General features: G+C 43.8%; 1 protein-coding gene across 4 annotated transcripts; it reads left to right on the plus strand.

The window, feature by feature from the left end:
- Positions 1-57,144: 57,144 nt before the first annotated feature.
- On the plus strand, positions 57,145-120,341 carry SERPINE2 (serpin family E member 2). 4 transcript variants are annotated; one of them, XM_035007002.1, is made up of 9 exons: positions 57,145-57,215; positions 93,818-94,098; positions 96,845-97,072; positions 102,792-102,989; positions 111,882-112,080; positions 113,698-113,798; positions 116,093-116,179; positions 118,560-118,643; positions 119,584-119,854. In XM_035007002.1, exons 2-9 carry the CDS (start codon positions 93,840-93,842, stop codon positions 119,619-119,621), a joined length of 1,194 nt encoding a protein of 397 aa, XP_034862893.1. In that variant the 5' UTR covers positions 57,145-57,215; positions 93,818-93,839; the 3' UTR covers positions 119,622-119,854. The 4 variants fall into 4 exon arrangements, with proteins under 4 accessions (XP_034862893.1, XP_034862895.1, XP_034862896.1 ...); XM_035007004.1 differs by lacking the exon at positions 57,145-57,215 and adding an exon at positions 57,382-57,628; XM_035007005.1 differs by lacking the exon at positions 57,145-57,215 and adding an exon at positions 57,382-57,620.
- The last annotated feature ends 1,555 nt before the right edge of the window (positions 120,342-121,896 follow it).

Below are 121,896 nucleotides of genomic sequence, written 5' to 3' on the forward strand. Positions count from 1 at the left end.
TCTACATTCACCCAGTTGAGCACCTGTCATGTTCCAGGCACTGTTCCACACTCGAAATGTATCAGGAAACAAAACAAAAATCTCTGCCCTTGGGAAGCTTAAATTTTTTGCAGAGAGAAACAGGCAATAACCAATGAATATAGCAAAGAAGTAAACAAATACATTATGGTCAAAGGTGCTAAATGTGATGAAAGAAATATAGGGCAGGGGTGATGAAAGTCAGAAGGAGAGAGACAGGCTATGTTTAAAATAGAGTAATTGGAGAAGACTCAAAAACAGTTCTGTACTTTTTGATATCTGAAAAACCTGAAAGGAGGCTGGTTCTGGAAAAGCCAAGAAATCACAACTCTTTTTCTGTTACTGAATTTCTTTCTTTTTTTTTTTTTTAAGATTTTATTTATTTATTTGACAGAGAGAGAGATAGCGAGAGCAGGAACACAAGCAGGGGGAGTGGGAGAGTGAGAAGCAGGCTTCCTGCCGAACAGGGAGCCCGATGTGGGACTCGATCCCAGGACCCTGGAATCATGACCTGAGCCGAAGGCAGACGCTTAACGACTGAGCCACCCAGGCGCCCCTGTTACTGAATTTCTAAATTGAAGTCTAAGTTTCTATCTCACTGCCCAGGTAGGCTTAAATTCTTTAACAATGAGCTCCAGTGTGTTCCCACAGTGCCTAGGGAATCAACAGATATTTACACACTCAAGCTATTTTGATGCGTGAATGAATGAGTGATCAATAAGTGGGACACTCTCCTCTGAGAAATCATGGTTTATTTTGCTCCAACAAATTGAGTATCTATTATCTTCCAAGTGGTTCAGCCACCTTGTCCCCCAGACCAAGCATACTTCCTCCTCCCTTCCTCTCTCCCTGGTCAATTTCTCATTCACTGTCCCCAAGAGAATAGATCTCTTGGGGACAGTGTGGCACCTTCACCATGGAAATCTACTCTAGGTAGCATCCAGCAAGCTACTTCATGGCTGGATTTCCTTATAGTTCTTTTCTGTTATGGCAAAGACCAGAGGTCCAGTCTATTGTGAGCAGGGGGCAGTAGGCCGTAGGCAAGGTGAAAATAGAGATTGAACCTCCTTCAGAAGGGGGCAGTAGGCAAGGTGAAAATAGAGATTGAACTGCCTTCAGAAGGAGGCTGCAAGAAGAGCAGGCACACATAGTTTCAACAACAAATTAGAAGACAGGGAACACGAGACCAAGGTTATTAGAGAAGCCCCTGACTTGTGTGAATCTCTATGGTTTTAATATTGATTCATTTCACTGCAAGCTATAATAATAACTTGAGCAGTTTCAAGCAGCTGCACAAAAGCTGGCTCTTAGCCAGGAAACAACTAAAACAGTAAATTCTCAAATGTAGAATATGTTTTATTGTATACATTTACATAGAGCGGTGCTTCTCATATTTAGACTTAGCACTTCCTATGCCATACCACCCATCTGCAAAATCCCAAAACTTAAGAGTCAGTATCATAAATAAGTACTGGGAGAAAGGCCATACTTAAGGAAATGTGACCAAACCAAAACCAAAACCCGAGGAACTGAATTTTATGGAAGTGTTCGCTGACCCACGAGTTTGGGCCTGAATCAGTTCCCAAACATCTGAACTCTATCTACCTTTTGTTGCCTTCGCAGGAAAGTCCTTCTGGGCCAAGCAGGCATCTGTTTTCTCTTTGCAGCCAACTCAGTGCCCCAGACAAGACCTTGGGCAGAACAGCAGTGGGACAGAAACGTGCTGAGCTTGCTCTAGTTACCAAGGGATGTGGTTAGGATGGTGGCCTGGTGCAAATCTACCTGGTTTCCAGAGGAGATGAACACCAACTGCAGCCCTTTGGGTTTCATTTTTAAGGTGTGATGGCCTATAGGACTATGTGTCTGATAATGATCCTGCTTCTTTGTTAGAAAGAACAAGAAGGAGACATTTGCAGTGGGCTTAGATTTGACACTCACCAACCGCAACACTCTTCCCTGACAGTGAGACTTGCTTGGTGCTCCCCCGAGGTAATCTTTGCTCAAATGTCGGAGACTGTGTCAGACCATGCTCCTCAGCAGTGAGAAAAAATTTTGCCCAGGGGTAGGACACAAGTCACATGTAGTTTTGATGGGTCTGCCCAGCCTTTGGAAAAAAAATTGAAGATTGTTTCCAATATTTGAAAACTGGGAGGTTTCATATAAAAATCCTGATATCCAACTTCTCTTGACAAATCAGAAGATTTGGCAGTTGGCAGGAAAGGGGTAGATCTGGGACTGGTCACACACTCTCCGATTCTCTTACCTGATTTCACACATGGGCCTTATCTGTCTTGCCCTTGGAAGCATTTAAATAGGTGACAAACTTTTCTTCAACCATTTTGACAACTTGTCCAAAGCAGAGAATAATGGCCATCATTTATTGAGTGTTTATGATGGCCCAGACACTCTTCTGAAGTCTTTTCACATATGAACTCATTGAACCCTCAAACAACTCCATGAAGCATATCCCACAGATTACAAGAGGGGAAACCTAGGCAAGAGAAGTTTAGTATTTGCCTGAAGTCACACAGCTAGTAAGTGGCAGAAATCCAAGGAAAACCAGAGGGTTAACTCTGGAATCCCAATGCCTGACTTTTGAGCTATGCTGACTTTCAGACTGGCCAAATGCACTCTCTTCTTAGAATGTTTCCAATTTCATGATCTCTCTCCGGTTTGGTTCTAGCTTCACAATTTTTCTTGCCATAGGCACGTGCACATTGTGCCTATAGGTCAACATTATAAGCAATAAATTTTATAGTTATAATATACGTGCCTTAGCCAGTATATGCACTTGTATATATATCCCAATGATCAGATTCAATGTTTTTCCATCTGTTCAAACTCTGAGGGTCCTAAAGGGGCAGAAGAACTGAGTAATAGTCACTGGAGCCATGACCTGCTCCCGGAGGAGGTGGATGCAAAGGGCGTGGAGACGGGACGGATGTGGCTGTGAGGGGGCCTGGGAGCTTCTAAACCTCCTAGCTCTTTGGACGCCGCATGTGCTGGGGCCCAAACCACACACTGAGCCAAGCTTCTCAGATTGATCCCAGAGCCTCCTTTGCTCAGGTTCCTGGCGACCACTTCAGGCCGGTCCCTCCCAGACCACCCTCCACAGCCAAACTTGGCTCTCCCCCAAACGGCGGCTCCCTGGGGTTCCTCGTATCCTGCCTGCTTCCTCTGCAGTATCTTCGCTCTGTTCTGAAGGCTCCTTTATTAACAAGGCCTGAAGGCCGAAATAAATTTTTTGCTCTTTTGTAACAAAATAAACTACTTCCATGTTATTTGTTTTATTTCTGAAGACTCCCACTTTTGGGGTGATTTTTGTTGTTATTGTGTTCTAAGGGTTGTTTTGTTATTGTTTGTTTAATGAAGCCCAGGCTGAAGACACAGTGACGTCCCCAAGGCCCTGCCTCTAGGCTCTGGAATTTTCCTTCAGCCCGAGCCAGCCACGCCCTCTGCTTCCTGTGGGCCCTGGCTGAGGGCTGCCTCCCAGGGCCCCCTCCAGCTCCGCTGCCTCAGGTTCCTGCCTGACCTCTCTGGGAACCTGGAATACCCCAATTCCCATGCTCCTCCCTGGACACTCTCAGATCCCCAGTCTCCTTGGAGAGCATTTCCCATCTTTATTGTCCAGCACTTCATAATTTAAATAGATCATGTTTCAGGGGAGGTGCAATTGATATCTTCCGAAATCAAAACCTTCTTGGGAAGTCTATAAAACGAACACTCCTACAATGTGGTACCTGTCCTACTTCCCATAATTATTAAATTTTTCCTTTAAGCATAAGGTACTGCTATCAATGCTGATAATCCCTGAAGACTGGGGAATCCTTTGGATTTCAGTATGCTACAAAAGCAGGGTCCTTTGTTTTGTATACTGATACATCCCAAATGTATTTAATAGGCAATCAGGGAAAAGTTTACGGAGGGAAGAAGAAGTCTCATTATCTAAGAACCATTATTAGAGACTAGAAAACCTATGAGACACCGATATGGCTCGTTAAGTTTGAACATTGAAATGGTCTCATCTACACCAAGGTCCCTGTTGAGAATGAGTGTTGCCTTCAACCTGCAATCACCCTGTGAATTTAGGTTAAGATTTATCCCACTCCTTATGTTACTGGATGTCAAATAACCAAGATGCCCCCCAAAAAGAAAAAAACCCAACAACACAAGAGTTCAGAATTTGAGGGTGTTAATTTTGAATCCGAACATTAAATTATATTTTTTAATACTCCTGCAGCCTAAAAATTACCTGAATTTTCAAGGTAAGGGATTTTGTTGATGTTTAGAGCAAATACATATGTAGTAAAATGTATTATTTGCTTAATACCACTAATTCCCAGACATTCCTAGTAAGTTTTCTGGCAATAAAGTCCTCCTCTTTCTTCTAGTAAACCCAATGTTTAAGCAAAAAGGCTGTATTTAATATCTTTATATTTACAGAACCTAGTACATACTAGATACTCAATAAATATTTGCCAAGGGAATGAATTCACTGATATTTTTCAGTAAGGTTATTAGTGCCATATTTTGAAAGCTGAGTTTGACCAAATGGCCAGTAACCTTGGCATGCAAGCACCATGGAGCTACAGTCTACCCCCAGAAGATGTTATTGTCCTATATTTTGAAAGAAGAACTAAATAGTTCAACCTAGTTTATTTTGCAGAAAAAAATAGGGTTGGGAGAAGTCTTCACTTACTTCAACAATCTCAGAGAGGGAGGAGGTTGTGAGTGAAATACAGTAGACTAGAAAGTTCCATAGATCTTTCCAAGAGCACCAGATGGAGGTGGAATTGAATAGAATTCACAACCTTTTGTAGTCTTAAGATGGACATTGGTATCTGGGGCAGGGCCCAGGAATCTGTATTTTTAAACAATCCCTAGAGTATATATTTTTTTTCTTTAAGATCCTCAAAACCCTCCATCCTTCCCTGTAGCCATGCGATTTGTAATGTGGCACAGCAGTTCCTCCCGAGAAGATGTGAAGCCTAAATGCGCGCACTGAGTCTGGGCTGGTCTTTGGACTTGCTCTGACCAATAGAGTGGGGCAGAAGTAACGCTGAGTCAGTTCTGAGCCTAAGCCTCAAATGGCTTTGCTTATTTCCACTTGTTCTCTTTCTCCTTGGTAAGCAAGCCCTGTCTAGTCTGCTGCATTATTAGAGACATGTGGCCTCTGTCACCCCATCACTCAAATGACAGCCAGTCAGTCATCACACGTCTGAGACCATGCAAATCTACCTGAGAGCTGACTGCAGACACACAGTGAGCCTGGCCAAGATCAGCCAAGCCAAGCAGATGGGCAGACACACAGTCAGCCCACAGATTTGAAGGCAATAATGGATGGCCATTATAAGCCACTGAGTTCTGGGGTAGCTCACCAATGCACTCTTTAAGTGATCCTTATCATCATGCAAGCTCAGGTATTGTTAGTCTAGAAGATACTTGCAACTTTCTTGGAATAAAGAAATGTCTGCATTCCAACTTCTATAAATCCCTTAGTATTTGGTTCTTCTGCCCCATTAATTGAACACAAATTAAAATGTAATTAGAAAAAACTTATACTGACTTTTAAAAGCTTAAAAAAGTCCGCTGAAAGCTGTAAAAAAAAAATAAATAACCAAGAATTATGACTTCTGGGGGGTGGGGTTAGGGTTAAGTTATGGAAATAACCACTAGTACTCAGGTATATGATCATCACAAACTGACACGTATTTCAGTTTCCCCACCCCAGAAATGAAGGGCAGACTTGACATATAAAGCAAATAATGGTTCTTAATTGTGTTAATACTGCAGTAACAGGCTATGTATCGTAATGATTTTCAGGTGCATAATTTGGGGACCTGGAAATGGATACTGAATTCTTTGTTTTTCAGCAATGGACACATTCTACACTCCTGATCCCTTGCCTAATGACAACGCTGTATTTTAGTATTAATGATTAATGCCTATTGCTGATACATGCAGATTAATGGCTTGATGACTGGACAGGAAATGCTGTGCAGGTCCACAGGCAAGTTGCCTTAGCTAGTTAATAATCACCAAAAAGTGAACTGCACAGAATCACACCAGCAAGTGACAGAGAATAAAAGCTTGGTTGTATTGATCATTTTGAATTTGCCTTTAGGTCAGCTAGAATGCATAAGGCAAGACATTATAGGAAAGTTATGTCTAGTAAAAATATCAGGAGCCAAGGTGCTTGAGCGATTTCACATTTCCTCCTTCTTCAGAGGCTGATGAATTACAACATGATCCTAATGATCTGACAACAACAAGGAAAATGAACTACTTTTTCAATTAGCACATTGATTAAAGATTTCACAAGTACTTTTATTCTCCTTTTACCAGCTAATTGGTTTTCTTACTGAAATTTAAAAAAAGAAAGGCAGCCTAGCATGGTCTTGCCTTTTATGATATTTTGCTAAGACCTGTGACATTTTGAAACAAGAAGAAGAAAATAGCACCATACAGGTGATCCAAAAAGTAACCCGTTTTTGAAAAAATACACTTGATGACTTAAAAATTCTATGATTTTTTTGTTCAGCATAAAATAGGTTTAGAAGAGAAAGAGTCTATATTTTTTGAGAAATCTCCTTCATGAGCCAGGTTATAAGAGGAAATAACCATCTCACACATGGGAGAAGACTGACGGAGTAAAATAAACCCCAGCTGTGTGTAGTTTTGGGGCTTCATAAAGCCGTTTTGCATGCATGTGATAATTTCCTTTGATCCCATCTAAGTACAAGCCCTGTTTTATTAAACCCATTGTACAGATGAAGAAATTGAAGTCCAGTGATACCAACTTGCTGAATCCACAGGTTGCACATCCTAGAATCAATAATCAAGTACACTTAAAACAAATAGTTAACTTCTGGTTCAAAGTGATGTATTAGACATACATCTATCTCCTCTCCTGCCTGAGCCTCCGCTAATTTATTGCAAGGGGAATAATAATAAATAATAATAATAATAACTTTTAAAGTTATAAACTTACAACAAAGAAGAGAAAGGGAGGACTCTCAGTAGATTTAAGGTGTCAATACATTTCTAAAAAATGGAAAGCAGATGTAGGCATTGTGGACGATCCAAGTGGTCAAGAATAGGCAGAGATGGGTGAGCATCTGAGAAGGAAGACTGACTGCCCTGATTTCAAGAACCACAGGATGTAATGTATGGTGATTAACATAACATAATAAAATAATAATTTAAAAAAAAAACCCACAGGAAAGCTTGAACGTGGGAATTCTAGGTACAACAGAGGGTCAAAGTGGACAACTGAAGTCTATAGCCTAATAGGTCAAGACAACCTTCAGCCCAGGAGTCGATGCCCCAGTAGACAGGCATTTACCCTTCCAGGAAGGAGAGTTCTTTTCTTAAAAATTGAGTGGAAAATTCTAGAGAACCAAGGCCCTTGTGGGAGATGTTACCTTAAAGAGATGATCTGTACATTTTAAGATTAGGTTTTAAAAGCAACACCACTGGAATACTGCTCTTTCACCTAAATTAGACAATGAACAAGCTTCACCCCTCTCCACAGAGCTGCTTTCCTTAGAAACCTTTCTGGCATATTTGACTTTTTAATTACGCCTATTTTTTTTTTTCATTTTTAAAAGCTGTTTTCATATATTTGGAAATAAAAAACTAAAGTAAATGTCTTAGTAAATTCTCTATCATCTTAGAGCTCATTTCCCATTCATGTTTATAATTTCACATTAATTATGAATTATAACATTTATCGTATCTTCAGGCTTAAAAAAACCCCACATACTTTAAAGTAACTTTTTAAGGATGTGAGCTGATTACCAGATTATTCTTCACAGCATTAAGTATTATTACAAAGAAAAAGTGGGGAAAGGAGATAATATGGGAATGATTAAGTAAATTGCTAACATAAAAGGAAATGCTACGAAGTTAGTCACATTCTTAAAATGTCACATTATTTTCATGAAGTTATGTTTATGTTTATCATGTTATTGAATGAAAATGTAAGTTACAAAATATGGTATAAGGTGTTATTATAGTTTTTATTTAAAAGTTATACTTAAATGTGTATGTACACATTGAGAAAAATCTAAAAAGATAGTCAACAAAATAGTAACAGTGCTTAGTCCTGGATGATGAGATTAAACAGAGCTTGTATTTTCTTTCTTTTTAAAATATGTTTTCTAAATTTTCTACATAAACATGTTATATTTAAGTAATTTTATAGGTTTTTCTTTTTTTCCACTTAACGTAAGTTGAAGGTTTTTTATTACAGTCTGCTGTTAGTAAAAATGTTTGGTCTGATACACCCAGACTCTTGTTTTTTAGAGACTGTGTACATAATATTAAATTACTACAGCATAATTTATGTAAACATTTCCCTATTGGATATTTTTGGGAATCATAAATGATGCTAAAAGAAAAATCTTTCTTCAAAAATCTTCATCTCATTTCTGAGTTTTCTAAGAATATTTGCCCAGAAGTAGGAATGTGAATTTTATTAAGGCTCATGGGATATGTCACCATATTTTATACTTATAAATCTTTCTCCACCTCTACTTTTTTCATAATCTTATGTCTTGGATTTAACTCTCATATTTTTGTCATAGCTGCAAGATAAGATTTTAAATTTAATTTTACCTCTAGATGTTTTGTCAGTATTCCCAACGCTGTTGAAAATCATTCTTTATATTAGACAAAATATCGATACATGCACATAGTTGATTACAGAACTACTTGCTTTTTTCTGGTGATTTTTTTTTTTTACATCACTTTTTGGTGCAAAGGTTGACACTGCTTTGATTATCAAAGTTTTAAAGTGAGCTTTAATATCTTACATAATAAGCCTTTTTAAATTCTTCTTTTCCAAAACATTCTAAGTAATTCTTACTATATGAATTTCCTCTTGCTTTGCAATAGATTAAATCACCACAAACTTAGTGGTTGAAAACAACACCAATTTATCATCTCACCGTTTTTGTAGGTCAGAATTTCACAAGGCTGAAGGGGTTTTAAGGTGTCAGTAGGGCTGTGATTCTCATCTGAGGTCTGGCATTCTCTTCTAAGTTCAGTAGCTCCTACAAGATTCAGTTCTGTGTGGTCATGTGAAGACAGCCAGTGATCTGACAAGAAAGATACTCATAACATCACCATTTGATACTCCTCATCAATGACTTATAGGAAGCAAGGATCTGGGTGACTTTACATGGATGACATTATGCTGATTGGACCTAGCAAACTAAGAGTAGCAACTACTCTATATTTACTGTTAAGACATTTGCGTGTCAAAGGGTGGGACACACAAATCCAACTAAAATTTGGGAAACTTCTACTACAGTGAAATTTCCAGGGGTCCAGTGATGAAGAACATGCCCAAATATCCCTTCTGAAGTAAAGAATAAGTTGTCGCTTCTGGCCCCCTCCTACAACCAAAAAAAAAGCACAATACTTAGTGGGCCTCTCTGGACTTCAGAGGCAACGTATTACTCGCTTGAGTGTGTTACTCAGGCCCATTTACTGAGTGCCCTGAAAAGCTGCTAGTTTTGGGTGGAGCCCAGAACAAGGGAAGCCTCTTCAACAGGTATAGGATGCTCTACAGGCTGCACTGTTTGTTACTTAAGCCATAGCATCCAGTAGATCCAAAGGCTCTTACCCATCAATGGCAGAGAGGGATGCCGCTGTAGTCTTAGGCAGGCCCCTATATGTGAATCACAGGTAAGGCCCTTTGACTTTCGGAACAAAGCCCTGCCATCCTCTGCAGATAACTACCCCCTTTTGAGAAACAGCTTGTGCCCTGCTGCAGGGCCATCACAGAGACTGAACACTTAACCATGGGCCACCGAGTTACTATGTGACCTGACCTACCCATCATGAACTGGGTGTTGTGGGACCTACTAAGCCATAAAATCGGGCGTGCCTAGCAACACTCCATCATCAAATGGAAGTGGTCTATTCACGACAGGGTCTGAGTAGACCCTGCAGGCACAAATAAGTTGCACAGAGAAGTGGCTAAAATTCTGATGGTCCTCTCCTGCTACACTGACATTTTGTCCCATCCTGCACTTCAGGGGAAGTTCCTTATGATAAGCTGACAGGAGAGAAGATTTAGATGTTTGACAGATTGTTCTGCACAATATGTGGGTACCACCTACAAGTTAGACAGCTGCAGCAGTCTGGAACATCCGTGAAGGGCAGCAGTGAAGGGAAATCCTTCCAGAACTTTGAGCAACACACCTGGCTGTTCACTTCACTTGGAAGGAGGAATGACCAGATGTGTGATTTTATTTCAATTCATGGGCTGCAGGCATTGGTTTGGCTGGATGGTCAGGGACTTGGAAGGAACATGATTGGAAAATTGGTGACAAGGAAATTTGGGGAAGAAGTTTGTGGCAAAAAAACAAGAAGATACCCGTGTCCTGTGGGAATGCTCACCAAAGGGTGACCTCAGCAGAGGAGGATTATAATCATCAAGTGACCCCTTCTGTGGATATGAATCAGCCTCTTTCTCCAGCTACTTCTGTGATCACCTAATGAGCTTGCGAGCAAAGTGGGGATGATGGTAAAGATGGAGGTTATGCACGGGCTTAGGAACGTGGCCTTCCACTCACTGAGGTCAAGCTGGCTATGGCCACCACTGACTGCTCAACAGCTAGCAGTACAGAACAGCACCGTGTCCCCAGTATGGCACCATTCCCCAGGACGATCAGCTAGCTGACTTGTAACAGATTGATTACATTCGACCACCTCCATCATGGAGAGAACAGTTTTCTTTTTAATGGAGTAGATTTTTACTCTGGATACACATTTGTCTTCCCTACGTGCAATGCTTCTGTCAGAACTACCATCTGTGGACTTACAGAATGGCTTTTCCACTGTTACGGTATTCCACACTGCATTGCTTCTGGCCAAAGAACCCACTTGACAGCAAATGAAGTGAGGTAGTGGGCCCATGCTCATGGAATTCAATGGTCTAACCGTGTTCCCCCCACCATCCTGAAACAGCTGACTTGGTGGAACAGTAATATGGCCCTTTGAGTATGCAGCACTAGCTAAGGCACAGTTCTTTTGAGGGCTGTATATTCTCTGAAACAGTGTCCAATATATAGTGTTGCATCTTCCATTGCCAGGATTCCAGAGTCTCATAATCAGGGGTGGAAATGAGAATGGTACCACCCCCTATTACCCCTAGCGACCCATTAGCAAAATCTTTGCTTCCTGTTCCAGAGACCATAGGCTCTGCTGGCCTAAAGGTCTCAGTTCCAGAGGGAGGAATGCTTCAACCAGAAGATACAACAATGATTCCACTGAACTGGAAGTTAAGACTGCCACCCGGCCACTTTGGCCTCCCCGTGTTTCTGAATCATCAGGCAAAGAAGGGAGTTCCTGTTGTCTGGGGAGATTGACTGCCTGCCTGAAACTGGACCACAACTCCACAATGGAGGAAAGAGTATTACGTCTGGAATACAAGAGATCCTTTATGGTGTCCCTTAGTATTGCCATGCTCTGTAATTAAGGTCAATGGAAAACTACAACCCAATCTAGGCAGGACTATTAATGGCCCAGACCCTACAGAAATGACGGTTTGGCCCATCCCACCAAAGAACCACACAACTAGCCGAGGCATATGCTGAAGGCAAAGGAAATACAAACTAGAGAGTGGAAGAAGGTAGCTATAAATATCAACCTTGATGACATGACCAGTTACAGAGATGAAGACTGTAATTGTAATGGATATTTTTTCCTTATTTTGTTATGAATATGTGTGTATCTTAATATATATACATATACACACATATACATGTATACACACATATATGTGCAAATATAGTAGATATCTCTACATGCATATATGTATATCTATACATACACATATATGCTTGTATATCAGATATCTCTATTTTCTTTCCTCTCTTATTCCCTTATCATGTAACATAATATTTCTATTTATTATTTATATCATAATATTCAAATACTGTTAATTTTTCATAATAGTATTTAAATTATAGGATATCAAGAAGAGCAAGGACTATACCTCTCCTACTAGTTAGTGTGTTTTTAGTTGTATATAGGATAGTTGGATCATGTTAGGTGGAATTATGAATTTGTTATTGTTTTTATTTGGAGATTAAGTATGGTTCAAGGAGATGCATATGGGTGCCATATGCATTGGACTGTGATGGTTGATTTTTTTGTGTCAACTTGACTGAGTCACAGAGTACCCAAGTATTTGGTCAAATGTTACTCTGAGCGTGTCTGTGAGGTGTCTGTGAATTACTAGGCTGAGTAAACCAGATGGCACTCCTCATGTGGGTCGGCCTCATCCAACCAGGTGAAGGCCTAAATAGAACAAAAAGGCTAAGAGGGAACTGCTCTTATCTGACTGCTTTTGAGCTAGACATTTTGTTCATGCCTTGGGACTCAAACAGAAACACCAGCTCTTTCTGGATCTCCAAGCTGCCAGCTTTCATATTGCAACTCTACCATTGACTTTCCTGAATCTCCAGCTTGCTAACTACAGATCTTGGGACTTCTCAGCCTCCACAATGACATGAGTCAATTTCTTATAATGCATCATATATACATTTTCTTTTTGTTTCTCTGAGGAACCCTGATTAATACATGCACTTACCATTATAATTTTCCAAATAAACTCTTTAAGAGTTTGGTCAAGTTCTAAAACAAAATCCTGTAGGACCAATTCTTTACTTGTAGATGATGTACACATCTCATGAGTACATAACATATCTACAGAAAAGTACACAAGTCACAAGCGTACACCTGAATTTTTACAAAACTAGTACTTTCCTAATTAGTTTCCAAATCAAGAGCCCCTCGTGCCCCTTCCAGTCTTTACTCCTCCACAGTAGTTACCATCCTGTCTTCTAACAGTATAAATAGCTTTGCCTGATTTTGAACGTTATGTAAATGGAGCCATACAGTATGTATTATGTTGCGTCTGACTTCTTTTATAAACCCTATGTTTGCAAAATTTATTCATGTTGTAAAATGTATCTGCTCTTTCTCACTGCTGTATAGTATTCCATTTTAGGATTACACAACAATTTATTTATATATTCTGCTGGATTACTTCCAGTTTTCAGCTACACTTGAATTGTGCTGCTACAGTAATTCTTGGACATGTGCTTTGGGGAACATATACTTATGGGGATTTTAACTGGAATTTTTGTTAACTCTATACATAACTGTGGCAGTAGTTGAATACCTACCCTCTTTGATCCAGGAACATGACAGATCTTCCATTTATGAAAAATTCATGTCTTTTTCAGTAATACCTGTTCCATATTCACCCAGTTCAATGTCCATTGTTCCTGGTCAAAGAGACAGAAAGAAGACAGAAACAAGGAAATTCTGACTTTTCTTTTACCTGCTAATGTTGCACCATCTTGCAAAACATTGTTTTGAGCCATTTTTCTCATATTCTGTTCTGAGAATAGACACTATGCCTTTTGTTTCCTTCACTTTTCACAGTGTTAATTGAGCCTAGTCATTAGCTTTTACAACACACTCCTTTGCTTTTCATTCTTGGTTATCTCTTACTCATTCAATTTTTGTGTACATGACCTTTTCAAATGTATGCTCACTGGTGAGCTCCCTGGGAGGCTATTTGGTTGCTTTAGAGACTTCCTTTCCTGCCTTATGCAGTCTCACCAATGCCCTTCCCTCTTGAGTCATACTCTTGTTTAATATCTTTTGTTCACATTTAAGAAATATCTGCCTCAGTAAAATCTTGGATACATGTCTTCCTATGTCTGAAACTCCTCCCAAACAATGAAATGGTCATTAAGGCATGCCAGTAAGTGACCAGACGTCCTACTTTAGGCAAACAAAGCTCCCAGCTGATGGTGTAGTGCTGACACCTCCTGTCACTTTTCTATCTTACTTCTGAGCTGAGCCAGTTTGATAAATCTTCATTAGAACAGTGTCTGTAAAATGGAATAGTCTACAAATGATTAGGTTCTGGCATAGACCATGGCTTGTGTGTTGGGACGCCGAGCCCCCTCCAACATTCCCCAGGGGACATCACCTCCCTGTTACCTGATCAGGACTACAACTCTGTGCCTTCCTCCTACCCCTGTGCTCTTTGACCAAGAGCATCAGGAACCCCGGAGGTCCTCTTCCAAGTTTTCTAGGGGCCGTGGGAAATACCAGTTTTGTCAGGTACCCCAGACCATAGTCCATATTCACTCTTTTGGCTCCATTTGCTCTATTAGGCATCCCACCTTCAGGTAATTCCAGGTGAGAAGGAGTTAACTGCCTCTGTGTTTATCAATGACCCCAGACTCCCCCCAGAACACATTAAACTCTTATAGTTACTCCCTCACCACACTGCCCATTCTGCTGCTGGTCAATCATCTACCATCTATCCAGAAAGCAGATATCAGCCTTCTTTCAATTAAATCCCCCAGCTCTAGGAACAAATCTCTTGGAGACTCTGGGGTCACTTGGTTGGGCTGGATGGTGGTGGGAGTGAAGGAAGTAACTTCCCACCATTGCACAAGGCCAGTAGTTCCGACTCCCCATCTCTCTCCCCATCCCTGTCCATTTCCAGAACCCCCTCCCCAATCTGTTGAGGGTAACAGGGCCATATCTGCAGTTATTTAGTTAGACCCAAGGGAGGGACCTGGGCCTGATCTTTTATGGCAATTTTTAGAATTCAGGGGTATAGAACAACTTACTTGTCCTCAGCTTTGAACCTAAGTCAGCTATTTAAAAATAATATAAAAGGTCTCAGTCAACAACAGGTTACAGAAGGAAACATGCAACATAATGATTTCAGATAGTTATAAATGCTATGCAGAAAATGAAATAGGGCTACCTGATCAACAGCAACAGTGAACCACTTCAGCTATGAAGGTCAAGGACAGGTGGTACCCAAGCACCCACTGGAGTGATGGAAATTGCCAAGACCTTTGGAGATCAAAGGAAGCAACATGTGAAAAGACCCTGAAATGGGAGTAAGCTTGAGAAACAGAGAGAAAGCCGATGCTTCTTACATGCATTTTGCCTGAGCACAGGCAAGACTACAGCCCCACCCTCAATCTCCCAGCCAAATGACACCATTCATTTACCAAAGAGACTATACTGCAGAGCTTCTCTTCACAATCGAGAGAGAGGAGAGCTGATCCTCAGTGAAGCCATTCTTAAAAAGAACAACCCAGAAGCAAGTTTGACATAATTAAACCCTGGGTTCTTAGATCTCACTAATGTAAAAATCATTCTTGTCTACTTTTTTTTTTATTCTTATGTTAATCCCCATACATTCCATCATTAGTTTTAGATGTAGTGTTCCATGATTCATTGTTTGTGCATAACACCCAGTGCTCCATGCAGAACATGCCCTCCTCAAAACCCACCACCAGGCTAACCCATCCTCCCACCCCCCTCCCCTCTAGAACCCTCTGATATGAGGAATTCTTAATTGCAGGAAACAAACTGAGGGTTGCTGGAGTGGGGGGTGGGGTGGGAGGGATGGGGGGACTGGGTGATAGACACTGGGGAGGGTATGTGCTCTGGTAAGCGCTGTGAATTGTGCAAGACTGTTGAATCTCAGATCTGTACCTCTGAAACAAATAATGCAATATATGTTAAGAAAAAAAAAAAAAGAAGAAGAAGAAGAAGGTAGCGGGAGGGGAAGAATGAAGCGGGGGAAATCGGAGGGGTAGACGAACCATGAGAGACGATGGACTCATTCTTGTCTACTTTTATGTGATCTATACACTCCTGCAAACACAATATGGGGTAATTATCCCTGTTGATTTCTGGACATTCTTTAAAATGAAGGAACTAGTTGAAGTCTTCATAAAGGTCCCTGGTACCTGGGAGGCAGCAGTCCACAACTTTAAGTGATATAATCAGGAAGGCTTTAAACAACTGGATGAACCAAAGAAAAATGTTTCACAGTATGCATGTTATCAGCAACAAAGCCAAATAAGCCTGTGAACATTTCATTGCAATTTCTAGAAAGAGAAATGATAAAACTATTTCTAGGAATAAGGGATGGTAAAATAGAAATAAATTTCATGATTCCCAGTCTGAGCTAGGACTATAAAATGCAACTGATATTTCCTTAAAAATGAAATTTTTATTAAAATTTTTTTTTAATTTTAAGAAAACCACTCAAACTTATCTCCCCAGTGCAGAACAATCACCGGGATTGATTGCCCTAGACACCACCATTCCCCTGGTGTTCTGAGGGCCTGGAGCTCTGACCACACTGCTGTTCTTCCGTGTACTTTTACACTGGAGGCTAAAGCTAACAAAGGTGTGGAGGGCTGTGGGGTATGCTGAAAGTTTTAGGTCCTCCAAACTCTTACTAAAATTCTGAAGTAGTATCCACAGAATCAGTGTGTTCCTAATTCCCTGAACTCAGTCATTTTCTGCTTCTCACGCATGCTCTTTCTTCGTTCTCTGGAGGGGCTCAGAGTCAGTTAGTCCATGGTGGTGATGGGGAATGTATAGGCTAAGTTGTTTTCTTACTCTTTTCCCCTACTTGTAGACACCCACTGACAAAGACAAGGCAAAACAGAAGTTCTCCTCTTTCTTTCTGCAGTCAAAAAACAAGTCTTGGGGCGCCTGGGTGGCTTAGTCATTAAGCGTCTGCCTTCAGCTCAGGTCATGAGGTCTGGGATCAAGGCCCGCATTGGGCTCCCTGCTCTGCGGGAAGCCCGCTTCTCCCTCTCCCTCTCCCCCTGCTTGTGTTCCCTCTCTCACTGTGTCTCTCTCTGTCAAATAAATAAAAATTTAAAAAACCTTTAAAAAAAAAAAAAACAAGTCTCTACGCATATCAGCTCACGTACTCAAATAAAACTCAAGCATAGTCCATGTAGACTTTTGCTTCATTGTCTGGCCCTCCTGCTCCACAAAAAGGGAAGTCTTTTAAAACACTAATAATTGTTAAGTTTTGGTACTGCCTACCACAATTATTAGGTGGTCCCCTCCTCCAAGCCCAATATGTACTCTCTGCATAGTTCACATGACTGTGAATACGGTGGATTTTACTCCCATGATTAAGTGATGTTATATAGCATAGTTGACCTTAAGATAAGGAGATTATCCTGGTAGCGCTGACTTAATCAAATGAGCCCTTTAAAAGCAGAGAGTGTCTCCAGTGCATCATAGAAGAGAAAGTCAGAGATTGGGAGCTGGAGAAGGATGCCATGTATGCTCGCTAACTGGAAGATGGAGGAGACCATGTGGCAAAGAATGTGGGTTGCCTGGAAGAACTGAGAACAGCTCCTGGATAAAAGCCAATGGGGAAATGGAGACCTCAATCCCACAACTTCAAGAAACTAAATTCTGCCAATAATCTGAATGAACTTGAGTGGATTCTTCTCTAGAGCCTACAAACAAGAATTCAGCTTGATTGATGTATTGATTTCAGCCCTTTGAGACTCAGCAGAAAACCCAGCGTGTGCCTTCTGACTTATGACATTGAGAGTTAATAAATGGGTGTCATCTTAAGCTATTCTTTGTGGAAATTTGTTACGCATCAGTAGAAAACTAATTACTCTTCGGGTAACTAAAGTCAAGATTCTAAAATAGCAATGATATCCTCAGTTTAGAGTCCTATTCCCTGCTCCAGGAAGGATGATACACTCCAGTGCTGTTCTAAGCCCTGGAAGGGTTGCAAGAATAGGTTCTGGGACAGCCAGCTTGATCTCAGACAGAGAACTATCAGAAATACATTATTTCAATTTTTATATTTTTCCCAAATCTTTCTTCTTCTGTTCTCTGATATATAGGTAGGTCTGTTTCTCTCTTTCTCACTCTTTTTTCTTTTTTTAAAGATTTTACTTATTTGACACAGAGAGACACAGCGAGATAGGGAACACAAGCAGGGGGAGTGGGAGGGGGAGAAGCAGGCTTCCCGCTGAGCAGGGAGCCCGATGCGGAGCTCAATCCCAGGACCCTGGGATCATGACCTGAGCCGAAGGCAGACGCTTAACGACTGAGCCACCCAGGCGCCCCTCTTTCTCAATCTTATTAGCTATTTCCCTCCTTTATTAAATATTTTCTTAGACATAGAATTTAGCCTTTATTTTTTCTACATGGGCTCAGCATAGGTGTACTGAATGAACAGATGATGGTATGTGAGACAGAAGAGGAAAGAAAGGTAAGAGAAAAATAAATAGCAACTTTCATTGTCCCCGTGTGTTAGACTGACTTGTTTCCCTCCAGTATTCTTATGTTGAAGCCCTAACTCCCAATAGAACTATCCTTGGAGTAAGGGAACAATTCATGTTGAATAAAGTCATAAGGATGGGGACTCAATCTGATTAGTGTCTTTATAAGTGCCCGCTTTCCACCATGTGAAGAAGTATCTGTCTATAAGCCAGGAAGAGAGTTCTCACCAGGAACAGAATCAGCGAGTACCCTCATCTTGGACTTCCCAGCCTCCAGAACTATGGGAAAATGAATTTCTGTTGTTTAAGCCACTCAGTCTATGGTATTTGTCATGGCAGCCTGAGCTAATTAAGACCCCTACCAACATCCTCTCCCCACTCACCTTGCCTGTTTTTTCTTCATAGCCCTTTATCACCACCTGAACGACTGTACATTTATTCATTTGTGCATTGTCAGTCTCTCCCCACCAGACTGCCAGCTCCATGAGAAAAAATTTGGTCTGTTAAAATCCCTGCCCTCTCTCTAATACCTAAAAGAGGACAGCACAAAGAGGCTATTGATAAATATTTGCTGAAAAACTAGAATAAGTAAATTGGATTTTTTTTTTTTAGCATTAGCAAGGATGAATCCGTAGAGACAACACCGTAGTTAAACCTTATGAGAATAGAGTGGAAGAGGAAATAAAGGTCTGAAGATGTGACTTTGGACAGTCCACAATCCAGAATCTCTGATATGGTGGCCATACTTCATTTTCATACCTGTTCATATCTGTATGTTGTACTTGAGTGCCTTGCACCCACAGGAGCCTGTCAGGGTAGCATAGGTTAGGTAGATCTATCCACTGAAAAAAAGTGCTTTAGCTCATTGCAGACCCATGGTGTGTGTTTTAAATCTATGGCAACACAATCTATGGTATGTCTCAGAGCATCTTCTAAGAGCCCTGGGGGTTTGTTTCCACAGCAGGCTTGCTGCCAGTGCCCACTGAGACTTTGCATCATGAGTCTGAATATTGTGATGCCAGAACATTAACCCTTTGTGGGATGTCATCATGAACTCTTTAACACCAAAGGATAAATCTGCAACAACCTCTGGGATAGAAAAACTGGAAAGCAGCTGTGACACTTGCCCCTCAGGCTTAGTATATCTCAAGCCTGTGACATTTCCTAAATGCAGACTACTCAATCTTTCTGGCCAATGGCTGAATAAAGCAGCTGATGGTGCAGTCCAGTTTACCAACCAGGAAACTGATATTGATTGCATCGCTTAAGGATAAGCCATAGAAGGAATTAAAGAATAATCAAGATGAGGAGTTGGAGAATTCAAACTAATGGTCTGGGTTTTGGTGCCAGTTTAGACAATTCCACAGTGAGAACATAAAAGCTACCACCTAAGTGGTCACTTTAAGGAATGCATCTTCTCTAGCTTCTGAACCAGAATATCCAGCTCAGTTTCCCTGTTATCAAATCATTTCTTTAAAGAAGCTCCATGAACCCCTGAGAGGAACCTGAGACACACATTTGGCAGGCACTCCATATTGGTTTCGTAGGGTTGCCATAACAGATTACCATGAAGTTGGTGGCTAAAAACAAAAATTTATCCTCTCATAGTTCTGGAGGCCAGAAGTCTGAAATTAAGGCATGAAAAAGACTGGCACCTTCTGGAGGCTGAGGGAGAATCTGTTCTCTACCTCTTTCCTAGCTTCTAGTGGCTCTGGCAATCCTTGGTATTCCTTGGCTTATGGACAAATTACTTCAATATCTACCTCTGTCTTCACATGGCTTTCCCTCTGCGTCTGTGTCTTATTTTCCATCTTTTATAGGACACTCATCTTTAGGTTTAAGGGCCCACCCTAATGCTGCATGATCTCGTCTAGATTTTCTTACCTTAATTACATCTGCAAAAACCTTCATTCCAGGGGCACCTGGGTGGCTCAGTCATTAAGCATCTGCCTTCGACTCAGGTCATGAGCCCAGGGTCCTGGGATGGAGCCCTATATCGGGCTCCCTGCTCCGCGGGAAGCCTGCTTCTCCCCCTCCCACTCCCCCTGCTTGTGTTCCTTCTCTCGCTTTATCTCTCTGTGTCAAATAAATAAATAAAATCTAAAAAAAAACCCCAAAAAAACCCCTTATTCCAATTAAGATCATATTCTAAGTTTCCAGGGTTTAGAACTTGGACATATCTTTTTTTAGGAGGGGCATGTTACTATTCGACCCACTGCACACTCTTAACCCAAGCTCTCAGCAGGTTCCCAGCCTCATAGCTACAAATAGTTGCATTAACTGGTTTTAAAGCACAGATAGGATGGGTAACATTGAACTCTTTGTAATCTTAATCAGTAACACCCTCTCGCCCCTCTAAAGCTCTTCCATTCTTTCCTCAAGTCTCGTCTCAATTTGTACCTTCCCGAATGCAGTCCAATAATTTCTTAGATTGTAGCCTCTCTCCCACCCCAAAACCCACTTGTTCCTCAAACGTCTCCATGTCTGTAAATTTATATCTAGTTACACAGTATGTTGAAAAGCATATGGGCATTAGATCGGGACTCTGCCACTTTAGCTTTGTTATGGCACCTTGGATGAGGTACCCACTCTTTCTGAAGTTCAGTCCCCTTATCTATAAAACAGGAATTGCCAGAAGAATGAATGACATTGTATATAAAGCACCCAGTTCAATTCCCTGCTCATACACAGAAAGGGCTTATAAGGTCCATGCTAGTCAGTATTACTGTTCTGCTAGGGAACACGTTTCGACTATATGTTGAGTGTCTACTCGGAGTACGACATAGTAACAGGCATTGTGGGAGGTTTTCTGAGGCCAAAGAAGAAACATCAGCACCTTCTGAAAACTCACAAATGGGTTTTCCCGTGCTCCTGAAGTTCTTAGAAGACTTTTAATAATGTTCTTGAATCAGAATGCAACCTGTATGGATCATGGCTCTTTCTGTGTCTAGAAAGGCATGCACTTTCACAATTACTGATGATGGGCATTTATCCTAATTTAAGACCTCTTCCAAAAAGAAATTATCTTTCAATAACAACCCTCTCTCTCCTGAAAACCTTCTTTCTGTAGCAGCTTTCTGGCAATTCCTACAAACGAAATAAGCCTATCTCCTTCTAATTTTCTAGGTGATTACTGATTTTCACCCATTCAGCCACTTTTTAGCAATCTTTTCTTGTTTTAAGGTATGGTGTTTTGATTTGTCCAGAAAATTCCACAGGTTTAATCTCACCACAGCAAACTTCCTATTAGCACTTGTACTATCAAATGAAAAATCCCTACAATAGGACCCCCTTTAAGTTTCCCTGGTACAATGTGACTCTTGGCCAAAATGATGCCCCAAAGCATTGCCAGCCTCTTCCAGTATCTTCTGAATCATTGGAAGACTTGATAATGACCCGTCTTAGTTTGGATGCTAAATATATTTCTCTCTGCCAATTTCATGGGAATGGATCTGCCTATTGTTTTTAAGATAAAGCTGGATTGTAACCATGAATTATAAATCATGATGTTGATAACCCAATTACTTGTTCTCTAATCTTACTAGCTAGCAAAATGCCACTATTTTCTAGAATCATTCTAGCTGTTATTACTGAAATCTTGCCTCCCCTTTTAAGGTCAAGTCAGGGGTTACACACTGTCATGGCTTGGAATTAATTCAGCCCCCAAATAAATTTTGTTTGGAAGACATAGTATAAAAACTTTTTCTTTTGCTTTTAGGGGTCAAGTTCTTCCCAATTCAATACAGTCTCTACCACTCTATATCACATTTTTACCCATTTATGCTCTTGCCTCAAGACATTTGAATTGGTGAGCCCTAGAAAGATTTAGCAATTTCACTGGAAAATGTTCAGTAAGATGTTGGCTAACAGGTCCACTCAGGGTTACTAATAACTCCTGGTCTGTAGGCACACCCATGCAGAGTTGGCTTGGTCATGCTGACTCATGGATTCATATTTCAAGCTTACTCAGACAGTTAATTGTCAGATTGTTCGATTCCAAGAACCACATGCTGAATTTCATTGAGTTATGGCACTTTGGTATTTCCCAAGTCATGCTGTAAAAGGACCAGAAACAATATGCTTGAAAAGTTTTCCTCCATAGAAAATTTAATTTTTCAATTTAGCATTTTAAATAAAATCTAAACTAGACCAATAAAGCCCAGAACAAAGTTAACAATGTACCCAGGAGCCTGTGTTCATGTGGCAGAGAAAACACCGAACAGACATATCAGTCTTTCCTGCATGGAAAACTTGATCTACTCAAGTTGGTGGGTGTTACACAGAACAAGGGTTTCTTGGTCAAATATACTGGGCAAACTCCCTGATAAATATAGCAAACTTAATTTTTTTCTTTTTTACTGTAAAACATCTGGGTCATTAGTATGTTCCAAGAAGAGCTACAGTACGTTATTTCCCAAGTTCATTTGTTTAGCAAGTTCTTTTTGCACGGAACAACTGTTCACCAGTATTCCAATGCACATATTTTAAGAAAGGCTGATGTAGTCATCTGGTGATGGAGCAAAAACTATCAGACCTTTATGAGACCTTGGGCAAATGTCACAACTTCCATGAGTCGCTCTTTTTTTCATCTAGAAAGTGAATAGTTTAAGTTCTCTTCCAGCTTGAATACTTTCTGATTTACCCCATAGTTTTATAATATTATATTTGGTTGTTTTCACTAAATGACTAAAGAGGAAGGAGAAAAAAAAACAAGAAGTACTACTCTATAAAACAGAGTTCCACAACTTCCCAGGCCTACTTGACTTTGCAGAAATACAATTAGGTTTCCAAAGCCAAATGGTTATTATTTTCCCAAAGACTCAATGCATTTTCCTTAAGTGGAATTTCAAGACTTTGAGTATTAAAATCACTAAAAATATCTACTCTTGGCTGCTTCATTAATCCAAGATATTTTATGGTTCACCAGAACCCTGAGACAGTCTTACTTGAGCAAGGAAACTTAGAGATGATAATGCATTTTCATTTCCTAACCTTGGTAGAAGTAGTTCTGAAGTTAGGCTCCCCCACCCCCACCTAGGGTTTCCAGTTTATCCATGTGTTGGGTTTTCTTTCTTTACTGTGGTGGATGAGGATGGAAATGGAGGTCATGGACCCATCTCCTCTCCTTCTGAGTCTTCTCTTCCTGGGGTTTAAATCTAATGATTCATCTTCAGGATTGGCTTAAGTGGCCTGGCAACAACCCCACTATTTTCAACAGTGATTTGTCTTTTGATGGTTCAGGAAGATGTGGAAGCAGTTTGTACAAGTCACAAATACAGACCACCAACCTCTCCAATTTATGACTCTTCTTTAGAAATCCAGGAAATAGAAAAAAAAATATTTCTGCTTGTTTCTCAACCTAAGAAAGAGATAGTTTTCTGGTTACAGATGAGAAGAGAGGTTTGTTTGAAAATAATACCTCCAATTATGTAATAGGGTTGTAATAAAGTACATTCAAAAGGAAAATTAATTCCCTAAGCAACTCATTCTTAGCACTGTTTGCTCTTAACACAGATGCAAACATACTCTTTGACTTTTCTTCTGGATGATAATCTGTACTTAAAGAATTGAAAGTCTTCTCTTACAAATTTTGAGTGAGTCCAAGAAAACTACTTAGCTGTCCTACACGAGAAATTGCCAATGTTTGTGGTGAGTGGAAAGTTTACATGAATTTACATCTACTTTATATAGCAAGATTTAGTGGAAATGAAATACACACACACACATATATATATACACACACATATATATATACACACACACATATATATATACACACACGCATATATATATACACACACTCTTTTGAAGTATATATATATTACTTTGGAAGTATGTATCTACTGGTTGTAAGAGATGTAAATCTAACTCAAACTAGCACTTAAGCCTAAAAGGTAAAGCGTTGTCAGGAAAGTCTAAGAAATGCATCTTGCTTTAGGTATGGGGAGATGGGGGGCGGGGGGCAGGTTGTGACGCCTGAACTTTCTCGCTCCCTCTCTCCATCTCCATCTTTCCACTCACCTCTGAAGAGTGTTAATGTCAGTCTCTTTCTCTACTTGGAAGCAAGGTGTCTGCTCATCATCCTAAACCCATTTTGTCCTTAAATCCTAGAAGGAGAGCATCTCCTCCAGCTTTCACATACCAAAACTGGCAAAAGAGTTTTATCGGCTTTTGCTTGAGTCGTGTGCTCATGGCTAAACCAATCACCATGGCCAGGGTAATGGTCTACTCTGATTGGCCAATCTTAGGTCATGAGCCCACCCTAGAGTCAAGGCAAACAGGGCCAACAACTTAGCAATATGATGGGAGGGACAGTTTCTGGAAGGAAGAGAGGTTAATAGGCATACACAGAGATGGCTAGTACAAAAGACACTAACTTCCTGACCAGCACAGGTGCTGAAGAGCTGAAGATAAGCTTAGAGCTCAGCTAGCCTCCTCTTTCCTACACAAGATATTGCTGACGACTCCTGATGGTTGTGGTAGACCATACCACATTTGCAAACCCTCTTCTCCCCAAGTAGTATTACTCCTCTCTGAGATGTTTACTGAAAGGAGACTTGAAACCTGGCACTTAGAAATGTAGTAAGAACACAAAGATGAATGAGAAACAATGCCTAGAATTCAAAGAAAACATTTTTTAATTTACTTAATGAAAAATTGTGTTTTTGGGGGGAGGGTTGGAGGGGAAAGGTAGGGACAGAGGGAAAGAGAGAATCTTAAGCAGGCTCCACACATGGATCTTGATGGGGGGCTTGATGGGGCCTCAACTCAGGACCCTGAGATCATGACCTGAGCAGAAATCAAGAGTCCCACACTTAACTGACTGAGCCACCTAGGCACCCCTAGAGAATTATATTTCATGTAGACCTCAGGAACTTCCTTTTTCCCCCCTCCAGTTTGTAATTTCTTAAAGTTAATAAAAATATTTTTTATTTTTATTTTTTTATTTAAATTAAATTAACATATAATGTATTATTTATTTCAGGGGTATAGTTTGTGATTCATCCATCTTATATAATACCCAGTGTTCATTACAACACATAGCCTCCCCAATGTCTATCACCCAGTTACCCCATCCCTCCACTCCCCTCCCCTCCAGCAACCCTCAGTTTGTTTCCTATGATTAAGAGTCTCTTATGGTTTGTCTCCCTCTCTGGTTTCATCTTCTTTCATTTTTTTTCCTCTTTTCCCCTATGATCCTCTGCCTTGTTTCTTAAATTTCACATATCAGTGAGATCATATGATAATTGTCTTTCTCTGATTAACTTATTTCGCTTAGCATAATACCCTCTAGTTCCATCCACATCATTGCAAATGGCAAGATTTCATTTTTTGAAGGCTGTGTAATATTCCATTGTATTTATATACCACATCTTGTTTATCCATTCATCTGTCAATGGACATCTGGGCTCTTCCCATAGTTTGGAAAAATATTTTTTAAATACTATCTTACTATCCTACTCAAGTATTCCTCAGCCCAAGAACTAGTCAACTAGTATGAAAACTATAAATCACCTAATGATGAATACTCAAGGCCTGAAGACGTTTGCTCAAGACCCAAGTAGAATAAATGATTCACAGTTTAATATTCTTTTTAAAATTTTGACTTGCCCTCTGAGTCATGGTTTTCACACTTGCTATTCCCCTGCCTAGAGCACCCATCTTCTTATCCGTGTGGTTGGGTCTTTCTCTCCTACATTTTCATCTCCACAGAGAAGCTCTCTTGTCCCATGTATAATAATATGTCACTCAGTTATTCACTATTAGATGAGAGCCCTATTAGATTCCTTCATACAGTTAACCACACTTGATTATAGGTTTATTTATTTGCCTGTTTCCTGTTGATTCTAGTTTATAAGCCCTGGGAAGGCAAGGATGTGTTTTGTGTGCCAAGGCTCATCCAGCAATTAGCATAATGCCTGGCATGTTGTAGAGAACAAAACATGACTGAATAAAGTATACCAGAAGAAAGAAGTAACCTAGGGTTTCTTGGTCATTGGCCAGGCTGAGGAAAGCAAAGGGAGGCTAACCTACTGAGCACGGATCATTTCTTTCTGGCAGAAACTGAGAAGGTGATAAGATGGAATAAGGGGAGGGGGTCAGAGGCTCTCCCTTACCCATTATCTGCAATTCCTCCCATCTTCCAGTTCCCATTTTAGTATGTCTCCTCCACAGTCTGCCCTAGCCAAACTTGCTTTTAGGAAGGAGCAAATAAACTCCTTCACTGGGTTGTATGTGACTAAAAACAGCTTCACATGATAACCTTTTAATACAAATCAAAGCCTCAAACTCCTGGATAGATTTCAGGCATGGGGACTGGAGAGGACAGGAGAAGTACCGGCGTCCTTAGAGTCTGAAAAAAAAAAAAAAAGGCAAATATGCAAACTGCACAATATCTTCAATTTATAAAGAAATAACATATTATGTATTTTTCTATACTTAATAGACACCCTATATTTTGTGTATATATATTATTATATATACATATCTTATATATTATGTATATGAAGGGAAGGGAATCTTTAAAACTCACATTTTTTAAAAGTTCTGAGGCTGAGAGAAATTGGAGTCTTCTTGACTAGAAATAAAGAATGGGCAAGGCAAATAGTTTCACTCTCTGGAGTAATTTTCAAAAAAAGACTGTAAGGGAGGGCAAGGAGGAAATAAAGACAAGAGAGGACTCAAGGCAAAGGAGAAGGAGGAAGAGGAGGACAAAAGGCCTCTTAATCTTAATGAGTTCTAAGAGAGCAGTTGGAAAGAAATATTTTTTGCCTGGGCCAGATTAACCAGGGTTGAAAGTGTGTTTACTTACATGTAGGAACATTGTTGTTGTTGTTGTTGTTCTTATTAAGACTTGAAGCTGAGGCCTGAATAAATCCATCCATAGCCACTGGCTCAAAGATCTGTCTAGCCAATGTCAATGGAATTCAGATTTGAAAGAAGACGGCTCCCTCTGGGACCGCCCCATTGGTTTACAGGTTTCTAATCTCTCTTAAAACACAGAAATGCATTTAATCTCTCTCTGGGTTTAAGTCCAAACCATAGGCCCAGTCACAGTGCACTATTAATAAAAGCACTAGGTCATCCATGGTCACACGGATAAAGTCTGGCCTCTTTGTGTAGGGGCTCTCACTTCTAGGCCAGTCATTCTCAGCTGAGGTGGTCTTTTGAGCCCTTGCACCTGAGCTTGCTTTCAACCTGTTACCTACTTCTTTGACTCAGTACTTCAGTCCTATGAGTAGTATTTATGCCTCCAAGTCAACTAAATACTTGATCCCAACTTACTTAGGAAAATATAAATAATGCTACTAATGATTATAGATGCTGGGACTTGCTTTCCATTTTTTCCTTCTGGAAGCCACCACTAGAGTTTTAAGAGCGACAAAATGAATAACTGGGTACCAGCAAACATCTCAATGCCAGAAAAGACTTGCTCACACCACAGACACTAAAAAAATTAGACATGACTTCCTTCTACTTGTGACACTGATGAAACTGACATCAACCTGTATGAAGGGACCTGAGCCCAATGCCATTTGCTCAAGTGACAACTCATGTCTGGGTCATGTGTTTCCATGAACCCTGATGATCACTTCTCTGTGGTCAAAGAATAAATATGATGGTGATTTAATGCCTTTGTCCTCACCAGTGAGGCTGTAAGGGTATTTCTCAACTTTTCAATACCTCTGTTCTTAGCATGAAAGAACAAATTGATACTCCAGTAAATACTGTTATTTCTTCAAACATTTGAAATATTTTGAAAAGATCACAAATCTTTGAGTTTCCTGTATCATTTGTAATCATTTTGAATGAACCCTACTGCTTAATTTAATTTGTATTGGGGATTTCTACACTGACTGACCATATTCTCTCTGTAAAGTGGTTTTGGAAACCATGAATACTGGAATTTAATTACATGGACATATTTTTCCAATAAGGGCTTGTTCAATTTTGGCTTAGATATGCCTTGGGTCAAAACAAGCCGATTCATAAAAAATAAGGTATATAAACCAATTAGAAAGAGAAACTCTTGAGTAAGACTACTGCGTGAAAACACAAAACTCCAGGATAATCACGATCAGTTTCAGTTCTAGTCACATAACTCTGGAGTTAGGATGAACCTCTCCTAGCCTTGCATCTTATAGATGACTCCCAGAGAGGTTGAAAGTCTTGTCCAAAGTCACAGAATTGGTTAATGGCAGAGCTAAGACCAAGCCCAATACCTTGACTTTAAAATGAAGTATTGCCATTACCTTATGATCCTTTTCAGGACAAACTCTTCAGTACAATTTATTCAATCAATGTGAATTTATTGATTAATCACAAGGTACCAGGCATTGGGATTTGACTGTGAAATAATATAGTTGGTCCCTGCCCTTATTGGAGCTTACATTCAAGTGGCTGAAATAGGTGAACATGTAAAAAAAAAAAATTGCAAACTGTGCTACAGACAGCACATACAGAAAACAGTTAAGGGGCTGAGAGAGAGTAACAGGGAAGTATCCACTTTAGATACAGCTGTTATCTGCCAAATGATAGTTCCCAACTTTAGGCAGAAGAGGCATTGAAGCTCAGAGATCTGAAGGATGCAAAAGAGATAGCCATGAGAAGAGTTTGGAGGGGCGTAAGAAAAAGATTCCAGACACACAGAGGTATTTTCAATGTTGTTGAGCATGAGGCCAGTCTAGACTGTTCTCTGATGAAGGACATATTTCGATGTCCAAGGATGAACCCTGCCTGACCCTGGTACATACGTGGTTCAACTCTTCAATCAGCTGAAGACAATGCTTCTTATATTCATAAGAAGGGGGCTCTTCCTGTTATTTAGAATGAGATCCACACTCTTACCCATCCTCTCCCCATCCATCTGCCATGAACAAGATAAGAAACTGAGGTTGTTCAGTTTCTCCTAGCCTCCTAGACCTGCTCAAGAAAGCTTGACTCCTTCCTGATTAAACTGAGGACACATCTTCCTAGCAGGTGAAAAAATTATAAAACTCAGGACTTAGGAACTGATTCAAATAGTTCATGAGTGGATGAAAATTCCACCTCCTTCATCAGTTATATTTATAACATAATGAGCTTGGTTCTCCATATTTACACACAAAACAGAAAAATGCTCAGAAAATACAATTGCATTGGATTTGCTGATTTGATGACATGGAAAGTCCTGCTCACATCTGAATCCATTGACCTTTTTCAAATCTGTCCCATCAAGATATCCCAGAGCCACTAATGGTCATCTTCATTTTTTAAAAAATTTTATTTTCCGTTTTGGACATAAATAGGAATATTTTCTCAAAGTTTCAGCCAACCGCCTGTAGACTCCCTAGTGTCAGACCTCATACGCTATGATGTAACTGTTTTGTAGATAACATGAACATAAACCCACCCCATCTGTCTGACTTAGTAAATAACTTGACCTCTTGGATAATTCTAGATTTGACTGCTACAGTCTGCCCGAAGCCTGGTTGTTCTCCAGCCAGTTGATTCAGCTGGAATGATACTAATGAAGCTGGAGCTACAGATTCAGTTCCCCTGGGGACTAATTAGATTCACCCAGAGGAAAAAAACTTCCAATTTTCCCTTATCACCCCAGCCATTATTTTGGAAGTACACTCACTGGGGAAGGAAGGGTATTTTAATTCATTCTCCCCAAATCTACAGAATCCGTCTTCTCAGCAAAGTTTCTTGCAAGAGAGGTTTACACTCATTAGCTCAGTCTCCTAATTTCAGAGTTACTTCTTAATTATCTCCCAACACTCCATCAAAATAATTCCTGCCGAAACCACCAACAAAATGCTAACTGCCCTGAGTAAGGACCATTCAGGGCCAATCCATTCCTCCAGGGAGGAAAAACAATGGCAAACATAGTCCCACTCATGGAAGATAAATGAGCCCCAGTGGATACTGTGCTGCCAGATCCTTCGCCATCTGCTGGGGTAGTTTGGGGCTGAAGGCTCTCAGCTGAATTGCTCTTTGGAAATCCATATCAGCTAAAGGAAGCTGCTTCCCCCCAAATCTTGTGCCTTCCAGGAGACAGCTAGCATCCAATGACTGGTTGGCAGGGGAGTGAATATGAAGGTGCAGCCCTCTTGCCTTAAATAAAGACAAACCTGAGGGCCCATTCTTATTCCCGGGCTCCCTGTGGGATTGACTGAAGCCTCTGTTGCAACTGCTGTGATATGACACCATCCCTTGGTGAGGACTATGCTGGATTCTTTCCACCATGGAAAGGACAGTGATTGATTCTGATAGACATATAAACACATTGTAGAGGGTCTAGGTCTGCCTTTCAGCTAGCAACACTTCAGCTAGCAACACTTTCAAGGGCTTACAGAGCATTTGATCCACTGATATGAGTCCTATATAACATCATATTGAACCAAAGAATTCACTTTACAGAAAAGAGGTATGGAAGTTATCACACGACCTTGGGATCTACTGGTTCTATTACTTACTGGACCACTCATAAACTGCCAGCCTGATAGAGCAACGGGATGGAATTTTGAAGGTGCAGTTAAGGTGCCAGCTTGGAGATGACACCCTGCAAGGGTGCCCCCTGCCCCCAGGATTCAGCATATATTCTAACTCACTAACTGTTATATGGTGTTGGGTCCACAGAAGGTAGAATACATGTATCCAGAACCAAGGGGTGGAAGTAGGAGTGGTCTCATTTACCATCATGCCCAGTGATGTGCTTTTAGTCCCAATAATTCCAGTTTCTGTGGATTTAAAGATCCTAGTTCCCAGAGTGGAAACACTTGCACCAAGGGGCAAAGCAAGAGTCCCATTCAACTTTAAGCTACATCCAGTCACTTCAGTCTTCTCATGCTAGGAAATAAGAAGGCAAAGCATCACTCCAACCTCTGACCCTGTGGTCACATTGCCTTTCCCTCTTCTGTCCCAACATGCTCTGTCTCTCTCTTAAAAGGACACTTGCCATTGGATTTAGGGCCCACATGGCTCATCTCAGCTCAAGATCCATAGCTTAATTACACATGGAGCCACCAGAAGATAGAAAAGGCAAGGAAGGATTCTCTCTGAAAGACTAGACAGGGCACAGCCTCTGGAACTGTGCAAGAATCCATTTCTGCTGGTTTAAGCCACCCAGTCTGTGGTAATTTGTTATAACAGGCCTGGTAAATGAAATTAGGGAGTTTCCATGAATTTGTTTCTGGCCCATCTTCAGAGAATACCACCAGCCATTATAGTAATTGAGTTTTTATTAGAGAAGATAGAGTCTACACTGACTGTATTCCCAGGCTGGTAGAGGTGCAGGAGGACTTAAGACCTAGGCTCTGGTCCCCTCGGTCCTCTGGCTCCAGACTACAAGCATGGCCCTTCTCTGAGGTTCTCAGGCCATTTCAAAGAAGCCACAGAACATGTGATCTCTTCTGTGTTCACTCAGGCAGTCTGAAAAAAAATGAGTTAAATTAAAGCTATTTGATTAAGCTGATTACTCCATTAGAAAGACTTCAAAATGCTTTCTGAGAATTGATGCAAAAGTTGGCTATTTATTCCACAAACATTTATAAGCTTCTCTGGTGTCCCAGGAATTTTTCTGGGTGCTAACTTCCCAGAGGCAAGAATCCCTAAGGAAAAGTAATGGTTGTTGTATTAAATGTACATTCATTGAAGTCCACATTCCTACTCTAGACAAGGGCTGTACATATGGTATGTCAAGGTAGAGAAGATCCACATTGACTCGGATCAGTGTTCTGGCCCTCTGACCCTTTACTTGGGGACTGATGCTCATCCTGCTGCCCATTCGGTTCTGAAAGTGCTGTCTGGGCTTGGTGTACTAGAGGAGCACCATTCCCAGGACATGATGGAAACAAAGGCCAAAATACCCACCAGAATTCCATCCATATCTTAAAGAACAACACCTGCAGGCTTGAAATAGAAGGAAAATAGGAACCTTCCCCCCATCCTTCCTGGACCAGTTAGTCCAGCCTCCTCCAAAATGCTTCCCAACTTTTCTAGCCCAAGTAATCCATCCACCAATGGTACTCTGGGCAAAACCGCCCATGCTGATCCAAGCATTTATACTGTTACTTACCTGTTTGGTTAAGTGTTATCTCTCCTGGAGAGTGGATGAGGCCCTGGAAAGCAAAAATAGGACCCCAACACTGTCCTACCTCAGTAAAGCTAATAGATATTCAATAATTTGTTTGAATGATTATTGAATGAAATCGATTAAACACTTGGGGGAAAAAAATGAATGAATTTCGACACTTTTCTGCTCAAAACCTCCCACTGTTACACTCAAAGGAAAAGCCAAAGTTGTTACAGTGGCCCCCAGGCTCTCCGGGACCCAGCCACCTGCCACCTCTAGGACTTCAACTCCCATCAGGCTCCTCTTGCTCCCATCTCTGGCCTTCTCAGCATTCCTTGAATACGTCCACCATACTCTTTCCTCAAGATTTGGCAAAGGCTGCCAGATTTAGCAAATAAAAATACAGCATGCCCAGCTCAAGTTGAGTGTTAGGTAAATGATTTTTTTTTTTTTTAGTATAAATATGTCTTATGCAATATTTAGGACATACTTATACTAAAAAAATTTAGTTTTTTATCTAAAATTCAATTAAAACCGGGAATCCCATATTTTACCTGGCACCCCTATATACTACTCCCTCTGCATGGGCCGCTCTTTCCCTAGGTGTTTAGGTGGCTTAGTCCCTCACTTCCTCGGATACCACCTCATTGGAGAGGCCTGCCTTTAGCACTCTGTCTAAAAGAGTGTATCTCCTTACCAAGTCTGTTCCTATCCCCATTTCCAGACTAATTCTTCTTAGCACTTATGACAACTTGACAGAGTACATTTTTATAGGCTATTGTATATCTTCCCCCACTGGCTTGTCAACCACATATGAGCTGGGGCTTGTTTCCTTTCCTGATATATTATTCCTCATTCCTGGAACAGAGTCTGGCACAGGGTGGGCCCTTAGTAACTACTTGCTGAATAAATAAATTCGAATGCCTTCTAATTTGCTTTAAATTGTTGATTCCTATGGGTGCTATTTGCAGGTGAAATCTAAGTTTTAAATTTTAATATCACTCCCCTTCAAGAATAATACAGCCTTCCTACCTCCCTTTCATCCATCATGACAGACCCTCTCAATCAGAAAATGTCTCAGAAGAGAAGGGAATTTACCTTGACTCTTGGGATTCTTCAGTTCAGTCTTTTCCCTACTTTGTTCAGTGCTGAATGCCAGCTTGGTCACAGATGTCATTTATTTAGAAGTCACAGAAAAACATTCAAGTTCTCATCCTTTAGTTGGCGGAAAAGTATTGCCCTAGAAGTCCCACTGACACTTAAATCAGAGACCTTGTTTGATCTTGAGTTTTTGCTGAAGTGTTGTGTGAGCCAGTTTATCTGTAACTGACAATCTAGGGAAGGCAAAAATAAACATTAGTAATTGAGGGGATGACCCATGTTATTCCATCCCACGTTCCACTTTTCTATTTGTCCCTTGCCCAGGGATAGGGAGAGAAATTTCCCTCTCTCTTATTATAGAGTTTGGGTAGAAAGAAAATTGTAGCTGTTGTATGAGCTGCCAGGTGAGACATTCTGTTCTCATTCCCATTTCTCAGGTACTTGAAGGACTAGGCATTGCTTGTGAGCAGCAAATAGGCATTACCCTGGTTTCTGCAAAGTTGACAATAAGGGGATCTCAGATTACCCATCCGCTATCCAACAGGACAGCTGTTGCCTTCTGAATCTTTGCCCAAGGCCGAAGTTTGAGCCAGGATAGCACTGGTCAGTCCAGACTAGCTGGGGCTCAGAAGAACCTACAGCTCTCTCAAACTCCCATAGTGAAGAGTCCCTGACTTTCTCCTGCCCCTACCACCACCACCACATTGGGCCATGTTCCATCACCATGTGCCTGACTCCCTGCCAGCCAACACTTGATTCCAAGCTCTGCTCAGGTATCTGCAAGTCCCCACCAGGGAGTGATCTTCATGATCTCTTTCACTTAATTAGACATTGTTAGCGATCTGCCTGTCAAGGGCTTCCTGCTTGGCTTTCAAAACCCTCCATCATCTACTTTCTTCCTACCTGATCAGCCTCCCCACCCCCCATCCCCTCGTCTCTCTAATTTCTACCTTCTTTTCTAATCTACATTGCCCCCCCCCCCCAGGCATTTGTTCAGAGCAGCTCTTGGCCATCTCTCTACCCTGAGACTGCCTCACCTTCAGTATCCACTCAGCCTTTATCAATCTCCCCTTGAAGGCCCTAAAACTCCAAATTTAGCATTTGATGAATACTTGCTGCATTTCAAAGTTTTCTGTTGCCTTTTGTTCCCAGCTGAATTGTAAGCGCCTCGAGATCTGGAATAACTACATGGAAAATAAAATCTATATCTGATGATTTCTTTTTAATGTTACGTAGCACAGCACCTAACACCGAGCACCAACATCCAAACTGGTAGCTATCCCTTTGTTTCTCTCCTACAAGCAATAATGAGAAGAGAGATCTTTGTTGGTTCAATGGCTTCCTGACCCTGGACTTCAGACAAACTTATTTTACCAAATTTGGGGAAGCTCTGGTATTTTGACACTGGCTCAGTAAAGGCTGGCCTATAGCCTCTTTTTGAGGAATCAAAGATAAACACTTATGTACTCAACACCGATTATACATTATCCCTAATTCTTATAATAAACTCGTGCAAAAGGATTGCTATCCTCATGTTAAGATTTTTAAAAAAGCTCAGTCAGATAAGACACATGCCCAAGTTCACATAGTAGAGTTCAAGTCAGGATTTGGATACAAGATAGGCTAACTTTCAAGCCCTCAAGTTTTGGCTTCTGGGGCATCTCCCTTTCATTCTATAGGGATCATTATAGAATTCAAGCACCAGCACCATTAGGACAGAAATGGGTGAACAAAAGAGTATGTGCTCAGAGGAGCTATCAAACGTTCAAATACACTGGCAGCATCGTATTCTAAGGAATTAGTCAATACATCATTTCTTTACATTTCCATGGGTATTTGGAAAAACTAAAATCACAAAGTCTTCAGAGAGCACTACATTTGCTCAAAATTTTGACATGCTAAACCTGATAGTGCTAAAAAAATATTAAATATCTAACTATGATTGATTGACCTCCTTGGCAGGGAGGAAATCAATGTCTTGCTTTTCCTCTAGTTCAGAAGAACCTTTTTTCTTTTCTTAAGATCTTCCTTTAGAAATCTAAATGTTTAATCCAAGTAAGTCCTGGGACCCCACATAGCTCCTTCTTTCACAGCTGCATGGAAAAATGCATGGCTCAATAGCCAAAAAGTATCTTAATGGAAATTTCATTCTTTATTTGCATCTCTTACAGAGTATTAGAAGGGATCAAATTCCTAAACCATGAAAACACATATCCAAACCCTATTTCCTCTCACACCCATTTCTTTTTCTTTTTTTTTTTCTTTTTTTTTTTAAGATTTTATTTATTTATTTGAGACAGAGAGAATGAGAGAGAGAGAGCACATGAGAGGGGGGAGGGTCAGAGGGAGAAGCAGGCTCCCCGCCGAGCAGGGAGCCCGATGCGGGACTCGATCCCGGGACTCCAGGATCATGACCTGAGCCAAAGGCAGTCGCTTAACCAACTGAGCCACCCAGGCGCCCCCCATTTCTTTTTCTATACGGAAGTTGTTTGAAGCCTCTCGTTTGCCAAATCCCCAAAATTCTTTCTGACATTCAAACCACCTGAACTCTCACTCTCCTCCACCCCCTCCTTTCTGTTTATTACCCCTCTCTGCCCATTCTTCCCGTTTGATGTTGCAAAAAATACCAGACTAGCAGAGTTGCAACATTCCTAAGTGTGGGAAATTAATATTGTCCCCAATGTTTTATGCCTCTCTATATCCGTACCTTTTGTAATGTGATTTCATAGCTCCTCCTATTGAGGTAGAAGTGACTGTGTACCAGTTCCAAGCTCAGACTTCCAAAAAAATATTTTGCCTGTCGTCTCTCTCAGAACGCTGACATGGCTATCCGAATAAACAGAGGCCAGCCTGCTAGATGATGAGCAGAGAAGAACCTCGTTGTTCCCGCTGAGGACATCCTAGACCAGCACACAGCCAACCAACCACCAAACATGTGAGTACAACCAAGATCACAAAGCCAGTCAGGAGCTAGCCCCCCAACTCATCCCTGATTCATGAGCAAGCCCAGCTAAGACCAGAAGAACTAGCCAGCCAACCCAGAAACTCATGAGCTAATTAATGTTTGCTGCTTGGAACCCCAGAGCTGAAACTAGAGCAGAATAGAAAATACTCTTTCTTAAATACATTTTGTTTCCTTTTGATATGTATCAGTGAGAGTTTCTAACAGTCAATGGTACTGGGTTCAGTGTTATTTTCTTCTTCTTTTGGTCTGATCCATCAAAGTAACTCTGGTCAATTTTTTTTAAATGTCCATGGACCTCCTATTATAATAGTAGAAATCTTTTCTAACCCCTGAGTGATCATAACAATTTAATATGCAATCTCCCTTATTATCCAAAGGAAAGGTCTTTTGCCACCACGCATATGGCTTCTGGTCAGAGTCCACTGCTTGATGGTTTTGCTGAAAGGAGAGCCTATGTATCAAAGAAACATTTATCATAATCTGAAAAAGGTTTATGTGTAAGTGACAGCAATGGGTAAGTCATTGGTTCCTGGGACAGAGCTGTAATAAAATCTACATATTGGCTGCATCCACTTAGGAAATATTCCTCTACTGAGGATATTTGTTTGCCTTCATTTTGGACATAAATTATTTTGACATAAATTGGACATTTTGGACATAAATTATTTTGAAGTTAGGGTGCCTGCTTCTGAGATATTGCCAAAGAACCGTTTTCATCACATCCAAATTCTGTCCCCACAAGACACTCTATAGCTAGGTTTTTAGACAGCAGAACTATAATATAATCATGATGATAAAGCATTTCCTCAAGATTTAACAAACACACACATTTCGATATAAATTGGATTAGGAAATAATATGTAATGTCACCATCTGGTGACTCCCCCAAAATGTTACAACTATCTCCATGCCAATAATCAACATTTTATTAATGCCTTAAAGCAAGAAAAGATAATATTTAAAAGGACATATGGGAATTGTTTTGTTGTTTTTTATAATCTCATAAAGAACAGTGTATCGGAGTGTCTTTGGGGGTTCTCTGTTTACAACACAGAAATCAACCGTAACTAAATTAAACAAAAAGGAACACACTGGGAAGGATATGGGATGCCTCTCATGATCAACAGAGAAGCTAAAAACAAAACAAAACATAGCAGACTCCAGAAAGATAAGGAACAGCAGAGCTCCAGGGATAGGGTGCTAGAAACTATTTAATGTGTCACCTCTTCAAGTTGCTATTGTCATGATGAACAACCTTCAGCTGTTTTCAGCCTTTCTGTACCATTTTGCTTATGATTCCAATTCCAGGAAGAGAGTGTCTACTTGGTCTAACTTGTGTCACCTACTCAATCTTGCCCAAGGGAGGGCTGGGCCACCACAATGGCAGGCCCATGAGGACTGCTCCCAGTAGGGCAGAGAATGTGTGAAGGGAAGGGAGATAGCTACATCAGGGTTCCATAACTTGACTCATGAAAAAAGTGCTGGGAAATCAAACAATAGAAGTCTACACAGAAGTCCAAGCTCAGGAGACTGTGGGAAGTTGAATAAAACCTAAAGCAAAAACCTCTTCCCCTCGTCCTCTATCATCTTCAGCTCTATGCAGAGACTTGTAAATATTGTCAAAAACACTCCACAGACAAGGCCTGGAGTGAAGGTGGAAGACAAAGTACTTTAAGGACAATTTGAAAGGAGAGAGGGTATTAGCTTTCAGCTTAATTGGTATTAAGAAGATCCTGTTATAATAACTAAGGCAATGTGGAAAAGGGAGTAGAGCATATATGGAAAAGGGAAAATGAACACAGACAATGAAAAGCAAAGCAGGAAATAAATCTATTATCACTAACAAATGCCATAATAATTATTATTTCCCTATGAAACCACAGAGACTAAACAGACGCAAAATGGAAGCTTGCCTGTGTTAACATCACAGCATTTCCCATGTGAAATGTGATTTCAAGGATACCTAGAACAATTCCAATTTTTGTACTTTCCAAGCTGGTTCTTACTAGAACTCTCTCTGTCTTCTTTTCTTTGTACCTCAACTGAATCTTTCTTCTTATAATGAATTTAACTTAATCTTATATTATTATTGGTGATGGTGGAGAATAAGATGTCATTACCCTTCCTATAAATATCTTCTCATATACTTACCATTCTTAAACCTATCCCTGATCCCACTATGAATCAAGCTGAATGATCAGACAATCTTTTGCCATCAGTTCTATGTACTCAGCCTTTAACAAGCTATTTGGAAAGAAGAGGTGTCACTTTCACTGTGTTCCCGGAAGAAGCAGAAGTCTATTTGTTCTTCATTCAGAATGGAAATGATTTTTTAAAAAGGAACAATCCTATAGAGCTAACTTGGGTTTGATTCCCATCTTTCCCCATCTTTCCTCTCAAATATATACACATGAACATCCCCTCACACAAGACAAGGACAGTTTACCTAGAGTGTATTAAGGAATCTCAACCTGAAGGTATATTAGCATCTCAGCATCTCAGATTGCTGGAGAAGGGGCAGAAGCCATAAGAAGGAGGATCCAGGGCAAGCTTGGCAAGCAGCCCCAGCTGTAAGATCAGCCCCCAACCAGCTCAGCCAATTGTGAGATATAATAATAAGCAAGTAGTGTTTATATGTGCTGGACCTTGCATCAAATGCTTTACATGCATGATCTCATTCAATTCTCTTATTCACCCTTGCTTTAGGGTTATTTTTCTTACCTACAGATGAAGAAACTGGGGCTCAAAGGGTGAGGAAATATACTCAAGATCACACATGTAGGAAGTATCAGAGCCTGGAATTCAGACAATGTAATCTGGTTCCATGGCCTGGGCTGGAAATCACTGTCTTCCCAGGGGCAAAATCCAATGCTGGAGGTGGAGATGGAGAACTCAGGCTGGTGGGAAGCTGCCTGAGGGTTCTGGGGGAGGGTGGAAGGTGGAAGGCAAGTATAGGAAATCCAGTTAAGCCTCCTGGGCTTTGCATGGGGGGTTGGGCTTGGTCTTGAGCCTCAGTGGGAACCCATATGCCAAATAGTGTCAGTGCCTGACTGCCTCAGACGTGCTCAGGATGAGGACCGGTGACCTGTTACCTGATGGGTCATTCAGGCAGAGCTCCTGAGCCAATGAGAGATATGCCCAGTGACATATTAGCAGTTCCCAAACCACTAGGGCCAGGCTCAGCGTTTGGCCCTGAACCTAGATAGATGATCACACAAGAGTTCCAGAACCAGAACTAGAACATATGTACTTACTCCCTACCCCACAATAGTCCCACTCACATTCAGTACTTCATGTGCCCAGTCACTATGTCCATCCAGGCTCCTGATCCATCCCCTGCTGGACCAGAACCCTGAGAACCTGCCCAGTTTGTTCCTGTCCCCTTCTTTCCCCATTGAGTGGAACCCTGTTCCTCAGCCTACCAGCCATTTGTCAGTAACACTGTTCGGTTCCAAATACATTCTCCCTGGATTGAAAATGCTACTATCCACCGATGCTGACTGCCACTACTCCTCAGAGAGCTTACTACTGTACCCTCAGTCCCCAAACTGGACCACTAGGGTCCTGATGCCAGTCACATTAAACCTAATCTTTTTAAGATGGCTGGCTCCCTTCCTCAGACAGGATCTCCCAAATGGTCACTCCCCCCTTGTATCAGTCACTGTGACCCCAGCCCAGCTGAGTCAGCTTACCCCCATTCCCTACGAGTTTGTGGGTGGGGACCCCACATGCTTGGGGACCAAGTTTAAACATGTCATCACAACACAGGCTGCAAAGCAGAAGTCCAATTTTATTGACTGGCCCCACGTGGTGAGGGGCAGGCTGTGGTGAGTGCAGATTGATGGCACTTACATGCAATTGCAGTCACGAAGATGGGCTGCTGTGAGCTGTCTGACTCCACACAAGCAGAGCTGGGGGTCACGGGGCCCACCAGCCCTACCCCGTCTCACACACCCTCCCATTTCTTGGCATCCATACGAGACGTTCTGTTACTGGGGACCTGCCTCTTAACTGTGGTCCAGGTTTCCCCTGGATATCCACTGGCTTTTCCCATTTGGAATCTGCATCTTTTCTCTGTTCGTGGAAAAGAATAGTTATGAAAGCCCTTTCTGTGGCTACCCCTTGGCCCATCTCCAGGCAGGTAGGGCTCTGCTTCATTCAAACACTGGGCTGTTGAAGCTGACGGCTTCACTCATGTGGAGCAACATGGAACCCCTCCAGACAACGCTCACAAAGAAGAACCTTAGCCTGGCTGGTGTCCAGGAGCTATCAGAAGGTGGAATGAAGAGGCAGTTGTTCTGGTGGGCTGAAACTACTCCCTAGAACCAGAATTTAAGCTCAGGAATAAGCATGGGTTTCAGGAGTCTGTAACAGGAGTCATTATGCTTATATAAAAATTTTCTGAGGGGCGCCAGGGTGGGGCAGTCAGTTAAGTGTCTGACTCTTGGATTCAGCTCAGGTCGTGATCTCACGGTCCTGAGATTGAGCCCTGAGTCGGATTCCCTGCGGAGTGTGGGGTCTGCTTGAGATTCTCTCTCCCTCTCTCTTTCTCTGCCCTTCCTGCTCATGCTCACTTTCTCTCTCTACATAAATAAATAAATCTTTAAAAAAAATTTTTTTGAATGTGAATTTCACTGAAAATAGGGTCCACAGCTTTGGTCAGATTCTCTCCCTTACCCCCTTCTTATATCTTATCAGTACTGTCCCTGGACTATATCTGCACCTGCGTTCCTCTACCATCACCCTGGTCCGAGCTCTCCGGACTGTTACAATAGCCTCCCAATGGCCTCCTGACCTACACATGCTCTTGTCTGCTCCCCATTATCAGACTCAACTGTGGCCAGAATGATCTCCTGAGATGCAGATTTCATGGGAACCTATTAACTCATGCACTAAAATATTCTGGCTTTTGCTTCTTAATTTCTTCCCCTTTGCTCTGCCCTATATGGTTGTTCTGCCTTTGCCAGCCCAATTCCCAGGATTGTTGGGATCTTAAATCAAGATGAATGTATGGAGAGATGGTACACATAAAGGTGGGAGAAAAGGTGAGTGCATGATAGAACAATGGCCCTGCAAGCTGGAAACTGGGGAAGAGTAATGGTCGAAGAAGGGAGGGAGAAGGAAGAGGTGACAGGTTCCAGAGCTGCCCTGGAATTGGGGATGATAGAAGTGGTGGCTTTAAGAAATACTGCTGTGTATTATAAATTATATCCTGGGTTAGTTTATTGTAGTGAGTTGAATAGTGTCCTTCCAAAATGTGTGTCCATTAGGAACCTCAGAATGTGACCTTATTTGGAAATGGGGTCTGTGTGGATCTGATTGGTTCCATTAAAATGAGGTCATAGGGATGCCTGGGTGGCTCAGTTGGTTAAGTGTCTGCCTTCAGCTCAGGTCATGATCCCAGGGTCCTGGGATCTAGCCCCACATCGGGCTCCCTGCTGAGTGGGGAGCCTGCTTCTCCCTCTCCCACCACCTCGTGCTCTTTCTCATTCTTTCTCTCTCAAATAAATAAATTCTTTAAAGTAAAATAAAATAAGGTCATACTGGATTGAGTTGGGCCCTAAATCCAACACTGGTGTCTTTATAAGGCCATCTGAAGACACAGACAGAGACAGACACACATGGAGAAGAAACCCATATGAAGATGGAAGCAGAGATTGGGCGATGCAGCTACAAGACAAAGAACGCCAAGGATTGCCAGAAGGACCAGAAACTATGAAGAGGGAAGGAAAGATTCTTCCCTGGACCTTTTGGAGAAAGCACAACCCGGCTGACACCCTGATTTCAGACTTCTAGCCTCCAGAAATTTCGGTTGCCGCTCAGTTTGTAGTAATTTGTTATAGCAGCTCTACGGAGCTAATACAGTTAAATTACACCACAGTAACAAAGAAACCCTGAAAACTCTGGGCCTTAAAAGGGGAGGGTCTTATTTCTCACTCACCCAAAGTCTGATCTCTGCAGGTCACCACAGCATTTTTACATCCTGCTGTCCAGAAAGATGACCTCCAAGTTCACAGTAGCAGGTGAAGCAAGGACGGACGGGAAGATCACAAACATGTTTTTAAGAATCAGACCTGGAAAGGATTTACATCATTACTGCCAAACCCAGTCTCATGGGCCCAACCAAATTGCAGGGAAGCCTGGAAAATGGAGAGGAGCAAATAGATACTGGGAGAGCTCTCATACTTTCTGTCAAGGATCCCCTTTAAGAGGCCCAAGTAATGATTAGAACACTCACTGATAGTGTTATGCATTTGAATGCAAGACTATGGCAAGACTGAGCCCAAAGATGCCCAAAAAGAACTGGTTAAGTCATGATTCTCAGAGACCTTCATTATCCCTTTTTCTCTTAGGAGCGAGAGGAGTCCTTATTATGGTCTCCAAGATCAATCCTCTGTTGTCTGGAGCTTGCCAACCTCTTTAGTCTTAGATGTTCTACTCTTTCCCCCATCTTTCCCCTTGTTCCACAGATCTCCTGCAGGTTCATCCAGGGCGTCATGCTGCATCCCACCTGGAGGCTTGGCACATGCAGTACCCCATCCTTAATACCTTCCATCCCCTATAATGGCTCTCAGACCTCAGTTCACACATCACTTGCTAAGTGAAGTCTTACCTTAATGCTTCCCTCTTCCCAGTCTAAATTGTATCCTTCAGTTATCCTCACATAGTTCCTTATACTTTCCCTTCTTATTATTTATCATAGTTTGTCATTATATGTGCCTGTGATTATTTGCTCAATGTCTCTCTCTCTTTCTCTCTCTCTCTCTTGCTGCCATTTATTAGTATATATTTAGGAGAAGGAAGGGAAAAATGAAGGGGGGAAATCGGAGGGGGAGATAAACCATGAGAGACTATGGACTCCGAGAAACAAACTGAGGGTTTTAGAGGGGAGAGGGGTGGGGGGATGGGTTAACCCAGTGATGGGTATTAAAGAGGGCACATATTGCATGGAGCACTGGGTGTTATACACAAGCAATGAATCATGGAACACTACATCAAAAACGAATGATGTAATGTATGGTGACTAACATAACATAATAAGATAAAATTTAAAAAATAAAAATAAATGGATGGATGGGTGGCTTGGTGAGTTCTGAAAAGGGCCTTGGATCTAAATAAAAGTTAATAATTGTTTTAAAATATTCTAAAGAAGGACATGATTATTATGAGGCTTTTGGCTGTAAGTAAAAGAAATAATTCAAATTGCCAAGACAATAAGGAGTACCTACTATCTTATATAACAAGAGAATCCAGGGTAGGGGTCCCCTTGGGCTGGTTAGGAGCAGATCAATGACATCATCAGAGACCCAGGTTCTTTCCATCTTTTGTCTCTTTGTCCTCAGCATGTTGCCTTAGTTCTTCTCATAGTCACAAGATGGCTGGTGTAGTTCTGGGCAGCAAGTAGAAGGGATCTCTTTCAGTATGAATCTCTTTTCATTATCAAGACAATCTTTCTCAGAAACTGTCCCACCAATTGACTTCCCTGTAAATTATTTCTACCTCTGAAACCAAACATTGGCAAATAGAATGGAATTATCATGATTGCCTAAGATTAACCAGGATTTACTTCTGAAACAGCTCTCAGAGAGATAGATGAATAGATGGCTGAACAAAATCCAATTTCTGTGAGCAAGAAAGGGGGATGGCATTTGTGGTTGTCATTATATGTGCATATGACTACTCAATCAATGTCTCTCTCTTTTGCTGCCATTTCTTAGTAAGTATTTGTTTAAAATGAATGAATGAGAATTTTGTAGGTAACTTATGTATTATAAACAACCATATTTGTTACATATTGGTTGGCAACCAGTGTGCCACAGGTATATTCCAGATTTTGACCTGAGTATTGGATTTATTATATGAGTACCCGTCTTGATGTGCTAATAGGTGTCAGAGAGAAATGCTATATTGAGCTGTTTGTACTGCTGCGGTATGGTACAGGAAATTCTTTCCCATGAGTAAGATGCAAGGGGATATCAAAGATTACCAAGCTGTGTGTCCAGGAACACACGAAAATCTTTTCTCATGAGTGAATCAGAGTAAGTAAGCTCTGAGACATAGGGCTAAAGAAGGACCATGTGGATTATTTAATACCTACAGGTATAATACCAAGACTTTAGCTTCCAGAAGCATGCCATGTCTTAGTAGTAATAAACACCCAGAGTGCCCAGATCTTGGTTTCTCAATCCTGTTCTCCAACAGCAGGAACCTGGGCTCTTTGAACAAATGACTGATTCTAGGGTTGGGTAGGTAAGTAAGATGAGCCTGGAGCATCCTGGAGTTCCAGAAAGCAAAAATGTTATCAAAGGACACTCTGGAAAACAGTATGGAGGTTCCTCAAAATGTTGAAAATAGAGCTACCCTATGATCCAGCAATTGTACTACTGGGTATTTACCCTAAAGATACAAATGTAGTGATCCAAAGAGGCACGTGCACCCCAATGTTTATAGCAGAAATATCCACAATAGCCAAACTATGGAAAGAGCCTAGATGTCCATCAACAGATGAGTGGATAAAGAAGATGTGGTATATATATACAATGGAATATTATGTAGCCATCAAAAGGAATGAACTCTTGCCATTTGCAACGACGTGGATGGAACTGGAGGGTATTATGCTGAGCGAAATAAGTCAATCAGAGAAAGACATGTATCATATGAGGAATTTGAGAAACAAGACAGAGGATCATAGGGGAAGGGAGGGAAAAATGAAACAAAACAAAACCAGAGAGGGAGACAAACTGTTAATCTCAGGAAACAAACTGAGGGTTGCTGGAGTGGAGGTGGTGGGAGGGATGAGGTGGCTGGGTGATGGACAATGGGGAGGGTATTAGCTGTGGTGAGCTCTGTGAATTGTGTAAGACTGGTGAATCACAGACCTGTACCTCTGAAACAAGATAGTAGGAAGGGAAAAATGAAGGGGGGGAAATCGGAGGGGGAGATGAACCATGAGAGACTATGGACGCTGAGAAACAAACTGAGGGTTTTAGAGGTGAGGAGGGTGGGGGGATGGGTTAGCCCAGTGATGGGTATTAAGGAGGGCACGTATTGAATGGAGCACTGGGTGTTATATGCAAACAATGAATTATGGAACATCACATCAAAAACCAATGATGTCATGTATGGTGACTAACATTAACATAATAAAATAAAATTTAAAAAAAAAAGGATGGGGGCATGTCACAGGGATGAAAGAGAACTTGTCAGTGGCAAAATCTGGACAAATCTGAGCAATGAAATGAATAGGGTGATATGATATTACAGACCCAACTCTAAAATAAATAAAAATAAGTCCATATTCATAAATAAATAATTGAATTAAATTCTCCATGGGGAGAAGGGACAAATCTTCACCCATGGAAGATCTCCCATTTAATTGAGTAGATATTGCTACCTCCAGGAGGTGGAGATCCATCTCCTTGTGGGTGTGCCCTGAACTGAGTGACAGGTAGCCAAAGAGCAGGATATGAGAAAATAGGAACTTAACAGTGGAGAAACACAGCAAACACTAGCTTATCCAAGGTTAACTACACCAGTGATGCTATTGATAGAATGCAGTCCTGATACGTTTTGCTGGGAAGGGACCTCACCTTTGTGGTCTTCTCCCCAAAACCCACAACTCCAGTCTAATCGTGAGGGAGACTGCAAACAAACCCAAGTTGGGGGTTTATTCTACAAAGCACCTGCCCAGTATTCCTCAAACAGTCAAGATCATGAAAAACTAGGGAAGATTGGGAATCTGTCACAGACTGTGGATGCTACAGAGACATGACAGCTAAGTAATTTTCTCAGGGGGAAAAAAATGGTGAAATCCAACAAAGTCTGGAGTTCCGTTAATGACAGCGTGGCAGCTACATTTCTAAGTTTTGACCAATGTTCGATGGACTGTCTATATTATCTCTGCAGCTTTTCTGTAAATCTAAAATTATTGTAAAATAAGAATTTATTTTTTTGAAAAATGTGGTTTTTAGAATGAGGAGAGAGGGAGAAAGGAAAAGGAGGGAGGGAGGGACAGAGAGAGGGAGGATCTCTCTGTCCCATGATGCTAGTTGTTGCACAAGTTGGCAGGATTTGTGGAATGTAAAAGGGTCCCATTGTCACTCCACTCAAAAATGTCTGCGTCGCTGAGGGATACAGTGCTTGCTATTTAGGGTTGAAAGACAAGAAAAGATCTCATTAAAATGCAAATATAGGTGAGTGTTGAACTTGATTTATCACCTTAGTTGGCCAGTCCTCTGGGATGAAGCACAGGGCGGGTGACTTTGGATGTGTGGAGAGAAGGGCCCGAATTTATTAGGCTTCCCAGGAGTCAGAGGGAGGAAATCTGTAAGGAGCCCACATGAGAATGCCGGGCGCCCGAGGATGCCTACAGCAATGAGACAAAGGAGGAGAAGCACCCGAAAGCTGAGGACGAGCGTGGGCAAAAGCCTCAGCCTCCTGCACGTTTCTCCAGGGGCTGGTTGGTTCCACAGGACATCACGGAGAAGCCAAGTTAGGGTGCTGGGAGAGCAGGAGTCTGAGAAATCTCCCAGCTGTACCACATTCTGTTTATTTTCTCTGGAAAAATGAGGAAACTCTTGTCCTCATTCTTTCAAACCCTAGAATCTAAATTAGACATAATAATCTCAAAAAGACCGAAGTTACTAAAGCACTATATCTCATTTCTTGCATCCTAGATGGGATGTCTATAAGGCTGCACAGAATCAGGACATCTCAGAATAGTGATCATAAAAGTTGTTTCTGGGTGCTTTTTATGTGCTTTTTATTGTATCTTCTCATCAAGCCTATGAAGTAGTATTACTACTTTAACAACAACTAATTGAAGGCTTATAGCTATATGCAGGGAATTACCTAAGACTTTGGGTTAACAAAGGGGAGAGCCGGGACTTGAACACTGGTCCATCTGACTCCCAGTAAGGGCTTTTACCCAGTTATCTACATGGCCTCCTGGTTTACCTATGTGGCCTGGGGCAAGTCATTTGGGTTCTTGGACCCCAGCTGCCTTGTATATTAGGTAAGTGGATTAGACCAGTATCCTTAAACTTCAATGTTCATATGACTCAAGTGGGGATCTTATTAAAATGCAGATTCTGATTCAGTAGGTTGGGGGCGGGACTGAAATTCTGCATCTCTAACAAGCTCCTGGGTGATGTTGATACTACTGGTCTAAAAATTACATCTTCAGAAGTAAGGGCTCAGACTACGTCGGTGCTTAGATGTGTGTGTATAAGTGACATGTGGCAGGCTTGTTTAAAATACTCAGATTCAGGGGCGCCTGGGTGGCTCAGTCGTTAAGTGTCTGCCTTCGGCTCAGGTCATGATCCCAGGGTCCTGGGATCGAACCCTGCGTCGGGCTCCCTGCTCGGCTGAGAGTCTGCTTCTCCCTCTCCCCCTCCCCCTGCTTGTGTTCCCTCTCTCGCTGTGTCTCTCTCTGTCAAATAAATAAATAAAATCTTTAAAAAAATAAAATAAAATAAAATAAAATACTCAGATTCAGATGAACGCTGAAGGAGTTGATCTTGGGATGGATTCCCAGGTGCATTTTTAACAAGAATCTCTCAGATGATCTTACAGACCTTCCTTGGACTACACTTCTAAAAAAAATGCTGGACGGAGGATCTATAAGGTCCCGTCTTCATTTTAGAATTGCTGAAAAGATGTTCAATGTTAAGATGAGACAGGCATTGACAGACTGTGTTATGAGATGCAGTGAGTCAAAACTCACACAGACCGCCTCACAGCAAAGTTGCTTCTTTCTAGATTCTTTAGAAGTCTGCAGAGGGTAGACTGGAGAGGCTGAAGAGTGTCTCCAAGCAGTCCTTTAGGAGTTATTGCTTAAAAAGTGACTATGGATCTCCGTGTGTGGTGTCACTTAATAATTGTCTTTTATTCTTTAATCAGAATCAGTCTTGGGGCGCTTGGGTGGCTCTCTCAGTTAAGCATCTAACTTGATCTCAGGGTTTTCTTTTTCTTTCTTTCTTTTTTTTTTTTTTTTTTTTTTTTGAGGGCGGTGGGCAGAGGGAGAGAGAGAGAAAATCTCAAGCAGGCTCCATGTTCAGTGCAGAGCCTGATATGGGGCTTGATCCCGGGACCCTGAGATCATGACCTGAGCTGAAATCAAGAATCAAGCGCTTAAAGGACTGAACCACCCAGGTGTGCCTTGATCTCAGGGTTTTGCATTCGAACCCCATGTTGGGCTTCACACTGGGCCTGGAGCCTACTTAAAAACAAAACAAAACAAAACAAACCAGTCTGTCCTCAGGGTCTCACAGAGATGAGGGCATCATTGTCCTCATTAAATCTAAAATGGTGCATGAGGAGAGGTGATAAGTGGAAGCAGATGGGGGGAGGGGGGACACAGGGTCCTTGCCCGCAGTGGGAGGCTGGCGGCCAGGACCGGTGAGAAGTGCATTGCTGTGGAAGGAGATGCAGCGCATGTCAGCTCCTGCCCAGTAACTAGCCGCGGAGCTGGTTCGGCAGCCTGCAATTTTTAAAAAAAATTTTTTTTTCTCTCCTACTCAGAAGCTATTCTCTCCTACTCAGAAGCTCCTCTTGAGAAGGCTGGTTATTCGCCCCTCTTCAGTCTGAGTGTAATTTGATGATTCAGGGGTCTTCCTGAGCATTTGGAGACAAACCAACACAGTTCTCAGAAAGCGCTGGAACCGGGGGTAAAGGTCAGGACCTAAGGGCACAGACCCTTTCCTCTATTTAATCGCAGAACACTTAGCTTCACTTTCCCCTCCCCCAACATCTGTCCTTAAGGACTGGGAAAACAATAACAAATGCTATCATTTACCGATTTCGGCAAGGTGCCAACCACTACAGCATGCATGTGGAAGGTGCTGGTATGGAGCAGAATCAGCAAGGAACCTAACCGGACTAATGAAGATCAGTCCTGTGCTTCAGAATTAACAACAGCAACGTTATGGGCTGTCTGTTTCTCTCCCTGCCCCCAAATTCATCTGTTGTAGCCCCAACCCCAGTGTGACCGAATTTGGAAATAGGGCCTTTGTGGAAGAAATTAAGGTTAAATATGGTCATAAGGGTGGGGCCCTCATCTAATAGGATTAGTGTCTTTATGAGAAGAGATGCAGAGCTCTCTTTCTCTAGCTTTCTGCATAAGCACAAAGAGGTCATGTGAGCACACTGAGAAGGAGGCCATCTGCAACCCCCCAAGGGGAGAGTCTGTTTGTTTGTTTTTTAAGAGGAAGAGGAGAAACAGAATCTCAATCAAGCTCCATGCCCAGCTCGGAGTCCAATGTGGGGCTCCATCTCACCACCCTGAGATCATGACCTGAGCTGAAACCAAGAGTCGGATGCTTAACCAACTGAGCCACCCAGGCGCCCCTCAAGGGGAGAGTCTTACCAGAAACCAACCATGCTTGCACCCTTATCTTGGATTTCCAGCCTCCAGAACCGTGAGAAAATAAATTTCTGTTCATTACTCCACCCAGTCTATGCTTCACAAAATACTTTCGCTTAAATTATCATACTCCTTTCTCACAAACCCAAAAAAGGTATTGTTATTCTTCTAGTAGACATGAAAAAACTGAGGCCTGGGATAAATCAAAGGACTTGCCCAGGATAACAATGTAGAGGTGGCAACCATGGGACCGGAACCCAGGCTCTTTGGCTCCCAGCGTGCCGTCTTCTGAGTTCCTCCCATGTGCAAGAGTTTGAAGAGCTGGAAGAAATGGAAGACTGAGAACATGCAAACTGCTCAAGTGCCAAACCTCGCTTGGTCTGTGAGTGGCCATCAGTTTTTGGAACACTAAAATTAATTGCGTTGTTGATTCATTCCGCAAACATCTATTATGGCTTTTCCTGTGCCAGGCACTGTATGAGAACTTAAAGATATAAAAAGAACTATGGCCATTGCCTTGAGGCTAGAGCCTACACCAAATGCTGACATCCAGGGCAGGACGTGGTCATGTGAACTAAGCAACCCACACTTAGAGCTGCAGGAGTGCTGAGTGAGAACCCATCAAGGCCGGCCAGGCTGAGGGGGGAAATTGTGAAGGATGGAAATTATTTCAGTGGCGGAGAAGGGTGGTGGATGATGTCCAAAAGTGGGCACAGCCATCCCTCCCATCCTGCATGCGCCTTTGCCATGCAATTTTTCTACTCCTCTTGTTGTCGACTAAGTTGTGTCCCTCCAAAATTCCTACATTGAAGCCCCAACCCCCAATGATTATGTTTGGAGATAGGGCTTTTAAGGAGGTAATAGAGGTTAAATGAGGACATAAGTGTGGGGCTCTAATCCAAGAGAACTGGTGTCTTTATAAGAGGAAGAGACACAAAATCTCTCTCTCCCTCCCTCTCTCTCTCTCTCTCAAAGAACATGCAAGCACACAGCAAGAAGGCAGCCATCTACAAGACAAGCAGAGAAGTCTCACCAGAAACCAACCTTGACAGTACCTTCGTCAAGGATTTCTAGCCCACAGAACTTTAAGAGAATAAATAGCTGTTATCTAAGCCCCCAAGTCTGTGGTATCTTGTTTAGCAGCCCGAGGTGCCTATGACCTCTCTCATCAGGAGGTAGTCTACTTCTCGTTCAGCCTGAGATCGTTCTGTGATCTGCTGTGAATGTAGCCAAAGTGACATCGTGCCAAATCCAAGGCTAGTCCTTACGAGGTATTGCAACTCCTGTTTTCACCCTCTTGGAGTCTTGAGCTATCATGTAAAGAAGTCTGAGTACTGCTGGAAAATCTGTAGAGGGAATGCCCTCCGTCTGAAATATGACAAGGGGAAGAGGCCCATGAAAATGAAAACACTGGAGGAGATTGGTGGCAGAGGGTTCCCGCTGTCCTAGCTGAGCATCCATACATGTGAGTGAGGCCACCTTTAATCCTGCAGCTGCACGAGTGAAGTTGAACATCGGTGAATCAGAGATGAACCATTCAGCTGAACCTTGCCCTGCCAACCCACAGAATCGTGAAATAACAAAATGGTTAAGCGATTAAGATCAGGAGAATTTGTAGTGCAAGAGTCGATAACTGATACAGGTGGAACGAGAGAAGGGAATATGTGGCTGAAAGGACGGTTTGAATGATGGTATAGTAGTGGAAAACTACAGTATGAATTTAGGTGAGTAATTCTGATTAGTAAAGCCTTTAGGACCATCTTAGAAAAAACGAGAAAATATGGCTAGCAAGGTAGGTTGGAGTTAAATCGTGGAGAGCTTTCATTGTAATAATTTTTTATTGAGCACTTACTTAGTTTACTCAGCTAAACCCCTTTCATGGATTAACTACTTAATTCTCACATAAATCTATGTTAAGCTTATACTATATAATCCTCCACCTTACAGATAAGGAAACTGAGGCTCAGAGGTTAAGTTACTTGAAAAAAAAAAATTACAGAGTGGCGAGAAGAGAATTTGAACACAAGTAGTCTAATTCCAGAAGCTGTGACCATGACCTCTACAGAAGATTGCCTAAGCCAAGGTATTTGGACCTTAGTGATAAACATGGAATTATTTTAAGTCAGAGCGGCATGATTAAAGCTGGCAACAAAATCTGAAAGCTGAGGGAATGGCTAGGTGTTACTGGAGTGGTCCAGGTATCAAGTGATAAGGGTCTCCATTAGTAAAAAAGAAGAAGAAGAAGGAGGAGGAGGAGGAGGAGGAGGAGGAGGAGGAGGGAGGAGATGGGAGAATAAGAGGGATTTGGGGGAAAAACTCTTTTTTTTTTTTTTAAAGATTTTATTTATTTATCTGAGAATGAGGGAGAGAACAGGAGAGGAGAGAGGGTCAGAAGCAGAAGCGGACTCCCCACTGAGCAGGGAGCCTGACGCGGGACTCAATCCTGGGAGTCCAGGATCATGACCTGAGCCAAAGGCAGTCGCTTAACCAACTGAGCCACCCAGGCGCCCTGGGGGAAAAACTCTTAATAGAAAGCAGAGAATGACTGGATATGGATGAATAAAGGAAAGGGGAGGAGTCAGAACACATTCTCATCTTTCTGGCTTCAGTGACCAAGAAGACAGTCATTCCTCCAAAACACTTAGGGAGTGCAGAGAATAAGTTGGCTTTACACTCATTAGGTGGAGGTGACAACGGGACACTAGGTGGAGGTGTCCACCAGGCATTTGGAGATACTCGAGTAGGAACTGGGGACACAGGTCAAGGTCATCTGTAGATACAGGCGTGGGACGCACTCAGAACTAAGCAAAGCTACACACATCTAAGGATACATCTGTTAGGGGTCCCTGGTTGCAAGCAAAAGAAACCAAATCTAGCAAAAAGTGGACAAGAGCTGGGGGCTCAGGTGTAGAACTCATGAACCATCTCGTCAGGCTGAGATGAGTCAGCTGCAATTACTTTCCCTACTCCTCAGGATTCAAAGTCCTGGGAGGGGATCCTCTTGCCTTGGTCATATACCCACGGCTTTGCTAAAGGAAGTAAGGACACCTTGTCTTCCATTCCCAACAATGTGGCACAGAAAGAAAGCAGAAGTGATTTTCCAAAGGAAACCAGATTCAGCTGTCAAAAGACAGGGAGAATAGACGCTGCACAGGCCACGACCAGTCAACATTCACTCCCCTGAAAGAGTGTGCTGAGGAGAGGGAGCTGACCGCGGCGTTCACAGCAACACGCAAGGTGGAGGAGGATTTGATGAGGGTAACATAAAGGCTGGTTAAGCAACTGGAAGAGAGAGAATAGGCTAAGGAGTTTCAAAAATGGGCAAAACACCAGAGTTAAATGCTGCCAAGAGATCAAGGGTGATAAAGAATGGCGAAAGCCTGCTGGGGCTGTGAGAGACAAGAGGGGGAAGGATGAAGGGCGTGAGACAGGCAGAAGACCCAGTGACACAGGAAAGAAGGTAGATCGGAGAGAGGGGCAGGGGTCAGGAGGCAGCATCCATTGTGTGGCAGTGAAAGGAAGAAGACCTAGGTTGGGGATTGAATGGGGCAGTATCACAGTGATCCTCAGCACCGAGGGCTTTCCATCCCATTTGGCCAAATATAAGGACAAAAGAATACTCGGTGCCGCACTTACTGGTATCTTTTCTCAGAAGCTCTTGTGAAAAGTAGTGACAATGGGAAAGTGTGAATTGATGCTCTGCCTTCATCTGTTTCAGAAATTATAGAAAAAGAAAATTGGATTTATTTAAAAGCCAACCAGTAAGGGAAATAAAAAAGACAAATGCCTTTTGTAAGCTTAAAAAAAAAAAAAAAATTACACCGATGCAAAAGTCCCAGAAACTAATTGTCCAAGTGAACTGTTATAAGCAGCCTCCTTTCCCCCGGTTGAAACAATCTTACATAACAACATTTGCATCCATAATGTTGTGTAACAAGTAGTCTTGTGGTGTAATGTGTTTTAAATAGAGTTTAGATAGCAGAGGAGTGACTATTATCTTACTATCCTGACATTGGTCACTCTTCCAGACAAAACACCATCACCCATTGGGAAGTAGGGATAGTTTTTCCTTAAATACAAGGTCATACTGTTTGGGTGTATGGGGGAGCAGGGGGGGTGGGGCAGGGAGATTTTCATCTTCTTCCAAAGCACTCAACACTGGATCTCTTCCAAGAGAGGAAACGAGACTAAATAGATCATTTGTTTTATTCTGTTTGGGCATTTCGTGCGTTTCTCTCAACTGCAGCTTATGGACACAAAGCCAAACTCAGAGACTGGCTGGAGCTGGCTAAATTCCAGGTCACTTTTGAAATATTTTTAAGGAATAAACAATTTGAAACTCTATCTGAGAATTAAGGCAAGCCACACAATTGAAGGACAAAATGAAATTCTGCTGTGAATGTGAATTGCAAAGGAAGAGGCAGGTAGGATAATAATTTGGATTTCTCAAATAAGACCAAGGTAGAGACAGTAGGAAAATGCACGTTGAAAGTATACATCCATGAGAAATACACTTCAAAGAGGGTCAAATACGAGAAGAGAGGCTGTTCCTGGGCACCAACTGAAGCAGGAACACAGCTGCTTTGGGGCAAACCTCTAATGATGGATGTCAAAGTGCCTTGTCACTTGAATGTCATGGAAAGCTTAGGAGATTGCTTCTGTATCCTCTTGCTGGAATCAGGAGGGCCAGCCAACACCAGCCATGCACATTCTGTAGCAAGCGTAGTTGGTATTCCCCACATATCCTAGTGGCAGAATGGGTCTTTGTCTTGAATCACTTCCCTTTGGGAGACACTCATTGGCAGTCCCATCCAATGTCCAAGGAGAGAGAAAGGCACATTCGTGGTTGGGCTTAGCTTAGCAGATTAGTTAATACTGCATCCTGTCTGATTTCAGAATTGACAAGTCATGGACAGTATTGCTCAAAATGTTCCTTTGACAGTACTGGGTAGAACAGGGAAGTGAATGGCAGTCATTAAAATGTAAACGAAAGAGGTAAGTCCCAAAGACTTCTGACTGTCTTTTATAGCTGAAGAGACCGGACCCTAATTACGCTCTAATTGGGAAAATAAAACGTTTTCTCCCTAAAAAAATGTTGGCTCCATTAAAACAAGAGACCAAAACCCTTTAAAATAGTACCTGTGCATTCCTTCAAAAACTTAAACTGACTCTAAATTTTAATTTGCAAAAAATTAACCAAAGTGTTTGAGATATAAATCAATATATCAAATGTTAATCTTCTGAGATATCATCTAATAGTTTTGCAAACTGTTACTATTGGGGAAAACTGGACAAAGTATACCAGGGACCTCTCTGTGTTAGTTCTTGCAACTGCATGAGAAACTACAATTATCTCAATAAAGATTTTCAATTAAAAAAAGTGATTTGGCCAGAAATGGATGCAGGGCATCAGGCAGGCTTTCCTAAACGGGCTCTACCCACATTTCTTTGTTCTAATTTATTTCTCCAACCACTAGTTCCCTGAATGACTCCCTTCCATCTGGAAGAGGCTACTCCCAGCTGCTCAAACACAGCTCTGGGCTTTTCTGCTCTTAGCTTCTCCCTCCACTTCATTCCTCCCAGGTCCAGCTGGGCCTCCCAGTCTAGAGTAAGCCCTAACCCGTTGCCTGGAGCAATACTTAACCTTGTCAATAGTCAGTTGGCCCTCGTTCACCTACAACAAATATTTATTGAGCAACTTCTGTACATGTCATATTGGCTCTAGGCACTAGGGATGGGGTGAGGTGAAAACCATGGTGAACTGGTTTCTCTTCCCTGCTTTCTGGGAGTATATTTTCTATTTCTTTATTTATTTTTTATTATGTTATGTTAATCACCATATGCAAGCTGGTGCAGCCACTCTGGAAAACACTATGGAGGTTCTTCAAAAAGTTGAAAATAGAGCTACCATACGATCCAGCAATTGCACTACTGGGTATTTACCCCAAAGATACAAATGTAGGGAGTATATTTTCTAATGAGGAAGGGTGGAAAAGAACTAGCCAAGAAAAATGTAAAAGAAAAAAAATTCGAAGGATGATGAGTGCTATGAAGAAAGTAGTAAGTTGGAAAAAGTTGGAAGTGACTTTAGGTCAAGTGATCAGGGAAGGTTTCCTAGAGAAGGTGACATTTGAGTTGTGACCTGAGGTATAAAGAGGCAGTCATAAGCCGATCACGGAGGCCGGGGGGAGAGCATGTTAGGCAGACAGAACAAGGAAAAAGCTTTTATATCCTGCCGTGTAATTAAATATCATTATTAGGCACGACTGTAAAATAATGAAACAGGTTTCCTTTTTGTGGACTGGGAGCCAACCCTCCCATAGCATGTTTCCCTGTAAGAGAGTCTGTGAATACCCTCAGGCTGGGCCAGATTTTACACTTTTAAAAGTGACTCCTTCACCCCAACACACACATACACACACACCGTCTAGCATGGCCGCCTATACACCAGTTGTAGATCATCCAAGTTGCTCTCATCAGGAGATGCAACCTTATTTCACGGCTGTGTCTTAGGAGATTTACCACATTTCCTTCATACAGTTGGGGCCGTGGGCCTGCCGGTGAGGATTCTGCACTGAGGGCAACATAAATTATGTCATTAAAGTTGTGTCCCCACAAACCCAAGTTGACGCGAAGAAGGACTGCATGTAGGAGATCTGGGTACTACAGCTGGGAGCCAGAGGGTGATATGTCGCCTGCCACCGGGGGCCGCGCCTCTGTTGCGCACAAGGTCCCATCCGTTGTAGTTACCGACTGGGAAGGGCTGGATTCCCAGGACTCTGCGGGTACCTCACGCTGTCACCGCAGCCACGAATCCAGATTTCTAGACTCCCTTGTCTGCCATCCGCCTACGGCGACCAGCCGACCAGGAGAAGACGGCTCCGGGTCACCCTGCGAGGCGTCTCGAGGGGCGCTCTGCCCCTCCCTGGCCGCGACCCGGCACCGTTATCCCCATCACCCAGGCCGGTGGGCACGGTCCCGGGGCACCCCCGTGTCTCCCCCAGGGGGCAGCCAAGACGACTTGCCAGCGTCCCCGGGACGCGCCGCGAGCCCTTGGGTCCCTCCCTGTCGCCACACACGCCCGGACCCCGTCGACCCACGTGCAGCTCGGCGGGGGCTGGCGCCGCACCCCGAGCTCGGCGCGTCTCCCGGCGCGATCCGGGCGCAACCCCACGACGTGGAGGGTTTGGGGGCGGCCGCCGCGAGCCCGCGGCCGGAGCGGGGGCGTCCCGGCGTGCGGGCGCTGGGACGCTGCGGCCCGCTGGCACACAAAGGAGGCGGCGGGAAGGCGGGGCGGGGCGGGCCGGGGGCGGGGGCGGCAGGAAGGGGCGGGGGCGGGGCGGGCGGCGATAAAGCCCCCGCCGCCGCGGCCGCCCAGCCTGCGCCGTGGGACTGCCGGGCTGCTCGGGCTGCGCGGCGAGTGCAGGCGCCGCCGCCTCTCCGCCTCCCCGACCTGCCTCGCCGCCGCCGCCGCCGCCCTCCGTCCTCCGACTCTCCGCCCCGCCGCCACCCGGCTCCGGCTCCGGCTCCGGCTCCGGCTCGGGCCGCTCTCCGCCGCCGCCACCTGGGGATCCCGAGCGAGGGGTGGTGAGTACGGGCTGCGCGCCCCGCGGCCGATCGCGGGCGCCCGGGGCCGGGAGGGGCGCGGCCGGCGTGCCCCCTGCGCCGGCCACGGTCCCGGGGCTCTGCGCGCCGCCCGCTCCGCGACCTTGCGCCCGGCCCGGAGGCTGCGGGGCGTGCGGGGCGAGCGGGGCCCCGGGGCGGCGACGTCGAGGCGGAGGAACTTTCTCAGCCTCCCTCGGGCTGCCTCGGCCGAGACTGCGTGCGCGCCCGGCTCTGTGCCCGGCCCGCGGGGAGCCGGAGGAGGACCGGGCCGGGCGAGGAGGCGCCGCGACGGCTGGGGCGTCCAGGTGTGCCCGCAGCTGGCAGTCCCGGGGCCGGCGTGGTTTGTGCGGGCGCATCCTCGCTGGCGCCGGTGACCCTGAACCTGAGGTACCCAGGTACTAGGCAGGCGTCCTCTACCCTGTACTTTGCGTGTGCGCTGCCTGTTGGGGAAAGACAAACCGACTCTGTGGTTACCGCTGCCCGATCAGGGTTGGGGTGACCAGTGGTTTGGGGGAGAGCCTTCAAATTGGCCTCTGGCAATCAGTTCAACCCTATGGAGCAGATTTTTGCTGTTTTCATCATCTGTAGAAATGGGAATCAAGACACTGGTTAGTGGCTACAGGTAAGGTGAAAGTGTACTCAGAAATTCTGGGCGGAATCAGGTATTTAATTTGCCTACGAACTGAGCGGGGATGGAAGGCTTCTATTACATAAGACAGCACTCCACCTTCAGGTGTTATGGGAGATGCTGCTGAAGGTTTTAATGTTTTAATGAACGAAAAATAATCATGTGTGTCTCTCTTGAGAAATCTCAAATGCTGCTGTGTCTTGCTTTGACCACTTTGCAGAGAACGTTCTTATATTTAGCATCGACATAAAAAGGTGTTTGAAGGTTTGACTGGCTCTTTCAAGCCAGGAAGCAGTTTACTTCTCTGAACTGTTCAGGAACAATTTACGTGATAATTTTGTACTTTGGAGATTTTATATCCCAAGTTGAACAGAGATAACTGGAAGAAATGTAAGCATTGCTAATTTGTATATCTAAAAGCAAACTTCAAAAATTGAAGATACTTTCAATGCTGTCTGCATATCTAAATCAGTAATTGTTGCTGTTTGCAGTATTTCAGCAAAAATTATCTTCAGCTCTGCAAATGAAGGTGTTAGCCTAAATAATCTAAGCATCCTTTCAACCCCCAAATTTTGATTCTAGATTAAAATGATGTTTGAAAATATTGTACAGTGTAGGGCAGTTACTGAAGGTCATAAAGATGTCATCCATCCTTTATTCTAAACAAAAATGAATCTATGCGGAAAATCTCTGCTTCCTATGAACTTCCCATATTAGTGTAATTTTAAAAGAACAAAAATGACTCAGTCTCCAAAGGACATTAGTTTTTAAGTTCCACCCATGGGTGGATAAATACCAGTGGGAGATTGAGGTATTAGAGTTGGAAATGAGCCATGTCCCACCCACCCCTCTGTGTGACCATCCTCTGCCAGCTAGTCATCTCCTTCAGGGACTTTGGCTCCTGGCCTTTTGCTCCCCCTCCTGTCCCAAAGTCCATGTAGGGGATGCTCTCTATTCCCACTTCCTTGACCATCTCAAATCCAGTGACCTCCACCCGCTCTAGCAACTGAGTCCTCTAACTATATTGAAGTCTTGCCCTCGCTCAGAGATGCTCATCTTCTGAAATGAGAAACAGTGTCTCAGTGTCTCAATCACAAGTTCCTGCCTTCCGGGTTGCAAACTGGTGCTCCCATTGCAACTCTTCCTCAACACAAGAGACCTCTTTCCCTCCCTCCTTCCGGTTTAACAGGTGACTTCATGGCCCACTCTACCTGGAAAGTAGGGGCCACTGAATTGAAGTCTCTCCATGTCCTACCCCATTTCCCTCCTACAAACTTCTCCAAATTTACCCCCTCATCCAAGACATCTTCTTAAGTGCCTGCTGTGTCCAGGCGCTGTACTTGGCTCTGAAGTGTGATAAATACAGCAGATCCTTGCTGTCTTGGAACGGTCATTCTTGTGGGAAGAAACAGATGAAAAGCAAACATAATTATGCTATGATAAAATGAATAGGGTAGAATAATAGAAAAAAATCAAGTTGGGGCAGGGAACTCAGGGAAGATTAGAGAGAAGGCCTCCCTTTGGCACTGCTTAGGGTCTCTCCATGAACTCTTTCCTAATTTAACAGTATTTTTAGAATGCCATCATCTTCCTTGTCCCTGCACCCCCACCTCCTCTCTAGTGACCACTGTGTCTCCCGGGCTTCTCAAATGAGTTAACATTTCCCCTGTTGTCTGCTTTCTTCTCAGCTCCTTGTGAGCTGGCCAGAGGCTCCACCAAATAGGAGAAGACCCCACAATTCCTGAACAGTGATCCTGCACATTCTCTCTAGACTTCCCTGTAGCATTGGATATGGACCTTTCCTTCCTTTTGGATACTTTTCCTTTCTTCCCTAGTTGCCGTGTCCCCCTGGTTTTCCCTCTGCCTCCATTGCCTCTCCACTACCTCCTGGGGTTACCCAGGGCTCTGTCCTGATCTCTGTTCTGCTTTATACAGAGTCATTGGGTGAAGCACATTCCCCAAGCCTCAGCTATCTCCAATACAAAGTAAGTCCCAGATTGGTGTCTCCAGCTAGTTACCTACAGTCCAGTGGGCTTATCCATCCAGCCTTGTAGGCAAACAACCCACAGTGAGTCCAAGACTGACTGATTTTAGTTCTCACCATCCACCCCAGACCCATTCCATCATTGGCCAAAATTTGCCTTGCTTTTTTTTTGGTGGCGGCTCTGCCAGTCACCAGGATATTAAAGCAGAAACCTTCCGGAAAGGCTAGACTCCTTCAGCACTCCCCGCATGCAGTCACCAAGTCCTGTTGCTTCTCCATGCTGTGAAATCACCTAACCCTCTGCTCTAGTCACGGCGGCCCGGCCCTGCTTCAGAGGCCAGAACCGGCAAAATGGTGGCCAGCGTGCCATTTCCAGTTGGCAGATGTGTTGTTGGCCTGAACAAAGTATACAAAAATTGAGTTAATATTAGAAATATTAAAATGCCACTTGCATCTATAGCTTCTCTTAAAAATCAGAAGGCCTGGAACACGAGACCTCCAGTCCCGTGTGGCAACACTTGGCTCGCGTGGAATTTCCAGCGCCCAACTATGCTGGCGGTCGCTTGCTTCTTGGTTCTCCCTGGACCCGTGGTCTTCATTTACAGTCCCCTGGCTCCCACGGGCTCCTGAGTTAGCACCCGTAGGCCGGGGAGGCCAGCGGCAGCCTGTGAATCCCTGGTGCCAGGAGGTTACAGCCTCCTGCCAGATTTCTCACATCCTAGCGTTGCACCCCTTTGAACTGTCTCCCACATCAGTGCTGGATGACTCTCCTCAGTTCCTCCAAATCCAAATCTGCTGGTGTCCCTCCTGATAACCACCCTGCTTCCCTCTTGCCTTTGGGGCAAACCCTGACCCTGTTGTATCACGGGTTAGGCAGCTCCAGTGGAGAGGTAAGCTATTGTCTTTATGAGGTGCTGCCCCTCAGTTTCTCAACACACCTTTGAACTTCTGTAAGGAGAGTGGGGTATACATAATTCCAGTGTTACCTCACCTGTTGAGATGCAGTCTCTGCTGTTTAGAAACCCTTTCCACCGACCTCACCACCCTCCTGCTTCCTCACAACTGCACCCAATGCAGATGGGACAGGGTGGATTCCACAGTAGGGGAGACTGTAAATACAGAGGCAGAGGCTGCCCCAGGAGCCCTCAGCCCTTGGAACATGGCAGGCTCCGTTTAACCCCTGGTGCCCAGAGTCCTAGGGCGTGCTCCCGAGATCATTCTCTGGACCCTCGTGTTGCAGAACTCCTCTGCATTCAGCCAGGGAACTTGCTGCGGTGCTCCACCATCTTCCCAGCAACCTCTCGGGCTGCTGGCCCTTTGCAGTGACCTGACGAAGTCTACATTTTCTTCCAGTCCTTCCACCTCCCCGCCTCGTGCCCTTCCCCAAACTTTATTTTCTTGCAAAACTGAACTTCCTGCAGACTCCTCACACTGTGCTCCTACTGGACCTCGGCCTAGAATTCTCTTTCTCCATCCTCTGCGTTCATTGTCTGGCTCACTTCCCCCTTTTCGAGACTCGGGTCCTGTATCATCTGTTCCACAAAGTCTTTCCTGAAAACCACTACCCCCAGCCCTCCCTGGCACGTGTGTGCACACGTATACGCTCCGCCCCGTGGAGGCCTCCCCGATGGGAGGTACTGCGTTGTAGCTAAGTGCTTTCCCCACTAGGCTCTAAGTGCAGTGAAGATGGACCTGTGTTTTAGCTTCATTTGCACTCACCATGGTGCATGATCAAGGGCATTTAATGGATATCTGAACTGAACCATATTTCTATTTTTCATAAGTTTACTCCAAACTTTATGAAGGAGTGCTTATCTTTTGGGCTTGGAGGGGAGCTTCTCCACCCCCCCCCCACCCCCCGCCACCAGGACCTCCACTCCTGTTTTGGTACTTCTGCGTTAAGTATATATATTTTCACAGCAAAAAAAATTTTTAAAAATTAAAAAATTAAAATCTTTTTGATCAATCATGTCTTTTGAGATAGAACATTACTTAGAAAAAAGCAGAAGTCTAACCCAGAAGTACTTCTGTCCCTATATTCACTTCAGTTATCCTCATCTGAACCTCTTTTGGCTTGGTTCTGTCTTCCTTGAGATCCACTGGCTGGGCTGTGCCCTATTTTGTGGTTTGTACAAGGTAGGAGAATTCTCTCTGGCTTCCGTTAACCTTTTCAGTGATGGTGATGCGTGCCTTCTTGCTGACTTTTTTTTTTTTTTTTTGCGTCGGTAGTTTTTTGGCTAATATCTTCAGTCAAGTTTGATGGAAAGAGTCCTATGTTGAGAGAGAGTCTGGGCTGTGCTGCCAATGATTTGTATAGTTAATCATCTAGAACTCAATGTTTTATCTATACAATGGGTGTGATGAAATCAAAGATGTCATTTAAAAAAAAACAACAACAAAACCTGGGGCACCTGGGTGACTCAGTCGGTTAAGCATCCGACTCTTGATTTCAGCTCAGGTCATGATCTCAGGGTCATGAGATCAAGCCCTGCATTGGGCTCCACGCTCAGTGAGGAGTCTGCTTGTCCCTCTCCCTTTGCTCCTCCCTCTACCCCTCTCTTTCTCTCTCTCTCTCAAAAAAATAAATAAAATTAAAAAAAACAAACAAAACCTAAAACTTCTTGACTTACTTTCCCTTTTGGTCCAGCTTTCTCATCAAGATCAGATCTAGATGAAATTTTTTCTTAAATGCATTATTTAATGTTTATCTACATGAAATTCTTACCCCTCTCTTTCTCTCTCTTTTTAAATCTATGAAATCACTCAGCTTGGCTCTTTAGTACTCAGAAATAGCATTGAGGGCCAACATGAAGATTTAGTTTGTATCCCCACTTAAAGGCATTTATAAAAAATGTTAAATAAATTGGGTCCCCTATACTTGATCTTCTTTGTAAACCACTGTCTCTACCCATGAATGTGCCTGTCTTATCTTTCCCAAACCATCGGTCCTCATGAGCAGATTGTATGTCTGATCTGAAAGTCAAAGTTGGGTTAAAAAAAAAATTACCCTTAGGTATGGAGTAGATTCAAATGCAGTAAACTACATCTTCAGGTTATTTCTTAACTTTTAAGTTCACAGTTCATCTAAGAGCACTGAAAGAGTAGTAGGATTTTATTTCTCTTTTGAGAAATGCTGCCTTTCACCCAACAGGGTGAGTCTATTTACACAGTCAATGATTCTCCCCTTATTCTGCTGTTAGGTTTCTAGGTCTGGATGTAAGCCCAGTCCAGAGAAGTTGGCATTCCTTCTGGGGCTCTTTTTTGTGCGTGGGGATGTACGCTGAGCCTAAGCAATCCTCTGTTTGCAATTCCATTCCTGCATTTGGACAAACATGTCCCCTGTTTCATCCTTGAATTCCTTCAAAGGTTGGGGTAGACACCCCAGTTCAAGGTCAGCCCAGGAACACCTCATGCTCTTGCTTCAGGTTGACTGTAGATGTTGCTCTTTGCTTCAGAAGGGATAATTCCAGAATTGGAACCCACTGTGCCTTTCTGTTTTTGTTAGTTAATTCTTGGGAGAAAGATAATGTGGAGGAGATTTTAATATAAAAGGGAAAAAATCCTATGAAAAGGCAGAAAGGATTTCTTGTAGCGACTGCAAATCTTGGTAAATGTACTTTGTTTTGTTGTTGTAATGCCCTCCCCCACTTGCTGCAGCGAGAACTCTGGTAACCTGGGGAATTTCTCTTAAGAGCATACCAAAAATAGCATCAGCGCTTTCTCCCCCCACTTTCATTTCTATTTAGTGCCAACTAATATAGCTACAGAGAAAATAACCACTTGTTTTTGCCTAAGTTTTTATGGACCAAATCTTGAAAGTGGGTGTAGGTATGTGAGAGAGTTTAACACCAAATATGAAGCCCACTTGAAAATGACTAAGGTGACTGCAAATGAAAATAAATTTTTCTTCCTTTTTTTGAGAAAATGCTCTATAAATAATGGCAGTGCTTGCCTCTTCTACTAAATTTATTTTTCATTCTTGAAATAAGGAATCTGCTTAGGAAGAAACGATCTTGAGGGTTTGGTCACTGTTCAGATTATATGAGCTATGAACTACTGCATTATGTTTTGGTTACAAGTGCAGAAACCCAAGTCAGGGTAAGTGATGCAAAAAGATGGGGTGCAAGGGCCGACCTAGTGGCTTACATTGCAGGCCCTGAGATGGGGGGGGGGTGCCTCTGGTGCAGGAGGTGACTGATGCCAGAGACTCAGGGCTTTAGGGCTCTCTTCTCTCCCTCTGTGTCTCTTTGCAGGTGGTCTTTATCCTCTCAGGGACCAGCCTAATGACCCAAGAGGGAAGAGGGGCTTCCTGCCAGTTCCAGTTGGAAAAATCCTAGGGAGGCACTCTGATTGGCTCAGTTTGGGTCATGTGCCTTTCCCTGGACCAAGGGCTGTGGTGAGGGGAATGGGGTACTGTGATTGGCCAAAGTCTGAGTCACATGTTCAAACCTGTGGTTGGGAGGGGAAAGAGTATGGAGAGGGGTGTGCTGGACAGGCAAGTTACCCCAACTGTATTTGTTTTCAGTTGACAGAGGCTCTCTGTTGTCTCCTGGAGCCTCATCCCTGTCCGTAGGACAGATAGTAGCATCCTCCACTCGCTCAGTTGGGCAAGAGGAGCGTGCGGCAACTGAAGTACCCATGGTCCTACATACAGCCTGTATGTGTCAATGCCAGAGCCTGAACCCAGGTGTGTAAATGTGCGAACTGTGGGCTGATGCCGTGAATTTTCAAAGATTTATAGCTCATCAATATTTATAACTTTTCAAAAATAAGTTCTTGTCAAATAACACGCCTCCTTTCAGAAGACCATCTTCTCAGTTGGATGCTTCATATCCTTCAGTACCACAACCAAAAGTCACGGAAAGAGTCTAATATTTTTGCCTTCTTTTGGAAGTAAGCTTTTTAGACCTGTTGCTGCCCCACACCCCCGTCCAGTTTATTCCTTAGACACTTGTTTTTTGGTTTTTTTTTTCTTTCCTAGGAGTCGAACTCTAAAATTAGTACTGACCTTTGGACTGAAAAGGTAGAGTGCATTTATCCAGAGTTGAGGGAATAGGTTAGGCTGAGCTGGATAAAAGTCAACATAATCAAACAAGGACTGTGACATGACTTTTAAAAGATGCCTAATTGAGGGGCACCTGGGTGGCTCAGTTGGTTGAGTGGCCAACTCTTGATTTTGGCTCAGGTCATGATCTCAGTCCTGGGATCGAGCCCCGCATGAGGCTCCTTGCTCAGAGTGGAATCTGCTTGAGGATCCTCTATCCCTCTCCCTCTGCCCCCCACCCCACTTGTGCTCATGCATGCTCTCTCAAATAAATAAATAAATCTTAAAAAAAAAAATACCTGATTGAACTTCACAAATGCGTGGAGACTTAGTTTAGAACATTGTTTGAGATATAACTTTTGTTTTTATAGATTTTTATTTGAGAGAGAGAGAGAGAAAGAGTGCGTGCACACACGTGCACGAGAGGGGGATGAGAGGCAGAGGGAGAGAGAGAGAGAGAGAGAATCTTAAGCAGGCTCCATGCCCAGTGCATTAGGCTCAGTCTCATGACCCTGAGATCATGACCTGGGCCGAAATCAAGAGTTGGGCGCCTAACCATCTGAGCTACCCAGGCACCCCTTACCGTTTTTTTTTAAATAGTTACCTATTTTTTCAAAATTTGTCCTGTCTAAATGGTGTGCTTTCCCCTCCCCTCCCCTGTCCCCCTCCTCTCCTTCCTTAATACAGTGTAGTACTTAAGAGTATGGAAGGTTTGGAGGCCAATAGACTGGTCTGAATCTAGATTCTGTCAGTTACTAGCTCGAGATCAGGAGGCCATAGATGATTTACTAAACTTCTCCAAGCCTCAGTTTCTTCATTGTGAGTTGGACATGAAGGTAACTGTGGTTTAAGTTTGGGAGTATATACTTTAGGTGCTGAGCACAGGGGCTAGAATGGAGCTGCCTTCCAGGACATGACATGGCGGTAGGATTCTGTTTGTCACCGTAGTCCAGGTAAGCATTTCTCTCCTCCAGGACTCATGTTTTCTTTGTGTCTTTGATCTGGTGAATGAGGGACTTGCTCTGTGTGTTCCCATGCTTGGTTTCCAGACCTGTAACACCCTCGGTAGGCAGTACTCCCAGTGATCAGCTCCCTGGTCATCTGTCCTTTCCCCAGGCTTCCAGCTCTTCTAATATTGGCTGTGGAGCAAAGGATGGTCAGTGCGGGGAAAGAAACTCCCTCTCACACCTGTGTGAGGAAATGTAAACAGCTGTGGTACCAGGAGGTCTTTCTCGGGGCACATTGCAGGCTAGCCCTGTCAGGTTGGGTGCTTTATATATATATATATATATATATATATATATATGTTAATTATGAAGAATTAATAAATGTCTCTGCAGCAGAAAAATAATCTGTTTGGTTTAATATTTGGGTCTTTGCAAATGTGGTACCCAGAGTCTTCTCTTTTTGTTCTTGTTTTTCAGACTGTGAAAAAGTCCTGTATCCAGTGATATCCACTGATATCCAAATACCCATAAATAATCATTTTGAACACATACTGAATAGATTTTAAACACACAGTCCTTTAATTATGACTTGATTCCCTCAATATGCAGAAGATTTTCTATGAATGTTGGACTAGCCTCAGCAAACCTTCCCGGATAGGAAATGTATCTTCTGCTGCCATTAGTAGGAGATTTTAGGATTTTACTGGCAAATAGCCACTTGGGATTTTATACAGGACTCAGTGTATGTCCACACCTGAATTGTTGCTCGGACAATGGGATACAAGGTGCCAGGGAGATTGATACTGTGTGACGACTTAATTATAAGGAGAGCTTCCTTTCCCTAAAGGTGTGGATATTCTCTTTGAAATTAATTCACAGATAGACTCATCATCTTATGCCAAACCTGTGTTCATTTCTTAATGACACTTAATTAAAATAGCAATTTAGAGGATTGGCCAGAGATGCCAAAGTATGCATAGTCAACCTGTCCTTGTGCAGCATGGTGGTAAATCATGAGTATCAAAGTGCTAATCATACTCAACGGTGAATTAATTCAGCAAGTACTGAACACATAGTTGTTTCCATGCATGTATGTTACTCATTAGCCTACAATTTCTTTTAGGTAGGGTAAGTATGTAGTTTTTACATGTACAATGGCAAAATCATGCTTTTTGTCTTACTCTCTACCTTGTGTTGTGGTTCTTTGTGTTTTATCTCCCCTGTTAGGAACCCTCGAGGATTTTTTTGGTTAATCTTATCCTCCTGGGTTACCTGATGCCGAGGAGCCCAAAAGGGAAGTAGGAAATGAAAGAGCGTGGATCTTCAGTGTGTCAAGTACTGTTAGGCACATTTTATACATGATCTTATTGAATCTCAACCACCCTTGGAAGGTTGAAATTAGTCCTAGCTGGCAGGCGAGAAAATGGAGATTGGGGTGTGTGGAGCACCCTGCTGAGAATCTCACCCATGGGATGGATATTCACTCCAACTCTGCGTGTCTCCACAGTGGAGATCTTTCATCCTGAAACATTGTTTTCAGGGAGTGACTGAAACTAGACAGTGGTGTCTGGGCAACAGCGCAGGGCCCCACACATGAGAGGTCAGAGCATGATGGACAGGGTGAACTTGGGAATCAGATGAACCTGGGTTTAAGCCCCAGCTCTGCAGTTAGTCGTTTGATGTCCACAAAATACTTTCCTCTCTGGGCTTCATTTCCAGAGCTGGAGAATGGAGCTTATGAGGATATTCCCTTCTTTGTAGAGAAAGCTAACATTGTTGCTGATTCACAGACAGGGAGATAGCAAATAGTGACGTAAATCACTTGGCAAGGTCAGGGCTGAGGCAGGTTGAGCACTCGGGTCTCTGCTCCTGTCCCTTGTCACCTCTCCAATCACCAAGTCTGGGTACAGCAGCCAGAACTGCCATCACCTATCATCTGCCCTTGATTAGCCCCCAGAGCACCCCGCTGACTTGGGGACACTCCCCATCCATCCCTTAGAGCCACTTGGCGGATTCATGTCACTTCTTCTCTGTGTTGTTCACCCCCATCTTCTTGAAGAGGATTATTCCCAGAGAGTAAAGAGATTCCCCAAGACTTATTCCTGATGCATCTGCCCCACACAAGACTTCAAAAGTCGCAGCCCTATTGTGTTTGGGTGCATTTGGTTTAAGAATTAGTTTTTCAGCCAGACACTCTGAGAGACCTAGAATTCTCCACAACACAGGTTGACCTTTGAGGATCTTATATGTTTCGATTAGAAAGGGCATATCTGTGATACTTTAACAATCCAAGATGAACAATTTCACAGATCGGTGACCCTTTAACAGTTCAAGAACCATGATACACTGTCGTGGGCGGACGCAACAAGGGGGTACATTTTCTGTAGAGGATTTCAGTGCAGTGGTGAAAATACCTCAAAATTGGTTAGCTTTTTATTATCATCAAGTACCATGGTGATCAACTCTTCTTCCCCTGGAGCAGACCCATCAGCCTGACTGACCCCCAGTACTGCGCTAGGTCAGTAATAATTCACTGCCAAAATGAGTGCTTTGCATGAGATGTCTGGGAGGCCAGACCGGAGGGGTTAGTGTGGGCTCAGTCACTGGGAAGGCTGCACAGAAGCCCTCTCCCTTCCCTCTTTGTAGGGAGGGACTTCAGGAGAGCAAGCAGTGTGTGATCCCGATGACTAGTCTAGTCGTGGTGCCAACGTAAGTCATGGGCTGTGGAAGCTCTTTACGTGCATGGCCCCCCTGCATTCTCTTGACAGCCTTGAAAGGCTGGTGGCCCAAGGTGGTTCTGTAGAGGAGGAACCCGGAGGCTCCATGAGATTCGGGAATGAAGGCAAGTGATGGATAGTCTCCGGGTCTCTGTTTCCTTCTGCATGAAATAAAGGTAGGAATGCCCAGCTTTCCAGGAAGCTAGGAGGCTCAGCAGTGCTAATGCTAAAGCCCTTTACTCATAGAAGGTTCTTAAATATCAGTTACTACCAATGGTCGTGCACGGGAGAGGTAAGTCTATGCACAATGTGAAATATTGTCAAGTAGCTGATAAACGCAAATGTCTAGATAGCCCTCATGGGTAATGCAGTCCTTATTTTTTTTCTTTTGCATTATTCTCCACAAAACCTTTTCTGCTCTAAATTTTGTCGATTGCTACTTACTGATTTGTAATAATAATAAGAGTTGGCCATTTAGTCTTTCAAGTGCTCTCCATGAGTAAATACAAGGAGGTAACTCCTTCCTGGAGGAGAGATCAGTTCTCTTAAAAAAAAAAAAAAAGTAAAGAATGTTAGTGGGCAACTTCGAAAAGGTGTGAAGCCTTACAGCTTTTCCTTTCATTGAATTCTCACTGGAGAATATAAAACTGCATCAAGGCTTGGTCTCTTCCTGGTCAGGCATGCAAGGCAAAAGTAGTGCACAGTGATGCCTTAATAAGTTATTAAGAGGCACCAAAATGTATAATTTTTCTCTGTGAGAAAAGTGTTTTCTAATTTGAAAACTGTGTGCGTGAATACGAAAGGAAAAATTTCCCCAGGATCATTCCTCAGGGAAATTGGGGGTTGCTATATATTAGGGTCCTTTCAAAATCTCCCATTTGCAAAGATCATGATAAGTTCATTAGTCAGAGTTCACCAAAAGCCCTGGATGGATGAGACTTATGAATGAGTCTTGCAAACAAAGGGAGAAGGGCACATAAGCCTGCCATCCCCTTAATCAGTATTTATTCTGAATGTTCATAGAGGTTACACTGTACAAGAGGGTTTTAAAAAAAAAAAAAAGGCACAGAATTAGAATACAGATTTAGTAATTATTCCTGAGGTCATGACTTCACAATTGCCAAATTTTAAATGCTGTGTTCATTAAGATAATGCTGTTTGCTATAATAAATAAACCCAACTATATACCATCTCACAAACTTCCATTTGCATAATGCCCAAAATGGGCACGTCTGTTCTAAACCTGGTGATTCAGGGAGCCAGCCTCTTTCCATCTTCCGGCTCCACTTGATTTAGCAGGCAGTTTCCAAGGTCATGATGCTTGTCAGCATCAAGCTGGTGGAAGCAGAAAGATCACAGAGGTTTGCATATGGCAGCTCTTGATGGGCCAGGTCTAAGAGTGGCATACATCACTCCTGTTCCCATTTTATTGAACACGTTTTAGTCTCATGGACACTCCCACGTACAACAGAGGCTAGGAAGTGTAGCCCTAGCTCTGTGTTTGGGGAGGAGAAGGAATGGGTTTGCTGAGGAGATAGCTACTCTCTGTTAAATGAAGTTTCATGAAGACTATAAGGCACTTTAAAAAGTCACACAGTAACATGCCGGGGCGATCATGTATATATTTTCTTCTATGAAGGCAACTGTCTCGATGGCCTATGAAGGACTTCGTATGGCATTGGAGAGATTTTTCAGTGAAAGTGTGGCACATAGATTTGAAAAGTGCTGTATCATAGGCAACTTGGACAAAAAGGAGATGATGTGCTTGGGAAAGTTGTTAGACAACTTGGAGTGATGACAGGCTTGGAGAAGATGTCTGGGAAACCTCTGAGTTAAATTGCTTCATGGAAGGGGAGAGTGGAAAGAAAAGTACCATTTCTAAATCATAATATATGTGATTTCACATGTTCATCATGAAGTTTATTTAGTCAGGTTGACCAAAACTTGGGTGGGCAGGAGCGGGAGGTGTTGGGGATCTTCTCGTTGGGAAAAAGAGGAAGTCCATCTTAAATGGGAGAGAACCATCTACTCCAGCACATATGGTAATTAGAACTTAATCAAAGAAATAAAGACTTTCACCCTACAAGACGGAGTGTCTTTCCAGTGTGGGAGAGGGTCGTCAGATACACTGGGAACACCATGTGGGAGCAAAAGGAAAGACGAAAGCTGGGGAATGGGATCAATGCCAATGCTGAGTTCTGACTGAGGAAACGAAAGGACCAGGGATTGGACAAGGAAGAGGCAGGTGACAGGAGCAGCTCTGCCCTCTCTGGGAGAAGCCTCTGGCAGCATCTGACTTGTGGGCATATCCGTGTGGTTTCTTGCTGTGTGATGTGGGCAGATTAGTCAGTCTCCCTGCATCTCTGTTACCTCAGCTGTATCCGGAGGGGCTCATGTGAGATTCAATGAGATGACATGTTCACAGGGCTGTGAACGCAGTAGGAGCTCTATAAATGCCCTTCCCTCAACCCATCTCCTGTGCAGCTACTCCCCAGCTCCATTGTTAGTGAACATCGTCTCTGTAGCTGGCTATGAGAAATTGGAGAGATGGTTCTCCCCTATAAAATGTGACTTGATGCTGAAAAGAAGCTCAGCTCCTCCATCCCTAGAGATTCCTCCATGCAATCAATATCTTACAGCAGAGGTTAGACAGAAATAAAGAGAACTTTCATTAAGTCATCGATTTTTAATTCCAGAATTCCTTATTCTTCTGCCTTTGCACCAGATGTGGGGAAGTAAAAAGCTGGTCTTGTGAGGAAAAGCTGTGTGGTGCCTAAGAGTAGTCACATCGTTGTCCAGGATGGTGTCTTATGTGATCCTCTTAGCAACCTTCTGACGTATGGGATGGGAGAGGAGGGTTATCATTGATTTTATAGATGAAGAAACTGAATCACAGTTTGTGCAATTTGTCTGAAGCAATTTGTCTGATGCAGGCAGGCCCGGGACTAGTCTATAGGCCTATCCCACAATTGTGTTAACGTGGAGACAGGTTTCTTCTGTGAAATAGCTGAACACGCCCCCTCCCCGCCCCCCAGAATCCCTTCAGAAGCCATTAGCAAGATGCTCAGCAAGAGAAATAAAGTCAGGCTAAAGGAAGAACCTCGGTACTTGGGTAGCTAAAGCCAAGTTTGGAATCATGCTTCCCATTACTTCAGATGGTTTCTGAGCTTTGCAGAACTTTGCTGGTTTGATGGTTGCTGGCTGGAAATAAACACGAAAATATAGAGGGGTCATCTTTTAAAATATTACTTTGGGATTTTGTTTGTTTACAAACTCTTTGTACTGAAAGAAGTGAGCAGAGGATCAGAGATCACAGCAGAGGAGCCTTTCTTAAAGTTATTGACTATTTTGTCTTCCCCATCCTTCATTCCCTCTTCCTACTTCAGAAGTATTTCTAGATCTTTTGCCTATAGATAGATACATGTGTATTTATTTCAGAAGATGTCTGCCTCATATAATTTCCCTCCAGAAGTTAAAATGAGGGGACCAGGGAACCATTCCCTGTTATACCCATTCCCAACCTCCTCTGCATGACTATTTCACTTGTAATAAATACCGAAAACTCCCACTGAGAGATTCAGATGGGGTTAGCCTGTTTGGGTCTCCCAAGCCAAGACTGGGTAAAGAGGGGGCTTAGTCACCAGAACTGGACGGGAAACTGAGGAAGAAGAGAGGAAAGTGTGCCCAGGTGTCATAGGATCACTTTCTGGAGGCTGCCAAACTTAACGTCAAAGCAGCCCTATGGCCATCTAATGAAAAATGGAATGTAATGGCTCTGTATCCACAACTGAATCCAGTTTTAATACAATATCATTAATCTATTTAGAGGGAGGATAGGAAAGATGCTGCCTGTCCATTTGCCCTGAGCCTTTCGTTCCTGATCTGTGTCCGTGAACCTACCAGGAGATGGAGGCATATCAGGAGGCTGATGGAGCCATACTGCTCTCTTCCTTCCCCGGCTCCTCAACACAAGTTCAGCCCTATCCTGCCTTCCTCTTGTTTGCCTGGAAAATAAAAGATCATAAATAAGTACCCAGTGGTGCCAAAGGGAGAAGCAAAACACAGGATGGATCACTGAATGTTGTTGTATTTTATTTCCATGATGTCGGAGAAGCTGACTTCTCAGGTGGGCTCCCCTTAGATGGCATCCCTTAAGGGGTTGCACAGCACGCAGCACCAAAGAAAATCTCAGATTCCATCAGGAGCCCCAGGAATGTTGCAGAGCAGAGAGGCTCACAATTACCACACTTGTAAGAGATGGAAGAATGAGAAGATGGTCCGTTAGCTAATTAACCTACTCCCCACTCTAACAAAACCTTCATAGGAAATCCACTTGCCATAGGAAGGTTCTTTGATAAGTATCTCACAAAAGCGCACTGGACAGTCAGTGGTCCAAGTTCTAGAACTCAATCTGGGTCAGTTCCAGATGGCCTGTGAAGAAGTTCCTAGTCCATGAGCACTGGAGGCTAAGTAATGTCAGCACAGTTCCACACGGTAGACGCCTTCATTCTCAAGTGGTGGGGGCTGTCTGTGTCTTAATTACAGATAATATAAGACATTAGCCCTTGGTGACAGGTTATTAAAAGAGATCATTTTTTAGTCCTTTCATTCTATCTAAATTCTATTTCTTAATTTGTAGAACAAAAGCTAGGGGTTAAAGATTTGCATACCTGAGGAACACCACTAATTTGTGAGTGGTACCATCATTTATTGAATAAATATATATTGAGTGTCCATTGTTGCTTTAAATTCCGATGCTTTTAATTCTTTGCTAGTTTGGTTATCACTTGTCAGTTGCCGCCATTGCTGGTCACTCTTGTCTTGAGAGGGGACATTATGGCTGCTTTTCTGGTTTGCATCTCTTCTGACTAATTTTCTGTATAGCGAGATACTAATGGTCATACGCAATACAGTTGCATGTAAAGTAAAGGCTAACTGACGCTTTTCTCATTTGCTTGGAACTCTTAACACTACGTATCAGGTCCACTTGGCTTCTGAGTCCCTTAAGTACTTCTGTCTCCAGTTCACCCAGAGCTCTCGAGGTCAGGCTGTGTTTTCCCTTCATTTTGTCATTTCTACCCTTGTGCATTACTCAGGGCACAGGACCAAGGGAACTGTTTTGTTGACTGAGAAAGCACAAGAGTATTTTTGCAGCCTCTAAAGCTCTGTTAGAAATGGAAAATGATTGTGAATTTTGCAGCTTCCTTTCCCCAGGCCCCAAGAGTCTGGGCACTCCTTCTTTGGTACCTGTTACTTTGACAGCCCCTTTCTTTGTGGCCACATACTCTGCCAGCCACCATTTGATCAACCATCGAGAATACTGAAGCATCTTTTCGCACTCCAGGACAGTGCTGTAGGCACTGAAGAGATCACAGTTTGAGTTCCTGAGTGAAGGATGTTACACACAGTCCCTCGCTCCTGGCAAGCATCTTGCTGCTGTTTTGGGAATTTTGTCTGGGCTGCAGAGATTTGAACCTGTCAAGTCTGAGACTGTTTGTTTTCTCAGGAAACGCGGCCCTATTAAAGCCATTGTTTTAAAAGTCGCTGGGAACATTAAAATCCTGTCATCAATTAGTAGTGTGAAAATTTAGAAGTGGCTGGGGCTTCAGGCAAGCAATATTGACTTAAATGTGTAGGGCACCTTAAGACAGCTCTTGATTGTACATTTTAAAATAGGGAATGCAAATTGAAATTCCTCCTGGGTGCTCTAAATCATGCATTATATGTGCAGTATTTTCAATTAGCTGCAGAAAAAATATGTTCCGTGTGACTCTATTTTTACAGCTGGGAATTGCTCTGAGAACACAATTGACTATTGCATACATGTGAGATTTATTTCAATGACTCATGGGGCATTTGCAGTTTAACCAATGATTGAAAATATTGTTGCAGCGTGGCAGGTAAAACTAGGATGTCGTTTTGCATTCCTGGAGAGGTTCTCCAAGCTAGTAGCATTACATTAGTCAAAAGGGTGGGCGATGGATGGGAGTCCGTGCAGTATTGAGATTCAGCCCTTCACATTTCATTCCTGGGCTGTGCCACACCACAAAAAGACCAAGGATGCTTGACTGTCAGAGGGTTCTGTGGGTTGTGCACTCATGAAAGACCCCCAGCATGAAGGCGTTGTCTTGTTTCTCTTGTTTCTCTCTCCTGTTTTCACGTACCAGATACAGACAAAAGATCATGTCAGACGTGGGGAACCCCATCCTTCCCCCAACTCTTCTCTTACCTCCCATTCCTTTCCCACCATGCTTTGCCAGCCATTTCATATCAGACATCACCTAGAGTACTGATGCAGAAATCTAAGTTGACTCTCAGGGTGGACCGACCAGCCTCTCCGTGGTCATTCATAAATGTTACTGGGGATTTGGAATGCATGTTCTCACTGAAATGATGTTGTAAATGGTGGTTAGATAATTATTAAAATGCATTGTTGCTCAATGTGATTTAAAATATGGGTTAATTCGGTATTTTATGGTCAGCATTAAAGTCCTAACCACCAATTTTTAATTTTTCTCTGGGATCAGTGGTTCTCAACCTGGGTGATCGATCCTCCCTTTCACCCCAGGGACATCTGTCGGTGTCTCCAGATGTTTGTCAATGTCTTGGAACATTTGGTTGTTGCAGTTGGGTGGGGGGTGCTACTAACATATAACGGGTAGAGGCCAGGGATGCTGCTTACCATCCTGCAGTACACAGGACAGTCCCTCCCAACAAGGAATTATCCAGCTTAAAATGTAAATAGTACCCAAGTTGTGAAGCCTTGCTCTAGAACTTCTTAAAAAAAAAAAAAAAAAAAAAAAAGACTTCCCCAAATACTTCAGAATACAACCTGCTTTTAAGATGGTGGTTTCTGTAATTGACATTAGTACATGAGGGGAGTTAAGGTCATAGTTGAAAACTTGGCTTTTTCATCAATGCCTTGACATATTGAGCACCTCAGTGTCCCCATGTACTATGTTGGATGCTGGGGAAGAGTGGTGAACAGGACAGACAGGGGCCTCCCCTCACTCACAGGCACAAAGAGAAGGGGAGATGGCAAGTTTTCCAGTCACGGGGAGCATGAGCATGGAGGCCTGAGGCTGGAAAGAGCCTGGCAGCTCCCGTGAACTGCCAAGAGGAAAGTGTCTCTCTAGAAGGAAGCCAAATCCAGACAAGGCAGGTCAACTCATAGGCTGTGGGAGGGAATTTCATTTCATCATAAGAATTAGGGATGCCATGAGAGGGTTTAACGCTGGTCTTGGTGCCGAGGGTCGTGGTCAGCCTTCCTGGTCAGCAAGGTCACTGGGGTAGTACAGACAGTGAGTTGGATATAAGAGACTACTGTTCTATTCCAGGAATGCTGGTGGCTTGACTGGGGGCAAAGGAGGTAGAGAGAGTAGACCATTCAGGAACTGTGTCAGAGGTAGAGTGGTAGAGTTTGTTGTTGGGTCAAATGGGGAAGGGAAGGATGAAGGGTGACTCCCACACTTCCAGCTTAGATTCTTGGATGGATAGAGTACCACGCCAATTGGGTTGTAGAACCCGGAAGAACAGCAAGTTTAGGGATGACTATGTACTTTTCCCCTCCATCTTAGAATTTCTATGAAAATGGGTGAGGGGACTTCTATATGTCTTTCTACTTAATTTTTTTTTTAAAGGAAACTGCTTAAGTCGGCTCTGCTTGCTAAAATGTAAGGTATTTCTCCTGTAGTACCTCTGTTCTCTGCTTACCATCATAATAGCCTTTCCACTGTAGCTCAGAATTGTTTCTAAATGGCTTCTTTGGGAAATCATCAAGCATTTTCTATATTAGATATTTTTCTGTCTAAGCAAGTAGAACAGAGATGAGAGTCGGCTTACCGTCAGACTTGTACCATTGAGGCTTTTGACCACTAAGGCAAGTCTCATCTGGCTTCACTGCACTAAAACTTTTTTTAATTGTTTTAATCTAATCCCACCCTGTTTCAGTTTTAGCTGAACATTTTATCTTGTTCTTGAGCCTGGCAGTCTTGGAAAGAATACAAGCAAGGTCCCCAGAGCCTGAGTCCATTTCCAAAGTCACCCAGTGACCCATCAATCATTTCCTGACCCCATCACCAGGGCCATTTTTGGAGGCTGCATGGACCCTGGCTGCTGCCCCCCTGGAACACAAGGCCACCTTCCCTGAGGACTTGTGACCAGCTGCCAACCTCTGATAAAGTCACATACTAGACCTTTGAATTCCTCCTACACCAAAGAAATGAAGGAAATGGCCCACAACTGAAAAAAGACCACAAGCAAATAGAAAAGACAGCTTTTAAAATTTTGATTTTTAGAAATTAGAATTTGGGGCTATTTTGCAATTGAGAGAACTATGAAGATAGGTTGGTGTGCAGCAGGCCTTAAGAGGCTGAGGAGAGACCCAAGGACTCTTGAGGCACCACAATGATGGTAGGAAGTGGCAGTAATGGTGAAGCCGGCTTTGGTTGAGTTCTTAATATCTTCAAGAACTGTCTAAAGAATCTGAGATGTGTTACCCTGTTATACTCTCCATGACAGCTCGTTGGGCAAGACTGCTATTATACATACCCATTTTACAGATGAAGAAACTGAGGCACGGTTATGTGAAGTACTTGTCAAAAGTCATATAGTTCATTGATAATGGAGCTGGGATTTGAACTTGTGTGGTTTGTCTCAGGAGCCTGCAGAGGCCAAGAAGACTAATCAAAGAATTATGAAAAGGCATAATTATGCAAAAACATATTGTTGGCGTCTTTTTTTTTTAGAATATTGCGTTTTTTCCGCATGCCTATTGGGAAAAGAATTAAAGTAAATTTGGGGCACCTGGGTGGCTCAGTTGGTTAAGCAACTGCCTTCGGCTCAGGTCATGATCCTGGAGTCCCGGGATCGAGTCCCGCATCGGGCTCCCTGCTCAGCAGGGAGTCTGCTTCCCCCTCTCCCGCTCCCCCCTCTTGTGCTCTCTTTCTCAAATAAATAAATAAAATCTAAAAAAAAAAAAAAAAAAGAATTAAAGTAAATTTTAAAAAGATCTGTCTTCAGGCGCATTTGTTTGCTGACAAAAATTTTTAGATAAGGTTGTTTTGTTTTTTACTTTTTTTGTTTTACTTTTTTATTTTGAGATAGTTGTAGATTCAGATGCAGTCATAAAAAATGATGCAGCGAGATCCTTGTACCCTTTCCCTAGTTCCCCTAGTGATAACACGTTGCATAACTATACACGACAGTAAATACCACAGCTAGGAAATTGATGCTGGTACAAGCCGTCCATCTTACTCAGGTTTCGGCAGGCACTCATTTGTGTGTGTGTGCACTTACTTGTCCGCAGTCTTATCACGTGTAGATTTGTGTGCCCACCACCACAGGGAAGATAGCAAAGAGCTCCACCATAAGGACCCTGCGTGTCAGCCCCCCACTCCCAGGCTCCCTGGCTCATGGTAACCACTAATATGTTCTCCATCTTTTGTCATTTTAAGAGTATTTTATAAATGGGATCATATGGTATGTAACCCTTTGGGAATCGACTTTTTTTACTCAGCATAATTCCGTTGAGATCCATCCAAATTGCTGAGTCCTTCTACCAGTATGAACTACCAGTAGTTCATTCCTTTTAAGCTGAGTGGTATCCCCTGGTGTGGATGTGCTGCAGTTTCTTTAAGCATCCACCCATTAAAGAACATGTGGCTGTTTCCAATTTGCAGCTATTACAAATAAAGCTGCTGTGTACCTTGGTATACAGGATTTTGTGTGAGCATGAGTTTTCACAAATGCGTAAGATTGCTGGATTATATGATTAAATGGTCTTTAGTTTTGTAAGAAACTGCCAAACCATTTTCCAGAGTTGGCTCTACCATTTTACATACCCACCAACAGCGTGTGAGTTATCCAGTTTCTCTGCCTCTTCTCCAGCATTTGGCATTATCACTAACTTTTATTTTGCTACTCTGTGTAGTGATGGCCCATGGTGGTTTTAATTGGCATTTCCCTGATGGCAAATGATGTTTGACACCTTTTCATGAGCTTATTGGCCATCTGTATATTCTCTTCAGTGAAATGTTTGTCCATGTCTCTGTCCATTTTCTGCCTGGAGTGTTTGATTTTTCTTTTAATGTTGCATTAATATAGTTCTTTATATATTGTAGATACTAGTCCTTGGTCAGACATGCAGTTTGCAGATATTTTCTCCCAGTATGTATCTTGTCTTTTCATCATCTTTGTAGAGTCTTAGAGCAAGTATTTTTAATTTTGATGATGTCTGGTTTATCAGTTTTTCCTTTTTTGAGTCATGCTTTTAGTATCAAGTCTAAGAACAAATAAGGTTTTGATTCCTGCCTCTGCTAATGCAGCGGTCTCATTGTTGAGAAAGAACGCAGTGGGACAGGATGGACATTGGAGTGTGTGTGGTTCTTACAGCTCCTGTCTAGTTTGGCCTCTGGTGTGTGTCATGATGAGCTGGTTGTCACGGTTATGGCCCCAGATTTGACGTCATCTTAGAAACACTGTAAGATAGGGGCACCTGGGTGGCTCAGTCGTTAAGCGTCTGCCTTCGGCTCAGGTCATGATCTCAGGGTCCTGGGATCGAGCCCCGCATCGGGCTCCCTGCTCGGCGGGAAGCCTGCTTCTCCCACTCCCACTCCCCCTGCTTGTGTTCCCTCTTGCTGTCTTTCTCTCTGTCAAATAAATAAAAATCTTTAAAAAAAAAAAGAAACACTGGGCGCCTGGGTGGCTCAGTTGGTTAAGCGACTGCCTTCGGCTCAGGTCATGATCCTGGAGTCCCTGGATCGAGTCCCGCATCGGGCTCCCTGCTCGGCGGGGAGTCTGCTTCTCCCTCTGACCCTCCCCCGTCTCATGTGCTCTCTCTCATTCTCTCTCTCTCAAATAAATAAATAAAATCTTTAAAAAAAAAAGAAACACTGTAAGATGATGATGGTGTGAGAAGAAGGATACTTCCAGAATCTCAGTTTCCCCAACCATTTATGATACCTCCTAACACAGACCTTTTTGCACTTGAGATCTGTCTGGAATACTCCTCCTTGCCCTCCACTGTGTCCCCCTTTGTCCCATCATATCCAGCTCACCCTCCGATGTCCCCCCTATGTGGCCCTTCCTCAGAGCTCCCCCTCAGCTCTGTTGACATTCGGAGCAGACCACTCCTTGTTGTGCAGGGCTCTCCTGAGCCTCGTAGGATGTTGAGCAGCATCTCTGGCCTCTGCCTTCTAGAGGCCAGTGGCACCCTCCCCGACACCCAGTTGTGACAACCAAAAATGTCTGCAGATGTTCCCTGAGGGATGCAGCTGCCCACGTTGAGAGCCTTGGCTGCAGGCCCTCAGCTCTGGGAGAGTAGGTGCTGAGTCTGTCTTGTCCATGTTCTCACCTCGGCACCGTGCCTGTCAGCCTGTTGTCCATTAATGTTTGTGAACAGTAAGTGGACAAACTGTAGCCACCGTCAAACCCCTCGTTATGTGGCAGCCTTGGGAATCCCACCCTGACTGCAAAAGAACCAAGATGTGAATTTGAGCCCTAGAAATCTAGAGTCCTCTCTACACAGATGAATATGGGCTTCCTTGTCCTTCTTCCCATGGGCTGAAATGAGGATGCCTGAGTCTTCCAGTTCCTGCCTGATTAAAGCCCACATCCTCTCAACACTGCCAGGGCCCTCACAGCCACTAACTCTGGACCTCCTTCTGAGAAAAAGAGGGCATCCCTGCAGGCAGAAGGGGAGCTCCTGCGGGTGGCATTTTTGGGTAATGCGGCGTAGGGCGCTCTCGGAGACCCAATTCAGCATTCACCTGCTGGGTCTCCTTTTCCACTAAGCTGGGCTCTGCTCCCTTTTCATGGGGGAAGGGAGGAAAAGAGGGGTTTGGGCTCCGTTTGGCTTAGCAAAGCACATAACCAGATGTAATTAGTGCAGAGAAGTTCCCAGGGAGTAAGTACAGTGGCCATAAGAATAATTTAGGGTATGTGTGAGTAATTTAGGCTTTTCTCTCTGTACCTGGTAGTTCTGTTCCCTGAGCCGGAATGATAGAGCTGGCTTTGGCTTAGCAAAAAAAGACTGCCATGGGGGTGGGTGGGGGGAAACCAGGCAGCAGAGGGGAGGACAAAGCCTGGTGATCGGCCCCGGCTCCCCGCTGCTGCTTTGTGGGGAGGCTGTCGGACTCCCAGAGGCTGCACAGCATTGCGAAGCTGGGGACTCCTCCTCTTCCTGTGGAGGAGTCAGTGCCTGGTGACTCGGTGACTCGGCCTGCTGGAAACGCTTTCCCCGGTGCTCCTGGCTGGAAGCTCAGTGTCACCCGGGCGTCCCCACACCTCCAGCTGCACAACTCCTTGACGACAGGCTGGAGGCGAACCTGATTGGATGAGGTGGGCCGACCGCCCAGAGCTTTAGTTACTGGTAACACAAACCTTCGCCCCTGGGATTGGCAGAAGGGAAGCCACTGGATGCCCTCCTCTTCCACATGGAAACGGCTTGGATGGAGACTCTTAGGGAGAACTACCATGACAGTTGGTGTCCGTGCGGTGTGGCTGTGACCCGAAACCGTCTTTGACTTCAGGCTGAAGCCTTGGTTCCAAATTAAGGAAAGCCGGTGGTGTCATGCGTGGCAGCATATGGGGGGAGAGTGGGAAGGGGTGCTTTCTTGTGCGCTAGCAAGGTTCTCTCTCACCCTTGGCACTAAACGCACGCAGCCAGATAATTCCCTGTGTGGGGTGTTGTCTCCCACATGGTGGGATGTCTAGCGACATCCCTGACCTCAACCACACGATGCCAGTAGCACCCCTCCCAGTTGTGACCACCCAAAATGCCTCCAGACATTGCCTAATGCCCCCGGGGGGGGCGGGGGGGCAGTGTCACCGCCCTCCCAGTGGAGAACCACTGCGTTAGAGAAACAAACATTCCGTTCGTAAAACTGTGGTCACTTGTTTACTCCTAGCATTTGATGACTTAAGCACAGGACAGAGAGGTAGAAAGAAGGCAGTGTTTCTTGACTTTTTCCTTGGTTGACCCTTTAAACTCCATCACAGGATGCAGCATGAACCATTTTCAGACGTGTCTTCACCCCGTACGATCTGGGCAGGCTATTTAATTTTTCCGGGCTTCCGTTTCTTGTCATCTCTAAAGTATAAATACTAATGCCGACTTAAGTTGAGGACTCAGCTGGATGTTGAATATGTACAATTCTAGGTAGGGTGTCTGGTGTGTAGTTGACATTCAATGAATGATGGCCATTATTCTTGAGTACTTAAGAATGTGCTCCACAAGTTTTTTGTTTTGTTTTGTCTTGTTTTATAAGAGAGGAAGGGAGGGAGTGGGGAGGCGGGGTGCAGAGGGAGAGGGAGAGAGAGAACCTCAAGCAGGCTCCGCGCCCAGTTCAGAGCCCAGTGCGGGGCTCGAGCTCACCACCCTGAGATCATGACCAGAGCTGAAATCAAGAGTTGAACGCTTGACTGACTGAGCCACCCAGGCGCCGCTGTACTCTACAAGTTTTAAGCCAATTGGGGTTTTTTTTTTTAATTCGCACTAACAGTTGCTGCTGCTTAAAATAGTGATTGGAACAGGTGATTACCACCGAACTACAATGTGTTTCATAAATTCTGAGTTCCTGCTATATGCCAGGTACTATGGTAAATGCAGGGAATAAAAAAATTAATAAACTGTAATCCCTGCCTTTAAATATCTAATAGGTAGATGTAGCTATATAAATGTGTCAACTCATGTTCATCAAAATAGAGCCATCACTTACTGAAAAAAACTCACCATGAAGTGGTCTGTGGGTTGGAATGGGGTGTGACATGCATCTGAATGTATATAAAGGGATCTCACTATATTTCTTAACTCTTTCTCCTTTTCCAGTAACTACCATTTTTAATCCAGGTCTGTATGATCCTGTGATGTAACCACTGTTCTTGTGCCCTGTAGTCTTTTCTGCTCCCCCTTTCTATACATTTCAGCTGATCTAAGTTCCCACTGCTGTGGCTTTCTAAACAGAAAAAGGGATGCTTGTTTTAACATGATCTGTTCAGTGTAGAAATTTTGAAAAATACAGAACAGTATAAAGAATAATAAACTCCTCTTCCCACCATCAGAATAATGATATAGATAATATCTGGATATCCATCTTTCTAGTCTTTTTTTTTCTGTGCCATGTATTATTTTTACATAGTTAATTATACCATCGTTTTCCTTTTTCCATTGGGATATATCCAGAATCTATTACCATATCTTTAGATTTTCTTCCAGTATAGTTTCTCAGCAGCTGGTTGATACTGTGTTGAGTGGATGTCATGAACTGACCCTTATGCTCTCCCAGAAGCGGTCCGAGCCAAGGAGAGAGTGTGAGTGATTCACTGAGGAAGTGCTCTGGGGTAAAACAGTAAGGGGGCGGTGGAAGTGGGAATTGTAAAGGAAACAGCCAGTTAGGGAGTGATAGCGGTGAGGTCCCACAGCCCAATCCCATGGGGCCCTCCAGAGAGTCACCTCCTCCTTCAGGTGGTCTCTGCCACCTGGAGGCAAAGGAGCTAAGCTTTCCTACGCCTCGACCAGTAGTTGGTGGCTGTTGGCCTGGGAGGGCGGAGGGGGGGAGGAGGCAAAGGAATGCTGTAGTGGTGAACTCCAAGCCACTTAAGGCCCACTAAGAAAATGGGCTCCAACTCCCAGAAGCAATCCGCTGAAGGTAACAGTTGCAAATATTAGCAACAAAGCACACAAAGCTGATAAAAGGTCACCCTCAGTGTCCCCTTCATTGAAAATTTAGGTTGCAATGATCATTGTTACTGCAATTATTTATTGCAAAGAATATTGCAGTGATTCTGCTCTTAGAAATAACTCCGCAGTGAACATTTTTAGGCCCAAATCTATTTGATTATTACCTTCAGATTGATTAACAGAAAGGGTATTACTGTTCTGATAGGTATATACATTTGTAAGGTTAGGCATGCCCCAAATTGCCTTTCAGAAAGCTGTTTTGTTTTGTTTTTGTTTTATCGATACACACTTCCAGCACCTCCTGGTTATTTTTTTACTAGCAATAACTTAGAGAGCATTGATTTCTTTTCTTTTTTTTTTTTATTCTTATGTTAATCCCCATACATTACATCATTAGTTTTAGATGAAGTGTTCCATGATTCATTGTTTGTGCATAACACCCAGTGCTCCATGCAGAACGTGCCCTCCTCAATACCCACCACCAGGCTAACCCATCCTCCCACCCCCCTCCCCTCTAGAACCCTCAGTTTGTTTTTCAGAGTCTATCATCTCTCATGGTTCGTCTACCCCTCCGATTTCCCCCGCTTCATTCTTCCCCTCCCGCTACCTTCTTCTTCTTCTTTTTTTTTCTTAACATATATTGCATTATTTGTTTCAGAGGTACAGATCTGAGATTCAACAGTCTTGCACAATTCACAGCGCTTACCAGAGCACATACCCTCCCCAGTGTCTATCACCCAGTCACCCCACCCCCCACTCCAGCAACCCTCAGTTTGTTTCCTGCAATTAAGAATTCCTCATATCAGTGAGATCATATGATACATGTCTTTCTCTGTTTGACTTATTTCACTCAACATAATACCCTCCAGTTCCATCCACATCATTGCAAATGGCAAGATCTCATTCCTTTTGATGGCTGCATAATATTCCATTGTATATATATACCACATCTTCTTTATCCATTCATCTGTCGATGGACATCTTGGCTCTTTCCACAGTTTGGCTATTGTGGACATTGCTGCTATAAACATCGGGGTGTACGTACCCCTTCGGATCCCTACTTTTGTATCTTTGGGGTAAATACCCAGTAGTGCAATTGCTGGATCATATGGTAGCTCTATTTTCAACTTTTTGAGGAACCTCCATACAGTTTTCCAGAGTGGCTGCACCAGCTTGCATTCCCACCAACAATGTAGGAGGGTTCCCCTTTCTCCGCATCCCCGCCAACATCTGTCATTTCCTGACTTGTTAATTTTAGCCATTCTGACAGGTATGAGGTGGTATCTCATTGAGGTTTTGATTTGGATTTCCCTGATGCCAAGCGATGTTGAGCACTTTTTCATGTGTCTGTTGGCCATTTGGATGTCTTCTTTGGAAAAATGTCTGTTCATGTCTTCTGCCCATTTCTTCATTGGATTCTTTGTTCTTTGGGTGTTGAGTTTGATGAGTTCTTTATAGATTTTGGATACTAGCCCTTTATTTGATATGTCATTTGCAAATATCTTCTCCCATTCTGTCGGTTGTCTTTTGGTTTTGTTGACTGTTTCCTTTGCTTTGCAAAAGCTTTTTATCTTGATGAAGTCCCAATAGTTCATTTTTGCCTTTGCTTCCCTTGCCTTTGGTGATGTTTCTAGGAAGAAGTTGCTGCGGCTGAGGTCAAAGAGGTTGCTGCCTGTGTTCTCCTTTAGGATTTTGATGGACTCCTGTCTCACATTGAGGTCTTTCAACCATTTGGAGTCTATTTTTGTGTGTGGTGTTTCACAAGTACTTTTTTAAAGCATAATTACTTGGGAAGTATCTGTAATACTTGTTTATGTCTAAAGAAGGTGCTACCTTGTTTTAAAGATTGAGAACCACTGGTCAACATCACTATAACATCTTAGGTCATCTCTTGGCTGTCAATTAGGGAATCACTCATTTGAACTGTTGCATCTTAGAAATTTATTAATAAGAAAGTGTACAGGACTTGATACCATAAATAAATCAGATTTAGTGACCTAAGACAACACACAGAAAAACATCTCAGAACAAGTAAACATTTTTTGGAACATACCCACCTCTACTCCCATCGTAATAGAACCCCTCTGTTCTCTTACAGAGACACAGAAATATGCTAGTATTATCTTACTCTGTCTTAAAATATGTTTTAAAGATACAGGGCTATCTCAAGGTGGAAGTATTGTGTTCAACCCATTTTCTTAGCTTGATCGTTGAGACTTTAGATAGCTGTTGAAATAAAAATCAGATTACTTCAGGTCTTGAGCTTTGAGGAAGACAAGGGGAAGGGAATGAACATTCGTTGGGTACCACTCTGAGGTGAGTACTATGCTAGTTACCATCCATGTTTCTGTTCGTGCTTACGGAATTCCCATGACCAGCACTGGAATTTGATTTCTAATATAGCATAGAGGAGAAAGCTGAGGCTGGTAAAGATTGTGACTTGCCTTGGATGTCTTGGTTAGTGGATGGTAAAGTTGAAATTTGAAACTTAGATGAATTTCCCTTGACACACTGGAGGAAAATAGAATAAATGTCCCATAATCTTGTATTCTAAAAGATAGACAACTAACAAAGCCCGAGTTGCCTTCTTCCTCCTAGCCTTCCTCTTTACCCCAGAAGAGATTTCAAAACAAATGATCTGTAGATAAAGGCACTTGGATGTCAGGAGAGTACTTAACAAAATGGGTCTCTTCGAAGGAACAGTTTAAACATTGTTGCCATCCATTTCAGTGGCTGCACATTTCGTTCCTGACTACTTTTAAGTTCCTTTTGGTTAAATTCATTAGTGTCATAGATCAATCATGCACTTCGAAGTCTGATAAGAATTTAAGAAAAAAATCCTCAGAGGACTCTGAGCATCTCTCAGTAACGTGAAAGAACATTTGAGAACCACCGGTCTGCTGTCACTGTGGTCAGTTGGCATTTCCGGTTTCTTAAGTTGTAAAAATGCTGACTCATTCTACTAACACTCTGCACACTTCCCAGGGGTATCAAGATGCACTGCAGTGTTGCTTGTTCATCCATCATAAGAGAATGTGGTAGATATTAGGAAAATTAAGACGGGTTTTGATGCAATCCATTTCACTAACGTCAGCAGAAGTCTGAGAGACCAGAGTCGTCCTCTTGCATGTATAGGGCCGTATTTGAGGCTTAACGTCAATTATTCGCACATAACAACCACTATCACTTTGCAGATCCAGTCTTAATCACCGTGGATCAACTCCTGAAGTCTCTAGAATGCCTCTTGCCAAACACCCTCAAAGAGTTAGACCTGTGCCTGTTGGCAGAGTATTGGAGAGCAGGCGGTTTTTGGGCCTGACGGCTGGGCGGCACAATCCGAATTATGGCCACTTGGACGGCTCTCTTTGACAGCCCAGCACTTTTCCTTCATGTTTGTTTCTCTGGGGAAAACTGGCAGGAGATGTCACGATTCCATATAACCTGATGTGCAGTGTTCCTCTGCCTCCTGTAGCCCCCGTAGAAGAAATGGTTGGTCCAAAGGCAGAACAATACGGGGTCTTGGTTCTAAGAATCAGGAGCCTACAAACACAGAGACCAGCGGGATATCTGTACGCTTTCCCAGTCCAAGAGAAAGGGTCAGCTTTCATTGAGGAGAAGGGCCGGTTGTCGCCCCTTCCCACCTGAGATAAACTGGGGGACTCTTCTTGTCATGCTGGGTGCCAGTTGTTCACTCCAGGCACTCTCATTGTTTGGTTCCCACAAGCCATCAGGATGGGTTTGATCCAGGAGACTAACTGTCTTCACATGAGGATGATCCATTTTGATTATCCCAGCCCAGCTTTGAATGCCCAGCTCCCTCCCCCATCTTTTCCTCATCTGTGGCCAGGTAAGCAGTCTCTCTTTCATAATTTGAACTTTAACATTTGGCTATAGTCCAGAGAGTGCGGTCAGTGGATTTTGGATTTTCCACATTGCCCGGGATTCCCACAGTTAATTTGGAGTGTGTTTGGTGAGGATACTCAGATTGTCTCTAAATACCGTCTCCCACTGAGAGGAACCAGAACTCCTTCGGGAAGTGGCTGATTCTACCTAGGGCAAGAAGGGTGCACAAGGAACCTGAAATATCTTGTCAACGCAGAAAACAAGGAAGCTGTTGAGACTATGAGGTTATATGAGAGCTCCACGTGAAGAGGCTCATTTTGAGTATCAGAAAAAAATAATAAAATTTCAGTGGATCAGGACCCTTAAAATATGTAGAAAAGTGGTAAGTTCATAATTATACTAAGCAAACAAACAAAACAAACCCTCTGATCAACTCTGAGATGCAGGGTAACCAACTCATCATTTTAAGAACAATCTAAGAAAGGAATCACGCATTCAACCTGCGCTTGCTATGCAAGCTGAACCTCAGGATAACGGAATTGGTTGGTTATGGAAAATGACTTTTTACAGAAGTGTTCCAACTAATAAAGTTAGAATCACAATAGCGTCATTTGGCAATCCTAATAAATGCACTTAGGCAGTGATCGTGAGCAGCCTCTATCTAACATCACAAAAAAGAGACATATGACCACTTTCTCCTGCTTCCAGCACCGCTACAACACCTCTGTGAAACATGTTTGCAAAAAAGAAATTTGAACCTGATCAGCCTCTAGAGCAGAGGAGGCAAACCTTCTCTAAAGGGCCAGGTAGTAGATGTTTCTGCCTTTGCTAGCGGTATAGTCTCTGTTGCAACTGGGCAACTCTTTTCAACTTGCTGTGGGGGCTCAGTGCAATCATAGCCAAAACAAAAAGTGTGGTCAGGTCTGGCCCAGGAGTTTGCAGACCCCTGCCCTAGGTCTAACTACGAACTAACAGGAAGTACAGAAGACAGAGAAACTTCTTAAGCAGCATCATGTGAATGCAGTTAGCAAAATCTAGACTGTGGGAAACTCTACAAGACAAATAACCTGGTTTCTTCAACAGAAGAGTTCAGAGGAAAAAGTTAAAAATAAAGCAACTGGGGTAAGACTTTTTAAAAGGCCAGAGACCTATCAACCAGTTGCAATGTGTGGAGCTTATTTAGGTCCTGATTCAAATAAACTATTAAAAAATTTTTGAACACTGGCTAGATATTAACATAGTAAAGAGTTACGGGCGCCTGGGTGGCTCAGTTGGTTAAGCGACTGCCTTCGGCTCAGGTCATGATCCCGGAGTCCTGGGATCAAGTCCACATCGGGCTCCCAGCTCAGCGGGGAGCCTGCTTCTCCCTCTGACCCTACCCCCTCTCATGCTGTTTCTCTCTCTCTCTCTCTCTCTCAAATAAATAAATAAATAAAATCTTTAAAAAAAAAAAAAAACATAGTAAAGAGTTACTAATTTTTGAGTGGGATAATGATACTGTGTACATGTATATATTCCTTAGGTATAGAATGTATGTTGAAAATATTTCGAATTATATGATGTCTAGAATTTGCTTCAGTACAATTGTTGATTTTAGAAGAAATAAAATAAGCCATGAGTTGATCATTATTTTATAAAGGATGTTGGGTACTAGGGATTTACATTATTTTTCATATATTTAAAATCTTTCATAATATAAAGATTTTGATACATAGGTTTTATAAAATATATCACTTGAAACATTTTAAAGAATGAGAAAGGATGGAATACTTGCCATTTATTCAACACTCCTGGGTCCTCCTAAAACAGATGTGAATCATCTGGCTAAAAGTTGGAGCCAGAAGAGTATTCCAGTGTTTCCCCCAAAACTGTTTACATACATCTTATTTGCTATACTAAATAGAGCTGACAGATATCCTACCATTTATCATTTGAGCTGACAGATATCATTTTATTTATCTTTTGCTCATGTATTATATGTAAAATATATTTTATTTTGTAAAAAAAGACTATTAGGTTGAAAACAAGCGTCATCTTTTGTGACCGGCTGGGTTAATCTGCCCTTGTTGAATCAGTTAGCACTCATTCAGTGCAGGGGTCTGGCCACAAGCTTTCACAGCCTGGAGAGGTGATGTGAGTGGTGGCAAGCGGTGGACAAGGTGGCTGGGAGCAGAGGGAGGGAGCTCACGCCCAGCCCCTAGCGGTGGTTACTGTGCAAGATGTCTGCCCTAGGAAGGAGGGCCCGGTGTTACCAGGGTCCCATTCATTTTCATTCTGCCTGAGAATAACCCTAAATCTAGATCATATATGACATCTTCTAACTTGTAGTTGCTTAAGATATTTTTAGAGTGCCTTTTATTCCAAACCAAACATCTGAGCAGCTGGGTTAGTCCCATGAGTCAACCTCTGATTCAGTGACTAGCAATGACAAGGCCCTTAAAGAAGACCCCGTGGCCACTAGGGTTCTAAAGTCCCGTGGCCCTGCTTTCTGTGAGCCTCCAGTCTAGTTGAGAGGGAGAAGCACACTTGAAAAACAAGATGAAAGGTACGGATAGGAAATACTGTGGAAATTCAGAGGAGGGGGTAAATGGACCCTTCTGGGACAATCTGGGGAAGCCTCCCACAGGCTGTGATCGGAGATGGGAGAGCACTGGTGTCACCAGGTGGAGAGTAAGGGAGAGAAGCAAAGATGTGAGCACACAGGCAAGACCCAGGCCGAGACCCTTTAAGAGGAGAGTTGGCAGGTTTCACAGACCAGTGGCCCTCCATAATCCACCTTCAAAGGATTTTCCAGGCCAAGATAATGTTCTGAACAGGTGAACACAGGCAGCAAATAGATGAAAGTATGAGCCTGAAACTCAGCAGAGGGTTTGAGGATCTGAGCCTCAGATCTGAGCACCGCCTGTGTGGACGTGATGGTTGAAGGGATGGCGTCTGGGGAGGCTGTGTTTCTCTAATGTCTGCCACTGGGAAGGGAGACGGTGCTAAATGTAAGGATGTGCTCCAGATCTGGCGTTTGTAAAACCACCAACTCTGTTATTTACTACACTAAATCTCACTTGAAGCTCAGAGCAGTCCCCAGTTACTGCCCAGACATCCCCCACACTGGAAAGGAAAGGCTTGGAGTAAGAGACACTAGAAGTACGTGGGGAAAGAGAATCCCACATTTGAAAGGTTATGCCTGTGGTGATAGCTTTATTTATAGGTTTATGATCCCCCTCCAGTGATGGCCTCAGCCAGACTCTTGGTGTGTGTGTGTGTGTGTGTGTGTGTATGTTTTACTGTTATGAAAAGATTATTCAAGAAATGGAAACATTTAAACAGATTTATAATCTTCCATACTGATGATCTGCAATACATTTGGGCAACAGCTTTATTCCTTCTCTCTTATTTGAAAGTTTTAAGTATAATTTCTCCTAAAAATAAACAGGAGGTTACTATGTTCTTCCCATAATGAGAATCTGCTTATTGTAGAGAGTAAGCATTTTAGAGCCTGATTAACTCCAGCAGTTACTTCACTTAAAAGATTGTCTATTTGCATATGAATACGTATCAGTTAAGAATTTTATAAGCCGGGCGCCTGGGTGGCTCAGTTGGTTAAGTGACTGCCTTCAGCTCAGGTCAGGATCCTGGAGTCCCTGGATCGAGTCCCGCATCGGGCTCCCGGCTCGGCAGGGAGCCTGCTTCTCCCTCTGACCCTCCCCCCTCTCATGTGCTCTCTGTCTCTCTCATTCCCTCTGTCTCAAATAAATAAATAAAATCTTTAAAAAAAAAAAAGAATTTTATAAGCCAAAGTAATTTATGAATCAGCACCGCTCTCCTGCCTACTGAACTTTGGAGAGGAGTGAAAGCTTAGTCTCAAACATGTACGTAAGCCAGGTGATCTTAAACTAGGGAGCATTTAGCCTAGGAAACTGAGGCCAAGAAGAAGTCATGCCCAGAACATCAATCAAAAATAGCTCCGATTCCAAGTCCTGCATAGCCCTGACACTGTCCCGGTGCGCTGTTATGAGACTGCACATAGACATCCCTCAAAAGCCTCCCAAATCCAAGAAACCAAGAAAAACACCCATGGCAGCCTTCCGCCACTTCATAATGAAACTGTTCTTTTAGCAAAAAGTCATAACCAAGCAAAATTCTGCTAAATAAGTTGGCTATTTATTTGGGAGACGATCTTTGCTGACTCTGAGACATTGGAGCTGTTAAATTTTTCTCTTGCTGATCCTTTCTACCTGTTTTATAGTCGTCTACATAAATCTGTAGCATGTGGGTGAATCAACTTTAAGCTGTAAGAGGCAAAACCAAGTTGATGTCCTTTCTGAGTGTGCAGATTCAAATATTGTATTCAAGTAGTTGCTAATCCAGGAGGATCTCTTTGGGAGGCTTGGGGAGTAGAGAGTAGGCAAACAGGAGGTAATGTTGGGGTGCACTGTGATGCAAGAATCAACAATCCAGACTGATGAAGTTAGCACTAGTGACCGGACTTGACCATTTGTAACAAAGATTGTGTGGATTGTCTTATGCTCGTGATGGCTTTGTGGCATATTAAGTTTTAAAGAGGAGATTTATTTCCAGAAAGAGGGGAGGGAGGGAGGCTAGGAGGACACAGAGTCTAATTTTTAGATGAATGAGTAAAGCCTCCCTAGTCAGCATTTGGAAGTCTCCAGCGTCCAGCAGGCTGAAAGAAACTCAGGCGATTGTCATGGTGTTAGAACCAGTCCTAGGTGCCAAAGTCAAAATAGGCCATGCTGGCCATAGGAAAGCCCCAAGTAGGAGCGTATGTAGGTCACTTGCATGTTTTGAATTTAGACAGGCTGTCTTAACACAATTATTTACCAATTAAGCCCTGGAGAAGCCTGTATGTTCTAAATTTTTTAAAATGTGATTGTTTCACAACATATGAGAACATTGTAACATCACCTTGAATGATGGTCTTAGTGGTTCTCCTGTGGCCCTGGGTTGGGGGGTGCAGGTGGGGAACTCTGCACCCAGCGAATTTCACTCTCCTCGGAAAATGTTTGAAGCTCAACTCTGAGGCTCGGGACGGAACACGATCATTTTCTCAGTCATGCTCAATAAATATTATTTTGATGCAGTAAAAAAATAATTAACAAAAACTGAAAGTATATAAGCCATCACATTTAATCTCACATGTATTTATTGAACATTTACTATGACCTGGAGTAGGAAGCAAGACAGATGCATAGAAAGGAAGACAAGGAAAACCCCGAATGCCAATTTTGCCTAACACTCCCGGTATGCTTTTCTGTGGAGCACAGAGACCTTCTTTCCCTGCACTTCAGGTCTCCCGTTTCCTAAAAGGCTCCCCTCTTATTCTTTGCAGACATTCCCATGTACATGCCAGGAGGGCACATTGGCTCCTCTGGAAACTTGTGTTTCGCAGAAGTTCAGGTCCCCAAGGGAGGAACCAAATTAGCCACATCACGAATTCTGCTTTTGTTTTGCCGACTGCCTCTTTTAAGTTCTTATTTAATGACAGTATTTGCTTTTCCGTAAATACATGTAAATCTTTTACCTCTTGTCACAGCTGAAGGAAGTTCAGTAAGTGGTAATCAAGGAAGAAAGCAGACAAATCTTTCAGATCTATTTCAGACAAATCACTGTAATTGAGAATACCTGTGTAAACAGTGCCATTCTTACAATTGACAAATTTACCAATTGTTCTGCCCTATTGTAGATCTAAGAGTATCATTTAAGTTTATTTTAATTAACAATCCCTTAATTAAGAAAGTAACATGCTGGGCACCTGGGTGGCTCAGTTGGTTAAAGCGACTGCCTTCGGCTCAGGTCATGATCCTGGAGTCCCTGGATCGAGTCCCGCATCGGGCTCCCTGCTCTACTTCGTCCTCTGACCCTATCCCCTCTCATGTGTTCTCTCTCTCTCTCAAATAAATAAATAAAATCTTAAAAAAAAAAAAAAGAAAAGAAAAGAAAGTAACATGCTTATGGTAAAAAAAAAAAAAAAAAGTCTGAGGACATAGGGTTATAAGGTAGTCCATAGCGACTCGAGGGATTCACTCCCTTTTTTAAAAATCCTCCTGTGGTTTCTTGTGACCCTTAGAAGGAAATCCAAGAGCCATACATACTGGGGTCTCTGGGCCTTAGGGTTATGGGCCTTTCCTCCTCTTCACGTCCTCCCCCAACTCCCTCCTCAGTGGCCATGTGCTGGGGGCAGGTGCGGGGTTGGGGGGGATGCTGCTTTCTCGTTCGGGACTCATCACAACTGTTCCCATGCTGTCCCTCATGTCGTCCCCACCTCGTCCTTCGTTTGCAGGCACAGTGTTTTATTCCGGGGTCCTGATCCCTCTCTGAAGTTACTTTATTGCTTACTGGCTGATTTCTGTCTCCCCTCTACAATGTAAACTCCAGGAAGGCAGGGGTCTTGCCCATCTGTTTATAGCTGTATGCCCAGCACTTCGAAAAGGGCCTGGCACATGCTAGTTCTCAGTAAATACTGCTTCAGTTGGATGAAGGATGGTTGTAAGATTGAATGGCACATGACTGGGAGCCTGCCAGGTGGAGGCTTCCTTCCACTCCCTCCCCCAGCCCGCTGACAAAATATGGCAAAAACTGCTTGATCTATGCTATTCTATTTTAAATAAATTAACAAAGCACTCAATTATACTGAGTACAGTGAATCCTACCTAGTTGAATATAAAGTAGTCCCCCCCAAAGGTGTTCATTTAAGAATTCACATATTTTTTTAATCTAATTTTTCAGGTCGTCATTGCCGAAAGGAACCATGAATTGGCATTTTCTCTTCTTCCTTGTGGCCACAGTGACGTTGCCCTCCGTGTGCTCCCAGTTCAACCCCCTGTCTCTGGAGGAACTAGGCTCCAACACAGGAATCCAGGTTTTCAATCAAATCGTCAGATCCCGGCCTCATGACAACGTGGTCGTGTCCCCCCACGGGATCGCGTCTGTCCTGGGAATGCTTCAGCTGGGAGCCGACGGCAGGACCAAGAAGCAGCTCACCACGGTGATGAGATACAGCGTGAATGGTGCGTGCCCCGTGGGCTCTGGCCATTGGGGCCTCCGGCGAGTCCTGCATCCGGAGGGGCTTCTCCGGTGCCATTCTGGCATCCAGGACGGATGTGCCGATGCTGGAAGTGTTTTGACTGTGCTGGTGACCACATGAGTCTGTGTGGGTGAGAGAAGTGCAGAGAGCCACACACACACAAATCCCTGTAAAAGGCATGCAGCGTGCATGAGCTCTGTGAGCTCCACCGCGCAGTCTCCAGGTTGTGATACTATGCTGTAGCCCTACAAGGTGTTACCACGAGGGGAAACCGAGCAAAAGGCACAGGGGATAGCCCTGTATATTGTTTTGCAACTTCCCATGAATCTATCATTATTTCAAAATAAAAAGCAAAAAAAAAATTTTTTTTTGAAGTCGGGCCCAATGGAAAAGGTTTCAGTTGTTGTTTTGAATTATCTGTGTTCACTTCAGAGTCTCTGTCTCCTAGCGGCGGTGCCTCAGGGCTCCTGCTCTGGTTTCATCCCCCAGAGTCTACCTTGCACCCGCCTCTTGAGTGAGGGCCGCGTGTGAGGGAGCAGAACGGGCCCCGCAGCCGTCCTCTGGGGCCACTGGGCACCATGGCCCTGAGCGAGTCCCTCTGCACGTCAGAGTTTGCGCTGCTTTATTGGAAAACAAGGGAGTTGCCCTTTCCATGTTCTTCCACTCCTGTTAGCCTCATAAAGTTCTAGGAATCTTGACTGCATTGATGCTTTTGGCTGGGAGAGGAAAACCAGAGGGACAGGCGGGGGTTCGAGAACGCCGTGCCTCGCTCCATGCCCCTCGGTGGCTGTGTTCAGTGGCACCTCCTGACCTGCCAGCCCCAAGTGCCTAAACTTGCCCTGCTCTGCTTACGTGGCCTTCAGTTTCTCATGAGTCTGCAGCTGGATCACTTATCAGAAGCAGGGAAGGACTTAGTACTTGGGACACACACACCATTCTGCCCCTTGCTTGGACACTCAGAAAACTCTTGGTGATTTGTCGCCTCCCGGTGAATCACTGCTAGAATTTATGGCCCTCACCAGTGCCATCGAGACCCTGTCAGCTAGTACAGTTCCAACGCAGGGACTGGACTTCCGTTGTTCCACGCTGAGCCACATTCATTCGAAGCAGTATTTCTGAAGTTTTGACAATGTTGCCTGTGGGTGGCTTCCTTCCCCCACGCTTGTTTTCTCCCGAACCACTAGCCGTTGTGTTGTGGAATGGGGCTCTGTCAAGAGACAGACTCTTTTAGGGGAGCCCGAGTGGTTTTTCAGGCCCTCTGAGAACTCAGGATAGCGATGCTCTTACCGAGGACAGAGGCAGAACGGTCTGGGGCAGGGGAGGAAGATCTACAGCAGTCTTTTCCCGGCAGGAGACCGAGGCGTGTGGAGGAGGCCATGTGGCCAAAAGGGACAGGTGCTGGGTCTTGGCCTCTGCTGTTCCCTTACTGATAAAGCAGGCCTGCCCCACAGAACAGCACCAAAGGTGGGGTCATGAGAAGCCAGACAAAGGGCCAAAAGGTCACCTCCCTGGGCCGCGGGGCCGACTCACCCTGCCCTTATTTAGTGGGTCTGCAGAAGAGACACTCGGTGTGTGGCAGGTCAGCTCTCCAGGACACCATCACTGTGACCCCTGCAGGCTGTTTTAGGACAGCGTCATTTTGAAAGGACCCCAAGCGAGTAACCCAAGAATCTGGAATTCGAGCTCACTCCAGAAACACATTTCATCCTTATAATTTATTTTCCTCTTCTCCGTGTTCTAAAAGCAAATGGAGTATGTATGAATGGCTCGTGTTAAAATAAAGCTTACATTGCCATAAAATTAGTCCCCGTGCTTTTTGAGCGTGAGATCGGGTAAAAACTACACCATTCTTGGATGGTGGCACCTGGCAATTTTTAATGGCCTTTCTAATGCTTATTTTATTCATCTTTTTTTCCAAAATAGAAAAAAAAGAAATTGCAGTGTTAAATCTTTGGCAGTAAAGAGCACTAGAGATTAAGAAAGAAAAAGAATGAATTAGGAAGATTCCTTGGATTTATTTCCCCATGGCTATGTAAGGAAGAGCTTGCCAGTCTTCCTAGTGACTGGCTACCAAGAAAGTCTCCCAGGAGGACGAGGTCTACGTGGGAAAGGTGTTGAGATGCCTTGAATATGTTGTTTTGGTGCTAAAAAAGCACTACTGACTTTTAAGAACTACTAATAAATTTTACCATCCCCGGGCACCTGGGTGGCTCAGTTGGTTAAACGACTGCCTTCGGCTCAGGTCATGATCCTGGAGTCCTGGGATCGAGTCCTGCATCGGGCTCCCTGCTCGGCGGGGAGTCTGCTTCTCCCTCTGACCCTCCCCCTTCTCATGTGCTCTCTGTCTCTCTCATTCTCTCTGTCTCAAATAAACAAATAAAATCTTAAAAAAAAAAAAAAATTTACCATCCCCTCCCCCCCTTTTCTTTTCTTTTTTTTTTTTTTAAGATTTTATTTATTTATTTGACAGAGAGAAAATGAGAGAGAGAGCACATGAGAGTGGGGAGGGTCAGAGGGAGAAGCAGGCTCCCTGCCGAGCAGGGAGCCCAATGCCCCCCCTTTTCTTAACACAAGGCTGCTGAGGAAGCACGAGACTCAGTCTCTTGCTACTCAAGCTTATCTTGTCTATACTGTTCTTTATTTGCCATACTAAGAAAGATATTTTTTTAAAAAACAGCTTTTCTGAATTCTCGCGGAAATATTGCTGCATTTTTCCATTTCTCCTCTAGGAGTCGGTAAAGTGTTAAAGAAGATCAACAAGGCCATCAGCTCCAAGAAGAATAAGGACATCGTGACCGTGGCCAACGCAGTGTTTGTGAAGAACAGCTTCAAGATGGAGGTGCCCTTTGTCACCCGGAACAAAGACGTGTTTCAGTGTGAAGTCCAGAATGTGAGCTTTGAGGATCCAGCCTCCGCCTGTGATTCCATCAACATGTGGGTCAAGAACGAAACCAGGGGTGAGTGGCCTCAGTTCCCTGGGGAACAGTTTTGTACGATCTTATACTTGGTGAATGAAAGCGTGAGGGGGACTCTGAGCTTCTAACAGGTCCCATGGCCCTCCCGTTGTGGAACGCCTGGACCCAGCTGGCTGGTGCATCTGTGCTCTCTTGCGGGTTCCGTGACTCCGTCTACCTTCCTTCCCTTTTCTTGCTGTCACCACCCCCCTGTGCTGTTCGGGACGTTTCTCGCTGGGGCCCAGGCAGCAGAGTAGAATTCAGCCCCGCTGACTCTCCCCTTTCCTTGCTACATCTCCTCCCTGGAGGCCTTGCCCGCAGGCCCTGGCCTAGTCTGAAGGTTAAGTGGCTCAGTCCTTTCTATGTTTCTGTGACTGCCCCTCTCCAACGTGCGGGATTCGGGATTGATCTGTCTCCTTGCTTTCCTTCCCTCTCGCTGCCGTCCCCTCCACGAAGTAGGTGCCTCCGCTTGGCTTACAATCAGCATGTGATTATGCGTTGTTTATGCCCCGTTATTGTAGCACTTTCCACGCCGCGTCATGATTACGTGTTTACATGCATTTCTCCTCTCATTAGACTGAGGAAGTATCTGACATGGGTGTTTTAAACCCGTTAATTTGCAAACTAGAGGTCTAGTTGGAAATGCTCTGGACTAGAGATGGGTCCAGAACAACCAAGGAAAATGAACACTGCAGATATAGGCTGGGGAAGCTTTTTTCACAGGAGGTAGAGTTAAGGTCACAAGAAGGGACCCAAAGACTCAGTTGGGACCCAAGGACAGAATGTGAGGAAATTGGCTTTTCGGGTCCTCTTTCTCCAAGCATGGTTCTGAGGGCGCCTGCATCAGAATTATCCAGAGCATTTGTTTTGAATGCAGGTCACCGAATCCCAACCTCCTGTATCCGAATCTCTGAGGGAGGGGTCTGGCATTCTGCACTGAAATGAGTGCTCCCCCAGTCTGCCTCCACCCCCCACCCCCCAGCAGGCTTGTATACGCAAATGTCTGAGAGCATATGACAGACTAGTGCAGAGATGGACCAGGAGGGCACGGGAGGGTGGAGGAGAGCCAGAGTGGTTTTGGTCAATCCACGGCATTCCTTCTCCACAGGGTCCTGGACAGCAAGATCCAGGCTTCCTTCCTAAAACCACAGAACAATCAGGAGACCTGCTAGTGTGGAGGGTTTAGTGGTTCTTTCTGGGCCTAGAGGACTAAGAACATTGGGTTGCTGGCACTCAGAGCTGGATGGCTGGATGACGATGGCATGTCAGTTCCCCGTGCCAGCCTTCTTTACCAATGTGCTGGTAATAGTCAGTCACACTTGTGTGCCACGTGACAAGAGTTCAAACTACCTGGACACACACTGACTCAGTTGCTTACTTCATCTGTGGAGGGGAGTGTGGTAAGATTCAGCGTGTTTTTCAACCCTACAGACCCACTCCCTCTTTATAAACAAAGATTTTTACTATTCACTCTACCATCCTGAAATGAAATTCACAGCTCACGTAACCTGTGCACAAGTACACAAAATTTTTATTCTTCTTTTTAAATTGTTTTCAATTTTTAAAGATTATATTTATTTATTAGAGCATGCGCACACACGAGTGGGGGGAGGGGCAGAGGGACAAGCAGAGTCTCCACTGAGCAGTGAGCCTGACGTGGGGCTTGACATGGGACTCGATCCCAGGACCCTCGGATCATGACCTGAGCCGAAGGCAGGTGTTTAACCGACTGGGCCACCCAGGCGCCCCACAAGTACACAAAATTTTTAAAAATTAGTATAATGCCAAACTGTAATACAAGGAAAAACAGAACTAATTTATGTATGTAGTTCAGTAGGTAAACCCTTGGGTACCAACTACACCTGGGAACATAACAAAGCAGTCGTATTCTTAGAATAATTGCAAACTGACGACTACAAAAACAGACCGAGACGGGTATGTCATACCAGTGACATGAAAACCACAAGCTGCCTTCTGATATTTCTGAAGCACTTTTTTCTAAAATTGTGCAAAATTCTTGGTAAATTTCAGAACACAATAAGAAGAGTCTCCGCTTGATGTGCACGGCAGTGACATACCTAGGAAATTCAGTGTACAGTAAGAACAAGCCCCCAAACAGATACCTTTGTGTTTATGTGGAAAAAAGAGTGACGTCCTGGGCTCAGGGGATGATAAGCCGGTCTGTTGCTAGCGTGAATATCCACTGGGGGCATTCGGAAGCTACATGGCAAGCAGGACACTTCTTTACCATGTGGGACCGTTTAGAACATCGCAGGACAAGTAGCATCTCTGGCCACCTGCCATTCAGCTGAAAACTCTCCCACAAGTTCCCATGTTGCCCCCTTGGGGGGATCTGCCTCACTGAGGGGCACTTACCTGCCACAAGGACCCTGGAGATGGAACAGTCCACATTTGAAAGACTGCCCGGTGCGGCCCACAGAGATGACCATTCCTGCCCACTGCAGAAGGGGAGAGCCAGACACGAAGGTTCTTTCCGGTGTGAGGGGGCGATGGCCCAGCCAGGGCTGCGTGCCTGGGGCTCCAGCCTCAGCTGCTCCTTCACCTACTCTGTGCTCGCATCCTGCGCGCTTCGTCCCTGTCCCTCCAACTCACCAGGCTCTCTCCTGTCGCAGCCGGCTGCCCAGGGTGCTTTTCTTCCCCCTTCCCCTTGCTAATGCATATTCATTTTCACACCATCCCAGGAATGGCTTCATAGTTGAAAGTGCAGGCTCTAAGTTTGAATCTCGGTTCTGCCACTTCCTAGCTGTGTAACCTGGGGCAAGTTACTTAATCTCCCTGTACCTCAGAGTCCTCATCTGTATAATGGAGATACGATAATGACAGCTACTAAAGTAGTTATAACAACATTAAGGTTACATTAGGAATTACATTAAGGAATGTAAATAATACGCATTTAGGAAAGTGCCTAGCACTTAACAACTGTTCAGCAAGTGTGGGCTGTTTTTTATAGCTATTAGGTCAAGTAATACTTCAGGGTACCCATCCCTGACCCCACTGACCAGATCAGATCCCCCTCTTATTTGCCCTCACATCCTTGAGTCCTTCTGCTTCGAGGTATTTATTACTATTGCATACACTTTCCTGAGTCATTTATGCCAACCTCCCCCTCTCTCTTCTCCATAGCTTTCTGAGGGCGGGCTTCATTTTTTGTTTATTTATTTTCTTACCTAGAAGAGTACTTAGCATATGGTAGGTAGGTATCCAAGAATGGATGGTGGGGTGGTAGATGGATGGGTGGATGGGTGGATGGATGTATGGGTGGATGGATGTATGGATGGATGAATGGGTGGGTAGGTGGATGGATGGAAGGGTAGGTGGATGGATGGGTGGGTAGGTGGGAGGCTATGTGGATGGATGGATGGATGACTGGGTGGGTGGATGAATGGGTGGGTATGTGGATGGATGGATTGGTAGATAGGTGGGTGGTGAGATGGATGCGTGTTTACTATACATAGTTCTTGATGGCAGGTCCTCTACATGCTTCCTTGCTTCTAAACCATACATTTCTTACCTTTTTATCATTTCTTGTTATTTCTTCATTCCCCCTTCTTGTATCTTAGTCTTGACAGTGTCAATCAGAGGCTTTGGGTCTGGGAAGATTTCTTTATAGACACTTAATGAGCACTGACTGTGTGCTGAACACAGAGATAGACTTGATTGTTTTAAAAGTGAATGACAGGGTCCTTGCTCTTGTGCAGTTTATGGTCCAGTTGGGATAGAGAGACACATTAAATTTGGCTGGAACAAAATACCAGAGGTATAATGGTGGCGCTGAGTGTTGAGCTTTATGGAAACTCCTGGGAGCTTGGGAGGAGGGTCTGAGGAGGTTTATTATAGGTACAGAGCCGAGCTATGTCTTAAAGGCACCTAGGGGTTGGACTGGGTGATGTTTCCAGCAAAGGCAAGATACCGTCTTCACTGCCAGGAGCCAACTGTAAGGAGTTTGCTATGGGCTGGAGCACAGAGTTGTAACTTCCTCCCACAGGACAGAAGCTGCCCTTGCATAGAATGATGACCATTTATAGCTTGGGGATTCTCCTTCAGGTCCTGATTTATGGTGGCGTTGGTGCCCTCTTGTATGAGTAAGGAGTAGTGATGAAGCTCTTACTGAGGACCCTGGGGTCTGGGCAACCTCTGGATGTGCCTCTTGACCATGATTTAATGCAAACATTTGTTTGTTGGACATCTGAATCTTCTTGAACATCATCTAAAAGGACTTAAAGCTCTCTCACCTGAATTAGACATTCTTGCTTCTTCAGAAACTATTGATGTTACTCTAGCCATTTAAAGAATTGTAACTTGGATTTATATTACGGCACTACATTTTTTTTTTTTTTTAATGCTGGGGCCAAAAGCTACAGAAAACTAATTTTTAGTTGTAAACTAATTAGTAAACTAATTTTTAATCGCTTTGGGTATCAGTAATCCCTCATAAACACATACACAGCTGAATCTTCAAAGACTGAGCAAAAGGAGCCTTAATGAAAACCCAAGCCTTCAAGCACAGATAGCATTTGAGAAAAGAGTCTTTGTGGTCTCAAAGAACATTCTGAAACTATCACAGTTGTTTGCTCCTTCACTCCTGACACAAACAAGATGGATGGTCCTTGACATTTTGTGGAGCGAATTTCCCTTCAAAGTCGGGAGGCCTTCCAGGACAGACCCCATTTCTTTTTATCTCTGTAATATTACCACCTCACTCGATCCCTAACTCATAGACACTAATTTTTCATTCTAGCCCTTCCCTAAGTAGCTTTGAGGCCTTGTGGTACCAGGGATTCCAAATGAATGCCCAACATTTCTAAAACCTTCAGAGAAATTAAACATTTATCCTTGATAAAATTGCACAGGCCAAAGAGCTTCATTTTTGACTGGGATTAAGTCCACCCCATGGTTGAAAGAGCAAATGCGTGTCTTGTGCTGATGGCAAACCCTCCTTGGCAGTTGCACGTGTCAATTATTCGCAAAGATAGGGAAATTCATCATTAATTAAGTACAGCTTATTTAGATGAGTAAAATTTTCTAAAACATGGGGTTCATAGGGAATTAATTATAAAATTTCTTTTTTAAAAAAATTTTATTTGAGAGAGAGAGAGCACAAGCGGGGGGGGAGGGGCAGAGGGAGAAGCAGACTTCCTGCTGAGCAGGGAGCCTGATGTGTGGCTTGATCCCCGACTCCAAGATCATGACCTGAGCCAAAGGCAGATGGTTAATCAACTGCGCCACCTAGGTGCCCCAGTTATAAAAGAATTTCTTGATCCTCAAATAGAGGATCTCTAAAGACTTTTCGGATTCAGTGATTTTAGCTTTAATTTTTCAGTTTTCATTTTTAGTGAGGGGAAAAAATGAGAAAGTACCAAAAGGGTGTTGTAAACAGTTCCTTTTTAAAGTCTTTTAAGGGCGCTGGGTGGCTCAGTTGGTTAAGCAACTAACTTTGGCTCAGGTCATGATCCCGGGGTCTTGGGATTGAGTCCCGCATCGGGCTCCTTGCTCAGCGGGGAGCCTGCTTCTCCCTCTCCCGCTCCCCCTGCTTGTGCTCTCTCTCTCTCTGACAAATAAATAAATAAAATCTTTAAAAAAAAAAAAAGTCTTTTAAAAATTCCTTTGATTTTTTTCACTGTCCATGCTCCAGCACTGCCTTTTGCCCTCAAATGGACTGCCAATCCTGAGTTTTTCCCTTGCCTGTTCTGTGACCTTCCAGGTATGATCGACAACCTGCTCTCCCCAAATCTCATCAATGGTGCGCTCACCAGACTGGTCCTGGTCAATGCCGTGTACTTTAAGGGTTTGTGGAAATCACGGTTCCAACCCGAGAACACAAAGAAACGTACGTTTGTGGCAGCCGATGGGAAGTCCTATCAAGTACCCATGCTTGCCCAGCTCTCCGTGTTCCGATGCGGTAAGTGTCCGCGTGGCCACGCCCCACCAGCGCTTTCACTTCATCCAAGAGCAGATCTGACTTTGATTTTTTTAAAAAGGGCAGGGGAACGGAGGGCAGGATTGTTTTAAAGTCCATGGTAAAGTTTTGTATTCTTTACAGAGGTTATGTATTAATATATAGCATATAAGCTTTTAGGCGGAAAATTTAAAGAGTGAGGACAGCTCACAAAATATGAAATATAAATAGGCCTTAAGCCTATGAAAGCATTATCAGGTCATCATAAAAGTAAAAATGTGATTCTTTTCCACTTACCAGAGTCACAAACCTTACGAAGATTGACAAAGCCCAGTCATGGCTCTGGTTGGGGGGGCGGGGAGGTGGGCCCCGATCACGGTGGGTGGAAGGAGCTGTGGGATGGGGGACTTCCTAGGAGCCAGTGTAGTGATCCCACAGCAAGGATTGGAAACTCTGAAGATCATCTCACCCTAGCAAATAAATCAAAGCCAGATACGTATGTATAGTGGAACATATGGGATAAATAGATTTAGATTTACATAGGGCGCTGGGTGGCTCAGTCGGTTGGGCAACTGCCTTCGGCTCAGGTCATGATCCTGGAGTCCCGGGATCGAGTCCCGCATCGGGCTCCCTGCTCGGCGGGGAGTCTGCTTCTCCCTCTGACCCTCCTCCCTCTCGTGCTCTCTGTCTCTCATTCTCTCTGTCTCAAATAAATAAATAAAATCTTTAAAAAAAAATAAATAATAAATAAATAAATGGTGGATTGGGGGCGCCTGGGTGGCTCAGTCGGTTAAGCGACTGCCTTCGGCTCAGGTCATGATCCTGGAGTCCCGGGATCGAGTCCCGCGTCGGGCTCCCTGCTCGGCGGGGAGTCTGCTTCTCCCTCTGACCCTCCCCCCTCTCCTGCTCTCTCTCTCTCTCATTCTCTCTCTCTCAAATAAATAAATAAAATCTTAAAAAAAAAAAAAAGATTTAGATTTACATAAGTAGAAAGGTGACACAGTATAAGGTTGACTTCAGAAAACAAGTTCTAGAACAGCAGATGCTGGTTCATCTCATTTACGTAAAATACTTTCTATATATTCCTCCATCTGTGGAGACACGTCTTGGAGGATGTTCAATAAAACGTGAATGGTGGTAGTATTTCAAGGGGCTGTTTTTCTTTATTTGAATCTGCAAATTTTTGAAACAAGCATGTGTCAATTTTACAATCCAGAAAACAATGACTAACCCCTGCCTTCGTTGCCACAGTATTGATAAACGAAGCCTGGTGATTCTTTTTTTAAGCCTGGTTTCACCGAAGCAGCTGTCATGCAATTTAAACTGATGCTTTTCCTCTGTGAGTTAGCCTTTGTGTCTCCAATCTGTCCCTGGACACATGGGCCCCGAGTACTACCTTGGCATATTCAGTCTCTGTGAGCTCAGTGCTGCTCTGCTCAGTGTTTCACCAGCTGCGTGATTCTCTAAGCGAAGGAATGGCTCAGGCCAGGGCTGCAATAAACCAAGTCACTTTCCTTCTTGCTTCTCGTTCATCAAGCTTCTAGGTAAAATTTTGTCATTCCCTCAAATGTTTCTTTACAAGATAATATGTATTTAAAAGCCCTGCAGAAAGATAACGTGCTCAGCAACTGAGAATAATAAAAGGCTCCTTTTGCCCAAAAGTCATCCCTCTTTCCCATGGTAGCCCAGCCCTCCCTACTCCCCACTTGTGTTGCCAGGAAGACCTCACTGGAACGCCAGCAAAGCCACCAGCTCGTATCTGAAGCAAAGCCCTTTTATTTGAGGTCAATCTTTATACACATTCTCTGTTCTAATAAAACAACTAAAGCGAAGGGCCTTCAATGATCGTATGTTTCTGTTGCTGGAAAATAAATGTCAGTAGTGAAAGATTAAAACGCAAGGATCCTGTAGACATTCCTATGAAACACGAATATGTTTGTTTTTACAGGAATGGAACATCTTCTCTGGATTATAGAGTATGTTCCTAGAGAGGGAGTTCCATATCCGGGTAGCTTTTCCATTAAGAACCGGTTTGTCTAAGAGTGTATGTGTGTGTGTTACACAAAGTAATGCACAAACGCATTCTTGTTGTCAAGGATTCTAACTGCATAGAACTACAGTAAGCTGGATGCCTTCCCTCCATCTTCCCTGAGTCACGCCCTCCCTTCTCCATCCTCTTCCCCCTTGTTCTGAGGCCCCCCGGAGGCTGCGTCGGGGCTCCCCTGCGTCCCATTGAGTTGGCTGTGGGGTGAACTAGCAGGTGATAGGACTGCGGGAGGAGAGGGTTTGGGGCATTGACTTCCACGCCCTCCCTGCGGTCCCCAGGGCTGCCACACCCCTGCGAGAAAGGTCTCCACTCCTGAGCAGGTGTGGCCAAGAGCACTTTCTCTCTGGGTCACCATGCCGCCCTCCCCCCTCCCAGCCTACATTTGGTAATGTTTGTAGCCCAAGGTACTCTCCCGAATGGCTTCTCTGTTCTCTACCCATGCTTTATAAGAACTCTCGTCATTAAACTCCTTTTCAGTGACCCAGTGATCCTGTCTCTTCCTTTCGGACCCTTCCTGGTCTGCACTGAATTCAGAACAGAAGGAAACCCCAGCTCTCCACTGTTCTCGTTCCCTCACAGTAAACACAGTGGACAGCCACCGTCCTCCTTGCCCTCCTCCCTGCGCCTTTCACGGGGGTTTACTGACTAACTGGGAATTGGAACCCGTTCTCTTCCTGGGCCGTGCCACAGAGCTCACGGGGGTCCCACGTTCCCTGGTTTCCCTCTTGGGCCAGCATAGCAGCGTCTCAGTGAGACGGGGCGGATCTGTCTTGCTGCGTCTGTGAGGACAGCATAGCAGCTGTTTGTTTTCGTGACCACAGACTGCTTAGCTGGTCACCCCCTTGCTGCCTGTCGCTAGTCTGGCCAACATGACCAGCCAGCGCTCAGAGATGGGCCATTGCCACTGAGCTCAGAGGCCGCCCGGCCCACTCACACGACCTCTGCAGCACCCAACCCACTCCCCCACCCCCCATCGCAGGTGTTCTGGGCCTCACCACGACCCCTCAGCCCCTTTGTAGAAGCATTGCTATTCCATGTATCTGTCTTCCGGACCATCCCCCCAAGATGCCATCAAGACCTCGGAGAAGATTCACTTGGTAACGTTAAGAAGAGAGGGTGGAAAATGAAAGAGGAGGGGAAAACCCTTCTGACTATGTCCCATAAACTAGAAGCACTTTGAGGATAGAAATTCTTCTAATTAACTAAAAAAAAAAAAGGACTTGAAACCTTTTTTTTTTTTAGAAGCAGTGTATTTCTTTTTTTTTTTTTTTTAAGATTTTTTTATTCATGAGAGACCGAGAAAGAGAGAGAGGCAGAGGCAGAGGGAGAAGCAGGCTCCCCAAGGAGCAGGGAGCCCGATGCGGGGCTCGATCCCAGGACCCTGGGATCACAACCTGAGCCAAAGGCAGACGCCCAACGAACTGAGCCACCCAGGTGCCCAGAAATGTATTTCATGCCCATTGCAAAATCTACAAATAAAACATGGTAATGAGGCAGAAAGTAAATGTTCTCCTATAACTCCATTTCCCAGCATAAGAACCCCTATTTAGCAGTAGGTATATAATTTGAGACCTTTTCTATGGATATAGAAAATATGCCTGTGAAACTTTTTTGCATACATAGGATTGCCCTGTAATTTCTATTCTGTAATCTGCTTTATACATGAGATAGTATATCGTGGAAAACTTTGTTAATTCATGTGGATTTATTTCATCCTTTTATCAGCTGTATAACGTTCCATGGCATAAATGTATTATAATATTCTATGGATATTATTATATATAATAATATATATTATTACATTTTTCCTGTAATAAACACTTCAGCGAGCATTCTTGTACATAAATCTTTAGAAACTCAGAATTTATAAAGGTACTTTCATTGGATAGGAATTGCTGAGTCCAAAGTTGTTATAATTTTTTTGATTTTACAGTTATGAGTTTAGGCATAAAAGACTTTATTTTGAAAGAAGACCACAAAAAATTCCAAATATATGTATATATGTGTGTATATATAAATATATGTATGAATATACAGTATATTTCAAGCTTCCACTCTCCTCTGAGCTTCCAACTCATACCTGCCTATCCAAATTACCTCTCTACTTGGTTGTCTATTAAGTTTTAGTTCCATAGATGAAATGTATTATTGTCCTCACCCATCTGGTTCTCCTGCCATGTTCCTTAGCTCAACAAATGGCACCTATCCTCACCCAGTTGCTTAAACTACACCTTCCCCATCAGCTCTCCCCAGCCCCACTTTGCATTTCAGCTAGAATATGGACCACCACTACATGCACTGGATCTGGTTTTTGTTTTCAAATCTGTATTTCAGTTTCTTCTGGAGTATAGCTGAAACAATTCCCCAAGAGCCCAGGAAATCCATAAAGCTACTTGTAGTAGAAGGTAGAGGGATTTTCATCTATAAAGTTTTCCTGATGTTCAATATTTAAAATATTCTCTTTGATTTTAGGGGCCAAGAAGAGTTCTTAACATTTCAATGAGCCTAGTTACTTCCTCCCTTGTAGAATTTAAAGAAGGGATCAGAGTCTTTAGGGGGCTTTCCAGAAAATCTGGATCAGGGCGCCTGGGTGGCTCAGTCATTAAGCGTCTGCCTTCGGCTCAGGTCACGATCCCAGGGTCCTGGGATCGAGCCCCGCAGTGGGCTCCCTGCTCGGTAGGAAGCCTGCTTCTCCCTCTCCAACTCCCCCTGTTTATGTTCCCTCTCTCACTGTCTCTCTCTGTCAAATAAAATCTTAAAAAAAAAAAATAGGGGGCGCCTGGGTGGCTCAGTCGTTAAGCGTCTGCCTTCGGCTCAGGTCATGATCCCAGGGTCCTGAGATCAAGTCCCTCACTCCCCCTGTTTGTGTTCCCTCTCCCCCTGTTTGTGTTCCCTCTCTCGCTGTGTCTCTCTCTGTCAAATAAATAAATAGAATCTTTAAAAAAAAAAAAGAAGAAGAAAGAAAATCTGGATTATCCTCAAAGTACCACTTATAGAAAGTTCCAAATCTTCTCCATGTTTCTGATCCTTGGTTCTTTGCCTGTTACTTCTCATTAAAGGTTTTGTTGATCCCCGTTCATCCAAGAGAAAAGATTTCTCTTCCCTTCTAATCTATTTCCTCGTTTCCAGCATGAATGAATCCTGCTTCGTTCACATTCTTCTATACTCCAGCATCAATCCTCATCCGTCTACTTCCCAGATGTTAAAGCGTGGAGAGCCTGGGCGGGACCTTTTAATGGAAAGGTATCTGGGACAAAGACAGGCTCGCTGCTCTGACACAAGGCTCCAGATGCCCATCCTTGCTTGAGTCTTTCTGCCCTGGAGCTGTGCCCACTGCAGCGGCTGTGGTTTCTCTTGGTGGATTGAGGCTGCGTTTCCACTGTTTGAGCAGTGACCGAGCAACTCAAGAAGAAACGCATTTTGCAAGGCTTCTTCCATCAGTAGACGAAAAGTTTTTACTATGTGCAAGCCTCTGTGCTGAGCACTATACTATGGGTATAGTCTCGTTGAATTTTCACAGCAGCCCTGTAAGCTGGGTACTGTGATCCCATTTTATAGACGAAGAAACTAAGACTTGGAGTTAAGCCACTTGCCCAAGACCCAGAGCTAGTGTGTCAGAAGAGGCAGGATTTGAACCCAGATTCTAGAACTCCAGATCTGGTGTGTTTAACCTCAGCCCTGGTCCTCTGTGAGAAGACACTGAGAGAGCAGCCCTTTAGTGATCAGGTTAGGAGAGGAGGGGGTGTGTACAGAGGCATCCTAGCCAACATTTGCCATCAGCTCCTGTGATCAGAAGCAGAAGTGGGGCCAGGGAGAAACCAATCACTGGGTGGATGTGAGTAGGTACAAAATACTTAACGGTTATTCATATTACTGATCAGTTAGTGGTGTATCCAGTGGAGGGCGCCTGGGTGGCTCAGTCGGTTAAGCGGCTGCCTTCAGCTCAGGCCATGACCCCAGGGTCCTGGGATTGAGCCCCACATCGGGCTCCCGGCTCAGCAGGGAGTCTGCTTCTCTCTCTGCCCCTCTCCCCTGCTCGTGATCTCTCTCTCTCTCTCAAATAAATAAAAATCTTAAAAAAAAAAAAAATGATGTATCCAGTGGAGGCTGGATTCACTGGTGGAGGTAGAAGCTGTCCCCCCCACTGGAAAACACACCCCAGCTCGTAATTTTTCATTATTCATGACCCCGATTCTTCTTATCACAACAGTAAATGTTTCTAGAAGTGGTTAACAGATGTCTCCAGGTCCTTATTTCATGCCCTGGAGCAATCACTTATTAACTGCTTCCAAAACTGCACAGTTTCTAGAACAGCTCTGCCAGAGTCAGGGCCTCCTATTTTCTTTGAAGATTAAAGGGCTCATTAGGAAGTGGTGTTTTTTCTGGCTCTCCCATTGATTTTCCAGTTTCTTCCGAGGCCATTTTATTACACAAGGTAAAAGGAAAGTTAAAGAGTCCCATCTTTGATTCTTAGGCAGCCCCGGGACAGAAGCGACCTTGAGTGACAGTTCCTAGGCATCCGGAGCCAGGCTGGGCCGCTCAGGGTTACTGAGCAGCCCCTCAGGCAAATGCAGCAGATGGGAACGAGATATACTGAGCACCCCCCAAATTGCCCACAGTTTGCTTCCTGAAGGAGAAACTCAAATGTCATCCTGTCATGTCACATATTCTAATAGCGTTGCTATTCTTTATCATATTTTATAGCTAAAAGTGTTCGTTATGTAACAAAGACAAAGAAAGTTCGCCGTCTCTCTCCCTTTTTCCCTCCCCCCCCCCCCCCCCCCCCCCCCCGTGGAGAACTGGCTTATTGAAGTTCCCTGTCTCACACGCGGTGACTGGCAGAGGTCGTCCCCAGAGAAAAGACAGTGAAAACCATGAGAGAAACTCGCTTTCTCTTTTCTCTTTTTCTTAAATGCATTATTCTTCTAGGTCATCTAGAGCAGGGGAAGGAGGTGGAGGAGGCCAGGCCCTGTTAAGCGCCTTACGTATTATTTCTCATTTAATCATCACAGCGACCCTGTGAGGGGCGTACTTTTATTTTTTTTTTATTTTTTTTTAAAGGGAGAGAGAGAATCTTTTTTTTTTTTTTAATTTATTTATTCATTTGAGAGAGTGAGAACGAGAGAGAGTACATGAGAGGGGGCAGGGTCAGAGGGAGAAGCAGGCTCCTCGCCGAGCAGGGAGCCGGATGCGGGACTCGATCCCGGGACTCCAGGATCATGACCCGAGCCGAAGGCAGCCGCTTAACCAACTGAGCCACCCAGGCGCCCGAGGGGCGTACTTTTAATGTCCCTGATGTCTCCACTCTCCATAGTAAGAGGCACACAGAGGTTAAGTGCCTCACCAAGGTCACCGTGTTCTTAAAAAGTCTGAAGTGCTTAATAAACCATTTCAGAGATCCGCCAGAAATCTAGAAATGCTGGCTTTCCATTCACATAGTTAGTTTTAATAAGTCTCTCATTACATGGCTAATGTAAAGGTTTGACCGGCTCCTAAGGCACGCTCCATGGAAGACTCTTTCCCGGGCAGTCGGGGGCCTCCGTGGGCCCCGTGCCCCTGAGCTGGGCCTCCAGCTGGGGCCTTCATGAACACACCAGCACCAGCTCTCACTGGTAGCACATAGTTGTGCTGCTCAGCTGCTGAATGTTTTGAATGTTTTACATGGAATCAAAGGGTTCTAGGAGCAAATGAGATCAGGAAACCTGGGGATAGCTAAACAGCTCTCCTTCAGAACATCTCAGAGCCTTTACAGCACTGCTATATATTAGGAAGCTGCAAGAAGAATCAGTCCAGGGGCACCTGGGTGGCTCAGTTGGTTAAGCGACTGCCTTCGGCTCAGGTCATGATCCTGGAGTCCCAGGATCGAGTCCCGCATCGGGCTCCCTGCTCGGCGGGGAGTCTGCTTCTCCCTCTGGCCCTCCTCCCTCTCATGCTCTCTGTCTCTCATTGTCTCTCTCGCAAATAAATAAATAAAATCTTAAAAAAAATAAAAATTAAAAAAAATAAAAAAAAAGAAGAATCAGTCCAGTGCTTCCTAAACTTACTGGGATATGGAATCTCTTTGTCTACTGGGTGACATACAGGTTGTGTGTTCTCCAGACGACCGCCATTTTGAGAAGTGCTGGTCTAAATTGTTTCCAGGTTTTCATTAGTAAGTATAAATATCATAAGGTATCTAAAAGCCATAAGGACAGTTACTGGAATGGGTGAAGAGTGAGTAGGGAGTCGGGATAGTGGAGAAGGAAGGTCATTGTTGGCATTAGACATATTGAGTCCAAGTCCTGGCGTTCCACTTCTTAGCCCACATGTCCCTTGGCAAGTTACTTAATTTCTCTAATTGTAGCCTCCCCAGCTGTGAAATAGGACTGCTTGTACTACCTCATGGGGCACGGTAGCTTCTAAATGTGTTGAAGTGGTTGGCGGGGGACCTAAACAATGGAGCTGTTCATCCCTTTCTCGTCACATGCTCACATAGGCTCAGCCAAAAGAACCATTCTCAGGCAGTTCAAATTCATTCCTTTATTCACATGATAAGGGTCAGCTTCTTGCAAAGCCCTGTATTCTAAATGCCTCATGATCTAGTTCAATTCAACTCAACCGAATTAATGTTATTTTAGTGACGCCCAAAGGCATTCTGTTAAGACATGTCAAAATTGAGGGAAGATAATTCTTTGCCAGAGAAAGAAGAAATAAGTGTCTCTTTATCCTCCTAAGGAAACTATATTTGGAAAAAAGTTTTTAAACTGAATCGCCCTCTTCCCTCTGAAGCTACCCATGTGATCAGCGAACACTCATGCCACTTCTAGAAGTCATCAGGGATACACTGAACCTGCCTCTGATTTCTTTAGGGTCTACAAGCACCCCCAACGATTTATGGTACAACTTCATTGAACTGCCCTACCACGGGGAAAGCATCAGCATGCTGATTGCCTTGCCGACCGAGAGCTCCACCCCGTTGTCGGCCATCATCCCTCACATCAGCACCAAGACCATAGACAGCTGGATGAGCACCATGGTGCCCAAGAGAGTACAGGTCATCTTGCCCAAGTAAGTGGTCCCTCTCCCTGAAGAGAAAATAATGGGAGTGCTCAGTCCCTGGTAGCAATACCGGACAGCGTGAGGCTAGGAAAGGCACAGCCTAAATCCTAAAGCTGATTTACTTTCCAGAAATTGCATGGTGGGAATACAGGGCTCTGCTTTTGTAGAAGCTTCCCCCCCACCCCCCAATTCCTGTGCCTCTCATGCAGCAGGGGAATGATAATGGGGATGGAAGGAAAGAAGGCCTGGCCTCTGAGTCTCCACAAGACCTCAAGCTCCTTATACCATTTTGAGGGCTTTTAACATATTTAATTTTCTTCAGAAGACTGAAAAACACACGTATAACTGTATAGTAAAGGTTAGTCATGTTTCTGGTATTTTGATAAGGAGTTTCATTTTCGTCTTCTTAAGTTTTAGCTGGAAGTTCCTGAAGACCAAGGTCCAAAAGCTAGGTGGTAAGGAAATATTTTGAAATCATCCAGGCAGAATTCTTACATTAGTATCATACTATGGCAGTTCTTTATTGCACCCTAAAAGTATAATGTTGGTGGAATTTGAACTGTTATGACTTGAAACCAAGGGGAAAATAATCCCAAATTCTGCCTGAATCCTAAATTTCTAACAGGTGAGAGAATGCTTTATACCCAGACCCGTGAAAGAGGCAGTAAACGTCCCCTGTCTGTGATCGTGTTGCCAGTATCCAGAGCTTTTAACCAGCCGCATCTCAGGGTGGGAAAGATACCTTCCAGTTCTAATAGCTCTTAATTCTCCAGTCACTAAGTTAAGCGTAATCCGACGAGTCCATTCATAGTAAGTATTAGTATCCTCCCAAGATTTTTTTTTATTGTGAAGTGAGCTTTCACGTAGGCAGGGCTTGATATAAATGAACAAAATGGTAGGTTGACATTATAAGTAAAGCACAATTATAACAGTAAAATTATCACCAGAGCCCATCTGTGAGGAAGATCTGCTCACTACCCTGATCCCTCTTCCACCAAGTGGGAGAAAGCCTGGTAAAACATCCTCTGATGATAGGTTTAATAGCTGACTTTTACGTAAGTGTGGTTCTAAGGCCAGACAGGTCACAAGGATCCAAGAAACTCTTGTGACACGCAAATAGAATGAGTGCATTGTCACCAATTCCTAATGTTGGTTCCCACTTTCATAGTAAAACGCTTTCAAAATCCCAACAAGAAGGAGCAGGAATGTGTCTCCTCTCTTTTGACCATCCCCAATGTGGCAGCCACCATGATGTTTGGTTGGTTAGAAATGGGGAAGAACTGTAGATATTCCAGTCACTGTTGCATATACCCCCCATCCGCGTGAGGGAAAGTGTTTCTGCAGATCTCCCTAAGAATTGGAAAGGGGGGGCCTCTAGCACATGAGGGTGAGGCCACCCTTGTTTGCTGCCACAGTGTACTGCTCATTTTGCCAGCTAAGTGTTTGAGAGATGAGTTGTTCTCTACTTAGATCTTGGAACTACAATTTCAGATACAATGTAGATTGGTGTTCAGAGCATACTTAAAAAGGAATCAGTTTATCAACACTTCCCCACCGGCACTGATTATCTCATTTTACATTGTTTATGGTATAATGATTTTCCCTTATCTTCTCCTTTCCTGCTAGGTTCACAGCCGTAGCACAAACAGACCTGAAGGAGCCTCTGAAAGCTCTTGGCATCACTGAAATGTTTGATCCATCAAAAGCAAATTTTGCAAAAATAACAAGTATGTTCAATTTAAAACTTTGTCTTAAACTTGAAGACTGTGTTACAAACTGGGTCTCTGATTTGTTCAGAAAGAAAAGATCAGGGGTGCTTGGGTGGCTCAGTCCATCAAGCGTCCAGCTCTTGATTTCGACTCAGGTCATGATCTCAGGGTCGTGGGATCGAGCCCCACGTCAGGCACTGCACTTAGTGGGGATTCTATTTACGATTATCGCTCGCTCGCTCTCTCTCTCTCCCCCTCTGCCCCTCCCCTTGCTCTCTCTTTCTCTCTCTCAAATAAATAAATCAGTCTTTAAAATTAAAAAAAAAGGGCGCCTGGGTGGCTCAGTTGGTTAAGCGACTGCCTTTGGCTCAGGTCATGATCCTGGAGTCCCGGGATCGAGTCCCGCGTCGGGCTCCCTGCTCAGCGGGGGGTCTGCTTCTCCCTCTGACCCTCCCCCCTCTCATGCTCTCTCTATCTCAGTCTCTCTCTCAAATAAATAAATAAATTCTTAAAAAAATTAAATTAAATTAAATTAAATTAAATTAAAAAAAAAGAGTGAAAGAAAAGATCAAAATTAGGAGTATGCTGCCCTGAAACTCTCCCAAGATTTAATCTGATTTATCACCAAATGATGCTGTTCATCCTCAGTCATCTAAATTAGCAGAAATCATTCATCCCTATGTTTCACGTGTACATTTCATATGAGGCCCAAGTGACTCTACAGTTAAAGAAGACGTTCGTGTATCGTCGTTATTACTTAACGAATTTAGCTCCTAAGTAGTCTTTCTTTTTTGAACGCAAACTATTCCCCTGTGTTTGAAGAATCAAGATTTTTAAACTCTCAGACACTTGCTTCCATCAAGCAATAGGCATGCACCATATCCAGATATGTATTTTGGCATTTAATGCCCGTTAATCCGAAATAGTATAAATTCAGAGGGCTCTGATTGGAACCTCTCTTTGCCAAAGCATCTAGGACGCAGCTGGTATCCTGTCGCTTCATCTGACAATATATGTACCTTTTCCTAGAGTTATGTTCCTAGTGAATATAACTCAGTTCTTGGCCCTTTTAAGTTGGAGCATAGCAACCTCCTTCCAAAGAAAAGTCATGGCTTAAACATTATTTGTACTCCTTTTGTGTTGTTCCCCCTTGAAGTTCATTGCTGACCTCGATGGCCCGCAGGTAAACACCTGTGTTCCCGTCCTTGGGCTGCACACGACATGCCTGGTGAACTTGCAGCTGTAGGGATATTCTGACGCTCTTTCATTCTTGGATAACCAAACTCATCCCCAGTCCAGCAGCCTGAGCATCACCTGGGAGCTTGTTTGAAGGGCAGAATCATTTTAGCAGGATTCCTCGGCCCAGTGACGTTAGAGAGCAGTGTTTCAACCTGCACGTTCCCCTCCGAGGTTCTCTTCTGTGGTCCACCTCCTACACCGCGGCCACAGGGAGTTCACAGGTGCTCGGAAGGAGGACCAGGTGCCTGAAATTCCCCTGAGATCTTATGCTTTACCTTCCGGTGACTTGCAGCCTACAGACATTCCTCTCATTCCCCATTGGTCATATTAGAGCCCAGCATCTGTGCTGTTGAAAGTCCACTTTTCCCCCTTTGCTTCCAGACCTATGTCCCTCAAGGCTGTCATTAACTTCTGTTTGCATTCTCCTCCAATGCCGTGGCCAGTGGGTATTGCTGGAGTGATAAGGCTTTGCTGAGAAGGGAAGTGAATTCACTAGAAGGTTCCAGGAGGCACAATTGCCGTTCTGAGTCTTGTTCTAAATCCTTCTTACATTCAACAGTCTTCTCACTAATACGGCCTTGAGATGACTGGCTTTTGTTGTGAAAAGCCACTAACCAGCCATATGACCTGAGGGCAGATTTCTTCACCCTCTGGGCCTCAGTTTCCCCCATCCGTAAAGGCCATCTGAAATGGCCTTTCTGGATCTGATATGCTGTCCTTTGCAAATAATGTTACTGCCTTGCTTCTTCTGGAAAACTGGACTTCCTTTTTAAAGCTCTGCTCTTTTTATTTTTTTATACAATGCTGAGTGATCAGAGTTGATAGAGGTACTGACACGTTCAGGGTCGGTGAATCCCTCCTCAGAAGTGATATCGCAGTTCACTTAGCAGAGACTGAAATTCACGGCAGGTGACCGTCACCCTACAGCCTTCAATCACCAGACTGTAAGAGGTCACTTCTCCTGACACCTTTTAAGAACTGGAATTTGCCATGGATTTGAAGTTACTTCCCCAGCCAGATGGATGGCCTGCGTATCAAACAAATGCTGTGTTTGTTTCATTTTCTGGAAACAGGGTCAGAAAACCTGCATGTGTCTCACATCTTGCAGAAAGCAAAAATTGAAGTCAGCGAAGATGGAACCAAAGCTTCAGCAGCAACAAGTAAGAACTGGGTCAGGAGCCAGGACGGGCTGCGGTATAGGGGCATGAGCATGCTGTCGCCCACCCAGCCACTCAGCCAATAGGTAGCGAACCCAGTTCCCCTCACCCCTGCTCAGCACTGTGTGTGGGGTTGCCCCTCAGGTGACAGGGGTGAATTCAGACAGAGTGAGGACCTGCCTCCTCAAGGCTCAGAGTCTGTTTCATTAAGGAAGGCCCCTCAGTGCGAGACATTCCAGGACAAGAGTCGGTAAGCTTTCTCTGTAAAGAGCTCGATAGTGTGTATTTTCTGCTTTGTGGGCGGTACTGTCCCCACTGCAGCTTCTCAGCTCCGCCCCTGTAGCGGGAAAGCCGCATAACTGATAGGGGCCAGTGGGTGTGGCTGTGTGCCAATAAAGCTTTATTTATAAAAGCAGGATCTGACCCCCTCAGACTTGGCCCGAGGGCTGGGGTTTGCTGACGCCTGCCCTCAGAAGGTTAAAGCATATTCTGGCTTCTTCTTGGCAGAAAAGCCCAATCTTCATATTGAAACCTTAAATAATAGCAACTACCAGTAGGAACTAGGCAGGTCAGGTCTATCCGGGACAAAGTGAAGAAGGAGCGAGCAACTGTTGCGTTACAGCAGGATTGCTGGGCCACCTCCTTCGATAAGTAGAACATCCACATCTGCTTTCTCCTCATGGTTTAATAACGAAGGAGAAAATAGAACACTCCTAGATTGGTTTTCGTACCCCCTAATTATCCATCTGAGACTGAGTGGATAGATCTGGCCAAACTCTGAACTCATAAAGGGAATGTCCCAGCTCTGCTTGTACCTGGGTCACATATTTCTGGTCATTAAAAGGTACCATTTATGCTCCAGATAGACACTTTATGGCCTTTCTAGAATAAACGTTTAATTTGTAACCCTTTAAAATAGCATTACAAACAAAAGCCTAGAATACGAGTGCTTCAGATTTTTCAGATGCTTTTGGTGTCTTCTAGGTAATTGTGAGAGCTGAATTTTGCCAGTTATTGACTAATTGTGCCAATTAGTGTTACTGTCGGGACTGGCTCCAGAATTTGCAGGGCGCTGTGCAGAATGTAGCGATGGAGCCCTCATTGAACACTTAATTAAGAATTTGAAGACAGTGGCAGCAGAGCACTGAACCGAGCGAGTGTGGGGCTCTCGTGAGTGTGACTGCCAGGCCACACGCCCAGGAGGCCAGCCCTGCTGGCTCAGTCACCGGGGCTGCTATTATAGCGGGGCCACAGATGGGGTCAGGGGGTGCTTATGCAGGAGAAGTTTATGTCTCATAGTTCTGGAGGCTGGGCGGCCCAGATCAAGGGCTGGTTTCTCCTGAGGCCTTTCTCTGTGGCTTGCCGAGGGCTGCTTTCTCCCTGTGTCCTCACGTGGCCTTTGCGCTGGGCACACACATCCCTCGTGTCTCCCTCTCTTCTTATAAGGACACCAGTCCTGTTGGGTCAGGGCCCCGCCTTCGTGACCTCATTCAAACTGAAATACCTTGGGGGTTAGGTCTTCAACATAGGGATTTTGAGGTGGTACAGTTCAGTCCACAAGACCTGCTAAGTCTTGACTGCTTTCCAATAACCCTGGGTTGAGTGCTTTACCTCAACATAGCTGCAGATGGTTCCTTTGTGACATCAAGCCTAAGTCATTAGTGCTTCCCAGGGTTTGAGGAAGAGAACTGGGCCCTGTGGCAAGAGCGGTGCGGTTGTATCCCCAGCATCCACCCTCCTGCAGGGCCGTGTCACAGGCTTATGAAATTAAAGCCACCGTGAGTAAGCATGGCAGCGTGAGCATGTCTAGGACTGTGGGCTAAGGAAGTTTGCTTTCCGACTCCAGCGTCTGCACCAGCTAGGTTGAACAGCTGCATGGGGTGGTGGGTCCCAGGGAGAGGTCTCCGTGACCATGCAGAGGGGACCCACCAGAGGAAAAGGCACAGACAAAATGGTTGAAAACTAAGCTGGGCCTTGATATACAGGAAGGATTTGGCTAGGCTAAAAGGACCAAGGGGCCTTCATCAGCAAGGCAGATGGTATGAATAAAAAATAGCTAATAATAAGAGTAAATGTGCATTAGGTGTTTGTCAAGTGGCAAACACTTTTCTCAGAGTTTATAATATGTTCTATGTCATTGAATCCTCATAAAAACCCTACGGAGTGAGTACATTTATTAAAGAAGATGGTACCTGTGTAGACTGAATGAGACACGGAATGGAAAGGGCCTGGCCCATGAGAGGGGTTCAGTAAATGGTGGCCATTGGGCCTGTTCTAACCTGGCCAGCCCATGGGACGGGCATTGTGTCCTCTAACTCCAGCATCGAAGATCCTTGCTGGCCTCACGCTGGGTGTACAACACATTTTCTTTTTCTTCCCGTAGCTGCGATTCTAATTGCAAGGTCATCACCTCCCTGGTTTATAGTAGACAGACCTTTTCTATTTTTCATCCGACATAATCCTACAGGTAAGCGGCTCTTCTCTTCCATTGTTCGCTAGCTGTTAGAATTCAGAAAGGTATATGGAATCATAGTTAAATCCAAAATCCAACCTTGCTCCTCTTAATTCATCTCCCTTGTGTCAACGATTGCCAACACTTTGAATAATAGAACCGCCCACCTGGAAGAGATAGGAAAACCATGGCTGTGTTTACAGAGTGTGATGGAATCTTTTAAACACTGATTTTAGGTTTGTTGGTTTGTTTCTTTTTAACATAGAGCTCTGCAGCCCTTTTGGGGATTTTTGACAGCTATTGATCTTTTTGTCCACATTTTTGTAAATGCAGTAGTTAAATTTTATAAGAAATTACCTGTCCTCAACCTCTGTAAGCCCCCTCTATCGTTACTGCCCGAGAATTGTTAATTCGATAGATCTTGGCTCCCTAAGTCATGGGTTCAGAGCTGGCTCTGTCCTTTAGCTTCATCTTTAAAATGTGGATAACAGTAGTTCTTACCGCTCATTATGAAGAATTATGAAGAATAAGTCAGATTGTCTTTGTGGAGAGCTAACTAACACAAGCTTGTTCCTTAACCTTTTGTCTCACCGTATCCTTAATGTCGTAATTTGTGTGCTTCTGCACCAAAGTCCAATATGGAGCCTCAAGCCACACGTGGTTATTTAACCTTAACTTTTAATAACTAAAATGGAATATAACTTAAAAATCAGTTTCTTAGTCAGACTAGCCATGTTTCAAGGGCTCAATGGCCACATGTGACTAGTGGCTACCATATTGGACAATGAAAATATAGAGTGTTTCCATCGCTGCAGAAAGTTCTATAGGATAGTACTGCTTGAGAACAATAGGTTAATCGCAGCCTAGAGACTATCCCTTAAATACGCTTTATTATCTTATTTTAAGAAATGTGTTTATTTATAGAGTTACACCTTGTTTCCTTCTAATTCTGTAGGTGCTGTCTTATTCATGGGGCAGATATACAAACCCTGAAGAGTGTACAAGAGAAACCATGCAAAGCAAAGGCTCCTTTGCAATGAAAACAAGACTCCTTTCCTACATCTTTCATAGTTCTGTTAAATATTTTTGTACATTACTTTCTTTTTCAAAACTAGTTCTTAGGAACAGAGACTCAATGATGCAAGCATTTCTGTTCTGGGACATATATCAAAGGGAAAAGGGCAGGATGGCTGGAACACTGTACTGACAAACGAATAGAAAGGCTTCAAAATGTCTAAAAAATCCTTTAAACTACTGAGCTAACCCTCTTGAGTATTTACTGTCCAGTTCAGGAGTTTTGTTTTGTTTTGTTTACATGTGTGGCATTTCAGAAGAAATTGAATCAGTGTGACGGGGAAAAAATTTTTAAAAAAATTAAAAAAAAAAAACAACGCACCAACACATTTTATGGTAGCTTTTACTTTTTTATGAAAAAAATATTATTGGCCTTTTTAATTCTTTTGTTTGGGTCCCATCCAAAGTCTCGATAGTAAGTATTATTTCGGGGGTAGAAATAGTGAAATCTCTAGCCTCTTTGAGTGTTTTTGTTGTTGTCGTTGTTTTCTATGATGCATGTATTCACTAAAATAAAGTCTAAAAAACGAATGTCTTGCTAGACAAGGTTTGCTGTTGTGCAGTGTGCCTGTCACTGCTGGTCTTTACTCTTTGGATTTGCATTTTTGTATTTTGTACAAAGTAAAAAATAAAGTGTTATGAGTAGTAAAAAAAAAAAAAAAGCCATTTCTCTGTGATTGAAAATACAACAAAAGAAACAGAGCCTTTTTTTTTTTTAATTTTTATTTATTTATTTGACAGAGAGATAGCAAGAGCAGGAACACAAGCAACAGGAGTGGGAGAGGGAGAGCAGGCTTCCCACAGAGCAGGGAGCCCGATGCGGGGCTCGATCCCAGGACCCTGGGATCATGACCTGAGCTGAAGGCAGATGCTTAACGACTGAGCCACCCAGGCGCCCGAAACAGAGCCTTTTAAAAAGACTTTAACTTCTTCTACTAAACCTTTGCACTCGGGCACGCAGCAGAAAACCCACGGCCCCTGGCCTTGTCCTCCTGTTTTCCTCTAACGCTGGCAATCAGACACTGTTCCCTGCTTCACCACCTCTCAGCTTCCAAGTCCCCGCCTAGGAGGAGAGGAGGCTGTGCGGGGCCGATCCCAGCCCTCATATCAGCAGTGGCTCCCTCCCTCGGTGCAGGATTCAGAATGTTCCCAGCCGAGAGTAGGGTTTTATAGCAAGTGCACACGGAAGGTGCTGGGTCCTGAGACACTTTGAACTCGGGAGTGAACAGCGCACGTTACATTTTTGGCGCTCGGCCAGAGTGTTTGTTTCCTGATAGGACAAGATTTTTTGTTTTCTTTTGTTTTTGGAGAACTGCTCACAATTCCAAGGTTACCACTTTTTGTTTGCCTAGTTTGTTGTTGTTTTTGCTTTACTAATTTCCTAACGTTTTGAGTCATTTTCTAATATCAGAATGCTTTAAAATATGTATCAAAACTTAAAAACATTTTTTAAGACCCATGAGCTCGACTCATCATTCTTTATACATTAAAACTTTACATCCAACCCTCCAACAAGTTGCCATTTGTGATGCTTATTTGTCAAGAGGGCTGAGCTTTGCTGTTTGCAACTATTTAAGTACGGGTACTTGGGTTAGCCAAGAGAGAAAGGAAGGGGGCGGGTAATTGCTTTCCTTAATTAAGAGTAAATGCCAGAAATTTATTTTGAAGGGTTTACACAGACTACCTGTACTCTAGCGAACATGCTAGTATAGTTATTAATGCCTTTTAGAGGCAGTTTTACTCATTTTCTGGTTTCTGGTCCCATTCTGTTATATTATTTTTAATAGTTTAAGATAGAAATAGTGTTAGCAGTGATCCAAGAATTATACACTCCATTTATTCATTTGGGTACCTACTGGACACCAGGCATTACGGGGTACAGAGATAAATACGTCCTTTCCCCAACTAAGGTAATCATGAAAGGGAGGGCGTGAATTCTAGCTTGGCCAAATACCTAACCTGTGTAAGTATACTTAAAAGATATGCAAGTAGGACCAAGTGGGCATTAGTCCAAAAAAGAAGCCTAAAAGTGGATACAGGGCCAAGACTAAATCCCTGAGCTCTTGGCTCCAGCAGTTCTCATTCCAGAAAAGACCAGGAGAATTTGCTTTACTTCCCTCCCTACCCCCACCCCGGCAAGTAGGCTCCACACCTAGCGTGGAGCCCAGTGCAGTCCTCAAACTCATGACCCTGA

The sequence above is a fragment of the Mirounga leonina genome, unplaced genomic scaffold (assembly GCF_011800145.1).
Source record: "Mirounga leonina isolate KUSES-001 unplaced genomic scaffold, KU_Mleo_1.0 Mir_151, whole genome shotgun sequence".
Classification (NCBI taxonomy): domain Eukaryota; kingdom Metazoa; phylum Chordata; class Mammalia; order Carnivora; family Phocidae; genus Mirounga; species Mirounga leonina.

Excerpts from the sequence above, each read along its gene's own strand:
- SERPINE2 (XM_035007001.1), top strand. The coding sequence starts at position 57,824 with ATGGGAATCAAGACACTGGTTAGTGGCTACAG. Across the intron at positions 97,073-102,791 it reads GGTCAAGAACGAAACCAGGG|GTATGATCGACAACCTGCTC; the intron begins GTGAGTGGCCTC and ends GTGACCTTCCAG. Across the intron at positions 113,799-116,092 it reads AAATTTTGCAAAAATAACAA|GGTCAGAAAACCTGCATGTG; the intron begins GTATGTTCAATT and ends TTCTGGAAACAG.